This window comes from Taurulus bubalis, assembly GCF_910589615.1.
Source record: "Taurulus bubalis genome assembly, chromosome: 16".
Lineage (NCBI taxonomy): Eukaryota > Metazoa > Chordata > Actinopteri > Perciformes > Cottidae > Taurulus > Taurulus bubalis.
The window spans coordinates 9,330,470-9,474,648 of record NC_136604.1 but is presented as its reverse complement, the minus strand read 5'-3'; the positions used below and the strand labels follow the sequence as shown (position 1 = coordinate 9,474,648).

The 144,179-nt window shown below is 40.0% G+C and overlaps 4 protein-coding genes across 4 annotated transcripts; 2 read left to right on the top strand and 2 right to left on the bottom strand.

Annotated features, from left to right (window-relative positions):
* Window positions 1-74,861: 74,861 nt before the first annotated feature.
* Window positions 74,862-80,651, top strand: clptm1l (CLPTM1 like; the record flags this gene model as incomplete). The annotated part of the gene is made up of 17 exons (XM_079232278.1): window positions 74,862-75,026; window positions 75,178-75,272; window positions 75,413-75,602; window positions 75,924-76,108; window positions 76,293-76,371; window positions 77,118-77,235; window positions 77,326-77,420; window positions 77,627-77,711; window positions 78,354-78,457; window positions 78,609-78,674; window positions 78,936-78,986; window positions 79,092-79,174; window positions 79,283-79,317; window positions 79,460-79,515; window positions 79,970-80,014; window positions 80,316-80,431; window positions 80,525-80,651. 17 exons carry the CDS (start codon window positions 74,862-74,864, stop codon window positions 80,607-80,609), a joined length of 1,653 nt encoding a protein of 550 aa, XP_079088404.1. The 3' UTR covers window positions 80,610-80,651.
* A 2,331-nt stretch (window positions 80,652-82,982) lies between these two features.
* Window positions 82,983-85,085, top strand: rplp1 (ribosomal protein lateral stalk subunit P1). Its single transcript, XM_079232156.1, has 4 exons — window positions 82,983-83,174; window positions 84,064-84,138; window positions 84,407-84,518; window positions 84,964-85,085. Exons 1-4 carry the CDS (start codon window positions 83,103-83,105, stop codon window positions 85,044-85,046), a joined length of 342 nt encoding a protein of 113 aa, XP_079088282.1. The 5' UTR covers window positions 82,983-83,102; the 3' UTR covers window positions 85,047-85,085.
* A 509-nt stretch (window positions 85,086-85,594) lies between these two features.
* drc1 (dynein regulatory complex subunit 1 homolog (Chlamydomonas)) lies at window positions 85,595-91,019 on the bottom strand (the record flags this gene model as incomplete). The annotated part of the gene is made up of 16 exons (XM_079231535.1): window positions 85,595-85,621; window positions 86,004-86,106; window positions 86,190-86,345; window positions 86,533-86,678; window positions 86,764-86,868; window positions 86,956-87,045; window positions 87,649-88,069; window positions 88,173-88,307; window positions 88,435-88,562; window positions 88,806-88,919; window positions 89,030-89,116; window positions 89,550-89,687; window positions 89,796-89,979; window positions 90,161-90,273; window positions 90,522-90,705; window positions 90,946-91,019. The coding sequence occupies 16 exons, from the start codon at window positions 91,017-91,019 to the stop codon at window positions 85,595-85,597; spliced, it is 2,205 nt and encodes a 734-aa protein (XP_079087661.1).
* An 8,051-nt stretch (window positions 91,020-99,070) lies between these two features.
* Window positions 99,071-135,536, bottom strand: ptk2aa (protein tyrosine kinase 2aa; the record flags this gene model as incomplete). Its single annotated transcript, XM_079231533.1, has 36 exons — window positions 99,071-99,188; window positions 99,281-99,366; window positions 99,906-99,986; window positions 100,126-100,281; window positions 101,977-101,985; window positions 102,521-102,624; window positions 103,609-103,648; window positions 104,354-104,416; window positions 106,479-106,583; window positions 106,915-107,019; window positions 108,700-108,774; window positions 108,860-108,971; window positions 109,616-109,820; window positions 109,952-110,041; window positions 110,350-110,450; window positions 110,757-110,872; window positions 111,123-111,223; window positions 111,337-111,421; window positions 111,792-111,889; window positions 113,495-113,515; window positions 114,520-114,576; window positions 117,028-117,045; window positions 119,070-119,156; window positions 119,476-119,540; window positions 120,371-120,401; window positions 120,684-120,801; window positions 121,795-121,902; window positions 122,155-122,232; window positions 122,472-122,612; window positions 127,344-127,398; window positions 130,148-130,210; window positions 130,691-130,770; window positions 131,156-131,243; window positions 132,677-132,846; window positions 133,703-133,941; window positions 135,413-135,536. The coding sequence occupies 36 exons, from the start codon at window positions 135,534-135,536 to the stop codon at window positions 99,071-99,073; spliced, it is 3,393 nt and encodes a 1,130-aa protein (XP_079087659.1).
* Window positions 135,537-144,179: the final 8,643 nt, after the last annotated feature.

The following is a 144,179-nucleotide window of genomic DNA, read 5'->3' as shown; positions in this document are numbered from 1 at the left end:
TAATTTCTGATCTGTACCCTTCAGCCTTTTTTTCAACACTTGGTGAGAAACTGCCAAGAAGTAATCCTGATACCTGCCGAAGAGAGATCCAAAGATTGAACAAGAGCGATGAAAAGTTTTCACAGCCATGATAAACACCGGGGAAAAAAGAAATTGGATGGAGATCTAAGGGCATCGACCGACACTTAAGCTTCAACAGGACAAATAAAAACTCCTCAGTGGCAGTCATGAAGCTGGGCATGAGGAAGTTTAAAGGATATAATACCGCAGAAGACGGACAGAGGAGAGGAGGCTTTGCTTGATGATTCTACGAGAGAGACGGCTCGATGTTTAAAAGCAGCAGCAGGGACTCAGAAAGAATGCAGGTGTGATTGTACTGCCAACCATAAACCTAAGAGACAACTGCCGTTATTGAGCTGTCGCTGTGGAGGTAGACTCAGTACCACAAAGTGTGTGTGGTGGAAAAGAAACTCAGTATTTGTGCGGTTCAAACCCATACTGCTGGGTTTCCACACCACTGAGAAGAAGAAAGAGGTAACCGTGGCAAACATCAGCTGACATGTCCCTGCTCAACGGAAAATACACTCAGGTTGAAAAAGATGCTGGTTTCTTGAGTTATTGTCTCCTCGTGCTATGCACTGTCATCTCTCCTAACGCATACAGCATGAGCGTATTATTTAAGGGGTCAGAAATTATTGCTGCAGTTAAAGTCTTTGCAGGACACTAAATGTTCAGCTCCGGCCCGGAAGAGTTTAGAATTGTAAGCTTGTTATAGTGTAGGAAACATGAATTCTGCTGCCTGCCCGTCTGTAAGCCTCACATGGACTTTTGCTTTGTACTGACCTTTACACACACACACACACACACACACACACACACACACACACACACACACACACACACACACACACACACACACATATATACAGAAATAGAACTGTATTATTGCAGGAAAAGGTCAGTGAAAATGGATTGTACATACTGTATGAATGGGTAGGAGTGCAGGCACACCTACATGTATTTTGGATTACAGCTTCATTAATCCTTCTTCTGTGTGTTATCTGAATGATGTGAACTAACTTTTTTTGTGGTGTGTGTGTGTGTGTGTGTGTGTGTGTGTGTGTGTGTGTGTGTGTGTGTGTGTGTGTGTGTGTGTGTGTGTGTGTAAGTGTGATCACCTTCAGGTTTCGGATCTGTAATTGCATTGCTGCTGGAAAAAGAATTTCTTGAGTGGATCTGAAAAATGACATTTTTACCGCGCACACATACACTTCTTCTGCACACACTGATACCTTCTGTCTCTGTGACACACGCCCATGAGGTAATGTTCATTAAGCGCATTTCCATGGCCACATACACACATTATACGTGTTTATGCACGCAGGCTCACACACACAGTGCTAAAACAGCATTTTGTCCATAAAGTATATTTCCATGGTTAAGTTGTGATGAATGGGACTAAGTTGAAGTCAATGAGATAGCGCAACGCCATAATTCAATTCAGCACAAACTCGTGCACACACACGGAGGCACGCACATACACACCACAGAGTATGGGCCATAATTCAACACTTGTGCATTGGAGACACACACACATTTGTGCACAGAGTCAATGAGACCGCAGTGTACCATAATTCACTGTAAAGATAAATGCCCAGTGTGCATTATCACTGGGTCTATGCGGCTGGCTGCTGGTGTGTGTGTGTGTGTGTGTGTGTGTGTGTGTGTGTGTGTGTGTGTGTGTGTGTGTGTGTGTGTGTGTGTGCGTTGCGTTTGTGTGTTACTGCTGAGTCTCCTTAATAGGATGACGTCAGCACATCAGGACAGACATATACACACAAATTTATGGTACTTATGTTATAGACCAGTACCTACCACCTATTTATGCTCATGAAAACTTCCATATATCCATTTTTTTTTCCTGTGGATTTTATTTGTAGGGGTTTTATTAAAGTTGTGATGCATAAAAGAAAAAAGGAACTTTTTCTTTCCAGTGAAGTGCGTGGGTTATGGGTTGAAAATCTCCCAGGCAGACATTTCACCTCCAAACTTTCAAAAACTCAAATAAATTAGTCTTTAATGAGGGGTTGTGGGAGAAAAACACTACCTTGAAACTGCAATAAGTGGGGGCAAGTGCTTAGGTTAAAGAGGAGGGTGCTTTTCTGTGGATTTCTTAATCTGTTTTCCCTCCGAGATGTTTGTGAGGTATTCATGGGTGTTTGCTCGTATGTTTTGTGCGTTCATTCCATCATACAAAGACACTTCTGTGTTATGACTCCCAGAACAGATGAGGGGGAAGCTAACAAGACAGAGCTGATTTTATTTCATGTGAGTCATCCACACACCGTGATGCAAAAGCTTTCCAGATATATGTGAGCTTAAGAGAGTTGGTCTTTTAATGGTGGTTAATGCTAGACAAATATTACAAAGAGGAGCCAGTAGTATATTTACTAAATTACTACACTCGTATGTCTGGACAAATGATGTGACTAAATCTCAGCTAGCAAGCACTTCAAGTTAAAAATAGTCCCATTGTACGCTATGCCCTCTGCAAAATCTCAAAGGTTCAGAACAAGGCGGCCATAGTAGGCTACTGCATTGTTATATTATTAGTTACAATAGTTTTCTCCTGCTTACTCTAGTCAGTTTTAGGTTTTGTTGACTGTTGGTGTGCAGGATACTTTTGGATAAATGACAACCTAAATGAAAGCAAAAAGAATTCAGCAAATTGTCTGTGTATGCGTATGTAATACATAGTTTATTTCATGTTTTACAAATGCCTAAATAACCAACCTATGACTATCATCTGCACTATATGATCTGTAATGAAACTAGCAAAAGATGTCACTTACATGTGAAATGTAGCATCTCCCTGTGTGCATGCTTGTAAAATATGTTGATAGTAAACGCATTATAATAAGACATGTGGTTATTTCACTATTTAACATGCTCTTCTTCTTGAATTTAAGTATGATGTGCTTCAATGTCCCCGTGGGGACATTGCGCTGCAGATCTGACTTAATTACAAAAAGCCACATAAATAACTACACAGCCGAAAGTGTAGTAAATAAGTAAGGAACCCTATGCAACACTTCAACACATCAATCCACTCCTCCTCAATAACTACATGGGTGTGTTTGGGCATCTAAGGACGTATTCTCCTTTTAGGTAGTTTTGTGGCAGCGACAGTATACGTCAATCTCCTACTGGAAAACACAGTTCAGCTGAACTGCTGTCAGTGAAAACAAGCATTAAATGGGACAACAACTCTCTTCCTCCGGGCCTGAAAAAGCAAATGAGGTCATGCCGATTCACCCTGAAGCTCTGGAAGAGATGTAACTTGCAGTTCCTGTTGAACTTTTCAGACTTCTACCGAGCACGTTACCAGATTCCCTCGTCCAGGTGCTGATCTGAGCCAAAGGTTTAGAAGCAGAAGCTGTTAATAACGCTTTTCTGTCTGCATCTCTTCATCTTCCTCCCCTCATTAGTCCTCCTTGGCAGTTTATGCCTTTTAGAGGATACACTTTATTACCACTGGAGGGAAATTCTGTTGGTCAAATGCAATAAAAAAGGATACAAGATGAATTATAAAGCAATCTGAACTCACCCTTCACTCCCATCTGGACATCAATCACATGCTCGCCCGTGCGCGCGGACACACACACAGACACACACACACACACACACACACACACACACACACACACACACACACACACACACACACACACACACACACACAGAGAGACTAGGCTTCAATAAAACAAAGCATCTGAAATCAAATGTAAAATGCAGTCCCTTGCTCTCACTGGATCTGTCTCATTCCTTTGCATCCTTCTCCATCCATCTACTAACCATTATTAAATTAAATGTCTTACAACAGATCATTATAACAATTATATTTACACTTGCATCTTCAAGGCATTTTGATAAAGATCTTCATCTGAAATGTCAAAAAGATAGACAAACCTGCAAAATCTAATTTCTTTATCTCATTTTGATCGGCTAAAAACAAAAGTGTGCATCTTTATCAACATCTGGTAAGCAGTGGGGAAGACAGCTGGTTTAACTGCGGTCCTGTCCCCGCCTGCTGATTATCGATACAGTTTCTCCATAAATTGAAGATTATTAAGCTACACACTCACATTCAGACAACTAAAGAAGCATAAAAATGAGCTTGATAGTTCATTTCTTGAACTGGAGCATTATCGTTTAGGGGAGGTGAAGTACTGGAGTAATTCATGTTTGGGTGCAGCTATTTCCTGATTATCTTATGGTGAGGACAAGACTCCAGCCTCTTATGTTGTTTTCAGATTCACCCTGTCTGGCGAGTCGAGTGTTTATGACAAGCTCAGTTTGCAGGTACGATAAATCCTGGCTTAGTGTAGACAGCCATCCCGAGAATTACCTCCATGTTGGATAATTCCACGACTCGATATATGAGTTGCATGCTAACATTCAGTGCCACGCAAGGTCGTGGTGGTGGATGGACGTCAAGTGCATCAGACTAATCTAATACACCGGAGCTTCTGTTTGAACACTACACCATGTTATATATTGTAAAGTGAGAACTGACACTTGTTGGCATTGGACGTAAGAAAATAAAGGTTTGCAGATTTGTCTGATATCTGCATTCTTGTTTCACCTTTGTTCCTTCCTTCCTCCAGCATAGGAAAGTTATGACTCTCTACCCGTCTCCCTCTGTCTTTTGCTCTTCCACCCACTCCATCGCTCCGGCTGCCTATTTCTCTCTTTCACGTCCTCTCACCATCTCTCTCTCATACCCTACACATATTTCTGTTTCTCACCCTCTCTCTCTTTCGCTGGCCCTAGAAATGGCAGCATGTCTGTTCAAATTCAGCTCCCATCAGTACTACAGGCAACAGGCACACACACACACACACACACACACACACACACACACACACACACACACACACACACACTGGAGGGGGAACAAATTATTCCAGGACAGGAGAACTGTTTTGTTTGGTTCTCCCTTGTTTGTTTCCCCCCCCCCCCTCCCCCTTCTCTCTCTCTCTTTCTGTCTCTCTCTTTCTCTTTTTCTCTCTCCCTTCAACAGATGGGGTATTTTAATGAAATCAGCCTTGCCTGTTCCCATCTGTGTGAGAAATGAATTTCACCATTTTTTAAATGAGGGAATTTACAATGAGACAGGCTGGAACGCAGGGAAACCCGGCACCAAGTTTTTCTTCTGACTCTCCTCTTGTTTCTATTATGCTTTCACTGTCTGACTTTCTGTCTGTCCTTTTCTTTTTCTTTTCAGTAGAGGGACTTTATTTAATACATTTCATGTTTTTGTTGAAACAATCATTTAGACATTTAGATTTTTTTTTACTTTTTGAAGCATTTATTGCAGTTTTATAATAATTTTAAAGATTATCATCTTAACTGCAGTAAGATATATTTGTCATCCAGTACTGTACTGTATTATACAGCATTGTAATAATACACAGGACAGTAAATAAATGTTTCTAGAAATTTAAGTTTGAAACAGTCAAGAAAATTCAGTTAGTAGTGAAGCAATGTACTCTATAATCTTTTTTTAAAGCAACAGAGAAGTTTGAATACATTAACACCACACTAACACTTCAACACTGAATGACTAATAGCATCGCATGCATCTTTTTGGGGTTATTTAATATCCACTACTGACACTACTAAATATGACAGCTCATTTGGCATTCACTTCTTGCAGTCATACCTCCACTTCAGAGCCATTTTCACGTTTGGAGTCCGTCCGTCCCCCCAGACTTTTGTTTGGGCGTTTCAGGTTATGTGTGTGCACACGGCCCTGCAGTCTTCATGCCCTTTCATGGCAGGTGGCGGGCGTTTACTTATGCGGATGAGGATCAACTGGCACAGGCCTTTAATTCACAAGGACAATAGGATTCATCGTTAAAAGAACACAGGTATGAACACATCATGAATCTGATGTAGACTTTTCTCAGGAACTTTCTTCAGAACAAATTTTAGAAGACACCTCGGAAGATATTACTTCATGAGGCCCAAAGTCTTTACGCCAGATTTGTAACTGCAGCCAGTTAGCTTAGCTTAGCATACCCACCAGTACCACGAAAGCTCACACATTCACATGTACTGTAGTTTTAGACATGAGAGCGGTATAGTTAGAAAGCAAATGAGCTTGTTCCCCAAAAATGTCAAAATATTATTTTTAAGGGTTTTGAAGGCTTTGAGTATCTTATTTACCATTAGTGTCAATTATCAATTCATTAATAAATGTCAGTAGCATTGTAATCGTTTCTCAAAATTGAAACCACATTTCCCATAAACCCCAATGCGTTCTGTTACAATGAGCATGGTATGTCTTTCCTCCCTGCCTTTGATGTCTGCATCGCTTTTCTGAAAACAATACCATATGTATTCTCAAAACTAACCCCTGAGAGAAGCTTTGAAAGCGTTGGCTTATTTTCAACAGCGTCCTTGGACTATGTGATGACATAAAGCAACACTTGCAGCAGATTTCACCTGTAAGTGGACCTTGTGGCATACGATGGTTTAATTAGAGCGACAAAGAGAGATAACCAAACCTGAGGTGACAGTGCCATTAAGCTAGAGTAGCCCTCTTAGAGCGCACTTTAGCACTCATTAAAGCCACACACGAAATAGACTTCTACTTCAAACTAAATAATGTATCTTATAAATCATTATTTGTGGACTTGTCATATATTATAATTTATACTTGCAAAAATTGTAATATCTTACTAAAATGGAGGGAGTTTCTGTCTGTATGTCTGTCCTTCGACTTTCTTCCTGTATTGCTGAGGAACCAAGGAAAGGCAGTGTTGAGTTTTGCTTGAGATCTATGAGATTTCTGGTAGCAGAGGAACTCCTACCTTATTAATAACCATTTACTGTCACTGGGCATGGCATGAAACGTCCAACTGTTCCAGTGGGGCTCCACAGTGGCCAACAGGTCAAACTGGTTGTATTGGGCAGCGACCAGAAGTTTGTGTGCATAACCCCTTTCGTCTACTGTGTCATGGTCTGGATAAAACACGGATCTATTGGAGGGACAAATGTCCACAGGAATCATTTCATTAGGAGAGCATCTTCAAACACTTAGTTTTTGTTTTTATTTTCTTAATTTTCATTTAATTGATCTATCTCATATTTTGCTTCAAGTGTATCAAATTTAAGATTATTTAAAAAAAATATTTTGCCAACATTTTGGCTTTACAGCATTTATTTTTGAATTACCATGAATTATGTGTTTATAAACAAAGTAAGGCATTTACATCACTAGTGAATTTCTGAAAAACTGTCTAACCAAAACAAATACACATTGTCTGCAATAATTGTCATTCAATTACTTCTAAAACACACACACTACTGTATTTCATAGCATGCACTTTGTCTCACTTCATCTGTTGTTATTGTAGTGTTTTAGGTTTTATAGGTTTCTTTATGATCACTCTGAAGTACTCATGGACCTTTTCAAAACTGAATTATCTAAACAGTGTGGTTTCACCAACAGGGCTATCAATCAGAAAAGGTTGCAGACTGAAATGTTTATTTCTTGGGGATGTCATGTTTTCATCTGTCAGCGAGGCGACGTGTGTGTTGTGTTTTCAAAAGAGTGTGTTTGCGTGATGTGTGCTTGTTCACATGTATCGGTGTCTGTGGAAATGCATGCATGCGTTTGTGAGGGACTGCGAGTGGGCCGACACATGTTCATGGCAGCGTATGTTTTCTCAGGTGTGTTTTCAGGAAGGCAGCTTTCAGACATGACTGCCGTCACCCTCACTACACACACACACACACACACACACACACACACACACACACACACACACACACACACACACACACAGTTGGCAGGTTAAAGCAGTTAGCTACTTATTAAACAGAGAAGTCATTCAGACAAACTGCACCTGCTTTTGAAACGGCTTAACCGGCAAACACGGGAAGGGAGAGACATAGGAGACACATACACGGCCATACCTAAACTCAAGTTAAACCAGACCATTGGGGAAGTGGCCAGGATGATTACTGATTTAATCCGCTGAAGTGAAAAATAGTTATAGCGAGAGGATTAGAGAAGAAAAGCAACAGATCCTAAGAGTCTAAATTTAACTGAGAAGCAACTCTCTGTCATACAACCTATGTGTGTGTGTGTGTGTGTGTGTGTGTGTGTGTGTGTGTGTGTGTGTGTGTGTGTGTGTGGCAGGTGACGCGTCAGTAACACACTTGTTGCAGCAGCAATTAAAATATGCAAATTGAGGAGTGTTTGGGTAGAATCTGATAGGCTATGCTTAACTGCACTCAGTGCTGATTGGTCATGAATATACATGATCCACGGCAACATCTGATCAGAAAATCACTAATGCATACATGCTCAGACAGACAGGAAGACAGATGCATGTAGGTGTGCACGTGTGTTTATCCATGTGCTTACATACAGTATAAATGTGTGTGTGTGTGTGTGTGTGTGTGTTTGTGTGTGTGTGTGTGTGTGTGTGTGTGTGTGTGTGTGTGTGTGTGTGTGTGTGAGTGTGTGTGTGTGAATATGAATAAGCGTGGGCATCATGATTGTAAACAAATATGCAAGCCTGCATCTTCCTCATAACCCTCATCATCACGACTCGGGCTAGGTGCCTGGAAAATATGCAAATGTTTTTTTTGCTCCGAAAATATGCGAATGAGGTTTGGGCACAGAATTAATTAGACTGCCGACGTTCTACAGAGATTCTACAGAACCGACCAGCCGTCAAAGTGTGTGAAGTGTGATTATAACATAATTTGCATATGAGCGCTATTAAGGGGCATTAGCGCGCCTCTTGGTCGTGTTGGACCGAAGAAACCATGTTTACTTGTTACGTTGATGAGGGATGTGAAAGGTCAACAGGTCAAAGCCCAACAGTGTCTGGGAGAGTCTGGGCCGGAGGATAAGCGTAAGCATAGATTACTCAGGAATGAGTAATCTATGCTTGCGAGTAAAGTGTTGCTGTCGGCTGGCAGAACTTAATAATATGATATTTTGTATTAATAGCTCAGCGATAATTCACAATGTTACTATAGCAACTAGTCCAGCTGAGATTGGTCTCGATTTGACAGCAGGAAAGGAACAGCAGGACACAGGGAAAAGCTATTTTGGATAGTTTGCAAGGGCAGGACATTTTGCAAGGTTATTAGAGAGAAATTTAAAGCTGCTCTTATCGACATTTTTATATTAACACTGGGTCAAATGTGTGTCAAGAGCCCATAGTCATGAACCCACCGAGAATTATCAGACACATCTGCCGTTCGCCTTCGCTCCATGGCATGTTTCAGTAGTTTTCAGATCATTGATTTGGTTTTGCTTTCTCTTTCATGATTAGACTACACATATCTCAGCTCTCATCAGCGTTGTCTTCAGCTGCAACAAGCAGTTTAGGTTTTTTTTTCCCGGCACGACAGCTCTGATAATCCCACAGTGCACTAACTACTTAGCAGCAAACAGCCGACAGGCAAAGTTAGCACCGTGGAGCATTTAGCATTCTAGTTTTCTCAAGGGGTTGGAGGAGTTAAAGGCGTTTCCATTGTTTAATAATTGCATTTATCTTTGCAACACATGATTGTGTGCAATGGAATGTCCTTTCTCAAGTAAGAAGACACCTTTTCCATAAATCAAGTCTGAATTGGCCTCTAGGGGGCAGACATATGTAAAACCTGACAGATAAATTGATACATTTGTTATTGCCAACTGCTCTTAAGTACACATCCAGTTGAACAGACCTTCATTACCATTCAATTAGAGACATGTTCTAGTCACTTGATTAAGTGCAATAGTTACTCTCTCTTTTAACTATGTGGGTCTTTAGATGTCTAGTTGTGTTATTCCGTTGCTTAGTCTGCTGCTTATTGGGCAGGTAGAGTATCCGGCATTTATCGAAGCAGTCCCCGACTACAAGGGCCGAAGAGAGCGGCTGAGATACAGTCATGAGTCATACATCAGGAGTAAAGACAAAACAATGCGCAATAAGAAGCTAAATTAAAAAAAGCACATAGAGCTCCAGTTTGGGTAAGAAAATGAGTTTGAGCTCCTCTAGTGGAGCAGCTGTGTAATGTGTTTTTACATAACAGAAGTCACTGATCTGTGTCTGTGTGAATGTGAAGCGTTGCATTTCTTATGAAGAGGTTGGGCCCTCAGCAAACAGCTCCTGGGTAAACATGGGGATCACGGGCGCTGATTAGCATGCAGATATTCTTCTTAACAGGGCTGGCTTATCTCACGTCTCTGTGTCATTATGTTCACCAGCTCCACTCTCTGTCTGTCATTTAGCAAGTTTCAGGTCACTGGGCTCCAAGCAGGCTTTCAGCAGTACGCCCTCGTTCAAATTACAGACAGGAAATGTAGACATGAATGATAACCAGCGACAGGCACTGTGCTCATAGTGAGAGCAAACAGCATGTACTAATATCTGTGTGTGTCTGTGTGTGTCTGCATTTTAAGGTGCGGCAAAGAGCCCCATTAATTACGCTTTTCCATAATCTGTTTCTGGTGTGAATGAACCCTTTTGTGCTTGTACTGGGGGTTTATCAGGGCTAAACACAGTGCCTGTGCGTGTTGTGGAGTATAACATGAATCATTACTACGACATGAATCATTACTAAAGTCTACCATTATTGCTACTTCAGGGCCTGAACTTTTGAAGCTGAATTAGAAGAATGGTTCTGCGCCTCTCTCAAGGGGGCTCATCTTTGAGCTTCTGTTTTTGCTGCATTACGTTCAAATGGGTATTTTCAATGAGAGTGGAATGAGTACAGGAAGTTGTGTCTTTGAGACAAGAATGGTCGCCGGCATGGAGGAGAAAAGGAAGCTGTTTATCAGACAAGACCATGGGTCTGATTGAATCAATTAATCCTGTTAGCTAGGTTTGCTACTGACAATGCTTTGTGTGGTACTCTTGACGCAGTCATGCCAAAGGCACTGAGAGGAATGCAATAGAAGGATACACTTATCCAAAAATATCTGGACAGAATAATTTAATACTATATATATGAAAGAAGTCTAGTTCCAACAGAAACATAATACATAATATAGCCTCGCAAATTTAAAGACAATTATTAGTTATTATAAATAACATTATGACTGTAAAGTCAGTAAAACAAACCACATACTTTTAAACTATATTTTATCTATAAATTAGGAATTGTATACGTCTTTGAATTCACACAGTTGTCACAGTGGGTGTTCAAACATGCATCTTTTTAGAGCACGTTAAAACAATCTCAGTTACGTCGGTTTAAAAACTGAGGTTTAATGTTGCTGCACTTGGGAGACCAACCATGTTATACATGTCATCATGTCACTTTTCCATTAACTTTACAGTCAATCCTTCACACGTACAATTAAAGACTAATAACTCCCTGGAGGAAACTGGGCCATTTCAGACAAAAAAGACAGAAGAGAAAGAAAGAAAATAATTTAAATATATCCCCTCCTTTGTGTGTGTGTGTGTGTGTGTGTGTGTGTGTGTGTGTGTGTGTGTGTGTGTGTGTGTGTGTGTGTGTGTGTGTACTGACTGTATGCATGTTTGTATCTGTGTCCCAGAAAAGCATGACTGCCGAATCTGTCTTTTAATTAATTTAATAGTTCCATCATTTCTCTATCAACCATGAACGCTGATGTTCCACACACACATGTTGATTCTACGTTGGTGTCCCTTATTATTTACTTCAATTGGAGAACGATGCCAACTGGAAAAGTGGCTAAGCGTGTGCGTGTGTGTGTGTGTGTGTGTGTGTGTGTGTGTGTGTGTGTGTGTGTGTGTGTGTGTGTGTGTGTGTGTGTGCATTGCAGTGTTTATGAGCATGTATACCTCTTTCTTGGTGGAATTTGTTAAGTAATCTGACTGTGGAATTTAATTATGTTGTCATAGAAACAGGGATTAGGTTATGGGATGTTTAAGTATGGTCAATTAGTGTTACTACCGCAGCATTTGTGAGAGGAAAACAACGAAGGCAGAGAACCATACAGAGGAAGAAAGTGATATACAAGTGGAGAAAGAACAGAACAGAAGAAAGAAATATTTATCAATCTCTCGGCTGAAATGTGCATTCTGACCTTTGACCCGCCCACTTAAAGTAGACTAACCTTTAAGAGATCAATACTCGAAAAAAACTTTTTCTGGACGGCAACTGTGTACAAGAAGCAGCAGCAGCTTGTTTTGTAGAGATGTCTCGACCAAAAACAAAGCTTACCTCACCTCAAGACACACAGAACCAACACGGGTAAAGAGACAGAAACAAGGAGGAACAGAAGAGGGAAACAGGAGGCGGAGAACCAAAGTGAAACGGTCACGACTTCAAAGCATCCTCGTATCCGAGCTGTTTAGAACTTTAAATCGGGAGTCCAGATCCACCAAAACAAAAGATGAAACGATACTTTAATCCAATAATCGTTACAATGTTTAACAGAGGGAAAATATTTCTAAATACATTTATGTTTATGTGATTGCTGGAGTGAAATGAGCGTAAAGCATGATAAGATGTTTAATTTCGATTTAAGTGGATTTGTGTGTTTTTCTTTTTGTTTGTTGTTGGGCTTTTTCTTCTGGTTGCGGTGGGCATCTGCATCTGCATGTGTGTGTGTGTGTGTGTGTGTGTGTGTGTGTGTGTGTGTGTGTGAGAGAGAGAGAGAGAGAGAGAGCAAAAGCAAGAGTGAATGAAATAAAGAGCTATTGTCTGCAGCAGTTTGTGTACTTTTACCAGTATTTACAGTACATCAATCTGATCTTTGGGCATTTTGAAATATGCACATCTTGACTTTTTTTTTTTGATCTTTTTTGTCTTTACTGGTTGCATCTGGACTGTAATGTGCTTTTGTTTTCCCCCTCAATCCACTATAAGAGCTCGGCCACATCAGCCTTGTCTGCAGTGTTAACAGTTTTAATTTCCAGTAGAAGTGAATTTCGCCTGATGTGAGAGCATCGATCCACCGCAGATTTGGCTCTGATCTGCAATTTTATCGGGGAGGTCCAAAAACTGTGATCGGAAAATCTGGGCTAAAGTTGTGTAACTAGGCATAATAAAGCATGTAGTCATTTCCTGGAGACCAAAAAAGAGCTAAATAAAGAGTGAATACTTGACTCACACTCACCATGTAGCAAAAACAAGATCCTCAATAAATGTCGCAACCTGTTTGCAAGACGTGTAAATACGCAACTGTTGACGAACTCGACTTGTGTTTACAGTTTGTAACGCAGTGATGAAAGTATTTATGTAAAAAAACACCCACCATCATGTTAATTTCCTTTGAGGAAAGTTCTGTTATTTCTGATTTGTATCTTTACATAAAAAAACACACACAAGACTGTCAAATTACATAATTCAAAATAATCAATTAACTCTTTCAATCTAACCCTTCAAAACAAAATGATCTCAGCTACAGTAACTCAGCATGCTGTTTGTGAGATAGTTTTACTAGAGAGAGATACCCACACAGTGTTGATGCTCTCAACTCAGCGGGCAGCCAGCTTTCATGCTATTTCTTTGTGTTCTTTTCAAAGCATCTGACACAATAGTGTGACGTGCATCGGATCCAAGGACGTGTGCGTAGTTGATGTTGTACGATGATTGATTTCTTCTTCATCTGATGAAGGAATCTCATCTTCTCATCACTTAGCATGCAAGTTAATCGGTGGGCCAATCTCCCAAAACCCCAGTGTGTGTTAAATTAGTGCAGCTGCGAGCGCTTGCTTGATAAATAAACTGATACATTTGGCCCATACATCCTCGTTTACATGGAAATGTCTGTTTAGACAATCTGCACTTCAAAATATCCCGAGGCCTTGTACTCTTACACAAACGTGTAAGGGGGCAGGGGCAGCTTTTCCATTCTTGGGGTTAATCACATGTTGGTGGGTCGGGATGGGGCTAGAGGGGGAGCGAAGACAGAAAACCGGACCAGTTGAAGAAGAAAAAAATAGTGGTGATAAAAAGAATAAAAGGGAAGGAAGCAAAGTTGACAAAGTTCCCTTCTGGGAGCCGACCTCTACTCACACACACTTGGACATGGCTTTATACCTAGCGGCGAGGATTACTGACCTGATCAATGGGGAAATCGCCCCTGGACATCTGACCACGGGGCTGTCAGCCTGGGCAGGACTGAAGGCAAGACCACTGGCGTTAGGCGGCCCCCGGGCACGGGCTGAACGATACAAAACGTGTGTGCCAGGCTAGCTCTTGAACTTGAGTTAATAACTGTTAGCATGTGAAATAAGTAAAGCCTGTTTTCAGGGTGCCTGGAGAAATGCTTTACTCTGGAGATTGCAGACAGTAAACGATTTTGAAACGCCGTCATTTACATCATGTGAACGGTTTAAAATGTCTTCAAAGCTCTGACTGTCAGATTCAGACCACCATCGGAGCAGATTTCTTTTAGCAGGTTGCACTCTTCTTGAGACACAAACAAGTAGATCAAGATCAAAATTTCAGATGTTTATTGAATATCGGCAGAATACACCATCTGCATTACATATCATTATCATAATTTGTATAAATAGATTGATATACAAATATACACATACGCATATAGCCAAATAGAAATACTGTACATACACACTGCTGCTTTGAGTTGGCTGCAGAGACAGAGACCATCTTTGTTATTCCCCTCTCTCTCTCCCTCTCCCTCTCTCCCTCTCTCTCTCTCCCTCTCTCTCTCTCCCTCTCTTTCTCTGTATATGTCTGTTTATATTCATACCACTCTTTGAAGTGGTCATAACATTGCGTGTTAGTTTTGATGCTCTAATGAATAGACTGTTTTCATGTGACGCACTGGAAAATGGAAACTATGATTCTCTCCCTTTCTCTCTCTCTTCAACTTTCTCTGTATTTCTCTCACCCGCACAGCTTCTCCTCATCTGCACTTTAACCTTCTCTTTTATCTTTTTAACCCATCTTTGCATTTTTTTTATTTTAGATAATTATGTCTCTTTGAAAACCACCTCATGCGCCATCTTGCCTTCCTGTCTTGTTTTCTCTCTGGCTCACTCGCCTTTTCTTTTTTTATGTTCCCTATGTGATCATCATCACTTTGCTTGATGTGTTGCATTTATGCCATTTTTTGATTCTTGCTGTCTGTATGTTTCTCTCCATCCTCAGTCAACCCAAATGGTGATTTGAGTAGCCAGATTCCCTTCTGATACCCTTGTTACAGTTATGTATTTGTGTGTGGGTTCTTCTTTTTCTAATTACAGCGGTATGAAAAAGACGTCATGTTGTGCTTATCATCATATTTGTGCAAGCTGGTCCTCATCAGTGGCTTGTAATGATCGAAAATATGTGATCGGGGAGAGAGAAATGGAGAACGATACATTTTTCTACTTTATTCAATCTAAAACTACACAGCTTCACCATATGTTTCTGACACATCACTTACTTCAGCTTTGACCTATTGATTTCTTAAACCAATCCACGTGGTGGGATGCACAGTGTTACTCAGTTGTGCTGTCTTGAACCATTTCTCTCACTTTTCATGTTTGTGTATCTGTGTATTTGTTGTGGTCCTTCTTTTATATCAAACTTTCAAGGCAGTTTGTTTCACAGAGTTTGTTTAATATCTCAAAGCCCCATAAATCCAAAACGAAATCATTTCACCATTATGCAGCTAGTCTCAAAGACACATGGGCATCAATTTTAGAGGACTGTTGTTACATTTACAAAGTTACTCTTCCTTTGTTGTAGAACCAACGGTACTGAGAGTGCGGCTGCATTATAAACATGTTGGTTTTCATTACATTTAACCAAGACATCTTGGCCTGAACTATAAATTACACTTTAATACATGACTCTGAAATTCATAATCGTATTTATTTATCTTGGTGCATTTTGCAAAGGAAAGGGGCAGGAGCTGCGGCCAAACCCGGCTGAACTATGGTAACGGTCCGCTGAACAGACACTTTCTTGAAAAGCTCGCCAGTTCCCAGACTTTCCACAGTTGTCATATATCCAGGTCTGTGAGTATGCATCTTTGTATAAAAGAGGGGAAAGAAGAAAGACTGCCTGTGTACTCTGTGTGTGTGTGTGTGTGTGTGTGTGTGTGTGTGTGTGTGTGTGTGTGTGTGTGTGTGTTTGTGTGTGTGTGTGTGTGTGTGTGTGTGTGTGTGTGTGTGTGTGTGTGTGTGTGTGGTTGCCTTTCCCTTTGTGTTCTGTGATTAGATTTGTCTCCTTTACCTTCAGGGTTGTTGTTTTTGTCTTCCAGCCAGTATATAAAAGCTAAGGGTTTTTACACACACACACACACACACACACACACACACACACACACACACACACACACACACACACACGTTAAAGACCCTTGTGGCACAGCCTTGCACAGCCATGGATTGCTGCCAATAATTCATCTATACTACAATATTACTCATGTAGAACGCACACTCGCACACTTGTGCACACACTTGTGCACACACACTGCACACACACACACACACACACACACACACACACACACACACACACACACACACACACACACACACACACACACACATGGCAAAGCCATTAGTTGACACTCTTTGTAGTAATAACAACTGCTTTTGTCCAGAATAATGAAAGGTTTATATGAAATGAATTAACATTTTTGACTGAAGCTTTTAGTTATGGAATACACAAACGCAGCAGTAAATAAGTCTTTATTCAGGAACCCAGAAAGGGAGCTATCAGGTATTCAAAGTTTGATCAAAGAAATCTTAACCCCGTATTGTATTCCTGCTCTCCTATAAAGGGCATGAAAAACCACGCTAATTGCAATGTGCAACTCTGCAGGTATCAGGAGTGACGTTTTTGATCATTTGGATGAACAAATTATGAATTGAAACAGCAGAGAAATCCTCTAATATCTTGTAAGATGCATTTGAACTTTAACGATAACACACGATGCTGTGTTGAAGTGACACTGATGAAGCCTGATGGTTCTCATTGTTTATTATTTGCTGCATCGCCTCGCAGCCAAAGCTGGCAAAGAGTAAGCAATGAGTGCTGAAACCACCCAATAAAGGTCTTGATAACGTCATGTATCACAATAAATAAACAGTCTAGACAGAATAACCACATCCTAAAGCCTATTTTTAGGTTACCGGTTGGAGTCCAGTTTCTTTAATCACATTGAACTGAGTGTTAAGTTTGATATACAAACAATAAACAAGCAGAGCTGAAGGAATGATCAATGTAGCATAAAAACAGTATGAGAAACATTTCTGAGGCTACAAGAACAAATCACAGTGAGCATACTGAATTTGGTACTTTCTGTCGCCATATCATGGCGGTGTTAAAATGTATAGACTGGAATAATTGTTGTCTCTGAGGAATGTTCTGCAGGTTAGGGAGGCATATACAGTAGGTTGTAATGAAACATATATTCAAAGTTACCCTCTGAATTATGTGACTGATTCCCATTTAAAGCAGGCAATCAATAATCTGTGATGGATTATACATGGAGGGTAACTTTCTAAACTTTTCTGCTGTTTCACATGAAAGATTTGTGAAACAAAATGGAAATGATTCATCCCAGGTCTGTTTCTGTCTTGCACCAGCATAGTTAATATTGCCACCGCAAGCCTTCTGCTGCAACGTGGTCACAGCTTGTTGATTTTTCAGAGGTACAGTTAGTTTCCAGTCTGCGCTGCCACTACCGCAACTGCCCTCCCACACACACACAACACATATAGCTGGACAGCAGTCCCCTTGTATTTCCCACTGTCACCATGTCAGAGCTCTGAGTCAGTGGATGTCGACTACACAATTAAAGGAAAATTCCACCCTCAGGTACTCTCTCGCTCTGAGATCCCATCAATCTCCAGCGCTCAGTGCATCCAGCAGTTATTTTGTGATTAAGTGTTGCAATTTACTCGTTTGTTTTACCCACTCCCTCTCAACCTGTCTCCTACTCCAGTTAATGCTTTTCTGCATTTCCCAGAATGACTTTAACCAATCCCTTTTGATCAGAAATAAACTTGTGTGTAGGTGGAGAGAGCAGTAGTGAAGGCAGGAGAGTGAGATGTGTTGCTATCAAGAAAAAGTGAGTCACGCTCTTCAGTAAATATGCAACGTGTCTTGAAGCTGCAATGCATTATGTACTATTCAGGCAACCGTGAGAGAAGAAATTCATACAGAGTTCCGCTTCTTTATGATTATTGATTGTCAGTCAGAAAGTCTTAAAGGAATCTGATCTGAATGAAGGAATGACACAGAAATCTGAATGTTATGACTGTTCGTTTAGTCAGATGGAAAGCGCTACCAAACTTCTCATTAGAAGACAGGGTTTTATAAATACTGAGTTGTGGAAATAAATTCAACTTTCAGCAGCACAACCCCACCTCTCATTACATTTTGACCTGGATGACAGGTAGTGAAATATGTAGAGCATATAATAAGCATATAATCGTAGTTCTAGAGATATTAATAAGGCTGTTTGAAGGTTAATCTTCAATAAGATAAGCATCGTTAACTATGTAGCTCTTCAAATAATTTTGTTAAAGTCTCATTTTTGTTATATCATTTAAAGTTATTTATGGCAAACTCTTTTTTTCTTCTTCCAAATTAACAATTTCTTTTCATTGGTAAATATGCTATCTAATCTATTTATTTGGAATTCGAAATTAAAAACAGTAAAATGTATTTGGCCAATAAACTACAACAAATTGGAAAAATAGCATCCACCAAGGAAGTTGGCCCAAATGCAAAATAGACTACTACATGTTTTATTGTAAATGTTTTTAGGGGGATTTATTCCCTATTACCTCAGTGTCAAGACAGTTATTCTATTTATCAGATTGCTATTTGGAAGACTGTGAGGTTTTGTCCAAATAGCGCTTTCATTAATGTACTGCCCCCGGTAGATGAAATCTGATAGGTTCTCCTCTGTGTCCAGTTCTACCTTCTACTATAAACACTTCTGACAATGCAAGCTCGTATCATCCACAGTAAAATTCGAAGGTTCAACGGCAACAAATCATCTCTTGACACAAGAATATACTGCCTCAATTTCCAACCTCCCATCCCTGCTGGAAGCAAGTTGCCCGAGTATCGTCTGCCGAAGAAAGCTATCTGATTCACACGGTGATGCTTGGAAATTAGTATGAAAATAAACCTGCCATCACATCCAGAGTAAATCGCTGTGACTTGAGACCCGTAACCACAGGAGAATGTTTCCCTCAGGATGTTTTCTCCTCTCCTCTCCTTTTCCAGAGTTTCTGGTTAAATGTCAGAAACAATGAGGTTGTGTGATGATTTTATTGCTGCAACACTCCATAGCAGGAGCAGGGTTGTGTGCTCACACGCGGACACACATTTTATCAATGTAAATCTAAAACAGCAAGCATGTAACACATGTGGTTCAAATACAGCAAGGGCCCTGCAATCAGAAACAGTAGTTAGTGAGCAACACACACACACACACACACACACACACACAAACACACACACACACACACACACACATACTGTATGCACTATCTTACACACACCTATTTTCTCGCAATGCCTCTCCATTTCTCAGTCAAGTGCACACACACACCCACACACACCCACACACACACACACACACACACACACACACACACACACACACACACACACACACACAGGCAGGTATAGCGAATAATGCAGTCATGTACGTCTGGCTGGAATATTGAATTTATTACCCCTGTTGTGAAAGCGAGACAGAAAGATTTAGAAATATTACTCATGTAATCCACATTCCAGTAGAAACCCCAACTCCACCTCTTCCATTTTGTTTTTCATTTTACAGCCTGACACCGTTTACAACATGCAGCCCCAAGCTTCATTCCTTTCAAGATTTGTGGTAAAACCGAACAGTTTGCCTGAATATGAATGTCTTATAATATTGCAGTGTGGTTTGAAGGGGGGCACAGACCACTGAGTCCACATTGGAGACAATGGGTCCTTACAACCTCATAGCATGGCCCACTTTGCCTATTGAAGGCATTTTTTTGGCGTATAATGGCTATGTATTTACTGACTGACTGACAGAAGGACTTGAACCACGCCAGTGGGAAATTCTTATTTTGACTATTTTGTGAATAAAACTAAAAACAGAGCGACACATATAGCAACTTGGTGCATTGATTATGTAAATGGTCAAATCCCATAAACTTTCTCATGAACAGGTGACATTCATCAGGTTGAGCAATTCAAAAGTGTGTGCAGTTAAGAGAGTTGGTTGAATATAAATTGGAACTAGCAGACCTCACAAAAAAACTAGTTAGAGAGTTTTAGGATCAGAATATAAAAATGTTCCCGCATGAGGTCATATCAGCTGTTAGTCCCAGTAAAGAAATTTGCATATTAAATTAAATTTAAGGTTTGTACAAATATCTGTAAATACTGTGTATTAAGTAATAGCAGGTGAACTCTCGAGTACTTTTAGTAAAACTATGCAGACATTGTGCTGTTGTGTTTATTGTGTTGAAGAACTTTGTTGCTGGGGGAAACGGAGACATAAACAGTCGTGAAAAAGGTTTTCAACGTCAATCGTGACGCATTGATGGGAGAGAATTAAGGGACCTCCCACTTCTTAAATATATCTTTAAAATAGTCTGCTTGTGTGATCACAAAGAAAAAGTAAAAAATTGCTACATGGCATCACCGCACTCGATGGGAACCTTTGAATATAACCATTGAGGGATCGTGGAGGATTTCTCATTCCCTCCCCTCCGTCGGTCCAGGAGCGGCGACGCTTTGGCCGTCAGCCCACTTTCCAAGCTGGGGCGTCTTCTGAGGCCGGCATTGCATTACCGTATATTTTATTTATCTGCTTCTGCATCTGTGAAAAATGGCGCTATTCATTGTTGTTGTTCGTCTTGCTTGGCGAAATGGTTCAGCAAATGGTAAAAAGATCGAATGGGCCTGTTTTTCCTGAGACAAATAGAGGTAAAAGTACCCTCCGTCTCGTTGCTTATTCTGTTTTTTTTATTCCCGGCTCATCTCTCCAGGGACCATTTCAGGGTCAGAAGAGGATTTTCAGGGCACTGAGCCATGGCATGTTGGTTGTTGCTAATGATGATTTAGTAATTGAAGCTTATTCTCCTGCTGTGCTCCTTGGTAGTCAAGCTGTATGACAGTGGAAGCTAAGTGCCAATAATTATAAAAGTAAAATGTATACACATATGTGTTTCATCTGCTATTGCTCAACCTTTCGGTGCAAACCACACAGACATATAAAAAAGACAGTCAACAGTCTTTTAGCCTAATCATTTATGGCTGATCAATGCATTGACATACACATTAAAACAAGCACGCAAACCTGTATCAGCTACACAAATGCACACAAACAAATTAGGTTGTTAATCATTCGTTTGAGCTCAGAATGTGATTCATGTGACATAAAGTGATCAGATAGGTTCTCTCAAAGTAAAGATGAATAAATGGTGGAAAAGAGTGTATGTCAAAAAGAATATATATGTATTTGATTTTCACCCTCATTTGTTTGCATTAATTATCTATTTTATCAAATTGTCATGTGTTTTTATGAATACTTTAATAATTTGTACCTATATCTAGCTGAAACAAAATGCTTAAAATTCTCGTTACAGCTTCTAAAATGGAATATTCACTGGTTTTCTTAGTCCATTATTAGTGCATTCCATTCAAATAAGGTGACAATTTGAGGGTTTAGAGACGTCACTTAGGGCTCTTGGAACTTGTGACATACATACTATTTCCTGACATGTTATGGATTAAACAATGAATGTATGAATTATACTTCTGGTTAATCGATAATGAAAATAATGCATTAGTTGCAGATCTAATTAAAAACAAAATAATTAGCTCTGTAATACAAATTGATCACGCACTAAACACACATTTGCAGAATCCCTCAAACACACACACACACACACACACACACACACACACACAAACACACACGGAGATAGACACAGCCTATTGTCATTGATCTGCGCTTCCATTACAACGACACATGCAGGCAGACAAACACACGGTGTGCAGCTCATTGCCAATGATGTATGTGTCCAATAGAGACAGTATTGATTAGCACTACATGGCAACAATTGATAGCTGATTGTCAACTATAAAATATTCTATTGTGTGTGTGTGTATGTGTGTGTGTGTGTGTGTGTGTGTGTGTGTGTGTGTGTGTGTCCTACAGAGTGTGTGCAATGTGTGAGGATAGTGTAATGTAGTTAACTTTGTTTGTGTGTGTTTGTGTGTACATGCTTTGTGTGCTCTGTTCACATCGTCCTATCACTATAAATACTGTCTGTAACTGGCTCGCAACGTCCAACACACGCACACACACACACACACACACACACACACACACACACACACACACACACACACACACACACACACACACACACACACACACACATAAACAGCCTAAACTATAACTTGTATCTAACTGCATCACCTTGCCCAAGGCAGCAAGATATTTTATACACACATTGTCTCAACATGCCAAATGTTGTGTGTGTGTGTGTGTGTGTGTGTGTGTGTGTGTGTGTGTGTGTGTGTGTGTGTGTGTGTGTGTGTGTGTGTGTGTGTGTGTGTGTGTGTGTGTGTGTGTGTGTGTGTGTGTGTTGTGTGTGATGGCTAGCACGGTGCATAAAGCAGGTCGTTACTGGTCACAGGTCTGTTGATTCTGGCAGAGTTTTTGTCTGAAGGGAGTCTCAAACACTGGCCGGGAGGCTGAGGTCGGGGACACCTGGAACACCCAGAGCCATTTACAGCATATATGGGGACATTAAATGAGAAATCCTCCCTGATGAAAATAAATAAATCACACACTCCTTATTAAAGTGCATGGGGAATATATTGCAGATACGTTTCTTTCCACCATAAATTGGTGGGGAAAAAATCCCCCAGAATACAGAGAATTAAGTGTATGACGTTCAAAATGTCCTCGGATACGACCTGCAAACCCACTGCTTAGTACGTGTCTCTCCTGCCTGTGTCCCGAGCTGGCCACTATTTTCACCCAGCTGGACATTGAATGCACTAGTTTAAAACTCAGTGTATTCTGGGTACAGGGGAAAGCTACCTGTAGATGAACAAAAGCACTATCCTCTTGCTGTTTTGGTTGCACAATGGTTGACGCACTTCTTTGGTGACGTAAATCAAGCCTTCATTTCAATCCCAATGGCAAAAGAATGATTCAGGCCAAGGTAGCGTGTTTTAAATGGATTTTCATACAGTTAAATTAAACTAACTCAATAGAGCTGACAAATTGAATTGAGAAAGAATGAGGGAAACAGAGAACAGAATACGAAATAGAAAATGGAGAGGGACAACACAATTGAGTAAAATGGTGACTCTAAATGTGATTGTTCCCATTGATCAAAGGGAACTGACTTTTCTCTGTTATTATTTATTCATAAAGTCATTAGTAATTTATGACTATTGGAGACAAAGTGCTTTTATTCTGGAGATATGAAAGCTGACTGTTCATGGTTTAATGAAAGAATTTCACTGTCTGTTTCCCTCTCGGCCTCTCGTGTTTTCTCTCCCTCAGTCTCACTTCTACTGCTGAGGTTGACCGTTTGAAAGATTTGCTAAAAAGAACTAGCGATATTTGAAAGAAGCACTAAAACGACAATTGGAGGAACATTTTCATAGTTTTCTGCATCTCCCTGTTGCTTCATTTGTACATTTTCCTCTTCCTCTAATCTCTCTTTCCTCACTGATTTCATTGTTTTCGTTCGTTGACTCGTCTTTCTGTTGTTCACTTTGTCATTGACAATCTTGAGCAAAGTTTGATAATTACAGTTTTACCAAAGATAGAGACACTGACTGTAGCAAGGTTAATTGAATTATTGAACTTGTATTGTGTTTTGCTTGCTTTGTCTGGCACAATCGTTCCCCACTGCCAACTCAGCTGCTCAGATAAATGAACTAAACCAAATTCATTTCTTCTCTCCGAGGCAAGCTTTCATCTGCACGTGTGAGCTGACATTATGTGACAGTAAAAAATTAAAATTCCTTCAAAGCAGTCACGGTATCAAAGTCAAAAGTTGTCCCGACCTCACAGAAATGTGGAGTTGATCGTTTAAAATGGAAAACATGCACTCATGCTGTTACTCGCGTTCACTTTCTCATTTTCTCCGTCTCTGAAATTCTTTCCCCTTCTCCCATCATCTAGCTCATGAGTGTTCGACATCAATTCACAACATGTACGCATTCTTTCTTTGTATTGCATTCAAACAGAACCGTAATTTAAGGAGGCTTTGTACCTTGAATAGTAATAACATGGAGCAGTTAAAGTAGGTAATGAGAGCGAGAAGGAGGCAGAAGAGAAAGCAACAGGAGCAATACAGGGTACCAGCAATTCAACAGATGAATATCAAGTTTAAAAAGATTAATGACGAAGACTACTCCATTATATCCATGACTCTTATCTCTCTGTCTCTTATAAGATTTCATATATTTTCCAGCTTCCATCTTGTACAAGTAATAGAAAATCCAGAATTATTTCCACCTTGTTGGATCGTTTCATATACAACTTATTTGCATAAGCAAATACATTTTGTAGGAAAAGCTATGTGACGTTACCTGGATTACATTTTTAATCAACATAACAAGGAAGCAATTTCATCTTCAAGCTGTTCATTGTCAATATAGACATTTGTTTTGCACACAACAAAAGATTGATTAACATTTTCATGGTTCTGTTAGAGCAACTAAAAGCACTTTAGGGTCCGGTAAAGATGGCGGTCTTGAATAAAAGGCAACATTTGAAGCACAGGATGGGATGCATTGACACCTTTTGCATTTCTTACCATCTTTTTAAGTAACTTAACAAACCGAATACAGGATGAGAATCGCAGGACTTGATGTCAAAGTTGGTTGTTCATCCAAAAATGTACCCGATCTCCTACCTATGACTTTTCATCCAATCAAAGTGCAGAAAACTAATTTTACATGCAAACGAGAGCCAACCCTTCATCAGCCGGCCCTTTATTGAAGACAATTAACTGCACCTGTAGCATTGCCTTCCGCAATCCTTCTTACATGCCAATATACAAGCTTGCTTTAATCGGAGGACACTAGCATAAAGTGACTGGATAAGTAGGCCAACGTCATTACAGATTGAGTATGAATGTGACTTTTGAATTGCAATCTACAGGTTTGTGAGCTTTATCATAATACATAATGCTCTGCCCTGTAACTAAACCTGTGCAAGTGTGTGAGGTCGTGGATCCATAACAAGCCATTCAAGGGGCTGATGAGGCTACTTTGAAATAATAATCACAACAAACAATAACAAATGAGATAATAATTTGAGAGCTCAAATTCTGTTATAGTGAAATAATCTTGTAACAGAGTATTAATTAGGATCACAACATGTTATGTTTATTCCAAACAAAAATAGGACTGAGCAATACATCCCTTTAATCATATCAATCACATAATATGTGATCAGTTTTTTGTTTTTGATTAGATGACCCGGGCAGAGTGTCTAATATTGCTACGGATGGGTTAACATTGGAGTTAATCAAAAGTTTGGTGCTTCAAAGACCTTGTTGGTCGGTCTCAGATGCCTAAAAGGTTGGTTTTTAGACGACTTGGGAACGTGACCGGGCTGAAGCAACAGAGCTGATGAGAGAAAAACAGTTTTGAGACGTACAAATTGCACTTTCATGTAAACTGCACTCTCACAAATGCAGCTCAGCATCCCCAGAGACTTCTTGACGTGTGGTTGACCGTTGCGCTCCCAATCTAAACAAGATCTTACTCTTATTCTTCTGAGGTAGACAAGACAATTCTCCGGTGCATCACTGCCTCTCAGGTTTAAGACTGAATTGCACCCAGGTTTGGTTTATTCGTCAAATAGTTCAAACCAAGTCCCATCACCGCCAACCATAATTTTAGCCACCAGCCTTACGGCACATCCCCATTTCAATTACTTAACAGCAAAGAACCTACTTAGTTTTCCAATAGCATGTGTTGCTCTGACCATGAGGATGAATGTGCTGAAAACAGAGCGGGCGAGCAGCTCTGATCGCGTTAATGAGATGCTTATGAGCAGCTAAATGGATTTGCATGCTGCTACACTCTTGTTATTCAGCCTAGCATTCGGCTAAGCAGTTGTTTTCACCACATCTGGCGTCAAGGGATTATATCCACATTTTATAAGAGTGGAGACAATTGAACCCGAGTAATTACTGAGGTAGATGTGCAGGCAGCAGTCTGGAGAAGTTATTAAGCTGTGACGTAAACAACAGACTGATCAACATCCTTAATGAGCATGTCTTGAGTAAAATGTTACGGGACAGACCCCGTCTTTATACTTCACACACTCAGCATACAAACACTTCAAGACTTTTTCTATTTTTGCAGATTTAAGGAAAAATCAAGCGTTTGAGAGATTTTGGCCTGTTTTACTTTAAATATGTGTGGTCTGAAAACAGACGTGCATTCAAAATTCTTCTTCATGCAGTCTTCACTCAGAGAAGAAAGCCGCCATCACTGTCTACAACGATGCCCAGTCTTTATGTAAATTAGTTAGCAGTACCAATCTAAAACCTCTTTTCTTTCAGAAGCCACCTTCTCTTGGAGGGGAAAGCCTGGTCCATGCAGATAACCAAGTGTTGTTGTCCGCCACGCATCAAAGACAGATTGCTGACTGAATCTGCAGGAGCTGGACGGCTAAAATTGGGCCCTGGCAGTAAATCCCAAAACACAGCAATACAGATGAACAAAAGTGATGATCTGAGACATGAGTTTGCTCCCGGTGCTGTACAGGGCCGGTCTGGATTCTCTAGTGAGCCACACTCACCTTGTGTGTAGCAAGCAGAGTGTCAGAGGGTTACTTACAGCACAGCAGTAAATACATGAAGAGTACGGCTCATAGCTTACGACGAAAGTGTGATACAAGTTCTGATACTCTGCTGATCGATCTCCCCCACACCTTCCACGCCCATGACACCTTGTTCTTTGGCTCCCCGTCGTTGAGTGCACTTAGTGTGAGAGTGAATACCTGCAGTATGTACTTAAATATTCACATTATTTCCAGGATGTACAGTTTTAAGTGTGTATGTGTGTGTCTACGTGTGTCATGTAGGATGTGTGTGTAGGTCGTTCAAGTTTGGTGCAGATTGCCGGTGGATTTATCTAATGCTCTGCCACTCTTGCTGCCAGACTTTAGGGCTGTAAGTGTGTGTGTGTGTGTGTGTGTGTGTGTGTGTGTGTGTGTGTGTGTGTGTGTGTGTGTGTGTGTGTGTGTGTGTGTGTGTGTGTGTGTGTGTGTGTGTGTGAAACCATTATAAATATTGAAAAGTAATGTATCAAATAAAAATATGTGCATGTCAAGGGGATCTCTGGAATAACAGGCAAGATTTGAAATTAATTGAAATTAATTAGGAAGACAAGTGGAGAAAAAGAGGGGGTGTAGAGTGAGAGAGACAGGAGCGGAAAAGTTGAGATAATAAAGTGCAAGGACAGTTTTTATAAATTAGAGAGAGCTACAGGGAGGACAAGAGACAAACAAAGCAAGATAGAAAAGCTAATAAGAGGGAAGGATGCATGCTAGCATAGGTATGGTGCAAACCCTGACACAAGACAACCCTGACACTCCACCAGATGATGCAGCGTTGCCAGTATGCCTGAAATAAATAACTAAACAACCAGCAGGTATATTTTTACTGGAAAGACAATTTTCTAAAATGCTCTGAACAGTTACAGCAAAAGACAGTGTGGTTATGAGATAAGATAAGATCATTTCGACAATTTCAGAATGTTTTATTTCAACCGGAAAGCCAAAGCAACTAAATAATAAACAATTAAAAAATATATTTCTAAAATGCTTTTATTAAAAGGACAAATCCGCTGCAATTTAAAAAGCAGAGTAAACGGCACAGAGACGAGCAGATTCATCATTTGTGTTTTACAATATATAAATTCCGCTCTCTCATTTGGACCCGAGCATTGTTTCTACAGAACAGTGCATCAGCCTTTTATTATATATGCCGAATGCTGCTTCCTGAAAAATACTGTCTACTTTTACATTTGAAGAAGTAGAAGTAAAGTAGATGTAAGTTAAAACACAACAACACAAAATTCATATTCTACTTTTTTCTTTTTCGTGCAATGTTCTCACCAACAGCAGCTACATTGTTGCTCCATCCCTTCTCCATTTTCCACATTTCATCCAACCATTCTAAATCAGTATAAGCTTGCATTCACACCAAATCATTGTGGGAGCAGTGTGGGAGTGTCACTTATGAATGGTCAATTTAACACCAAGCGACTACACAACGAATAACGTCTTTGTTCCCTCATCGCAGGGTTGTGCGGCTCTGGAACGCGTGTTGCGTGATTGACCACCCGGCGCATCGTTGGGTTGCGTCTCTCCACTGGGAGGTCTGGCCTTTTCGCTGCACCGCCTGATGTGAATGTCGTTTTATTCAACATTTCAATGTTAAATGATTATAGCAATTTAATGCACAGTGCAGCATACACACAAAATGTTCGGGCACGCACACTCAGAGACGGCCTGAGGACCTCTGACACTCTGCAACAGTAGAAAGGAGACAAGTGGAGCAAGAAGGAAGGGTGGAAAGGCAAAATGGAAAAATAGAAGAAAGAATGAATTAATAAACATCTGTAGAAATATTGATGCTGCTATTTTCTCTTTCTTTCCCTGTATTCAGCCAGTGCGTGATAAAATAGCATGCTTTTGTCAACCATACTTCCTGAAACCTTTCAGGACGCTGTGAATTTTATCAAATTATTGCCTTCAATATTTCATAAGCTCATCTACATTATTTCAAAAACATGTTCAACTCAGCTTTTGCATGTTGATGCTCTGCAGTGTTCTTTGAAAATTGATACATTTTACTTCTCTTGCTATTCAAATGAGAGGGAAATCATAAAAAAAAGGTTTTGAACCAAACATTGATCCACAACCACCCCTTAATATTTGTCAAAATAAGAAGCGGGCAATTTCAGCCAGATTGCTCCTGAAAGTTACAATGTGGACTTCCAAAGAGAAACTAGGGAAATGTGCATCTCCATTTGGCCCTGACGGGATTTTAAGGGCCCTGTAGGATGTGTGAGATGGGATTATGTATCGGTGAACTAAGACACAGAGGAATTGCAATTTGGAATGAAACGAAATATTTCAATGAAATGCAGTATGTTAAACTGTAATCTTCACTTTGAATTCAAACAACTTGCATTTCATTCTTCTCATAGTAATGAGTAATAACAACAGACATACGTTCACCTACATATATGACATTGCAATTACATGGTAAAATGTCTTCATCAGTCTAACCATTGAAACAACAACCTTTCCAATTCCAGCAATTTCAACAATAATTATTCTGATAATCATTAATTGTTTTCACTATAAAAAGTTTTAAAAAACTACAATAGAAAAGTGATGATGTCAAACTGCTTGTTTTATCCACCAAAATACAATTTGCCATCAATTAAGACAAAGAAAAGCAGAAAGTTCTAACAAATTATCAGCAGGTAACTAGTTGTGATATTTGTGCTAGAAAAATAAAATAAACAGTGAATTAATCACTACAAAAAGTTGCAGATTTAATTTCTGTTGACTATTGCTTTGAGCTGCAAGATTATTTAAATATCAACTACATTTTTTAAGAAAAGATCCTAAAACTGTAAAATAATTAAATGATATATATATATATATATATATATATATATATATATATATATATATATATATATATATATATATATATATATATACATATATATACATATATATATACATATATATGTGTGTATGTATATATATATATATATATATATACATACACACATATACAATATACTATATACTGAAACCCCAAATCATAAAGTAAAATGTAATGGAAAACGCCTGCCCATCACTACAGTCAGTGATACATTACCTAAAAACACCAGCCAACCAACAAAATAACAAATAATTACTACAGAAACAATCAAATTCAGTTTTAAGAAAAACAGCATCAATTCAGATGCCCACCAGTTTCCCATCAAATAAACCCTCTAATTCCTATCAATGTAACACTATTCACTGTGGCACAGCGTGAATTTGAATCAGCCTGTAAAGACGACTAACTGTTGCTCATCAAACAAAAAGACGAGTAACCTGAGCATCGTTGTTTCGCCTGCAGTGATTGGCTCAAGGCCAGCAACTCCTGGCATCAATAACAAAGCGAGCGGGAGTGTTGATGAGGTTTTCTGCAGGATCATCAACAGGTGGCAGGACGCCCGTTTGGTGGCAGCTCTGAGCAGTCGAGCAGAGCGACTTCAAAGTCTGACTGTTGACTGTCTGTCAGTCTTACCAACCCAGAGGAGCTGGAGGTCTCAGCTCCCAAATTAAGACTTACTCCCGTGGCCCATGACAAAAACGCAGTCTCTAGATCCCCAAGTAACAGCAATGAATCACTACATGTGAGTGTACTTTTTTATTTCTATCAGGAAGTGATATAAAGAGAGAATCACAGTTAGATTCCACAGGAAACGGTGTGAGTAAACAGAGAAAAAAAGAAAAGTGTATCCCTTGGTAACAGTTAGTTTAATATTATTTCTTTTGTCTTTAATATAACGCATAAATGCAGCATCATCTTGCTAGGTGTCCATACCCTTCACCCTGCATGGTCTTTGCATGGTACAGTGCCAATGCATCTATAGTAAGGTACGTGTGTGTGTATGTGTGTGCGTGCATGCACGCGTGTGTGTGTGAGTGTGTGCGTGTGTGTCTCTTTTTGCGATTAGGATCTTGCATCCGTGTGTGTGTGGGTGTGTGTTTCCACTTTTTGTGTAACGTGGGCTTTGGACAATTCATCTACATTAGCAAGAGATTAACCTGCTCACCTAACACATCCATCACTTGCACGTACACACATATGCACGCACACTGCCATAGGCAAGGGCAGTGCAGAAAACACACCCACTTCGCACATGCAAATATGCAAAACACAGTGGTGCAGTGCAGCTACAATCATACACACACTTAGAAAATCAGGAACAAATATGGTTAATTTAAAGACCTTCACACCTTCCGGCAATCGCACACAGTAGTACCAAATGGGATTTGCAAAGACATTCATCACTTCAGCCTTCTCGTCAGGGATTTTTCTTTAACTGGCTAGAAAACAGATTAAATGTAATACTAATGCCCCTATATGACCTACATCAGCAAACGAGACCATCAGAGAGCGTTTCTATATGGTGATTCTTATTGCTTTCTCGTGAAATCAGACGAAATGATTGAAACATTTCAGCTACTGTTTTGTTCACTTTTATTGGCTTCTTGAGCCGCTAAACAAAAGCACTGCGACTGCACAGATACGTACACCAAGTACCAAGCAGATAAACACGGTCCCCGTATGACGTAAACTTAAGCATCTGCTCAGGATAGCTGCAATATTGCAGAGCAACCATAGGACATGGGTTTAGGCGTTGTAGTTTCAAAGAACTTTAACAACATTAGAAAGCACTCTCTTTTTTTGTTTGTCACAAAGGAAAGCCGTGATCAGTGATCCGTTACACCCTCAATTATTCTCTTAGCTAAAAAGAAGATGCATCATTATGAGGTTCTGCTCTGATACTGTTTTTCATTGAACAAAAAATAACTTCACACTTGGGTACACACACACACACACACACATTGACACACACAAACAAATTGTTTTCCCTCTGCAACAAGAAAAGAATTATCATCACGTGAAATAAAATCATCTCAGAGGGTCAATACCCTTTTAAAGTTAAGAGCTGCTTCTTACAGTCCAGAAAATTAGCTGAATGTGAAACTTATTTCTAAAAATAATAGTTTTGTTTTGATTTGTTTTGTCATGCTTTTCTTGAGTTGCAAACGGGCAACAACTACATTGTGTTGTGCAACACTGTGTAGCATAGGTCATACATTATACTAGAATCCCTTAGTGATGAAAATAAACCAAATATCTAAACCGAAAACTGCACAGAAATCATCACTGAGTGTGAGACAAAAAGTTCCATGAGATCAACTCTATGCAGCCTTGAAACTATTCCAGAAGAAACATTCTAGCAACACATTTAACATACAAGCACTACTGACGGAGATCTCAAGAATAAAACGGTGTGGGACACAACCATCATCACAAAATGTTAGCATATTTATTCTCAAAACATAAATTTATTATGCAATTAATGTCAAATGCCGGACAGAGTGCTCCTTCCCCTCTGATATTATGTTAAACTTTAGGGACCAATGGCAAACATTGTATGTGTCTATTCCATTTCATCTATCAAAAATTGTGTGCTTGTGTTCGGGGATCGTCGGGACCCCCATACATTAGTATTTTTTAAAAGCACTAACTAAAACAGAACCATGAAAAAAAGGTCATGAAAAATTTGAATGATAGTAAGAAGCGCCTATATGACAGGAAAGTTGGTACAGTGAGGGTTAATAGACTCCATACCAAGCTGTAACACAAAAATGCTTTCCTCGATCTAAGGACAAAAATGATGGAACGTGAAGTTTAACAAGAGCAATACAAAAATTGGACAGAAGCACAGCATGAATCAATGCTAATGATGTCTGCAATTACACACACACACACTTTCTCTCCATCTGCTTCGCTTCATCTCAGACACACATATAGACAACGTGCACATACAGTCCTTCTGTTTCTCGCACTTTGTGAAAACCATAACTCTTTCTCCATTTCATGTCGAAAGCAGAAACAGAAATTCAATTTAGCAGCCTGATTGGCTGAGTTGCCGTTGGGAGAAAGACAGTGAGGGAGGAAAAGAAAGAGAGAACGCAAGACAGAGAGAGAGGAAGAAAGAAAAAGAATTAAGAAGAGAGAGAGAGAGAGAGAGAGAGAGAGAGAGAGAGAGAGCATGTAGTTCAGCAAGGAGGAAAGATGGAGCAATGTAGACTGGAGAGGCAGAGAGGGAAAGACGAGAGAGGGAAGCCAGAAGGGAGGGAAAAGAGGAAGGCTCCAGGAAAGGAGCGAGAGAGTGAGAGAAGAAATGATGCAGAGAAAGAGTGACAGGCCGAGGGAGCAAGGGATGGAGGGATTAAGGGACCAAGGGAGTACACAGAGAGAAGGAGGAGAGAAAGACAGAGAGGCATTGTACTGTGTGGTAGCCCCCAGCCGCTGTTTGCTTTGGTTGCTGCGGCAACCGCTAGAGAGAGAGAGAGAGAGAGAGAGAGAGAGAGAGAGAGAGAGAGGGCTGATAAGTTAACCAGATGGTTAGAGACCGAGAGAGAAGCTGTGTGTGTGTGTGTGTGTGTGTGTGTGTGTGTGTGTGTGTGTGTGTGTGTGTGTGTTTCCCGACTGAGGCTAACTTCAGGGACACATTTCAGACTACAGACCCTTTAATTGGGGACGGCTTGTCCAATTGGGGACAAAAGCCGTGCCCATGGTTGAGGTAGCTCTTTTAGTGTCATCTATCTGGTGTGAACTTCTTATTCGTGTTTTAATCTCTTCAAATTGTTTCAGGAACAAGACCAAAACTCTGCGACACAAGTCCTCTAATATATTTTCAGTTTTTTTTTCTTTCTCTTTCCTCTCTTTTTTTTGTGCCTATTGCTTATTTATGAGAGATGTGTGGCCAGTGCCAAGGTGTGTGTGCGTGTGCATGTGCGCGTGCGTGCTTTCGTGTTTCAGAGCGTGCAGGTCGTTGTCAAGGCCAACTAGAAAGAGAATTTTATCAGTTTAATTTAAAAGCGAATGTGTGCGTGTGTGTGTGTCTTTGTGAAGGAGGACCCAGGGAGATGAAAGAAGAAACTTTTTTTTTCTTTTTATGAAGATTAATTTTTACAACCTGAAGGCCTCAAGAGCCGGGGTGTAGGTGAGAAATGAAGGAAGTAAGGAGCGAAGGAAAAAACTAAAAGGGAAGGAAATAAGGAAGGATCACTGTAGGAAATAATACAAGGAGTAAGAAAGTGAACGAACTGGCTAGGTGTAAATGCAGATTTGTGGTTTTATTTTAACTAAATATATACACAGCCTTGTATCATATTTTCACATCTGACTGCTGCACAGTGGCATGCCACCCTTAAATCTCTGCCACATTCTTGTTTTTCCCCTCGCTACGAGGCAGTGTTTGGCCAGTGTGTTTGGTTGTGCCATAAGGGAACTGTACTCTCTGCAACAACACAGACACGAGCAAGCACCTGAGCAACTTCTCAGCGTCCATGACCAACAATGCCTGCACACGGTTAGTTACAGGCCAGAGCATTGTTTATTGTTATAAAGCTCAGGAACCTGAAGATAACACACATTGTTGCTTTGTCCAAAAAAATCTAATCACAGGAACTATATATTGATCCATGCTACGTAGCCAGACGCGTCAAGCTCGTCTCCTCAAATTTAAACAAGCCTGTAAATGGGTGTTGTGCCAGGGATTGCCCAACACCACAGTCAATGACTTAAACTGCCTTAAATATGGTCAGAACCAGTTTACCAGGCGAATTGTCTTGTCATGTCAGCATTTGCTGTGATGTATGGTATACTATAGGATAAAGATTGGTCATTTTAGAGTTAATTTAGAACCCGGTGAAAGCTTGAAGTATTTTTTCTTTACTGGTCATAGCATTTGACTACTTAAGAGCCTTAACTTGTTTTAATTAGCTCAGAAAAAGTCACTTATTTGTCTTTGTTAATGCTAACCTATGTAACTATACATGTTCTGCAAAACAGAACGGACAGAACAGTTGTGTATTTATATAGCCTACTAATTCATGTTTTAGAGAGATTTAATGCATTAAGGAAAGTCTGTGTGTCACCAAAATGCATTTCATTTAGTCATTTATGTCATAAAGTACATTTTTAACAGTTGGAATTTGTTGTTTATTATTTAGATGGAGATAATCATGACCCCTTTATGGCTTCTCCCTTTTCTTTTCTCCTCATTTGTGTCCAAATAAACTAAACTAAATATCAACGTTACTGATGGATTATAAATAATGATGATTATTTTGAATGTTTTCAAACTGGATATATACACTCTGCACATCTGTTCACACACTTCATTACATACGCGACGCAGTGAGAAAAGCACACACACACACACACACCCACACACAATTCAAATTCAGTGAACACAAATACAAAAACATTCAGACAAGGACTTACAGAAATATTAGTATTTCTATAAATGCACACATGCACGCTGAGGTGTGCATTTTTTTGCCAGCAGAGAAAAGACAACTTTGTCTGCAAGAGGAGAAGTAAGAGGGGAGAGAGGGGAGAGGGGGGGAGGGGAGGAAAGAGAGAGGAGCTAAACAATAAGGAGGATAAAAAAAGGGGAAGTAGAAGTGAGGGTATAAGCCTTTTAGGAGAGAGAGAGAGAGAGAGAGAGAGAGAGAGAAAAGAGAGAGAGAGAGAGAGTCATAAATAAGGAGAGAGCTAGGAAGATGGAAACTGAGAAGAGGGGGAGAGGGTTAGGCAAATAGATAGAAGGCAGATGTTTGAAGATAAAGAAAGAGAGGAAAATAACATGAGTGCAGAGATAAAGGGGGAGAGAAAAGAGGGGAAGCTGCACAGAAAGAGAGTGTGTGTTGACAGTATGGCAGCAGTAGCAGTAACATTCCTGGCTGAACAGATCAGCTGGCCTGAGGAGAAAGACAAACACAGGAGAGGAAACCACGTCTAGACTACTGCTAGACACACACACGTGCGTGATATTGTGCGCACACATACACACACTCTGAACAGAGACACAGAAGTGCACACACTCACAGACACACAACAACCTGCTAGTTTAGACAAGGTGGGCGACTGCCAGGCACTGCCAAGAACCTGGTGTGTGTGTGTGTGTGTGTGTGTGTGTGTGTGTGTGTGTGTGTGTGTGTGTGTGTGTGTGTGTGTGTGTGTGCTAGAGATAGGAGGAATGAAGGGTCCAGGAAGAGACTGAGGGAGAGGTGGGAGAAATGGACAGACGGTGCTACAAGGGGACACCGGTTTAGCCTCAAGTTTTGTAAATGTTGCTTTATGGGGATCAGAGCTTTTGTAGCACAGTGATGATGTGGAAAAGTACTGTGAGAGGGTAAACAATAAAGGAGGTAACTGGACTCTGACGGTGCTGAGCAACAATACCACTTTCCCAATTATTTCCCTTGAATTGATTTCTCTTGGTTATGTTACTTCAACAGATTTCAAAGTAAAAGTCAGCTTTATTTATCAATTTCTTCCACATGTGTAAACATACAGAAGATTTGAAAAACTTTTCCTCTCCTATCCAACATAGAGTGAATACATATAATAATAGTAATAATAATAATATTAATAATAAAGTGCAAAAATAGATGACAAACATTAAAAAAAGAACTTATAGACAACATATATATTAAGAAAACTTAACATTTGACAATCAAATCACAGCATGGACTCCTTTTTGTGACTACCGCTCGATAGTCAAGCTTTCAGAATCAGAATCAGAACCATTTATTGTCACGTATGTTTTCACGTACAAGGAATTTGTCATGACAGGTGGTGCATAATGTTAAACAATAAATTATAAACACAGTGCAAAAAGAGAAAAGAAAAAAAGGTTTGAAGGTGCTACATCTTTTGTGTCATCAGCCATTACTGCTTTAAATAGTTTGGCGCAACTTGCTTATACCTTGGTTAGAATGTTATTTCTGTGTACAGACTGTGAGAACAAAAATAATTGTGACAGTCAGATTTCAGTTGAAGGATTGCTTTACAGCAAAGAGGAAGATTATTTAATGGCACAACTCAAAACCAGGTCTTTAGGCTGCATGAAGCCTTTGATATGCAGGTGAAAGGTCTGAAAGCTAGTAATATTGTGCAAAAGGTCAAGAGTAAACGTCCATCAGGATGAATTGGCCACATGAAATGTATAATTAATGTTATTGTATCGGTTCCAAACAAAACCAACAAAACCATATGATAACCTGGAAATATGTTAATTAAATAAGTTATCAGGTCACAGTCAACGGCATTTAGTTGCTGTGGCATCTCTGCCTCCCTTGCTAGCCAACTTTGCCCACTTTTCCACAGAGTGTGACAACCGAAGACTGAAAGCGGCGTCGCCCTGCATTAAGAAACCAAGACAAGCATTTTGACATTTGAACAAGGTGTAGGTTCTCCTAATAAGTCTCTGGAGCAGTGGGAGGAAGAAAGTATAACTGGATGAAATCTAATTTCATAGCCTTGGGCCACTCCTCAGTCAACTGTAGACTCGAAAGATGTACACCCTCTTCAATGCAATATAGAGAAAGCCAAAAAGAGGGCTGACCCCGAGTCTTATCAGGTCAAGTATTGGCTAGAGTGAGGTTTATCTAGGTGAGACGGCACATCAGGGTCTCATGCTCCCTGTCATTAAAAGAAAATGTCACTGACCTATCAACTAACAGTGTGGGATAGAGGTGTGTGGCCAGTCCAAAGCCGTCTCTGGGAGAGTGGCAGGTCACACAGGCTGTGCATTGATTGTTAATTGGTCACAGGTAACACCAAAGTTCAATCAGCTCCAGTACCTGGAGTGGAAAATGGACTTCCTGTGACACTTCAACAGGTTTCACAGAGCGGTGTCCTTGGAGCTGACCTGCTGCGCTCTCTGTCACCCTTTTTTGTGTTTGTTGCCACTGGTGGGCTGCCACTCGCATACATGAGAACGAATGACTGTATGTCTTGAAATATGTGCCAGTAATTTACATACGATTTAATACGAGTAAAATGCTTTAATTCTGTCAAAACTAGCAGATGCTGACGCTCCTCCACAGGGGTTTTGTGTACATTAAGGATGAGTGATATGACAATATATATTGTATGGTGAGACAATATAAATATGTCTAGGGTGAGAGATTTGCTCATAAAATGTAGGCCATGATAGCTATGACTTTAATGTATCTGGGTATAAAAGGCTATTGTGGCCAATGCTGCAAATCAATGATCAAGACTGTTTTATGGCAACATTGATTTTTATATGATTTTTACATTAATGTGATTAAGTACTTTAATTTGTCACGTTTTTTATTTGCTGGATTTGTCAGAAAATAAACACTCCTGTCGGATTATTGTATCCATTAAAACCCTCTCAATTGATTCACCAGAAAACCTATAACAATGTATTTTAATATTGTACTGTAAAATTACCTTATTTATCAAAGTCTGATAACAGTATTCACAAGGAGTTGATCCCAAATATAATTGAATTTGCAGTATGCCATATCAAAATTGTAAAATACACAACAAGTAAGAGTATGATTATAATTGTAACTAGGCACAAAGTTTACTTGAAGCATTCTTTTCACAAACATTACGAAAAGCAGGCGATTATTTATCTGGCGGTTTATCTTTCATTATTCACAATATTAATGATTTAACAGTCCTCGGCATCACAGAACAAACTCAAGGGTTCAAATCTGCTCCAGAGACATCCATTGATATATTTACGATCCATTGTTACATCCAATATATACAGTCAATAAGGTCGCAAGGCTTATTATGAAACATGCAAAATAATGTTCAAAATATTCAACTCCCATGGCCATTGGCACACTTTGATAACAGATTGGATTTGAGATTAAACACACAACTTCAAATCAAATAAAGTTGCTGCACAACAGACCAAAGCTCGATATGTTCACATATTACTGCAGCTATCAGTGGCACGCTAACTGCAATGAAAGCATTCAACTTGGTTTGACTGTAGTAACCGAGAATAAAAAGAAGCTTAAGATGTGCGCATGCTCTATGATGCTCACATTGTGTTGCTGCTAAATGACGGAGTGGCACACGCTGTTTATTCATCGCCACCAGCAGCTCAGTGAGCCCGTGTCTCCGGGGACGAGCCGCTGCAGATGGATAGCTTATTGATAAATGTAGCCTTTGGGATATTTTGATGTGCTAGTTTTATGGACACCCATTTAAATGTCAACACAGGACACCAGACAATCTATAATTAAGACACGGCTGAGACTCCTCTCACGAACCGGGTTCATATCAGCCTGGCTACTCTCTCTGACCTCTGACCTCTGCCTGTCGCCTTTGATGAGTCAAGGGGTTGTTTGGTCATTTGCAATATCTTGTCCTGGAAGCCACCAAGTACAAAAGTAGTTTCTTCCAAAAGTTTCTTTCCCTTGACACTATTCTTAGTCTGAGGCTTAGTCTGGACTGCAAACTTACATAATGTTCATCTGGAGGCCGGATGTCTTTAACTGATACTTAGCATCATTTGTGAAATGTTGCGATAAATATATAAAAAAGTTCACAAAATCACAATGCTGTTTTCAAGCCTCTAGTACTGTTGGCTATTTATAGGGAGAAATATGTAAGTTTCATGTTGGACACATGTTATTTACACAAACAGTGTGTTTGCTTTTACTTTTAATTGTGTGGTGTTGCAGCCTTTACATTCAAATTATTTAGGCCTACTCCCTTTCTTTTCTTTTTTTTGAAGTAAAAATACTACATAGCGACAATATAATGACATGACAAATCACAAAAGGAAAAAAATAAAGAAAACCCTTTCACAATAAACATCAAGAGACGAATTAAACCCCTTCAGTAATTAAAATAAATATGTTGATAGTCTCAGTCTTCACTCGAGCAAATTGTCTCTCATTTCATGTTTTGTTGAGCTACTTTGTTACAATTTACAGCAATACTTTTCCCACAAAGAGATTTGCTTCTCAATGTATTTTTAAAGATGTTTAGATTCAGATTCGTTATTTATTGAGCTTTGAATATAAATATTGTATCAAAGAATATTTATATTAATTTTGTGGGGACAATTTTCTTCCAGAACTCCCAACATAATGTTCAATATTGGTCCACAACTTATACAAATAAGTAATAAATAAGTAATTTTGTTTTCACCTGTGTTTTATGTAGTTTAATATTATTTATGCAAATCTTTCCTTTATAAAATCTTCAAATTTAACCAAGTTAAAAAACCAAGTTAGTCCAGGGCTTCAACGCTGCGCCGCAAGAGAAGAAGCCCAACTACCTGAAGGCTGTGTCTAACATTGTCAATAATCTTTATTTTTTATTTTTTATTTTTTTTTTTTTTTTATTTTAATTTTTGCCTCAAATGTGCCTTTGAATTGTAAAATGAATAAGATGGGAACACAGGGATATGTAATGTATGTAAAATAAGAAGCCTGTTCAGCAGTGATTACAGCTTTGGGTTTTCTCAGAAATGTTTATATGAGCTCGACCCATCTGGATGTGGAGATTTACTTAAACACCTTTATGTCTGATGGGGAGATATTTTGGGCATACTTGGGGCATTTTATGATTTTGTTTGATAGACAGAGAGACAGGACATGTGGGGAAATACAGAGTGTGGGAATGACATGCAGCCAACAGTCAGCATGGAAATCTGCCAGATGTAACAATTTACATGTACGCAAATTCAGTTTCATAAGGGCACTAAATCATTTGGTTTAATCTTATACTGTTACTCTTATGTGTCTGTTTCCAGGAGTGTTCACATTTAGATGCACATTAACTTGGTTTAAACTTCACTTTGACATCATGTGCTGATTATAAACTATTCTCTATTTAAACTAATTAATATTTAGCCTGTAAGGCTGTTAAAGGTGGAAGTGAAGTTGAATACTTTTTGAAAGAGCTGCATGTTGAAACGTATTGTTCCTACAGAGCTGGTAAGTAAAGACTGCTGTGTGGCCTTCAGTCTCCAAATGTTCCTTTTCCTCTGTAGCCTAATTTGTTTGTTTTCCTGTTGGGGAAGTACAATGGGATATTTGTGGGTGTAATGTCTCCTTTGTCTCATAAAACAGTCAATTATAGTTTAAATAAACATTACTTTTTTTTGGATGGCTCGCAGGTCTACACTTCTTTCTTTTCCTTGTTTCTTTTCTTCTAAAGGATTGCCAAAAATGGTGCATGTCATCTGAATCCAATATCACAATTAACACCAATAAACCAGTGACTGTATAATAAAGGAATCATCAGAATCCGTTTTTCTGGAGACCTACTGAGGCAACGTCAAATCACGTGAGCATTAAAATAATTTTAGTCAACTTTGATCAGCTCAAAGTAACATTGGCTGTAATATTAAGGGATTTGATTCATGCTTGGGAACATAAAATCAGCTTTTATAAGCCGTATAATGCAGTGATTTGAGAGATTATTTCTGGGCAGTATAGACGTGAAGGCATTGCATGTAACACTTTTTTCATTCTATAGTAATAGACAATGTTAATACTTTTGAAATGCCAACTAAGAAGACACCTTTGGAATCTGTATTGAGGCTCTCAACAATCCTGTCTTCTCAATCTGAAATGATGAATTCATATCTTATCAGAATGGCTTAAGTCTGTCCAAGGGTGACAAATAGGTTGTCCGTCTGAAGGGCAGGCCTGTACTTTGCAAATGTAAACTGTAACTGACTCTATATTTCATTCTTTTCAGGAGATATTAGAAAGTATGGACACAATTTCCAGGAAGTTTATGGGTTTCTCCATGAATACTGCAGTTTACATTCAAGTCTATGCACCCATATAAATGATGTGGCTTTAACAGCCTTCTGCCTCCTCAATCAAATTATTTTCATCACCCTCAGAAATTAGTTTTTCATCACTTTGTCCATTGATTGAAACGCTTTTGCAGCAAGGTAGTTTTATTCTGTTCGTAAAAGAGGCCCACTTCAGAGATTAACAAAATTATAGTTAATGTCTACAGCCATGCTAGGGGCTGCTTTCAGTTAAATGCCAACATCAGCATGCTAACATGCTTACAATGACAGTAATAACATCTAATATCCATCACCTTCACCATCTGCTATTTAGCAGTAAACCAAGAGTGCAGCTGAGTCTGATGGTGATGCCATTACTTTTTACTGGTATTTAGCGATAAAAGCAAATATTGGATATGTTAATAACTATATGTTTCAGCTGATAATGTTGCTCGATTTAAATTTCAGCCAACTTGATACAATTAATCATTTAAGGGATATGAATGTCCGCAACAAATTTCATGGCAATCCATCCAGTTGGTCTTGAGACATTTGACATGAAACCACAAATGCTGATGTGATGCAAGAGGGAAAGTCAGTGGATGACCAAAGTCCCAGCTAACGGGAATGCCTGCACAAAATCTCAATCCATCCAATAGTCGTTGAAGTATTTTAGGTGAACCATCCAACCGACACTGCCATCCCTAAGAAGCGTGGACACAAAGCTGCCTCTTCTGTCTAGAACTCCCAAACTACACAATACTTACCGTACCGTTGAATATGAATTTACAGGACTTCACAAAGTGCATATTGTACATAACTGCAGTACTGTATGAGTCACTGCCCCATTCATGAGACCAACCAGCGCTGCCAAAGCTAGTTTTCTGAGGGATAAACGTGTGTGTGGTCTCTGCAGACAGGCCCTACCGCCCACTCCCCTGACACTTGGGTGAGATATGAAGAGAGACGGAGTGCTGCAGAGGAAATATCTCTGTGTTGACACGCTGAAACACACACACTGTCTTCATCCCTTTTCCCTTTGCTTTCCTCCCCTCGGTCTCGCTGCGTCTCTACACCATCTGCTCCCCCCCATTCTGCTACACTTCTCTCTGAGGGAGAGACCTTTAACCACTTGAAGATAGATAGTATTTCATCTTTATCGGAATGTGTATGTGTAAATGGAGCATGCTACATCTCTGCAGCAGGTTAGTGCACATTATGGGAGCTGAAATGCCTTCGCTCAGCAGTGCTTCAGCAAGAAATCTCCTGAATCGTCTGAGTTAATTTCTCAATGGCCTGGAATACAGCAGCTTAGTGTTTATTTTAACCTTACACAGGTTTTCCCATGGCGATGAAATGTCAAATACTGGCAACGAGCCTAGTTTGACTCATCTAGAAACTCTCTGTGGGCAGTAACACATCTTTTATACCCCATTTCTTTGATAATTCAAGGTCATTTAATGTCCATGTTAACTGTTTGATCTCTCTGAAGGAGGTGACATTGGAACATTTAGTACAGAGAGCATGACAAATGCTCTGTTTTTAGGCCTTGGCTGTACAGTGAGTAAGGTTTGCACTGGGCTACAGTACAAGGTGGAAAGTAGTCTGGCACCTAAAGAAGAGGAGGAGGAGGAGGAGGAGGAGGAGGAGGAGGAGGAGGAGGAGGAGGAGGAGGAGGAGGAGGAGAGACTACTGATTTGTATCTCAGCTTGAAAAGCTGAAGAATCCCTGACTTGCAGTAGTGCAGATGGCCAAACAGCAGGTTCTATTGTTGACATATTGGAAACTGAAGAAGAAAGTTTTTGGGGAATGTTTTGGAAGATTTAAGATCTGTTACTTATTTAAATATATCAATACACAATGTAAAACTACAGGATAATTACCAGGATATATTTAAAGTAACTAAAATAAAATGATGCACTTGCAACAGTAAGGTCCATTCAGTGTTATATAATCTTTGTGTTATTATTACATTGTCATTGGATTATTACTGATGTATTACTGGAGGAATGTTGTACCCTATTCAGGTAGAGTTATTTCAAATTCAGGGTTTCCTGCCGTGTTTTATAGTGTAGTAGTGACATTGTTGCCTAAAAATAAAGACCAAGTTTGTAATTATTATTAATAATAATATGTATCATTTATATCTAAAAAAATAATTGCCATTTGACACAGCAACTGCAGGCCATCATCTACTAAAACTGGTCACGATATCGCTGGTTTAACACCATGCTAAACAATTCCATGGGAAAAACCCTTGAATGAATATATATATATATATATATATATATATATATATATATATATATATATATATATATATATATTGTTTGGTGCTTTAATATATAACTGCATCATATTTAGTGCTGGAAATTGTAATCTGCAAAAGTAATTATTAATTGAGGATGTTAAATAAATGTACTGGAGTAAAAATTACAATTTGTCTCCCCGATATATTATGAAGTAGAGGAATTAAGAGGAATACAATTGGAAACTTGGACTACTGCTTAAGTGCAACAGTTGTATGTACTTCTACCATCGGTGTTGTCTACTTGTATGTCACTCTGTGTACTTGTACGTTACACAGTCCTGAACAGATGCAGCTTGAACTCAGTCTGTCAACACATTTGCTTCTAGCCAGCTGGTTGTAATACCTGTCCTTTAAACAGGATTGTGGTTGTACAGGATGTATGGCAGTTAGTTACACTTCCTGAGGGAGCACATTGGCTGCTGTCGCTGCGAGGAATCAACCAGCAACCTTTGTTAAATCAGATGTGACGGCTCAACTGTCACAGCTCAGTGTCTGTGGCCAAACTTCGCAGCCATTTTGTGTCCTGCGACGTGAGCGGTCAGTCAGAGGGTCTTCACCTCCTACTTCCCTTCACTCATGCAGAGCAAACCGTTTTCTGGACTTTTTGGAAAGTTTGGTCGAATGTGTTCAATAGCTTATGTTTTACCTGTTTGCCTTTATTGACGCCATGCAATATTAAGTCCTTGGCAAGCATCTTTGTGTTTTGACTGCCAGCTCCACAAAAAAAGAGTACATTTGTTTTGCTGTTGCGCTTCAGAGGTGTGTGCCTGGCACTCCTCACCGGCTCACCGATGATGAACAGAGGTCAAACATGAAATGTTGATGATGAATAGGCACCTGTCGGCCAATCTTGATTAAATGTTTTATTAACTTAAAATTTCATGTCATTGGGATGTCCTCTCCAGTTGTACTCCGTTTAGCAGATAGACCTATAGATAAAACTAATGTAGCCTAATAATGACATGAATCATACCTTCATGAAGGTTTTAATGTTCAGTTTCTTCTGAAACTATTTTAGAGAGGCGTTGATTATACTGCTGGTCACTGACTTCCAAAACGACCGATACGATCGTTTTTTTAAAATATAGCATCACATACCGGTGGCTGGAGGAGACGGCTGGAAGAGACGGGATGTGTCAAAATCGGACACTTTGCACTCACAACCCTCCAACCGCTCTGTGAGGTTTTGAGATGCTACATCAACATCACACTATACTTACCCTTTCTTATTCTAACTAGACTGCAAGAGGCCACTTGACAGTGAAACACAAACTAAAACTTAAAGCATATAAATGATCATCAAATGCTTTTCTTTCCAGTGAGGACAGTCGCTTGCTTGAATCTGTGTGTTCTCTCTGTGTGTCTGTTTTGATAACCAAGTAGAGATGATCGTGTTTTCTTGCTGTTAACTGAATTTGGGGCGTTGTGGTTCAAACCCTCATCCCACTTGAGTGAGATTGGATAAAGTGCATTCCGTGACACAGCAAACATGACTAGAAATTCACACAAACTGTTCATGTTGGATCTTTCGGGGCGGCTCACAAAGAAGTGATTTGATGACCAGGCTGATGACATTTTAATTCCGCACAGGCAGAATAATCTGCAGGAGTGGTGACTGAGAGGTAATCCACTCTCCTGAAGTGCTCTTCAGCAAAGCACTTCTTAAAAATATATATATTCCAGTTCACAGTAACATGCAAGTGTATGAATGTGAAGCAGAGTTTTGCAGCCTGTCTGTCTCTATTGCAGCAGCTTATGACAGCATGCTACACCATTCTGTATGCCTTCTGTGAATCTTTTGGATTTTCCATCACTTGGCTGCTGTAACAATGGCTTTTAGTATTATGTGGAGTCTGTTTTTGTAATAAGGATACATTACAATGGATTGATAGACAGAGGTAACAAGTGTGTGTGTGAGGGGGACAGCTGGCGGAGAAAGGGAGTGTATGCAGAGAGAGACAGAGACAGAGAGGGAGGAAGACGGAGAGACAGACAGAAAATGCCCCTCCATCTCTTCAACCTAGCGTTGTATTTTCCAATCTGTGCTTGTTTCTGTGTGTGTGTGTGTGTGTGTGTGTGTGTGTGTGTGTGTGTGCGTGTGTGTGTGTGTGTGTGTGTGTGCGTGCGTGCGTGAGTGCATGAGTCCTTGTGTGTGTGCGTGTGTGTGGTGAGATATGGCAACAGTGCCATCTAGTGCACATACTCATTTTGGAAATGATTTTAAAGTTGCGTCCAATGTGTCAGACAGTGGAGACGCACAGACGGGGTCACATGATAAACACCATGAGCCACATTCAAACCTCAACTTTCGGAGGAGAGTAAAGATTTTGTCCATTTTGACTAAAAAAAACAAAACATTCATTCTGCCGTGATATGCATACTTGCTACAGTGGGTTATCCATCACGCCGACATTTATTCATCCTTGTTTTTATTTTTATTTTTTATCAACTTGCATTATCGTTGCATGGTGTACTGCAGCTGAAAGCAGAGGCTGTTTAGCAGCTGTCCTTTATGGTGCGTTCAAGGATGCTCCGAGATGTGACAATTCCTAGTTGGCTGCCTCACAGCATCCCTTTTAGTGCCAGACTCTCTTTCCTATTGGATATTCAACATCCATAATATGCTCTGATAATATATATTATATAATATAATATAGTATAGGTTATATACCAGGGGAAAACAGATATCATCCAAGCCTATTTTATAATATCTAAGGGATCATAAAGGTTTATGTTAACAGGATGAGATGAGTAACGTTCATTATCGATTCATTTTACTGATTATTTTTCAAATAATCAACTGATTGTTTGTGAAAAATAGATAGAAAAGGGAAAAATACCCATTACAATGACTAATAGTCCAAAAACCAAATATATTTAGTACATTCGGATGCACCAATCATCAGTGTTTTCTTCATAATTCAAGATGTGTTAAGCTCATTGTGTGGAAGGTAAAATGGGGCCAGAGATTGCTGTGCCACTAAATTCTCCGCAGCTCAGTGTGACTTAATGTATTAACTGAATTTACTGAATTTTATAATGACATTGACAACAAAAAAGGTAACTTCACGTGGAAGGGTTGCGTCATGGCCAATAGCTGCTTCACTTTATCAGGTCAATATCGGGGAATCTCTATATACTATCATTATTCTTGTGCACTTGCATGTGCACAACACAGCCATAGAACAGATCAAGCAATAGTTTAAGCCTTTAGTGACTCAAAGTTCTGCATGGAAAGCTCACCTCGACAACAGACGGCATTGGTTTGATTGTGCAGAGAAAGGTTATGAATATTTAACTAGACTGGTTAATGCATGCAACATATCTATACAAAGCAAGACAATTAACAAGACAAAACAACAACATTGTTCTTCGTGAGTAGTTTCAGAGGTTCACTGCGGCTCTCAGCTGGGAGCTGCCAGTGTATAGGCATGCTCTTTTAGCCACTGAGCAACTGGAGCACTTGAAGGTCAAGTGACCCAGAGGCACTTCAGTAGCAGAAAGGAATGTTGCTCAGTCATATCTCCCACAAATTTTACAAGCAAGTCCAAAGGTTTTGGTCACTGTGGATTTCCCTGCCCAGCGGGCGACTGTAGCCAAAGTAACAAGTCAAATGCTGCGGTCAAACTTTATCTGCATGGGCCAAATGTGATATTTATCTTCCTAGCATTTAACTGTAGCGTGGCATTAAAAACATGTGAGTTGATTATTTAGTGGTCTGTATCAAATGTTCACTGCACGGTACGGCTCGACTTCTCGATACTCGCTTTTGATACCAGGTACACTTTTCTCTTTTTCATTTTCCACTGCGGATGGTTCGTCCTCAATGTAGACGGATCTCTTAGCTGATCGTCACAGCGACACCGCATGAAACGGCCATGACACAAACACAGCGTGTTGTCTCGCTTGATCCGTTTTAGACTGAGGCAGTATGTATTTTTCCATACCTTCCAGACCTTTGGTTAACTTCAGGTCAAAGAGCCTTCGATTGAATAAGCAGGTGGCAAGCAAGACACAGGAACCTGTCCTGTGTCTCGACGAGTTGTCGCATCTATACACCGACAAATAGCCTAATAGTGTTCCGGTCGCTATCGATGTTAGCTTGGGGGTCTGTTCAGGATGTCCCGTGACACCGAAGTGACGATTCTAGTGACTAATCTCTTTGACTAACCAGTGGTCTGCAGTGTTTGAACTCGACATTCAAGTATCAGCTTGGAACCTCGACTGAGGTGGATCCTCAACTAATTCAATCAACTAATGAGTCGAGCTGGGCCCTATTCCTCGTACATGGCTTACTGAGTTAGCCGGATAATTTTCAGGATAAGATGACGCAGGTCAGGCTTTTCGGTTCCTCACAGCAAGTTTGGAAAAACCACCATAGCAACACATCCAAATCTCTTAACCTGCTCCAGCGCAGGCTAACTGAAATTCACTGGATAAACTGGCCACTCCCACCGGACAAAAATCCCAGCTCCCTTCCTCAGAGATGAAGGAGCGATATTAGTGTAGGCAGGTGCAATTTGGAATGACACCATACACAGAGTAATAGTCAGGGATCTTTAGTTCTCGACTACTCTTAAAAGAATAGAGCAGTATTAAATTCATTTGGAATGTTCAATGTATGTTAGATTTTCTGGTACGTGGCAAATTCCACTGTGAAAACAAAAATCTCACTTTAACACGTTCTTGGTCACTAGGGCTGCAACTAACGATTATTTTAATAATCGATTAATCGGTTGATTATTTTTTCGATTAATCGATGAATCGGATAAAAAAGCAAAAAAACATTCATTTCAACCCTTTGTTCAAAAACAGAAGTGACAGTGCAAATTCACAGTGCAAGACATGTTCAGAAAGCACAAACAGGTTGCTCCTTGAACATCCCTGAGCTGTTAATTAAACAAATTAGATTAAAATGGACTAACACTAAAAACATACACATGTATGCTTTACATCTGCCAAATGTGAGCCCTTTTTTTTACTGTAATTGATCTCCTTGGAGCAGAGGCTGCTTTAGCATGCCCTGCTTTATCAATATGTATGAAACACTGGGACAGTGGGAAGCTGTACTGCTCCTCTCACGTCTGTTTTGACCGAAACCTCAAGGCCCAGCTCCACTTCATCTCAGCTCTGCATATAGAGTCCTCTTCCTTAAACTATTTCATTCTGGGCCTCTTACGACCACGCAATGACGTTGTTGGCCAGGCCCAACTACGTGATTTGATTCAGTCTACTTTGAGTTAAAAAACAACCTGCAGCCAGATCCGCCCGTGTGCCGATTTAACGTTAACGAGTGACAGCGTGAACTGAACCAGACCGGGGGGTGACGGCATGTTTCACCACGTTACGGTTTTTTACAAGCAAGACTGAACTGTAACGGAACATAACGTAACTTTAACGACAATACACAACCCAAACACGTTAGCTAACGTGATAGCTAGCTTGAGGGAAATGAAGCCGCTGTAGACATCTTAACACTGGTTGGCCAAGACTCGACACGTCACATCCAAGATGTTCTATTTTTGCTAAGATCACAACTTCAGCGTTTCTCAGTCTCTCACTTCAATCTCAGACACGCTGGCGGCTCTGCTCCGCTTTTTTTTTTTTTCTCCGCGACTTTATGACTGCCGTAATAATCGCGCGACACAACGAATCGATAATGAAATTCGTTGCCAACACTTTTGCTAATCGATTTTTATCGATTTGATCAATTCGTTGTTGCAGCCCTATTGGTCACTAACTCAAAGTGCATAAATCAAGTACATAAATAAAGTACACAACTAACTGTAATGGAAGCTCTTCTGTTAAAACCAAATAAAAGACAACAAACAATACCACACATTTAACTCTGAAATTAAACACAATGAAACAGTTGGTCCATTAATAGACAGAAATGATACAGTACATTACGATATACTCACTACGTTCTATCTTGGTGTTAGCTCAAGTGCACAGTATAGGCACTCATCCCATTCAGCACATGTAGATTCTTAACATCGGACCAATTTTAATCACCATCGGTGCATTTAGCGACATACAATACATTTTTAGACTTCTATACACTCATATTAATGAACATTTTGTATAGAAATATCATTTTGAACATATTTACCGACCCGGAAAACAACGAATGCTCCACCGGAAGTAAAGGAATTTACTTCCTGCTTTGCACTTGACGTCTCGCTGGCTTCCTCTGAAACACAGTGCCCTCTAGTGGCTTTAGTGGTGACAACACCTTTCCTACTGGGTAACATTAGTTAGATTAGTTTTATAGGGAGAGAGTTCTTCAAGATCGCCAAGATCCGTTTTCACATCATGATGACTTCCTGTACGAGCGATATCGATTCTGCTGACAAGGAATCATTTAATCATGAGACCTTCTCGAGCCGTACATGGAACACCACACAGCACAGCCGAGCATTGTTTGTCTCACATACTGTACGCATAGACTGTATCACAGACTGTATCACATGATACTGTATGCATAGCCTGGATCACAGCCTTGCACGTTCTTGCGAGTGGTACACGGTTTGTACAGTGTCGGCAATGCAGAGAACATCGGGAAAGCCCTTGCATGGCGTGCTGTTTGTAACGTTTATTTAGCGCTTAAGAAACTTATGGGTGTGTTGAAAGCACTCACAATTATATGACAGTGTTATTAGTACACCATACATATCATTATTGTAGAACATGATTAAGGTGGACTCATGATAAGAATACAGAGAATCACACACAATTTCTTTTCACTGCTTCAATTGATTAAATTTCTGATTATGAATAATACATACATACTGATCCGCCCATACACATATTAAACTCCTAGTTATATGGTAATACAGTATATACACATATATAGTACATGATACATACACACATACAGTACATTTATCCTCATAAGTATAAATTAATTCGTATCAATTAGATACTCTTTGGGCTTGTTTTTATTTACTTATTCTGAAAGCCTACTGCCAGCAGGCACATTTAAATACATATAAATCTAATTGATTGGGGTGATGGCGCACTTAAAATTAGCCGGTACATTTTCCCAACACTTACGCATTTAACTTGTCTGATATTTTTGCCATATTTTGTCCTCACAGCGGTGGTTTTAAACTGCATTCACACCAAAAGCGTTGCAAAAGTATTGCGAATATTCGCAACACTTTTGGTGTGAACGCAGCTTTAGACTTTGCCTTGATAATGCTCTTGACTTCCTCATATGCGTTCATGATCATCTCCTACTCGTCAGCGGAGAAAAAAGTGGCTCTTCCTTTGAGTTTATTTGCCATGTTGTAGCGTTAGAAAATCATGGATTCAGTGCTTGACTATTTCCCCTTCTGAAGAGGATGTGCATGCGCAATTATCCAGATGACAGACGTCTGGTTCAAATTATGGAAACTGATTGAGCGCGGATCAGCCTTTGAGAAACCGAGTTAGCCTGAACTCAAGCATCGGGGTAATTTAAACTGGATAATAGGACATTTGATCAACTTAGTTGAACCACGTACGAGGAATGGGGCCCTGATCTGTGCCATGCAGTGGAAATTTGGCATACGTTTTGATTGTCTTCAGGCTGATGTTTGGATTAAAACTGCCCCGCAATAGTGGACGATCTGTGTTAACTGTTGTTTTTCTTGTCACAGGGCAGAACATGAAATATAAGACACAGAGTTACGTAAACAGATGTTTGGATTTGGTTTACAGACACACTAAAAATGTGGCTTAGACGGGAATCTGGAGGTATTTTGTATTGTATGTATCTTGTTGATGTTGTTGTTATTGTGTGTAAGTTCCTGGACATCTATTTCAATGCTTTTACTTACAAAAAAAGTAATGTTTCAGGCGCTGCAAACAATAGTGTTTGAAGTATCAACTTTTGAATATAATGATACCACTTACTCTTCCAAATGGATTAAAACATTCTGCTCTGTGTGTGTGTGTGTGTATGTGTGTTTCTAAGATGAGAAGAGGGTCATCAGCAGTGTTTATGTGTCCTCCTCCCCAATTGACACACACACACACACACACACACACACACACACACATACACATAAACACACTTTGTCTGCATGGCCTTTTCCCTTCACAACACTGGTTGCCGACAGCAACGTGCCCTGAGCTGATAAACTTTATCAACCGACACACACCTGTGCTTGTGCACAAGCACACACACACACACACACACACACACACACACACACACACACACACACACACACACACACACACACACACACCACTTACACAAACATGCAGACAGATCCACGGAGGCACACCTCTTGCTTTGCTTTCCCGACACGGTAGACACCTGCTACCCGTGTGTGTGTGTGTGTGTGTGTGTGTGTGTGTGTGTGTGTGTGTGTGTGTGTGTGTGTGTGTGTGTGTGTGTGTGTGCGCGCGTTAGTGTGGAAACCGTACAAATGATGTTAGAGGGCCTTAGGTGACAACAATACACTCTTGGCATGAGTACACGACACACATCATTGCACACTCACAAACACACACTCACACTTAGGAAACACACAAACACACCTACACACTTATATGGACCCACACACCGAAAAATAAGAATGCACACGAAGCAAACTCAAATAATATTTTCACGCCTCTTTAGAGCTTATCATTATTTCTGCTTTTTTACCGTGCAAATATGAATGTGTGTGATTGTCTGTCTCGCTCCGTGTGTGTGTGTGTGTGTGTGTGTGTGTGTGTGTGTGTGTCTTGCTCGCTCTGACTACTCTTCAAACTGTGTGTGTGTGTGTGTGTGTGTGTGTATGTGTGTGTGTGTGTGTGTGTGTGTGTGTGTATGTGTGTGTGTGTGTGTGTGTGTGTGTGTGTGTGTGTGTGTGTGTGTGTGTGTGTGTGTGTGTGTGTGTGCGCATGCTTGCGTGCGTGTGAGCATGTGTTCACATGGCAGTTCCGGTCGGTCAGGGTATGGGCAAATGTCAATACTTTTTAGTGCTGGCCTGGGCGGACCTAAACATTACTTGTTCTAAATCAAGAAACTTTTCTGACTTCAAACTACATTCAATAAACTCCCAAAATCCCCACAGACGCGGAGAAAGAAACAAAAAGAGCCGACAGCCGGCAAGCTACAATCCACTGCCTGAAAAGCACCACTGTAAAAACACGTTCTGATGATGGCCTCGAGGCGAGAGGAATCATGTCAGTGACGGGACATAAATGTGAATCATCTCTGCAATTGTTTTTTTTTCTTTGCTTCTGGCATCGAACAATTAAAATGTCCAACGTCAAACGACCGGGTGCCGGCACAGAAGAGTGCCAAAGTGATTGTAAGCTACTTCAACAATTGTATAATTAATGACGATATCCACATGAATGTCAGCGATCACCCCAATCTTTAGGCAAGCTTTTCACTGCGTCTGTGTGTTGCTTGGCAACTGTTCTGCTAAATGTCGCTGAAGAACTATTAGTTGACAGATGAATGATTAGAATGATTGTATTTTTTGTTGCTTTACCAGGTATACAGTAGGTCGTAACCATTTTAAAAAAAGCAATAAGCAACTTCAATCCGTGATTTACAGTCACAGTTTCAGTGTCGTGACTAAAAACGCCCTTTAGCTGTCGTGAAACCTCTGTAAATCACAGCCTCTCGTGCCTTAGTCCTTAATGATCTGTCAAAACTTTAACACTTCATTGTTTTGGCATTGCAACCAAAACTCTTAGCATCATACAAGGACTGATACTGAAGCCCCAGTTAAGACACTTTGCGTATTTAAAGTCTATATACTGAATAACTGCAACCAAACTCTGTTGTGATCACTGTGTTTTCTGTGAGGACGATCCGTCTGTCAGTCGACCACTGAGCGGTGCACACAGGAGGAAGTCTACATGCTGCTCTGAGAATACCATACAACAGTTGGTTAGAGATGGAAAAGGGGAAAAATATTTTAAACTTTTTTATTTATTTAGATAGGGCAGTCGTTATATCAATATTGTTAAATGGGACTCAATAGCGTCTTAGTTTTTGGATTATGTAACATTATAATAGGACATAATATTGTCTTTTCCAGGTTTTAAAGGCTACATTACAGCAAAGTGATGTAATTATCTGAACATACCAGACTGTTCAAGCTGTTCTAATATTTGAATCAACCCACTTATTATTATATTCATATTAATGATGATTATTTATCAAAAATCTCATTATGTATTTTGTTAAAACGCCAATGGTAAACACGTACAATGACGTTACACTATCAATATCAATGTATTTAGCCAAAAATATTGTGATATTTGATGGTCTCATCCAGCCCTTAAGTAATAAGAAAGGGGAAAGCTAAGTAGAAGAAGAAGTAGTTTTTTTATCCACAATAAACACAGTGACAGGATACACTACAGTTTATATTCCATTATTGTGGCTTTTACAGTTTAAAACTGTGGAAAGTACTAAAATAATAATTGTAATTTTGGAGGGAATTTGGATATTTTTAGAAAGCATCCGCTGATTTCACCCAGTCTTTGTGTCAGTCAGAAACGTTGTGATGATGAACACCAGTCACTCAGCTTTTGTCACTCTGTCACCCTCTCTGTCAGTCACTCTGTCAATGTCAACTAGCTAGCTAGCTCCACATGGAGGGGAAACCGGCATCCATCAGGCTCTGTCAGCAGCGGGGCCCATTACTTTAGAGGGATTATGATATCAGAGATCGCAGTCTTGTGGGCTAACAGACCGAGAGACAAATAAATGTTGAACTTTTGAAAAGTGTCTCCTTTACTCCTCACTCAGCTCATCTAGCTGTGCAAATATTTGCAGTCATAAAGCCTGTTGTTTCTGAATCTAAAGTGCTCGCACGCAGCGAGAATATCTGGGACCTTGATGGTTTTTATCTACACAAACACACAGACCGACTGAGCTGTGGCCTTCAGGAAGGCATTACGAGTGTGTGATATGGATTCAGACCTACATGAATGAAAAAATAAAAGTAGAAGTTACCAGCAGAATTATTCAGTGTGAAAGTGTTAATTTCAAATTATAGTGGCGCAATCGCATCAAGATATCATCCTGATGCCAGTTTGCAGTCTGGCAGTGTCCAGGAAACACACTCACATACTCATATGCATGCAATGAATAAACCCTTAACACACACACACACACACACACACACACACACACACACACACACATACACACACACACACACACACGCACGCACATACACACCAGTCATTCTTTCTCCCCCTCCCTTGCTCTTTTCGTCACAGTCCCACAGTGACCCTGACTGGTGGAGAAATGGTACTGCAGTGTAAGGAGGCGTGACTGTTGGACAGTGGTGTGAGTGTGTGTGTGTGTGTGTGTGTGTGTGTGTGTGTGTGTGTGTGTGTGTGTGTGTGTGTGTGTGTGTGTGTGTGTGTGTGTGTGTGTGTGTGTGTGTGCACGCCTGTGCATATGTGTGTGTATACTGTTATTACTAGAGAAGATAAATCTTGTTAATGAAACCAACGGAAAGGAGAAGACTCTAGAGAGGGAAAGGAGGAGCAAGAAGAAGAGGGATGATGGGAGAAGGGCAAGGAAGGAGGAGGGGGAGACAGACAACAGAGAGAAAGAGCTAAAAGAGAAGAAGGGGAGGGGAAGAAAAAGAGGTAGTGAAGAAAGAGAATTTAAGAATATTAAAACGAGTGAAGAAACAAAGGAAGGGAGAGAAGGGTCTGAGGGGAATAGAGCAAAGGAAAAAAGTTGACTGCCACGTTTTATTTCATTGCATCATACATCAGTATGGAGAGAGTGACGCAGAGAAACGGATGAGGAAGACGAGGATGGCAGGGTAAGAGAGAGATAGAGAACAGATGGAGAGAAAGGGTATGAGGAAAGAACAACACAACCTGCATTTCTTTAAGAAAATGTGTGTGTGAGGGTGCTCGCTGAGTTTAAATAGGTGGAGTGTACCTCGACATGCATATTAATACCGACAGAGTGCGTTAGATGTCTATTGGAAGGACACTGAATAAGTGTGGAAAGCCTGCAAGACACAAAAGGTATAACAACCTGTGAGGAGCAGACACGTGGATGTGCAAGTGTTTTTGCAGTTGGAGGATGAAAGGACCATGAGCAGGCAGAGCAGGAAGACTCTGGGAAATATAAAATAAAAGAAAGCATTGTCTTCTTGCGGTGCAAACTTTATAACTGACAGACCTGGAGATGAAAGCAGCCCTGCAGTTTGACCCAGAGCAGCCCGACTCAACTGGCACGCAAATACGTCCTTGTCCCGTCGGGATTTACATCACAATTTATGCATTTACTGCAAAGCCAATTCCTAACATGATTCATATTTGTAAACCTAGTAATCATCAGATAATCATTATTATCAAATCAAAGATGCATGTATCAGACAAATGCATGGTACCAAAGTAGCCTGTATGCAACATTGCTCATCAAGTTAAACTAATTACTCATAAGAATATAAGCACCAAATTGCTGGGGGTGGACATCAGTGAGGACCTCTCGTGGACAGCCAACACGACATCGCTGGCAAAGAAAGCCCAGAGGCACCTCTACTTCCTCCGCAAGCTGAGGAAAGCAGGAAGCCCCCCATCCATGATGTGCACCTTCTACCGTGGCACCATCGAGAGCATCCTGACCAACTGCATCACTGTGTGGGGCGGAAGCTGCACAGACTACAACAGGAAAGCCCTTCAGCGCATAGTGAATGCAGCTGGAAGGATCATCGGTGCCTCACTCCCCCCCCCACCCCCCTCCCCTCCCTGCAGGACATATACGACACCCGCCTCACCCGCAAGGTGACCTTTATTGTGAGCGACCCCTGCCACCCCTCACACGGTGTCTTCAGCCTCCTGCCCTCTGGTAGGAGATACCGGAGCCTCCGAGCTCGCACCACCAGGCTGTCCAACAGCTTCATCCACCAGGCTGTCAGGAAGCTGAACTCTCTCCCCACCGTCCCACTCCGTCCTCTTCTCTAGACTTGCATGTCTGGATGCTGCTAAGGAGTCACAGTCATTTATTTATAGCCCTTCAGTCTAAATAGTTCCTAATTTATGTTGTCTATATGTCATAGTCTTAGTAGTTCCTAATTTATGTTGTCTATATGTTATATATATATATTTTTTTTTACTTTTAAACAGTTTTTTGCACTTTATTACTATTATTATTATCACTATTGCACAATTCTCTATATGTTGGATAGAAGAGGAACATACTTTCAATCTTCTGCATGTTTGCACATTGCACAAAATTGATAATAAAACTGACTTTGACTTTGACTTTGATACGAATATAAGCAATAAGCAGCGACCAGACTTGTACACAGGCCATTACATATCAGATCAGGTCCTGAGCATGCTGGACCTCACCCAGTGGCAAAGGTAATGCTGAAATACATTTGACATATATTATAAGCAATACAATCAGCAGAGACTTTAGGGTGTGTTTGTCTCACCTAGCGGTATCTGAAGAAGACGATACCTGTGGTGGAAATTAAAAGTTTCCTTGTGAGAAATCAACAGTACTTTAAGCACGTCAGTCTTTGAATATTTTATTATAGGATAAGATATAGAAAGATTATAACGAGGTTACAAGTCATCAAACAGTATAGACAGAAGTAATGGTACAATCAGCTGAATGGTTCAGAATGTTCTTCCTCCTACAGTGAAGAGGAAGCCTTTATGGTGGAAAAGTAATCGTAATCACGTCATGTAATTTTCTGATATGTCGGATAATTGTCCAACTCCTCAGGTCCGTGTCGTCTGATTCCGTCCTTTTCTTCCAGTTTAAGTAATAATTAATTAATGTAACTCAGCACCTTCTGGTGCTGCTGAGTTCCGGTACGTAGTCTGACAGACGCACAGTAACGTTGGTGGGCTAATCTCAATTCATCAATAACAAAACTCTCAGGTTCATTCTGCTGCTGACTTTGTTCCACTGTTTTTTTCTTCCAAAGGTCCATTTTGTAGTTTTTGTAGTTATTGCTATTAGCTAGTAATGTCTAGCTTCTCACTATTTTATGAGATATCAACTTCACCTGGCTTGGTGTAGCGGACGACCCATTGAAGGAGCCAATCAGATGAGAGCTAGTTGTACTGTATACTTGTGGCTTTGGTAGTCCAAACCTGTCATTGTTTTTTTATTAATATAAATTGAGTTTGTTTTTTGTTAATATAAATTGTGTTTTATATTCATTGTTTGGGTAATTTGTGGATGTGTATTTTATAATGATATAATAGGTCTTCCATAACTTTTATCACAGGATCAGAGGATGAAAATAGATAATTGACTGTCAGCTGGTGCAGAGGGATGTAAACTATCTATTTAACATAAATGGCTAGCTCTAGCAGTTTATGAAGGCAAATCAATGTCAAAATCCAAATTACTTTTGCGAGCACTTTCACGTCACTCCGCGCAGAATATCTCTGCTCGAGCGAGCAAAATTGAAGCCCACAAGGAGAAAAGCATGCTTTGAACACGAGGAGCGCCCCCTGGTGCACGACTTATATCACTGCTCTTCTGCTCGCTAAGATTTCACCTTCTCGCTCACAAGTATTTTCGTTTTTTTGACAGTAAGTGGGCGCACCCAGACACCTTTGTATCACTAAATCTAATTGGTTACAATCCTCGTCTTTGGATTGCCTGGACATAGACGCTAGGTGGTGGTTTTCATTCTGCCACTAAAGACTACTGCTCTACACCTTAGTAAATAATGTACTTTTTACTCCTCTACATTTCAGAGGTGAATGTGAGTAAAAGTCCTGCATTTAGAACCTTTGTCAAGTAGGTTATTATCAGCTAAATGTACGTTATACCGAAAGTAAAAGTACACGTGCAGCATACATATTATTGCTGCATGAACGTGTATGCTGCATGTTTTTAACTCTGTTATATACTGTTGGCTAGTTTAATCTACAGCAATGCATTATATGCTATAAGATCATCGTATGTTTGTAGTGTCGGTACACTACATTATTTACCTCTGAGTGGCGAAATAGAAACCACTTTAACAGCGCCACCTAGCGGGTGATATCCAGCCAATCTAAAGGCGGGGATTGTAACCAATTAGATTGAGTGATACAATGGTGACTGGGACCGCCCAAAGGGATAGAAGAAATGCACCAGGGGGCGCTCCTCGTGCTCAAAGCATTCTTTTCTCCTTGTGAGCTTCAATTTTGCTTGTGTGAGCAGAGATATTCTGCAGAGTGATGTGAAAGCGCAGAATGTTTGAGTTGGATGTGCGGGACCTCTCCACACGCGCACATCGCCTATGTGCTCGCGGATTTTGACATTGATTTGTTTTCATAGGCAGCTATTTGTTCACTGGCAGAGTGCTGAGTCTGACTGCAGCTGTTTTTTTATTATTATTTTATCATTGGTGTTTTTATCTTAAATATCCTACAATTTTGTTGTGTTTATGTAAGGGTTGATTTGATAGTGTTTAGGCTTTACTGTCTTCATTTGTTTTTAGACCTGTGACACATTTATGTGGTGTGTGTGTTCTTTCAAGTGTGTTTTGGTTGGTGTTATTTCTAACAGGCTAGTCCCAGTGCTCCAACAGTTCCCTTTGTTGATTGTTTTGTTAATGTTCTTAATATCTGTTAAGCCCCACGGGACCTATATAGGTTGAATTTTAGACATGATAGTTAAACTGTGTAAAACATTACAATAATCATATGTATATATATTAATGCTACACATCAAATTAAACAAGAGAACCTGGGCTACATTTCAACGAAACTCAAACACCAACTAAAATAATTATCAAAACATCGTAATCATAATTTTGTCATGAGCCAGCCCACTCGGCATGTTTCTGGAACTAGCAACCCGTAGCTCGGTGCTATCAGAAAAAACAGATGGCAAAAAGCAAGACAATTCCACACAGATTCCAAATCTATATATATATATATATATATATATATATATATATATATATATATATATATATATATATATACCAAAATCCCTCTGCTCCAAAGCATCACCGAGATATGAACCAAAGAACACAGCAACATGAATCGCTTTATCGCTTTACTGTCAGAAATGCTGCCTACCTTTGTTGATTAGAAAAATAAAAACACATTTCCCCCAGTAAATCCACACTGATATAAGTGTATTGAACACTATAAGTAATATACAAGTGAAATATAAGGTTTGGTACATGAGAAAATTCAAATGACACCGATCTCGCCTGAATTCTCTCTGTACTAAACCCTCTCTAACTTTGTTCTGCTTCACTTTTTCAAAGTCAAACTTTGCAAAGAGACTGTTCACATATTGTGCTATGATTTGGGAGAGCTGTAGACCTTAATGAGGCATCATTTCAAAGAGATAAACATCCTGAAAGTGCTTTTTTGTATAGGCGGACCTAAAACTTCTATGTTTGCTGTGTTTCAATCTTTATTTACTCTTAACCAGTAACATATACAGTATACTAGTATATAACACAAGCTCACATTAATTGCCTTTATTATGACATAAAAATTATTAAAATAGCCCTTGTGGTTGCAGAGATGCACCCTTTTTAATTTGGGTATGTTATTTCGAGCAGAATCCTAAAAAATACCCATGAGGCTTAAAAGGTAAATGGCCAGTTATGGCAGATAAACGCTCACTGTTTAAAACCTGTGTCTCAGTTCAGGTATTAATTCCCGGTATTTACCAGCCTTAGAAGTTACATACAAAGAAAATGCTTTAATCTTTTGGAGAAACCTGGCTTCCCTTGGCATCTGTGAGAAAACAACGCTGCTGATTAGATAATTGTGGAAGCAATATTGTAGTTTTAAACTCCCCAATTTTGTATGCCAGGGTCTGGAGTGGCAATTAATGCCATCTGGTTTATTATTTATTATTTTAGTATTATTTTAACTTGGAGGAAAATGTGTAAAGCATTTTGGTGCAACTCTGTGATTCTTTCTATAAATATGATATAAACTATTTGACTCTTATATTACAGCATTATGAGCAGCTCCAGTGGTTGAAGTGTCTTGCCCAGCAGCACTGCAACAGGGACTCAGAAAGAAAATGATGGCATCAACTTTGTGGCCATTTTGTAAAATAAGTTTTCAACTTGGTTTTGTCCATAAGATCTAAAAGTTTGAGGTTACAAAAGGACAAAGTCAAATCTACTTTTACAAGAATAATCATAAGATGACAATTTTAAACTTGACTTATCCAACTTGTTCAAGCAGAAGCATAAAAAATCTGCCATCTCGACACAGGCTCACTAACCGCATGTATGCCCTTTGAAAAGTATGTGCAAGAGTGTGTGTGTGTGTGTGTGTGTGTGTGTGTGTGCGCGCGTGTGCGTGTGCGCGTGCGCGTGTGCGTGTGTGTGCATGCCTTGGTAAAATTGAACTGTCATGGCCAGAATGGGCACTTTGATCATGTTATGTTCACAGGAGAGGAGAGAAGAGGAGAAGAATGTAAAGGGTTGGGTGGAAAGGAAAGGAAAGGAGAATATAGGAGCAAGGAAAGGAAAACAAAAAAGGAAGAAGAGATGAAAACAACAAAGGAAAGGAAAATAAAGAAGTGGAGAGAAGGAATGTATTGATATTACAGAAGGATTATAAGGAGAGGATGGGATGAAAGTACAAATGAAAGGCGATGAGAAGAAAGGGAAACTAAGGAAATTGAAGGAAACGGGAGAGGAGGGAGGAGTTAAGGGGAGAAAAGAAAAGGAAAGAGGGAAAAGATGGTGATGAGAAAAGAAAAGACAAAAGGTAACCAAAGGAAAGGGAAAAAAACAAAATAGAATATACAGAGGGGAGAGAGAAAGTGTTGAGGAATTGACTTGAAATGAAAAAGGATATGAGAGTAAAGAGGAGCAAAAAAGGAAAGGAAGAAGGAATGTGGAAAAGAGGAAAGGAAATAAATAGCAAGACAGGGTAAGTTAAAGAAAGGAAAAGAGAGAAAGAGTGAGGAGGAATTCAAAGAAATTGCTGGAAAGGAAAGCAGAGCAAAGGAGAGGAGAGTGAGGAGAACTTTATTAAAAGGAGCAAAGGTATGAAATGAGGAGAAGAAATGAGCATGGAAAAGAAAAGAAAAGAAAATACAACAATTGAAAAAAGAAGAAACTGAAGACGAGGGTGAGAAGAAAGAAATGGGGGCGAGGACGAAGAGGATAGACAGAACAAGGGGATATTGATAGAGGGAACGGATAAGGGATGAAAGCCTTCTTTCACTGAGTGATGAGGATGTGCTCACATCACACGCTACTTACCCAGGATTCATAGCGTGAGATGAGTTCCCAGCATCCCTTTCATCTCCACAACATCCAGTAGTGGTCCATCAGAAAAGAGCCCGGGGAGATACTCAGCCGCAGACAGTCACACATGTGGACACAAAAAGAACACACACACACACACACACACACACACACACACACACACACACACACACACACACACACACATTGAATAAAGACACGCACAGACATCTTTATCGTTTTTCTTTCTCTTAAACATAAGAAAACACAATCATACGCACAGACAATTTAACATTGTCCTCAGATTCCTGCACAACATGAACTTGGTAAGTTTGCTCACACACGCGACAACAATTTTGTTACTTTCGGATGAAGCAAGGCTAGCATTTTCCCTATGTTTCCAGTCTTTGTGCTAAGCTAACCATCTGCCAGCTATAGCTTCATATTAGTAGTATGTGTTTTATTCAGACATCCCAAACAATACAATGAGTAAAGCCTTTATACAATAATAATGCATTTTATTTGTAACGCACTTTTCATTCAAAAGAATCTCAGAGGGCCACAGAGCTAATATATAGTAAACAAATAAAAACATAGTTAAAACATAGTGGAGTTCTTGTAGGTAGGGAGGTGTATGTCCATGTATGCATTTATGGGTGAGTAGGACTTTGAGTAGAACTTTGGGTAACAATTTATAATAAGTATAAGTTTACTTATGATAAAGTGCTACCGGACATGGTAGTCAATCTGGAAGGACATCATCACATGTATGTTAGCTTGGTTCCATAATTTAACTCCTACAATCGAGATAAATTCTTCTTTTAATCCCTTTTTTTTAGCTTTTTTGTATGATAAACTTACAAACTCTCAAAAAATAACTTTGTAGACAGTCTGGCAGTGACTTTGCTTTAGCTCTGAACATTGTTTGCATTATTTTTATAATACCAAAGTCCACAGTTATGAGCGTAGTACCGATTCTCTCCTCTAACTTTCCACCAGAATGTGAAAAGCGTACTTCTCGAAATGTCAACCAATTATTTTAAGAATTAAAGTGTGTTCGCTTCTTTCACACTCACTCATTCGCTCATCATAACTGTCATCTATCTATTTCCTTTGTAGCTAAATACATTGCACATATCATGTACATATCATTCATCAAGGTATATACTATCATATTTGCACAGAAAGCAAAAAACAATTTCCTGTTGTGTTAATTTTCTCTGTTTGAGAGGGCACAGATTTCCCCTGTGTTCATCTCCCAGCTGGGCATGTGTGTTTACAGATTGTGGCTCCACTCATGGCTGCCCCAGCGAGAGAACATCAGATGTCTCTCCATCTCTCCTCCACTACCTCTCGCTTGGTGCATCTGTCCCTTCAGCCCTCCGTCTCGCCTTCCCTCCATGATCCACTCATCTCTGCATCGCCACAGCGACAAGAGCCACTTCATCCAAATTGACACACATGTCGAGATGGAGAGATTGGAAGAGGGGAAGAGGAGGAGGAGGAGGAGGAGGAGGAGGAGGAGGAGGAGGAGGAGGAGGAGGAGGAGGAGGAGGAGGAGGAGGAAAGAGGACAGGGGAAAAGGTGAGCAGGGGAGAAAAAATAAGATGAGAAGAGTAAAAGAGTGAAAAGCCAGGCTGGGGATGAGGGGAAGTGAAGGGGAGAATAGGAGGAGAGATGAAGAGAGAAACAATCGAAGCTTTGCACACACTCATAGACGCAGTATGGAGGCCAGCGGTCTGTGAAAGTGTTGAAGTCACATCTGAGCTCAGCGGGGCGAAAGAGCAGCAGCATCCAAAATCAAGGGAGAGAAAGAGGGTAAAGGGCGAGAATGTATACGTGTGTTTGTTTTTATTGATACATAATATTTTATTTAGGTGTTTTTTTTACAGTTATCGATAAGTAAATTCCTTTAGAAAAAAAGAAAGAATACAAGTAATTAACCATGCATCTGGCCAAGAAGGACCAAAAAGAAAAAAACTGATTAAGCAAGTAAATAAGTAAAAATAAAATAAATTCAAATTAAATAAAGATTTCATCCAAACAACCACAAACCACTTCAACAACGATGTCAGTCAATCGTGTCAACCATAAATTCAGCCCAACAAACAGATATCAAAAAATACATTCAAAGGGTTCTATACACAGTGTTTTTTTATAGAGTAGCATCCTGGTTGAGGATAGTCTTTTTAAGAGATAATGAGCCAGCAAACAAAATCCCAAAACGTGTGAGGTTAGGGAGGTACATCTTTCCATATCGTGGATTTCTTTAATGATTTCAGTCCAGTTTTCTATTGAAGGTGGGTCAGTTTGTAACCAGTTACGAGTGATTGTTTTTTTTTGCTGCCAATACTGTTAATACTGTTAATATTTTCAGGAGGTACCTTTCATTTCCTGTTATTCCTTCTGGTAAATCGCCCAAATAAAGTGACTTGCATGAATAGGATCTGTTGCCCCAGAGCAACAGATCTGGGGCAACAGAAGATATGATGGTGACATGTGTTTATTATGCACATTTTAAATGTTAAACGATACTTGTGCTTTTTTTTAAATGCAGAAAAATTATGCAAATGTTATTGCAAAAGATGTGAAGGAGAAAGAGTTTTTAGCGCAACCTGGTTTTATTTATTCTTCAGTGAATGTGGAGCATTGATGTGTTTCTCCCGTTAGATGCCAACACTCTTTAAAGCCAACTTTAAAGCAAAAAGAGAGGCAAGACATGTTTGAATTTCTATCAAATATAGAAACTCAATTGGCCTTCTAATAATGATATTAACATTTTCTTATGGATGTGTCAAAGTGTGTAACCATCTTTGGATCTGCGTTTTCCTTGTCAAAGTCAATTGGCCACATGACTAGACATTTACTGAGTGAGAGAGATAACAAAAATACAGAAAAAAAGCAATGCTTTCATCATTAACAACACCAGAGATGACATGATCGACCTTACCGCCATGTGTAAAGTCCAAGATTAAAGCTTTTGTTATGGTGTGTCACTACAGTCACCTCATGCCCAACAGACAAATTCCTCTGGCGTCAACAAGGACGTCCTCATGGTTCCCGATAACAAGCACAAAGTCGAGCAGGAGATCAAGAACAAGTTTGAGGAGGGAACAAATGGAGGCCGTGGGGGCCGAGGAAGACAGAAACGGTGAACAAGTTTTGATTTGGTAATATAGATTAAGCTGCATTAACAGTTCACCATGAATTTAAAAACCACATCATGCTGCAGTTCCTCAGTATATGAAACATTCCCCTTAACCTGGGAGTGCATGTGGGCAAAATAGAGTGAGAAAGGAGAGCATGAGAACGAGAGTGGACTGGTGCTTTGAAGACTTCCTGCTGTTGTGCCTGGAGGGGACTGTGTGTGTGTGTGTGTGTGTGTGTGTGTGTGTGTGTGTGTGTGTGTGTGTGTGTGTGTGTGTGTGTGTGTGTGTGTGTGTGTGTGTGTGTGTGTGTGTGTGTGTGAGAGTGAGTGAGTGCGTGTTGTGTCAGAGCTGACAAGTCAAATGAGGTTATGTCCATCCTCTGCTCTCCTCTTCTATTCTACCACCCTTCTCTTTTCTCAGCTTGCTCTCTCAGCCGTCCCACATATAATTGACATATTATCAGCCAATGACCTTGTGTCGCAGGCGTATCCCCGCCAATTAAAAGTTTGGCCATTTCCTTGTCAACCCTGCATAATGGAAAATCATACGGTCCACAATCTAAATGAGCAAGCCACACAAATTCACACACACATATGAATGCAAACATGCAAACACACACCTGTACACACGTACACAAAATGTAATTGTATGGTAATAGATGTTCGCATACATTATTAAGCCAAGCATGTCAAATAAAAAAAGAGCCGAAACGCCTGCAAGAGCCAGTGATGGATAGAGAGAGGTCAGTGTCTGTTTGTGTGTGTGTGTGTGTGTGTGTGTGTGTGTGTGTGTGTGTGTGTGTGTGTGTGTGTGTGTGTGTGTGTGTGTGTGTGTGTGTGTGTGTGTGTGTGTGTGGTTAACCTTGGAGGACAGTAGAAGGGTATCCAACAAACTTCTCAACTTGCTCAATCACAAAGAGACAGAGCGAGGGTGGCTGCAGACGGCAGGTGACAGAGAGAGAGAAGTAGTGACAGAGACGGAGGATGACACAGAGAGACAGATTGAAAGAGGTTAAAGATCCAGATAGACGGTGAGAGAGCGGGACAAAGAGGTAGAGCTGGGAGAAATTAAAAGAAAGAGAGTGGCAGACTGTGGGAGAGTGGCAGCGTTTCAGAGAAATCCATGTGTGTATACACGTGCGTTTGTGTGTGTTGTGTGTGTGTGTGTGTGTGTGTGTGTGTGTGTGTGTGTGTGTGTGTGTGTGTGTGTGTGTGTGTGTGTGTGTGTGTGTGACAGAAAGAAGGAAGGTAGACCAGATGAAAGGTGGGAAGGAAGGAGGGAAAAAACTAAAAGGGCAGAAACAATACAGGATTTTTAAAAAGTATCAAATGTTTTTATTTATTTTTAAACCATTAACAACTCAATCAGTACGCAATAAAAACTCAATCAAAAGTACTGCAAATAGTAGGAGTACAGAGACAATACTGCATCAAATATATAAAAAAATTCAAAAACACTGTACATGAAATTAAAGGAATCATTGAAATGTTGCAGACAAAAACATAATTATGTATTACAATATACTCCACACAGATGCGTCATATTATTCTGCCAACATAGTCATGGCTATTGTATGCACTGGCATATTGGTTGTCCATTCAAATATATGTGTGGTTTGGATACACGTGGTGTGCATATTCTCCTGTATTAACTGCAAAGACACCATCGCTTTTTGGCATGATGGTTGAATAAAGAAATGTAAAAAGCCGTTTGTTACTGTCACCACTGACGGAGAAAGTGTGATTGTAAAAAGAAGCACCAGTAATAGTGTTTAGTCACGGCAGCAGTGCGGACCACTGGTTCCTGTGTATTTATGCAGCACTCCTGGGCCACAGAAGATGCACAAAGAAATTAAAGATTTGTTATGGGGAATTGTGGATGGGAAACTGTCTTTTGTGTCTGATTAATGAGCTCTCACACAATATATTCCATATTCTGCCAACCTGTTGCCATTGTAGTGAATCTTCTGCTGACGACAAATTAGCATTTAAATGAGGCAAGTTATTTTCCTTTTAACACCCGCTCTAAATTACCAACGCAATAGCGTTGATTGAGATGAGAGGAGAGAGACTGGTGGCTTTTTTAGTGTTATTGACCCAGAAAAGGTTGAGTGAACACGCTCACGCTCTTCCAGCAACACCCCCCACCCTGCATCTAACTCACAAAGTTACCCTCGCTCACAGCTGAGAGCTGCTGCTCAGTAGCCTACAACCAAAACCTGCAATGTTTGGCACCGGACAGCTTGACTGATGCAAGCTGTCTTGCCTAAAGGACCACTCCAATGATTTTCAGCCTTATCTCTACAGTATACGTACCACAGAGAGATTCTTTAATGGACCTCTGCACTTGGCAGCACTCGCTGCATTTTGTAGGAAGGCTCCGTTCACCTCCCCAAATACTGCACAGGATGATGCAGTGGTGGGCTAATAAGCTGCCAGAAAGCATAATTTTCTTCAAAGTTTTCCTTCATAACGTGGAACGGCGTATTACTAAAAATGTAGCCCATATTTGAGAACCTTCCCAGGAAAGGCTGTATTTTATTTGGTGTATTTATGACAAAAATATATTACTTTTAAAGACAGACGAAGCCTGAAACGCTACATCTTCCAGTGTTGACCGTTGTCTATAAAATAAAGACAACACACCCACCTACACTATGTTGGTTGTCAGTTTAACGAAGCACAACAAACACTACGTTTGTTGTAGCTTTTTAGTGTTGCTGCACCCCCGATCCAGTTGGATTTATCATTCGTCATACTAGAGATGGGAAGAAGTCATACCCCTACATCCACAGGGTCGGTGCTCCCCTGCTGCTGTAACTAACTATTGCTCCACCACCTAAGCTTTAATCTAAGTGCAGCAGCTGTCAGGTATAGGGTCTTTGTAGTATAACACCAACTTATAACCTCCCAGCTGCTATGTGGAGCATAAAAACGGCAATGCTCATATTACCTTGTTTTGTAATAATAATATCCTATGAATTTCTTAGTGTTTTCTGCAATTGCCTCCTCTCTGCTGAGCTCAAACCTGGCCACCAGATATCTCCATTAAGTCCTTCCAAAAATACATATAACTCTATCTGCTTGGTTTGTTTCAGAGCAACTACAGAGAAATATGTGAACAAGGCCACAAGACCTATTTGCCCTCTTTGGCTGAGCCGTACGTTGGCTGTAAAATAAGGCAAGCAAAATATTTCCATAATTTAGCTGTTCTTTGAAGAATGTATTAATTAAGCCAGTTAACTTTGGACATGGGCTTTATGTTAACCTGGAAGAACAATGTGCAGTTTTTATAATTTCATCTATTTTCTAATTTGAACTTTGTTCTATACAAATGACAACAACATTTAGTACATGCTGATGGGTATCAGCTAAAAGCTTGCCCCCTTTTTTTTTAAGTTAGAGCAGCAGCCTCTCAAAAGGTCTGTGCACCTCCCTTCCTGGAACTATACTTTTGTGAAAATGTAATTTATTCAAATTAAGGGTTAAGGGAGCGGGTCAGCGGGGCTCACCCAACTGGAGAGCAAAGGCTGTTGGGTTAATACTCCAAGACAATTGCAATTGAGAATGTGTGAACAGGGACACAGCGTTTCTATCTGGGAGGTCATTTGGAAATAGAGTGCTGAGTAGCCTTCTCTCTGCCCCGGACTGGAAGGCTGTCTTTTTTTCTCACTCTCAATTTCTCTCCTCTGCGCCCCTGACTGCGAAACTCCATAAAGAGTGATGGATGTTGATGGAGACGCACGGAGTGGTGATTATGGATCATCGCAGAGTATCGAGGAAGGACGGAGACAGACAGACGGAGGGAAACTGAGAGAGGGAGAGCCGATTGCAGCCGCAGAATGGGTCATGAACGAATTGAGTCCATCAGTTTCTTGTAGATGGAGCTGTTGCGCCACTGAGTGGTGAAATGTTTAACTCTACTGCCACCAAGGTTATGTTAAATAGTTCAAGCTAAAACAAGTTAGGATTTTTTACATGAAAAACATTGCTGCACACTATTAAGTTGTTTGATTGTTTCTTTTTTTTTTTACATTTCTCCTTCAGCAGGTTCAGCTGGAGATGAGGAATCATTGAGTTGTTCCTGTACTGCTCAAGGACACTTCAGCAGAGCTGCGTGCTATCACTGTAGCTTTGTCTTGGAGAAGGAATGCATTGTCTCTAATTATTATGGAGATATTATGGAGATATATCGATATTACGAAGGCAAAGTCAAACATTTTGTTATTTCACCATGCTCTTTTTGCCATTGGCACAATGTGAGTAACACAAAAATGAGACAACATAACACAAATGTTGAAATACAATTAGAAAAGACAATAAAGCAGGGGTAAAAAAAAGGACTTTAAGAAAAGTAAAAAAATATTATTAATTGTTCTTACGGTATTATGGTGGTTAATAATGCGTACAGGCATCATTAGATGATGCCTGTTGATATGCAGCTAATTCAAACAACTTTCTCCACTATTTATCTGTCTAATCTATAACAAATGTGTTTTAATGTGTTAACTGATCACATGTTTTGTATCAAAAATCTTAATCTCAAACTACAGCTGTCAAACAAATGTAAAGTAAAAAGTACAATATTTTCTTTTGAATTATGGTGGAGTAGAAGTATAAAGTAGCCGAAAATGGAAAGACACACTGTATTAAAGAACATAGATAAGCATAAAAGCAAAAAAAGGACAGAGAAAGATGACTTGTTACGAATAAAAGTAAGAAATAGAAATGATTTAAAAGACCCTGAATCTGCCAGCGCAGCATTCCCCAACTGGGTGTTTCAGAATTGAGAGGCCCTGAGAGCGAAAGGTCCGGTCACCTTCAGTCTCAAACGGAGGCTGAGGGACGGTAAGAAGAAGCTGCCTGAGGAGATTCGCCTGCTCGCTGGCTCACAGTGGACCACAAATTCAGCAATTTAGTTAATGTATGTGACTCAGGTTTCCTGAGGGAAGGAACAAGTACATCACTGGTATGGGATAGGCTGAAGCTTTTTAATCACATCTGACAAGTGAACGGGCGTGGAATACATGAGGGGAAAGTTCTGCCCTTCTCGTGGTCATATATCTAAAGTGATGCCATTTTTTCTTTGCATTTCTCTTTTCTCGATGTGCGGTTCCACCCAAAGGCTCAGAGTATTTCATTACTTTGGGAGGTTTGACTGTAATGCAGATCCCTCTTATTCATGCACTTTTTTGTTTTTGTTTTTAATCATTACAATAATGGATTAAGTCCTCAAAATAAAAATCTTGTGAAACGCAAAAAATGAGACAATATATGCTCAAAATGGACATCTAATCACATTAATACATGGGGGATGGTAGAAGAAGTATTCAGCTTCTTTTTCTTTTTCCAGTAAATGTCCCAGTAAGACAATGAAAATACTTGATTCAGTAAAAATCCTTGGTTATGATAACGATGATAATGGCAGAACTATTAACGTCAAAAATTAACGTCCCAATGGGACTTCCCTATGTCTCTTCTAAACAGACATTTAGAAGAGACATACGGTTGAAAAATCACAAGTAGATAGATTCAATGTCATAAACTTAAATTATGAGAAAGATACGTACTTGAGTAAATGTACTGTCCACTGCTAATAATTATGTTGATAAAGCCAATTTTAGGATGACCGTTGATATATTCATGGATTTGTTGTTTATTGGTTTCAAGCCATGAAAAACAGCAAACAGATATGAAGGTGACATCAACTTCATCAAAGACCAAACAAGACAGATGTATAAAGGAGGACAGCGAAAACCTCAGAACAACAAGAAATGCATGAACAAGTTAGTTAATTTAGAAAGATAATGTTTTTGTGACATTTTTCTGTGACATCCTTGCCTCTAGTTTTTCCAGCATGTTATAAGACATCCATTTCAGTCCATTTCCTCTGTGTTGACGACGCCCTGAAGGGTTGGAGGCCATCTGACAGTCAGGAAGCGAGAGAGGAGGAGTCATCTGTGTACAGGGAGTAGAGGAGTGGATTGGGCACATCTCTCTCAGTGAAGCAGCAAAGACAGACGGGGTCGCGGTTGATATACAGGAAGCCTTATAATATCCACCAGCAGATTTATGAAATGATGTTCAGTTGGGAATTTTGCCCACAGAGCACTTTCAGGATGATGGTGCTGAATTCACAGCTAATGTATATGCGCTGTCACTGAGGTCACGGGAGTTCTTGGACAAATTATAGGACCATTTTGACACTTCAACACGTAGGCCAACTGCAGGGGGTAAAGGAGTGTGACTGCAATGCATGTGAGATAAGAAAACACTGAGAGATGGAAGGACTCCACGAAGATTGAGGTCTGTGCCACTGACCTGAACTCACAGAGGCAGTTAAGCTTGACCATCTTCAGCACAGGAGTGATTTCAGTAGGTTACGCTGTCTTTTAGGGACGAACAGTGTCTGGATAAATGTCACTGATTAAATGTCACTGTGACTACGAATATTTCAGAGAGAGCAAAAGCATTGCAAAAAAATGTGTTATATGACCGAAGGTTGTGTGAGAAATATATATTAGCTGCTAGGTCACTTTACCTTCAGGCAACTACAACCCTCCATGAGTCAGTATTGATAAGGTTTAAAACATGTGGATGATGCCATTTGAAAGGAATAGCACTTTATAACCTGTGCTTTTAATCAATTTAAATTAAAAGATTTCCCTAATTTTAAAGAGGAAAATCAGACATTTCTGCATGATAATACGCCCACAGTCCCATAATAAACAGGCCATGGATCAGAGACCGGTTAGGTCGGACAACAACAATGTGGGTAACCGTGCAGCACTCACAGCATCTCTTTGCCTCACCTTGGAGTAGGAGGCACAGTCACAGGAAGGTCTTATGCAACCAAAGCTGGATCAGCTTGGATTAAAGGTATAATCATTTCTGAAATACTGCAAGTGAGTCATTATACATGTCACGGTGGGGCATAAAGACAACTGGGGATGGACCCAAATGCAGATAGATAGTGAGCAGAAGAATGATAAACAGTGATTTTATTTTAATGTGCACAAGCGATACGAACATATCAGACGCGACAACAACCAGCAGACAAAAGACAGGACTATAAATACACAAGAAACTAATCAGTCGACAAGACTGATTACCACAAGGACATGAAATCACACAACCACAGGGCACAGGAGGCAGAGAATTTCAAAATAAATCACAATACATGCAGTCCTGAGATCCAGCATTCTGATGTACCCACAATATGCATGCATGGTTATTGGAGAGAAGCCTCCTGATAGATGCTATATAGATCATTCTATATGGAGAGTAACATGTCATTCTAGATCAACAATGTTTCCAGAATAGCCATTTAAAAACCATACGCAGCACTCTAGCCAGACTTAAGAATGTTAACACTTTAAACACTCTTTTCTTCAATTTCGAACTAATATGACTATCAATTATTTTTATTTTCAGAACTTAAATTCAGTTGGCCAGTGGACATTAGTCTATTAGTCTTCTATTATTTATCCGACTAATAATTGTTTAAATGCAAAAAGTTCCAATGGTAATTTATTGGAAATAACCATCATTGTTGTCTATAACCTAATTGTGCTGGCCTATTCTAGGCTATTCATTATGCGTGTCCTTTTGCTGCCCATGATATTCTAGGAAAAATAGATTTGTTTTCATTTCACAGCAACCCTGTATTTAATCCGTTTCAATCAAAGATGACGAGGAGACTGATACTTTCACAAATAATGCCGAAAATGCCTACATCATGTTTACTTTGACGAAGAACTAAAATGAGACAAAATAAAAAATAAAGATTAGCCTTCTAATAAATCAGACGATCGTGAGGGGAAAAGGAGCAAATGTGTCTAGTGGTTTAATGCATTTATTATATAAACAATATAACAGATGGTGTGGAATGTATTTCTGCCAAGAAATTAATTATGGATAATTCGTCAACCTTTCAGCTGAAGTGGAAATATTTTTGTTTCTGGACTGAACTCACAGAGGTGATTTTGACCTCTTCTGCACAGATTCAAGTAACTTAGGTTGTCAAATGTCACCCTGACTTTGTATTTTGGGCAAATCGGAAAAATAGGCTTATTAGCCGTTTAATCGTTTTAATCGCTGCGAGATAATTAAAACTTCTCTCAACAGCCTTTGTCTCCAGTGGCCAGCCGTGATCGTATAGTGGTTAGTACTCTGCGTTGTGGCCGCAGCAACCCCGGTTCGAATCCGGGTCACGGCACTCTGTTTTCGAAGAACCTAACTCATGCCTGAACAGCATTGTGACTCCCATAATTAAGTAACACTTTCCCAAACAAACCTCTTACTGTATAAACTCAACCTTTCCTCTATTTGTTTCATCAAATAATATAATGTGTGTGATAATCTGGCCGAGTATCAGAGTTTAAAACTGAAAGCCCTGAAATGGACAGGTCATGATGAATAAATACATCTTTGTCGTTTATAATAGCTGTTTATAGCGACAAAATGAATCGCTGTACTATTCCAATTCAGTCTGTATCGTCATTCTTCAAGCTTCTCGATGACATGAAGTCTCGCGTCACCACCCACGAAATCCCGTACAAGAAACCAACCAGGAAGCGAATGGCGGAAATTTAGATCCACCTCACGCTTTCAGGCAGCAGTTTGTGTGGCAGACCCGTGTTTTTCTTAAATGGAGAGGCCAGCCGAGTAGACAGCACATGCCTTCAGCTACAAAACGGTGGACGGCTTTGAAGACTCAATGTCGTCGCGTCTAACGAGCGAGACCCGGCAGCAGCGCCGGTAACGCGGATGGACGGATAGCCAGAGAGAGAGAGAGTCCTGTCTCTGACAGCCTGCCACATTAAGTTCAACACCGGTAGGTTCAACGTCAACGGCTGAATGTTACCGTATGCATTATACGTCACAACATATGATAGGAAAACAAGTCGACAACCTTAATATCTGGCGCTCTGTAGAGAGGAGGTTAAGCCAGCAGATGTCAATAAACATGAGGAAAACACATCCTTTGATCGTGTAAAACCACAGAGAAGCAACCATATGGACCTGAAGAGCTTTAGAAAGCATTCAGCCGACTTACAAGTGATCAAATGGTGGTAAATTACAACCACAGTTGCTATTTACTGAAACCGTGCATAAGTAAATGAGTTGCAGAAGAGTCTGACAACTCCAGCAGTACCTGCTCAAAGTGTTCACAACTGGTCTGATAGACTGAAATGACAGCTGCTAAAACCTATTTAAATATATGTGTTGCATCAACCCACCATCTAGATGCGAAGCTGTCTGTGTTGTGTAATATAACGAAATGTGGATGAGCATGTTCTTCCACTAAAAGAGCTGTTTCATGCAGGAAAGCATGCTGCCAAACATTTGAGAAACCTTGTGTACATGATGTCAGTTTAGGGAAGGGCATTTTCTATTAAAACACAACCATGCTGTGAGACAAAGCCACATTCATAAAGGAAAGCTTACTTGACTTGCCTTCAAAGAGCCCTGACCTCAGTCTCATCATCACATTTTGGATGCATTTCATGAACACTGACTGCGAGGCAGGCCTTATCTTTAACAGCCACATATGGTGACTATGCAGGTGTTTGCATACTTTTTGCCATGTGGTGTAATTTCATTTCTCAGATGACAAGTCGGTAATTAGTCAGTGCTAAGAGGACAGCCAGCTCTCTGCCAGCTGATGAAGTCTCGGCAGCATTCGTTCACATCACACAGTCAGCATTGAGCCTCATACTCCACACTGACCCTCTATCTGTGACTCCTTATTTACAGACATATGGCCGTGCTGCGCAGCTAGCCGAGGGAGACGCTGCGACGAGACGACAAAACTAGCATCATGTTCCTGAAAACATCTTTCACCACCCTGATCGTGGGGTTGTTTGGGGTGTACGTGCTCCACACCTGCTGGGTGATGTTTGGGATAGTGTACACTAAACCCTGCGATAGCCCCAAAAGGGACAACTGTATCACACCCTTTCTGGCAGGGGACCCAAAACTACAGGTCAGTAATGTGGAGGGGTGGATGGTCGCACTGCACAATTTTGAATCCAGTATGTTTTCGCCTCAACTGTCTGGCTGGTTTTGGGTTTGGTTTAAATGGCCAGGTTACATACTGTATAATAATATCTGTGACACCTCTCTTGTGTATGCAGTTGAGTATCTACACTGCACTCCGGCCCGATGCAGAGGGAGGACATACTTTGATCCACAAAGAGGAAACATTTGATGTCAACAACAAGTTTGAGAGGTTGGTTTTACTCTTACATAGAATAGTAAATTAGTGACTCATCATTCCTGAAGAATCTCTGTCCTCAGATCTGATCAGTTCATTCATTTGCATACATTAGCCATACTGCCTTTCATCCTCTTCCTCTCTTTTTCCTCCAGGATAGTAAATGTCTCCATCCCAAAGAAGACCCGCAACAATGGAACTTTATATGCACTGATATTTGTCCATCAAGCCGGCATCACTCCGTGGCAGGATCCACAACAGGTCCACTTGGTGGCTCAGCTCACCACAAACATGGTCCCTAAGCCGGCTGAAATCTCTTTGATATCCGGAGAGGATCAACCACAGGTACTAAATTGTTCATGTTTTCTGAATGAAGGTCGTGTAAGGGCATGGGGAAGAGCTTAAGGTAGCGACTTCAATGTTTTATATAACTCTCATGGTAAAAGATACTGTGAGAAATACTACTAAATGCTTTTGCTTTGTGATGTATGATGTTTAAATAGATTATATTCACTCATTTGTAGTTATTATTTTTGTAGTACTGTTATTAATACTTATATTTGTTAGAACATAAGTATCAAATGTTCTAACAAATATGTAGTATCTGTATCTTATCCACAAAGACACAGAAGAGTTTAGTTGCTAATGGTTGTCCATGCGACACAGGGGGAGAAAGAAAAAGTCCAGCAGAAGAAACGTGACGCTAACCCTGCGACAGGAGCTGGTACTTCTTCCACCGCCGATCACCCAGTTTCCCACTGGCGCACCCGTCTGACCCTCAACATTGTCGGGGACCACTTCTTGTTCGACAAAGAAAACCTGCCGAGTGATGTCCACAGATACCTCCGAGTGTAAGACAGTGAACACAGAAACAGACACATGCAACACTATGAAAATATCTGGTTATGACGTTGAAGCGATTGTAGATGTTAAACACAATACATAGTATGTAATAGTATATAATTTAATATTTTGAATGGATTTCACAGACTTTAATTTGGACCCAGAGCCATCAGAGGATGTTTTGTTTTTCAGATTCCAAAATGGTAAGAAGATGGTTTATCTACCTCTGCTGTTTGTTGATGAGCTCAGCAACCGTGTCAAGGACCTTGTGGTGAGCTTTTACATTAAAACAAATAATATGTATTAGACCGATATTGACTGAAATGTGCATAAAAAGATCTGCGTTTGCATTTCCCTTTTTTTTAAATAAGCTCCATAAGAAAATAAATAATAGAAAAATATTAGGGCTTTTCAAAATGTGCCATTGACCAAGTGTCACAGTACAAAAGCTGTATGGAAATGGACATTTTTTATAAAATTAAGGTTTTTGCTTTCGTCAAAAAAGTGTTGATCTGCTAAACACATTTGCAGAATATATTCCAATATCGTGAACATTTAACTTGGATATTCCCATAACGTGTGAATGCTTGTTTTCATCTCCAGGCAACATGAAACATGGTGAAGACTAGCTGACATGAAAGAATAATATAAACTTGTTCAATTAAAGACCTCTCTCCATTTTCCTATCATACATGAGGTTAGTTAGATGGCCAAGGCGACTTGTTTCCGCCTCACTACCTCTACTTGTTTTTGGTGGTTTGCGGCCATGCGTAGCCTGTAGCGCCAACTTCTGATCAAACTACGCAGCAGCTGAGTTTATTCACGCCTAATCCACTTTTCTTCTTTTGGGACAATTCAAAAGTTAAAATGTGCTTGCCAACATGGCTACTGTAGTCTACTACTACTGTGTACTTTAGCCCAATGAATCAAGAATGATACAATTTACCAGATTCTTGTTGATTTTGTTGTCACCGACCACAGAATATAAAGCCAAAGCTTAATGTCTCACCTGAATAGGAGATCAACAGTACCTCCAAGGAGCTCCCTCTGACCATCTCCTACGACTCTATCTCTCTGGGGAGGCTACGATTCTGGATCCACATGCAAGATGCTGTTTTCTCTCTGCAGCAGTTCGGTTAGTTAATCATCTCTCTGTCTCTCACACACACAGTCCGGAAGCCTCGCTAACACCATGTATATATTTGTCTCCCTGTATGTGTTGCAGGTTTCACAGAAAAGGATGCTGATGAGATTAAAGGAATCTTTGTGGATACCAACCTGTACTTCCTGGCTCTGACCTTCCTTGTAGCTGCCTTCCATGTGAGTCTTCACCACAGAGCTCTGCACCACATTACACTAGAACAGAACTCAATAGAGTGAAGCTCAAAGACACTCATAATTTACAATTACTTGTTCAAAGGTTCTAGATACCTCGATAGTAAAAAAACAAAAAGAACACTGAACATGAACGGTCAACAATAAAGTGTAACGTGACTCATGTATGTTTATGTCTTTTGCTTTTTCAGCTCCTATTTGACTTCCTGGCATTCAAGAACGACATCAGCTTCTGGAAGGAGAAGAAAAGCATGGTGGGAATGTCCAGCAAAGCAGGTAGGTGACGTTGTCCTCGTGAAAAACACAATATTGGATGGGAAACGAATGCAAAAAAAGAAAGCCAAGTCAGGAAATGTCTTTAGACTCGACTCTAAACTGTAAACGTGTTGTGGCTGATTGAATAGAGCACTGCAGTACAGTGAGTGTAACACTAGTGCATCTATACGAAACCAGGCAGTGTGTTGTAGTCTAGACAGTGCCGTGGCCAGATGTTGGGCTCTGCTTCCTTCTACTCAGATACACAGTAAGGGATGCTCCTCGTGCCTGTTGTGAGGTATTGGAAGGAATTGGCCATCTGCAAAAGGCTGTGAAGCAATATTTAGCTCACAGCTGTATGGGCAAGAAACCTGTACTTCTAATTATTGGGCCAGACCTTTCTCCTGCACTGGAACTGTGCTGTACAGGTTCTATGAGACAACTTAATTTATGGATTTCTAAAGTAGTAAATACACGAACATCAGAGCGGATAGAATATGATGGAGCATAACTCTTCAAATACACCAACATTTTGAAACGCTACTGAAAACATTTACTGAACTAAGTGCAGTCCGCATGAAGTCCGGACCAAATAATTCAACAGCGATGTCGGTAACTCAGGCAGAGCAGTTGCAGTTTAACATTTAGTGTTTTGTTTTCCAGTGCTGTGGCGATGTTTCAGCACCATCGTGGTTTTCCTCTATTTGTTTGACGAGCAGACCAGCCTGCTTGTCCTCATACCGGCTGGCGTCGGTTCTATCATTGAAGTACGTACACGCGGACTGGAAACGCACACCTGCATGCACTAGACATAAAACGTGTACATGAATTCAACAACTTCAGTGATGATGTGTGGAGTTCATGGTAATGCATCTTGTTGATTAATGCATAATATTCTGTGTTTTGTTTTTGTTGCAGGTGTGGAAAGTGAAGAAGGCCCTTAAGATTCAGGTTTCCTGGAAAGGAGGCAAACCAACATTCCTGGTGTGTGGGTGTGTGGGTGTGTGGGTGTGTGGGTGTGTGGGTGTGTGGGTGTGTGTGTGGGTGTGTGTGTGGGTGTGGTTGATCTTTTTCGCTGTTGTCTCATTAAATTGCAAAAGCAACACTTAACAGTCCTCATAAAACAAACAAACAAATGTATGTAAAGATTGATTTGCCTTGTTATGAATTTAAATGGAAAATGCTACAATGTTTAAATAAGTGTGCTAGGGAATAATTTGTGTGTTTTTCTTTTATGTGAAACAGTTTGGGAAATTAGATGAATCGGAGAGGAGAACAGAGGAGTACGATACTCTGGTACGACAGACTATAATAAACGAAACCACATCGGGCCCCTTTGTTACTGGACAATAGAGATCGTCTGTAACTGGATCCACACTTACGTTGTGTTCTTTTCTGTAGGCCATGAAGTATCTCTCATACCTCCTTTACCCGATGTGTATTGGAGGGGCTGTGTATGCTCTAATAGTTCTACGATATAAGAGGTATGTGTTTGTACGTAGCATGCACCATTTTCCTAACATGATTACTAAAGTGACACAGATCAGTCTCACCAGTCATTATCTCCTTTTGTTTCTCGGTCTCTGTTTTAGTTGGTACTCGTGGCTGATCAACAGTTTGGTTAATGGTAAGCTTCTTTTAAACACTATGGAAACAGTAAAACACATTTGAACTAATGTACTATTAACAATATTATAATGTAAGAGTTGATTACGTCATTGTAACGTTGATTTCCATTATTTGATGAAACATGTTCTTGATGATTCCAGGTGTATATGCTTTTGGCTTCCTCTTCATGCTTCCTCAATTGTTTGTCAACTACAAGGTCAGTTTATCATGATTAATGTGTGTGATGCAGCGGTGTTACTTTTCATAAAAATGTTTAATGTGGCAATGGACTAAATACACGTATCATAAAGACATCTTCAAAATGTGTGCCGTGCCTCATAAGTTGAAAGAAAAGAATAATAAATGCTACATGTAATGTTTAAGTGTACAGATCCCCTTCTGGAGTTTTCTGGTAAACAAACAAAAGATATGTTTATGAGATAAACAAAACCTGGCCCTACTGATAGAAAGCCAGCTTCACAGCGCCCCAACAGGTCTAACGCTCCACAGGGAACCTTTAACTGCTCCAGATCTTACTGGAAAATGTGCTCGCTGAAACGTGAAATTGTTCAGATATTGCCTGGAAGTTAGCGCCACAGCGTTGCATTAAATTTAATTTACTGTTTTATCTTTCAAACATCCCACTGATTTAATATGTTTTGATTTAACAGCTAAAATCTGTGGCCCACCTGCCCTGGAAAGCCTTCATGTACAAGGTAAGAACAGGACTCTAGTTAGTTATTCCGTTTAGTCTGATTTAACATGTTTTCATGAGAAAAGTCTGGATTTAGACATTTGCTCTTCTATTAACATAAACTGATCAATCACCACATTTTCTGCTAAAAATCGTGGTCTTTCTGTAAGAGATTATTTGACAGATACTGAATTTTGTTTGACATAACAATCAAGTTATTTTCAAATGTTAAATTGATTATTTGATTGAAGTCCCTGTCACTAGTCTTGTTAGTGATTTGCGATTTAGTTTTTTTACTTTATTTATTGTTTGATCTTTTCCAGGCATTCAATACCTTCATCGACGATGTGTTCGCCTTCATCATCACCATGCCAACGTCACACAGACTGGCCTGTTTCAGGGACGATGTGGTGTTTCTCATTTACCTCTACCAGAGATGGTACGGAAACATACATACATACACCAAACAGATTACTACGTCACCAACAAAACACACCCAACAGTTTTCTAACCTCAAATTATCTCCCCTCAGGCTCTACCCAGTGGATAAAACAAGAGTAAATGAATATGGAGTTTCTTACGACGAAGAACCCAAAGGAAAGACTCATAAGGACTAGTGAGGACAGATGGGTCATTGGCTTCCATGATCTGGTACCTGCATGTTTCATCTTCAGTCCACTGATTGGTACGGGTCATTTGGTATCAGCTCAGCTGGTTTAACGGTCCAGAGGTCAGTTAGTTGTAAATGGACCTGTTAGATCAACATCCTTGTGGTTTTTTTTTTTACTCCCTCCCAAAGTGTTAAGAGGTCAACATCAGCTTATCTGCCTTCTGCAGTCAGGAGAGGAATTATTTAGTTTTGCAGCGTGTGACGGGAAGATCAATGAGATAAACCTCTAAACCATTTCAAAATGAAGCGACAACCTGGAAAGAGGTGCTTCTGATTGGTGTGAATGGCCGACACACTGTTCACGACAATGGGCCACTCGGCTTTGGTTTGAAAGAGTACACTGATGACTTTAGTGAAGTCAGCACTTCCTTTTCAAACATCATGTGATTCCACAAAGCCAGTCGCATCCCTTGTGTATTGGAACAGCTCCACACTAATATCAGTGGAGGTAATCACTGGTGAAAAGTATGATTTATTACATTATTATTTAAAGATGAAAACATCTCTTGAGGATAACTAGAAATGTTGCATTTTCAGAATTTGAATTGCAATGTCAAAAATGTATGATCATTTTAAACATTTTTTTGTTTCAAAATTCTAGTTAACTTACAGTTTGCGTTTTGAGAAGAACCTGGTTCAGACTACTTTGAAGAACTCATATCTAAATACATTAATTTTCCATATTTTTATGATAAAAGCGCAAAAGTCTGATGCATCGGAGCTTTCAGAACAATATGTTTTCCAAGTAAGTGGAGGTACTGTTGGCTCAGTTAATTATTCGTGATACAGATCATGAGGGATTTTCTAGAAATTGTTTAAAATTGTGCTAAACATGTTTAAATATTGCTCAGTGAAAAGACTGTTAACAATTTGCCTCTTAGAAAGTGTGAATGTGTAGTCATTTAAATTGTGTGTATCCCAAATTATAATGTAGACTAAAGTGGACATGTTTTAAATTCCAGAGTGACAGACCCTGTTTACTCTTCCTGTTGAAGTGAGAATATTGGGTTGCCGGGATGACGAAACAAGAGGGGTATCTACTGACCGGTTTTATATCGTAGAACAAGACGTTAAAATATCCTAAGCTTGTGTTTAGTGAAGACTTTATTTCAAACATCTCAACAAAAAGCCATTGACTTAACTGGAAGTGCAAACATGCTGACTCATTTCTGGGTTTTAGGACTCATTCCTGGGTTTTAGGACTCATTCCTGGGTTTTAGGACTCATTCCTGCACCACTCTATACACACATGATTAAAAGGACTAAGCAAGGAGTCAAAGTCCAATTTGCCGAAACATAAGCTTAAGCCTGACCGTTTCTGACTTCCATTACACTGTAACAAGGGAGGTGCTCCTCAAAGCCATACTGTCCTTTCCATCAACTCTAGTTTTGTAGTTTTACCTGCTTGAGTATTTTTTACATATCGGGGCCAAGAAGATTTGTTGGTGCCAAATGTGAGAATGATTCTTTACACTGTTGGTGAGCTTTGTATGTTCACCTTGAATGATCCATCTGATGTTTTAAATAGACACTGACATTGTGAGGGACACGGTAAATGGTAAGACTTGAGGAAAGTATTACTGCATTTGGATTTACAGTCACAGCTTGATTTTTCTGTCATAGTTCTAATGTTGTTGTTTTTGTTCAATCCTTTTTGTAATAGAAAGATATATGGATACATTAGGTCTGTCCACAAAGATCAAGCAAAGGTTCTCTGCTCCTCTGTAAACGAGACCAGGCAAGATTTGCCAGGAAATTGCCTTGAAATTGTTTTACTTACTGTAACGATTGTGTTTTTGATTGTGATTAAATAAAATTGTTGAACATGTTGTTTGTGTTGGATTTAAAACCTCTGGACATGTTTCTTCATAGTTTTGGCTTTTAAGTGATAATAGCATACCCCCCAATGCCCATCGGTTTTGAATTTGCATAAATGACCCACGCTCATTCTTGAAACACAACGGTGCATTTGGGCTCGAAATATTGTTGGCCCTCTGTAGTCTATTTAGTGGTTGGATTGAATAGATTTACACTGATTTGTTTGTCCATATTTTGTCCATATGATATTCATTGATCCAATTCCAATACTGCTAACCCTGTACTAACCTTCTATTTATATTGTGATATTTTAAGAACCACCGATTTGTAATTGAAAAGTAGCTATTCATGTTAAAAGGAAGTGGCGCAAAGTGACACTGTTAATACGGACTCATCTGGTCTACGTCTGTCGTCACTGTGTGCGTGCTTGCGTCACATCCACGCAGCCCTGACGCAGCCTATATATTCATAGCGCCCGCCCTATTTCTTCCCTTTTCCGCTACAGGAAACTAACGTGCCTAAGGTGCTCGGTTCTTCACCAGAAGCTAAGGCCCGCAATCCGGCGACTAGCACCGTCAAATTTAGGCATCCACCGCCACGAATATAAAATCCAACATCTAAAATGGCCTCCGTATCCGAACTTGCCTGCATTTACTCTGCTTTGATCCTCCACGACGATGAAGTCACCGTCACCGTAAGTGCTTCGGCTTAGGCGCCAATACGTATTAACTGCTCCCTCCGGAGTATTGTCCTCGTGGTGAAAGCCCCGAATGATAAAGCTGACATGGTAACGACTCTATTGTAAAAGTGTATATTAATATGTCTGCTTAAACTCGGATATTATGTTTAGGTGCCTTAACGGTCGCATCTACCGGCTAAAATGGCGCCATGCTACTCGCTGACGTTGGGCCACGTTTCTGTATCGGGACAGTTCTCGACACTGTTTTGTTGTACCTAACGTACAACATCTGGCTCTAGTTGCACCTCGTCACAGTTCTAGCTGAGTCTGTCACTTACGACAGGTGCGAGCTAACGTAGTAGTCTCCACAACAGCTCAACTTTTAGCTCCAGGGCGGTGACTTGTTACCTGAAAAGACAGATACGGCAGTTAAGTTTACTGTTGACGGTTCATCCCTTTTAGTTTGTCTACTGGTCTTAAATGGTCGTCTCACGTTATCCTGGCAGGTGCTGCACAACATCCACATGATGTGAACCCCGCGTTTTTACTTAAGACGCTGTGTTAATACATAGCATGCTAAGCCTTAATACATAGCATGTATTAACATGCTATCTCAATACATAACATGTATGTCCTACTTATAAGTCTTAGTTATAAGGAAATACAGAAGCTGCAACCAGGATCTTTTTTTTGTGATTATTTTATTTTCAGATAAGCCATGTTTCTGTTCCATTCAACTACCAATAAGTGGAATAGTTCAACTACAGGGACATTTATGTGATGCACTAACAGAAGACTAACTTGTGATTTCTATATTGTATACTAACTGATGTTCATAAAGTCAATAGTAGCTATTTAAGGATGAAGTGGATTTTTATTTAACTGCTGTTTTGTCTGTCTGTAGGAGGACAAGCTGAATGCTCTGATCAAGGCTGCTGGAGTCACCGTGGAGCCCTTCTGGCCAAGTCTGTTTGCCAAGGTGAGAGAAACGACACACATTGTTTGAGTGCACAGGGTTCAAATCAATAGGATGGAGTAGTGTCTGTTGCTTTTCCTAAAATCTCAAGTGCCTTTCTAAGTGTCCACAGCAGTTAATCAACTATGAAATGGACATTTGGCTGTGTTGCATCATCAGACTTGAATTGCAGAATAGTTGGCGCTACATAAGAACAAGAGTGTTGTGCCTTTTTAGTTCTGTTGGTCTGATTATTACTCGCCACTAACCAAGAAATGTTTTCATCTCGTAGGCTCTGTCCAGCGTTGACATCGGCAGCCTGATCTGCAACGTTGGAGCTGGAGGAGCTTCAGCTGGAGCCCCGGCTGCTGGAGGAGCACCTGCCGCTGCTAGTGAAGCCCCAGGTAACTAGTACTGAACAATGGAAAAGTCATTTTAGTTGGGTGTAACACTAAAATGCTCCGGTATTTTATTGTCTAATACAGCAACGCTAAAATAAGATATACTTAATGATTTTGTGAACTATGATTATATTCCCATGCTGTACTTGTGAGCCTTGAAAACAAGCGCGTGACCTGCTTTTGAACCATTGACCTGGGAACAGTTGGGTAACTAAAGTGGTGTAGCATGGCCTTTCTTAATTTGGTTACGGCCAACATTAAACGTTCATTTTAAAAGCCTTCCCTTAGCAGAATCTAGCTAAACTAACGGTTTATTATCTTTTAAGGTCATTGTGAAGAGCCAATGTTTTTGAATTGCCAATCTCCCAGAGCTTTCAATACTACGGGTAGTTTGTATGCATCGACATCTAGGACTTTGTTAACCATACCTATCTTGTTTGCCCTACAGCCAAGGAGGAGGAGAAGAAAGAAGAGAAGAAGGACGAGTCTGAGGAGTCTGATGATGACATGGGCTTCGGTCTTTTTGATTAAAAGATGTTTTTAAGAAAACACAATAAAAGTTAAAAAGACTTACTTTGTTCTCTGACATTTACAGACAAACATCACCTTTCACCACAGACATTTTACCATTGTACAGCTGCACTAGATTATAGAACTGTTGCTAGTTATCTGACTCAGTCCCTGAACTTCAGCTCAGTGTAATCTTTGACGGGTTGGATGTGTAGGGGTTCTTACACCATTTAGAAAAGGGGGGGATTAAATTTACGCATGGAAACCAGTCGAGCGTTAAAAAAAATATCTTGACGGTATAGTATGTTGAAAAATGTCATTAAAAGTGTCATGTCATTTAAAAAGGGCATAATGTAGCATAGTGGTTGAGGCAGATGAGTTATTTGACCTTGAGGAGTGACGGTCGATGGGCCACTGGGCATAGGACCTTGTATTTATAAGACTGTAAAAACACAAACTGCAACCTCACATTATCGATTAGAGGCTTTATTTTACAGGGAATATAAATCTTTTGATATGTAATTTTCTACACGCTGTCCCAGTTCTGCTGATTCCAAGTGCAGTTTGGTTTACGGCATCGTCGACTCTGTGCTGACCTGTCAGACAATCAAAGATGGGAGATGAATGATCATTAATATTTTTTTTCATTATTGATTACCAGAACATTGTCACAGGTTTCCACATTTGCTTGATCAAAAAGCAAAATTATTTAAGAAAAGCATTTTCAAATCTTATTTATTTTATTTAGTTAATTGATAACTAAGCCATTAATTGTTTTAGCGAATACGAGGTGTATAATTATTTAAAAAAAACACTACATTAATAGATTCTGCACCTTACTTTATAGTACCTTACTACTTCATATTTTTTGCTATACTATATCTCGTACAGTTCCTCAATCCTCACTCATTGACTATCTGGAAAACAGTGTGGCGTACACATGAGAACTATAACAGATCCATGAAAACACACACATACTTTTGAGTTCAGAGACTGTTGCAGCAACATCCGCAGCTCTGCGTTCTGCTGCTCCAGACTCTGAATCTCAGGAACGAGCTCAGAGATCTCTGTCAGGACCACCCTGGAAACAAAAACACACACACAAAACATTTGAGTACAGATGGTGTTTGCTAGCGTGTGTGCGAGCGTGTGTGTGTTACTGACAGGTACTGCTTCAGTAGGTTCTCTGCAGCGTCCCAGAGTTTCACTTTGTCGTCAGAGATTATGTTGCCCATGCGGTCCCAGTAGGCTTCATCCTCTGAAGCATCCCGGGCTTTGACATGAAAGCTATGGCTGGCTGAGCTCCCCCTTGGAACGCACCTGGGAAACACAGGCGTCACATATTCACACAGAAAGGTTGTATCATAATGTCATGTTCAGATCTCACAGACGGTCCAAATAACAACCATAGTGCAGCCTCTGTTGGCATGGAGATACAGTAATGATGGAGAGCAATCCATTAATCCACATGAGTAAATAGTTTAAATTAGTGCGAATGTGGATTTACCTGGACTTCATGTGCTGCTTTATGAAACATTTTAGAGCAGGCAGAATATGGTTTGGATTGACGAGTTCAGAAGTCAAATGAGTCACAGACTTAGTCTCCACATCCTCTTCCTTAACGCTGGATTCACCTGACTCAACACAAACATCCTGCAGGCAGACAAAATGCACAAATAGTACTAAATACTATCCTCTTGTATGTCAAAGACTCAACGCCATATTCTCCACAGCAAACCTCATCTCTGCCCCTCCTGACCTCAGTCTGCTCTCTCGGTGGATGTTTGTACTTTAATAGGAATTCAGCCAACTTGGGCACATCCTCCTCTTCAAGGCCAAAAGACTGGAAGAGAAAGCAACATGGCTGGTTGTTCAGTATTTGATCCAGACCGCCCTACAGTACACTGATGATTACACAACATGAACTCACACAAAGGATGGAGCCCAGCTTCACCACAGTCTCTTCTTCCTTCTCTAGGGAAGCCAGCAGGTTGAGGAGTGTATCCTCCATCATGAAGCTCTGAGATAGAGGAGGGGAATCTTTTGGTTGAACACGCTTGTCACATAATGTCATAGATGATTGAATAGAGTTATTCGAGCAACCAAAAACCTGTTTCAAAATCCATATGGGCCCCTGTTGTTAACCCTATTAGTTCAACATTTTAGGAAATACATATTTGCTCTTTTGTTAGACCAGATGATTGATACCACTCTCTTCTATTAGCTTAGCTTAGTATAAAGACTGGTCCAAAGGTAAAAACAAAACAAAAAAACAACCATCCGAACATGTAAAGCTTTCAAATGAACACTTTACACATTGTTTGTATTAGCCATTCACAAATCATAGTTAAAAAACAGCATGTTGTGTTATGGGGTTATGTGCCAGGAGACGTAAACCATTTAAAGGACGGACAAGAGAGTAATATTTATATTTTTTATCTTATATTTATTTAACTTAAGTGTATTTCCTAAAATGTAGATTTATATTTAAATATTGTATGCATACAGACATGTATTTGTGATTTAAAAAAATGAAAATGTCCTCTTCTTGTCCGCGTCTGTACAAACATCTGCTTCATAAACTCTTCCAGTAATAACCATCACCGATGAGCTTGTTTCTCACCGCCTCATCACACAGCAGCTCCATCACTTGTTTCACTGTCTCCCTCGACAGCTTCCCTTCCTCCCCCTCTGCACCACTCTCACTCTGCACCGGTTCCCCTCCCTTGAACATTGCCATATCCATGCTCTCAGTGTCAGTCTCTGGCCCGGGTCCAGCTGAGAGGTCCATCCTCCTCTGACTACCCGGTAGAGCCGGCCCGGTGTGGAACGGCTGGGAGGCAGCTGGGCGGGCCGGTTTCTGAGGCTGGATGGGACCAGAGAGCTCCATGAACCCCATGGGGGGGCGCTCCCAGGATAAACCAAGGTGCTGCTTGCAGATCTGGGAGTCGATGACCAAAGCCCTCTCCACGAGTTGCTTCACCTCCACTTCAATCATAAGCCACATCTCCTCAAACTGTCTGGCATCAGCGGACGCAGAGAGTCTGCATGAAGTGGATGGAGGTGTAACGAAAAGAGAAGAAGAAGTAAATTCAGTCCTACAGAATGTCAGAGCTACTTAAAACTGACAGGATGATTATGACTTACTTGATCTTCTTCTGCATGTCTTCATATTGCTGGATGCTGCGTTTGTATTCCTCAGACAGATGCTGGCTCTTTTTTTTAAACTGTTTATCCTGACTGGAAGACTTAGTACAAAGGTTTTTCATTTCCTTCTCCAGACTAAATACAAAGCCAGCAGAAAAAGCAGAGTGAGTTAGATACACCACTGTGTGTGTGTGTGCGTGTGTGTGTGTGTGTGTGTGTGTGTGTGTGTGTGTGTGTGTGTGTGTGTGTGTCTCTGTACTACCTGCTGACCCTTTTCTTCATATGTTTCAGATTGATTTTGTGTTCTTTGAACTCAACATCTGGCTTTATTAGTTTTAGATTTGTGATCATATTTTTGGCCTTCATCTGTTGACGGTGTCTCTCCAGAAACTGCACAGGCAAGAATGGAAAGTGAGGCCACTCAACTCTGAATAGTAAAACATTTGAATGTTATCACAATCACGACTTCTATACAGTATAGTATTGCTTTCTGAGGCTGATTCCAAATTAATTTACACCAAAGGAAAATGCTGCGTACATCTGGAGCATTTTTCTTTTCGTGTATAAAATGGAGCTCATATCACAAACGTTTCATTCAAAGGAAAAGGTGTCCGTCTTGATATTTATGCAAACCTGAAACTCCACATTGTTTTCATTCAAGGAGCTGTTGGTAATCTCCAACATCACATTGTGAATTATTGCTTCATACTCCTCCACTTTTTTCTTCCTGTGCGCCAGCCTCCCCAGCTAGAAATAGATCAGACATCATTAGATACAGACTTGATATATCTGTTAGATATAAGATATGAATGAAGATGAAAGAAGACGTGTGTGTTGCTTATTTCAGTGTTTCTGACCTCTTCTTCCCAAAGTTCCTTCATGCATTGTTCCCATGTAGTCTTGTCTTTTGTCAGTAAGACGTCACTTTCCTGCTGATAAAGTCTCTACAAACGAGGGCAACCATTAATGGGAATGACAACAATGGCATCAACGAGACTGGAAACATTTTGAATTTATATCTGATGATGATGTTAGATGGAAAGTCATAGGATCACCAGAGTTATTACAGTTAATCATGAGGGAGACACTAGTGTTCTGCAGCAAATTTCATGGAGATCCATCCAATACTTGTTGAGACATTTAGACATTTTACTCAAAATCACAAATGTGAACCTCATCAAGGTACTAAAGGAATCCTTCATAGGATAGCATAGGATCCTTCATAGAGCCGTGCTGCTGGTCAGGAAGACAAAACAGTCGTGCAAATTGAAATCAAGACAATAAATGAATTCCCTGTTGACCCATTTATCCGATTACTCTTTGTAGATTAAAATGCTAAATATTTAAAGCTGCTTCTTGATGAGATCTGTGTCCTACCAACATCTGGGTCATCTCCTCCCTGTAGGCCTTTGTCAGGGTTTTGATCTGGTTCTCCATCCTCTCCATCATCAGGTCCAGTTCCTCTTCCTGCTTCCTCAAGTCCTTAACAAAATGATCATCTCCAACTTTCAGCTCCTGTCCAGACAACACACAGGAAATTCACTTGTGAATAGATAAGGCCTTCTTGGCTACAGCAATGGAGACAGATCATTAGCTAGATCGTAGATAGATAGGTAGGTGTACCTGTTGCAGGTCATTTATTAGTTTCTTCTTGTCTTCTATGAGAGCATCACATAACTGCTGCTGGTGGTTCAGGGCCTCCTGGAGATCTTGAGGGATCACCTTCTGCTTAGCTGCCGACCAGCCTCTGGTGATCTCCTGAAATATTTCCTGACTGGATTTGTCATCATTCTCCAGCCGCTCCAACCTGGACCAAGATGGAGGAACATGATGAAACAATAGGAGGGGAGAATTACAAAAGGGTGAGAGGAAGGTGCGGAGGATGTAGAAAGTAATATTTTTTTATCTCTGTATATATGTGGTAGGGATGTTGGTTTAGGACACGGGTATGGTAGTAAAAGAGATGATAGTCGATATAAAGAAATTACCTAATTCTCCGAGCTTCCTCCAGATCTGTCCTTCGCATGGACTCTTTGGCGTCAGCTGCAGTTTGGATGTTGGTTACTGACGTCATCAAATCTCTCTGCAGGTCGATCATCTTCTGAGGAGTGATCATCATATAGCAACATACACAAAAGGACCGTTTCTTTCTGAGTACATGTCAGGAAATTGCTCTCAAGTAAAATAGCAAGTCACTAAAATAGCAATAGCATAACCAGCAGCTATTTCTAAAGGATACATAACTTAATATTACTGAAAATGGTTACCATACTTTTTATTAATATATTGATTAAGGAAATTACTTTCGACAGGCCGTGGCCACAAAAAGGCTTTGGAAACTCAACAAACCGTTTCACTTTCCTTCTCCTCTTTCTCCTTCTCCTCCTCCTCCTCCTCTTCCTCTTCCTCTTCTTCTTCTTCCTCCTCCTCCTCCTCCTCCTCCTCCTCTTGAGGCTGGCTCTGGCAGGGCTCCTCCTTGAAGTCCTCATGGGCCTCCATCACGGCGTCTTCTACCATATCCTGTGTGGAGACCCTGAAGGGGAAGTTACAGTTTTAAAAAAAAGAATGCATGATTTTATAAAAAATTAAAACTGCAGTCCCGGAAACTTATGAACCCACATTTAATAATTAGTATTATTATAACTATTATCATAACAAATAATCCATGCAGCATGCCAACTCTACCAGGATGAATACTAATATTGCAGTACTTCCGGTACCGTTAAGCTGTCTGTTAACTAACGCTAACCAACTAGCTAGCTAACTAACTTACGTGTTTTTAGCGTCTTGGTTCTCACACACAGAAGGTTCAGCCTCTTCTTCCGGATCCTTATCAACTTCTTCCATTTTAATTAAGAGTATGCTCTATAAAGGTTATTGGCAGAAACTGTTATATGTTAAATAATGTATCGACTATGAAGATAAGAAACAATAAACAATGACGTAACAGGTGTCTGTGTCGCCGCGGTCTGTTTGGTACACGTTTCTATGGCGACAGAGCCACCGGAGTGACGAGTGCTGCCTTCACTGTCCCTCGGACGCTTTAGACTTCCATATCATGTTATAAAAACAAAGATAAAAAGATTGTATGCATTTTCTTTTTCTGTGGCCCCAAGAATCTCATGAGACAAAGCTTGGTCGTCCACGAGCAGCTGCTGATCCACCAATACAGACCAAGGACTATGCATCACAATGATTACATTTTTAATATGTGGACTATCACAAACATACAGCAAGATATAGAGCATATAGACGTTGAACATGTGAGGAAGTTGACTCGGTGAAAGGAGCATAATAATAAACATAGAGATAGACATAGAGATATAAAAAACAATACAAATAAAAAACATAGTCATGTAATAGATACATATGGTCAATAACAGATGCAATCTGTTGCAAATGAATGAGTGAATGAATGCAAATGCAGCCAGTTATGAGTATTTAGACCCTTCACACCGCAATATAAATACTCCAAGTATGCATTCAAAGTAGAGAAGTATGTGAAAATGTACTTCAAAGTATAAAAAGTAGAAGTACTAATTGTGCAGATTGGCTCCTTTCAAGATTGTATCATAATAGATTAAGTACAAAATTCAAAATATGAAAAAACATTGAAAATAAAGTTTTGGATGGTTGGGGTTCATTTGAACTGAATATCGATTAAATTATATGATATGTAAGAGACTGTCATCTTTTTTATGCAAATGTTAAACTGAAATGTTGTCAAATATGCAATGGTAGAAAAGCACAATATGTTCATCACAAATATAGCAAAGAAGAAGTACACAATCATTTAGAATATAAATAATATTGTACCTAATCAAGTCCTTGAGTAAATGTACTTACTTACCACCACAACAACATCCGCCCGGCGATCCTTCGGCTTACCCCGACGTGCTGAAAGCGAGGGCCCTATCACAGCTGCGAGCAGCTTTAATTTAGAGGGAGATATATATGTGTATATATATATATATATATATATATATATATATATATATATATATATATATATATATATATATATATATATATATATATTTATATATATATATATGTATATATATTTGTGTGTATATATATATATATATATATATATATATACACACAAATATATATACATATATATATATATATATATATATATATATATATACACACAAATATATATATATATATATATATATATATATATATATACACACACACATATATATATATATATATCTATATATATATATATTTAGACACACATATTTATATATATACACACATACATATATATAAACACATATATATTATATATAGACATATATATCAGGGGTGTCAAAGCTTTTTTCACCGAGGGCCACAAACAGAAAAATATATGAAAGTCTGGGCTACTCAGGTGAGGTATATGGCCAAATGAGGTCAATTATGCATATATATATATATATATCCTCTTTTTCGCAGAAAGGTTGACCTCTGGAAAATGGAATATATGTATATATATTTTATACATGTAAATATGTATATAAATATATATAAAAGATAAAAAATATGTATTCAAAGTGATCAAAAGCTTGAAGTTTCATGGAATGGCGTGGAAGTGGTGTGACGACTATTTCATATGGTTCGTGATCATGCAGCAAGCTGTTGTAACTCAACTGTGCTTTGTCAAAAAACTGTGGCCTTTCACAACTCATAGGTTGTCAAAAAAAAACGCATGTTTTTAGGGGGCGCTATCTGACTTCCTGTACAGTTTAGAGCATGGTCCCAAGAGAGTTATTTTTAAGTTTACATGTGTTACATATGGCTACCAAGTTTCATGCATGCAGGTCAACCGTAGCGCTAGGGCTGCTTAATTGAATATTTGTAGGGGGCGCTATCGAGCCGAATTGCGATTTTGAAGCATTAAAATCATATCAGGCAACTACATCTTTGCCTGTCAATGTGTGTGCCAAGTTTAGTTACGTTTCGAGCATGCTTAGTCCCTCAAAAGTACCTTCGTTGTTGACCGCGAAGGATGGGTCGCCACGGCAACATCGTTACACAAAACATCAAATGCTTTGGGGGCTGGCATCATGAAAGTCTTATGTTTGTCTAGAAGTAATTTGATGTCGATCTGATCGGCCTAGTAAGAGAAGAATGCCAAAGTATAGAAATATTTACTTCCTGTTGCCATTAGGTGGCGCTATGACTCTAATAAAAAATTAGACTGCACATGTCTTCAGGCCTAGAGGCTGATCAAACATGTGAAACCTGGAAAGGATCCTATCATGTGGAGTCGAGTTACATCGGTTTATTCGGTCATGGCTAAGGATCGAACTTCCGCGATGGACCGACGCTACGCCGTTCAACGGATCCTTACAATCTTCAAGGTGATGCATTATCAATGTCTTTAGTCTTTAGTTCCGACGCATTTTGAGAGGGATCTGAATAATCTGTGAGGAGCACGGTGTACAAGTAGAAAACATGTAACTTCCTGTTGCCTTTAGGTGGCGCTATGACTAGGATTAAAAATGATCATGTGGATGTCTTCAGGGTCAGGAGGTCATGGCATATGAGAAATATGGAGTAGATTCCATCATGTACGGCCGAGTTAAAACAACTTCCATTTTCATGGAAAATGGTGTCTCTTTGGCGCTGCTCTGTGCTCACATAGTTCGATATTTGGAAAATCCTGAAAAAGCTTTTCCCTGCAAAGGTCTCAAAATCATATTGCCCGAATGTGAAATCAATCGTGTTTAATCTCTAGGAGGAGTTCGTCAGAATACAACGCCTGAAAACAAGAAAAATGCCAAAATTGACCGGTTCACTGCAGCGCCCTCTAGTGTCGGAATATTATGAAACAATTTGAGTACGTTAAGGGACACGATGTTGACATATGCTACAAAGTTTGTGAAGATAGGCCAAGTAATTTGGAAGTTATATTGACATATTGAGCGCATTTTAATTTCACGGATTACTTTTTTGTAGAGCAGTCCCACCCGGACATGTGTGCAAAATTTTAAGTCAATCGGTCAAAGTTTGCAAAAAGGGTGAGCTTTCACAACTAAAGGGGGCGCTATAGAGACATTTTCTCAGACTTTTGGCCGACACCTAAATTATATTAAAATTTTAATTAAAAGTCGGATGGGTGTGCAAATTTTGAAGAATGTAGGTTTATCCCAAGCACCTCTTTTCCCTGCGCATTGGTGAAGAATAATAAATAAACATTTGAATAACAATAGGTCCTCGACTCTGACTACGTCAGTGCTCGGGCCCTAATAAGGGGGAGTGAACCTTATGAAATTGTGTATTGCATCATGGGGACAGTCACAGTTAGTTTAATTAGTGTGTTCACATAGGAGATGTTGTAGGTAGGCCAGGAATGTGAAATGAAGATGAGCTCATAGTTCTCCTCAAAATGGGGGCCGTGCCAGGTACCCCTCTGTACTGAAAAACAACTTCTCCAGGGGAGGGAACTTGTGTCAGTTACACAGAGGGGTGGAGAGATGACGTCAAGTACCAGGAAGCAAAGCGTGCTGAGGTACCACCTTTGAACCAACCCGAATGCTGCCTCCACCGCTATTAAACTTATAACCAATTGCACGTTGTAATATTAAGCCAATGAGTGACGACAACGCCCATTATATTGATCTATAAGATCAAATGTTTTACACCGATCGGTGTGCATCATTTTAAAGCTAGACAGTTAACTGCCGTTAGATATCCGGTGGTCTGTGGACGCTGTGTTTTTGTGCATCCTCGTGTACACTGTACCATCAACTTTCTATTAAATCTGTTTTATTATAACTTACTGAATCCAGAACTATTTCTTCAAGTCTACCACCCAAAGATTTCAGAACATAACAGAGCTCAGAAAAGAAGCACTGAAGCAGCTTTTATTAACATTGAGAGAATTCAAACAGCTCTTATCATGGCAGACAACCTATCACAACCTTCCGAAGCAAAAAAGACTGTTCGACTGCAGCCTTCGGGACAGTCGCAGCCGAGGATAAAACCTCAAAACCATGTGGTTAAAGGTTGATCAGCTCCACCCACTGAGAAACCCCTTACGCTGTAACGTATCCCCATTGAAGAACCCCACAAAGAACATCCAATTTAGGAGCGTGTTAGACCTACAGCACCTTAACCGTAACAACTTTAGTGGAGCAATAGAAACGTACTGGCCACCACACACACACTCCCAGCAGACTTCACAAGCAAGGGCAGAGACGGACATGTGGCTTCTATAAAAACAAAAAGTACAATAAATCATTCTGACCCCACATTTATGACTGCTACCTGTGGGGAGAACAGACTTTCCACTGAGATTCTTTTTGAGAATAGCTCATGGCTGACTGGTGTGTTTTTGTTTGCCATTAGCACATTAAATAAGGCCCTCATATTGCCACATCTTTAAAAGGAAAGAAAGATGCAACGCATTCATTAGACCATTTCTAAAAAATAAATAGGACTAATACTAATGCTGAAATTTTGTCTGTCCGTCTATCAAATGTTTCCCCGTGTGGCTTTACAGCAGAATCAGCAGGAAACTGGTGCTGTGGAAGATGACCAAAGAAGCTCAGACTGGGCAGTGGGGCTGCTTTGAGGAGGTTTTAGGGCACAAGTAATCTGTCTCGCTCAACTGGGCAGCAACCAGGCTCAACATATTCAGAGCCAAACTTCTCTCCTGTGTCTCTGCTAGAGATGAAGAGCAGGATACTGTTCAGAGACGGCATCGAGCTCTGTCATTAACGCTGGATCAAAGACAGCTGGGAGGTGAGCGCTGCAGATGACATGCATTAGATTCTGTTTGATATACTCTGCTTTTAAAATAACAGCATGCATAATATGTTGTACATTATATAACAATACATAGAAAACCCCTCAAAGATATTGGTGATTAACAATACTCGCAAAATTGTGTTTGTTGTTTTCTGATCTTAACAGTGGGAGAAGAAGTATTCAGATATTGTACTCAAGTAAACAGTATTAATACCACACATACACATACAAAAACTACAAGATTGGCCTCTAAGATGCAGTAAAGTAGAAGTTTATAGTCGCATAAGTGCAAATACCTGCAATTTGTAACGTTACTTAGTGACACCAGATAGACTGTAGTGCACAATACATTATATATTTGAATGTACATTAATGTTAACTCACACAGTGATGCTTTCGACTTCAGGACCCAATGCTAGTTTCCACGCAGCACAAAAACAACACGAAAATAAACAAATTGAAGAACTAACATTAACTTTAAAGCGTTCACATGAAAATAGAAAATAAATTATTATTTTACACGGTGGTTCATTGCTCATTGATCTAAAATAACTAACCGTTTAGCGTAAAGTCCACACAGCGTAACTCAAGCTGTGTGGAGTTTCCACCCGAAAGCTGTCGATCAACATCCAGATAAACAGAGAAGCCTGAGAAACGCTTTCAGTTGCAAAACGGCTCCAAAGCGACCACTAGTGGCCAAAGATATATTACTTCTTATATTATATTATTCGTACTGGTTTAACAGCACCATAGGAAAGGAAAGGGGTCGGCTTTCAGCGACAGTGGCTGAAAAAAAACGGTGACAAAATGTCAAATGTGAAACTAAAAAACCCTAAAAAATCAGCTATTGTGAGCAGAAGTCCAGGCTGGTCCAACTGTGTGAAATGATGAATATCCTATTTATGATGGCCTGTAAAGGCATCTCTCGTTTCTATGTTTAGCTAATCACCCTCAACTAGAAAGCAGAATGAAAATCTATTCATTCAACAAGCGTGACTAATGACTGCTGTACCTGGAGCCAGAGCTGCAGGTGGAGTCTGCTGTGTGGAAATAGAGCGGCGAGGGTCAGGGGGTCAAATGCATTTGGTCATTGCAGGAAAAACACAGGTGTAAATAATAACTGTAATTATGGCTCTGCTACTGTGCCTGCTGGCTCACTGGAATCACTGCGACACGCTAATAACGAATCTTTTGATCAGTTACACGTGAGTTTAGCTTGCTTTTTGCTCAGCTTAAAATTTCTCAAATATTGCTGCATTTTCCTGCCTCCTGGAAAATGTATCTTTATTCATGTAAAAGAAACCGCAAGATTCATGTGCCAGGTGACCAGTCAAAATATATTATTTATGGAATATAATATTCCCCATGCATTTATAACCTGCTAATGCTAAATGATGATAAAATAAATATAATCTTAAATAAACCCTTATTTGTTTTGTTAAATTTCGATATATAACTCACAAACACACACTTTCTTAATGATAACAGTGTTTTTATTTGCCTGGTTCAGCAACTGTACATGTGACTCCTTCCTGAGAATATTGCTCACCTCAGGGGAGAGGGAACGGTGGAATGGAGAGAATCAGAGAGGGAGGAGAGCAAAATGAGGCTGAAGGGAGGGACGGTAAAAAGGTGTGGGGGTGACAGAGCAGAAGAGACGAGGGAATGAAAGTATAAATAACTCCAGTGGAGGGAGGTAGAAAGACAGAGAAGGAAAACTGGTAGAAGGACTGATAGAGGGGAGACGAAAAGCAAATCATGTTGGGATGAACAATTTACAAGATAAACCCAATGAACAAGACCTGTGCTCCATCTTGGCCACCAACCCCCTCCTCTACTCTAAATATGAAACTGAATTTTTAATCGCAAAAAAGTATTTTTAATGTCCCTGAAAATTCAATTCCTGAACTGAGAGTAATTTGCCAACGAGGGCGTAACTGAAAGCTTGCGCTGCATATTGTTGAGTGAACATTTGTCAGAAGACAATGAGAACAGAAGGAACCCACGACACAACTGATTTTTGCTTCAATATACAACACGAGCAATAAAGAATCTATGAATTTGACATTTTTGTAGAACCTTCTGCAACAATGACAGGTGAGTTGCTGTTAAAAATGTGGAGTTATTGAATAAAACAAAATCATTTGAGTGAATTAATCCAATTTTTGTCGATTGCAGTACATTAGGCACAGGGCTACCTACTGTACATAATAATTAGGAGCACCATTGTAACTTAAAAAGATACCTTTCCCCACCTCTCACACCTCTGTCCCTTCACCCCCGTTCATCCTTCTCCCTTATTCACTTCATGCCTCAGAAACATGTTAAAAATATAGCCTCTATGTATATTTACTATGCACGTTAACTTAAAAAGTGGCCTGTGACATTTACTTTGTTCTTCAAAATACAGCTTTCATATTTCATTTCATTTCATTTCATCTCATGATGCCTGAGATAGAGGTCTAGAGAGAAGGTGAAACAAGAGATGAAACTATTTATGAGCAGCTGTAAAACACTTATTTTTGCCCATTGCATTTTCAAGAAGAAGACTGAACACGTACTGTAGGAGTCAAGGCTGAAAATAGTAATAGTAATAATTAATAATGATATAAAAGTATGTTTAAACAGCAACATTATCATATCATCTTCATTATGCTCCTCATCCTGGCTCTTCAGTTCCAGTTGTTACATCCTGCTTACGTGGAGACTGTCAGTCGGGTTTAAGTGGCACATTTCGGTGCATCCAAACACCAAAATATCTCTGCAGTCCTTCAAGCGAGCCTCTGAAACCTTTGTGTGATTCACTTTCTTCAAAGTTTAAAAAGTAGTAACGAATGATTTTAAAAAGAAAAGAAAAAAACACCTCATCTTTGAGGATACGGGATGGAGGATAAAAGCGTTTCTCTGGATAAAAAAGCAAATAATGCAGCAAAAGTACAAAACATCACAATATTGAGCAAAACATGGCCGTCGACCAGAGAGCAAAAAAGAAACGCTGAATGTTTGAAGGAGGAGATGAGAGAGCTGATTGTTTCAGTCAGTCACGTCTGCTGTCCATCGCTTAACGTGTTCGTCCGTCACTGATCTAAGTGTTCTCTTCTCTTTGTGATTGGCTACGAGCTGCTGCACACTCGCGCTGCAGAGCAACACTAATACGGGCGGATCATCTTGAGTCGTGATTGGTCGATGACATCCAGCAGGTTCTTGGCGTCGACTGCGAGGGCGTGAGCTGCCATCAACATCTGTTTCTTGTAGTCCTTTTGTAAACTGTCGGGAACAAAGAAAACAAAGACTGTGTCACCAATACTGTAGCGTAAGTGGTAAATCCTTATCGGTGAATCTGTCGTATTTGTGCCTACCTTGTCATGACATACTGTTGGGCTAGTTTCATCTTCGCTATTAGCTCGGCCAGGTCAGAATTCAACAGCTTCTGGGCCATTTCAATCTGTGATGACGTAAACAAAACTTAATAAAATGGAACAAAGCTTCGGGGCCAGTCACTACGTGCTGCAGCCAACTTTAACCTGAGCAGAGGTCTAATTAGCCAGAAGTGGAAACAACTGTGTGGGAGTTCAGAACGTTCAATACTGCTCGTACCTAAAGTTGGTCACAGTGGACTTAAAAATATTGAAAACATTGATGCCGTCACACCAGAGAGATACTGTGCCATTCTTTTTAGTCCCTGTACAATAGTTTTGCTCTCATAACAAAGTTTGGTTTTATTGTAGTGAACATGCAGGCTCTCAAATGGGATCATATAACATCAGTGACATCTAAATATAATGGTTGGCATGAGTGAAATAAATTGCCACAATATGTTAAAAAGTTTGCGTGTATGAAGCTATTTATTATTTATAAACTTGCAATGACACAAAACATATATTTTACGATGGTTTCCAGTGATTTCACTCACATTTAACCCACTAGTTACAGTACTAAATAAAACATGTTTAACTGTGTGTGTGTGTGTGTGTGTGTGTTTACCTCTCTGTGTGTGCTGGCTGGCAGAACAGGAAGTGTCTCGTCCACTGTCGCTAGCAGAGTCCTCAGTGCCAGACCCACCTCCTACCAAACACACACACACACATTGATTCTTGCATCAGTCTCCAGTTAATATGCACTTTTAATACGTGTTGATGAAGAATCCTCTAACTTGTCGCCTAGAAACCGAGCTGTGCCATCAGAGAGTGATTGTTGATCCTACCTTGACCATGGGGACGTACTCATCTGGGGCTGCAGGCTGAATCCTGTTGGACATCTCGATCACAGCTTTGACCAATCCCGTCACGTTCTCGTACACTTTGTCGTTAGAGCGATCCAAGTTGGCCGTGGGGGGCGGGCTGATCTCCTGAGGCTGCAACTGGAAAGTATGACCGCTACAATGAGCCACTAAAAACATACATTTAACACCGTTTCCTTTTAGAAATGGTAATACAAGTTAACACTAGGGGGCAGTATTTGACTAGACTAGACTTGTTATTTCTGTCTCCATGCCTTTCTACCAACATACTAGATAGTCCGAATATTCCACTGTGACAGAGGAGCGTGTAGGGCTGTTAGTGCGGTGACAGGACAGACAGGGATGAGTCCAAGTTAAATGTTAAATCAAATGATTTAGTGCCATGTCAAAGGGTTGCTTGCAGTGCTGAACCAATGAACTCTGTATACCTGCTGAATGTATAAGGTCATCTTAAACAACTTGATAAGCTGTTGACAAATATCAGAGTTTTTCTTTTTTGTCTTTCTAGCCTCTGCTTGTCAAAAAACCTGATTGTAGGTTTAACTAATGTTCACGCAACTAGCCAGTTTATTTGCCATGAATATGGAGAGATAATCACGGCACGGCTGAAGCGATTGTACTCCACCCCTTTGGTGAGAAAGAGCTCTCAGTAGAGACCTTGATTTAAATGAATGAATTACGATTTTGTGAATTCAATTAGGCTCCTGAATGAGGAAAAAGGTTCATGTCCTAACAGCTAAAACACTGTGAAGATCACAGGAGACAACATCAAATGAATGTAGATGTATATAACCAGTTCAAAATTGGACCTAATTAAAAGGTTCTTTATTCGTCATTCGGAGCATTAATAAAGCATCAAACAACTACTATCTATGTAAAGATATATTGGTCGACCACACAGGCCTTTTAGTGCATGAGAGCTGTTCCCATGAGCCAGCTCACGGCTGCTGCTGATTTGACGGTCACAGCTGATGCGCGAGGGTTGCTCGTGTCCGCATGGCCAAAGTGACTTCACGTCATCTCGCAACTGTGACAAGGCCCTTTGCCAGGGTTCTGTGCGGCCGTCCGTGCACATCCAATATTTTGTAAATAAAAAGAGAAACCAACACAGTCCGAAGTATAACCGAGGCCTAAGGCCGCCCAGGTTAACACTGTTCACTGTCAGCACTGTGGCTGTCGTTTAGCTGAGAGCTGCCGTCTCAGAGAGCAGTGTGGAGGCACTACATAGGCTCTGAATTTCAAATTGAGCACGTTTAACGACATTGATTTTGCTATATTATCATCTACAGACGAAATGGAAGACATACAGTGATCAGGTTACAATGCTTCTATTGATCTAAGAAAAAGCACTACTATTATTTTTACATTTCCTTTTTCTTTACCAGGGATATTATTCACAGCACACTGGCTACAGCTTATTAACACCTGATTGGGAGTATATATTGCCTTGAATGGGGAATAGTGTGTCAAGCTAACAATGTTTCATTTGTGACAAAATAACCCCACGGTCGACCTTTTGGAGCTTTCAACCACACCTCGCAGTCTTCACCATCTTTGCCAATGGCCATGAGATGAATGCAAAAGCCCCAGATGAAATTATTTTGTCACAAATACTGTTGCCACGTCAAGAATGAACTTCCATGCTCAAATGTTTTGTTTGTCATGACAACAGTGATATTTAGTTCTGCCTCTGGTAAAGAAAAAATACCTTTAAACCACAACTCAGAAAGCTTCATGAAGCTTCTCTATGCATGAACATCCTACTAACTATCATCTAACTACAGTGATGACAGACAAACACAAAGATCAGCTTACCCTCCACGGCTATGGGGAGGTTGAGGAGATGGGAGGGAGGAGTGGTTGGGTGGATGTGGATTTGACAGGGAGGAGATTGAAGGGGATTGGGGTGCGCAGAAGGTTGTGATGAGAGGGGCAAGGGTTTGACAGATTGATGGGTGGATAGATGGATGCAGAGGACAAGGTCAGAAAAGCAGAATGAGGGATAAGAAGATGGCACGGTGTTTAAGGGGAAAATATGAATGGAGGTTAATGAGAGAGGGGGAGGAAGAGTAAAGGGGGAGAGAAGAGGGACAGAACATTAGGCCAAAGCCAACCACAGGCGAGGCAAGGCACAGCATGCAACCCATCAGCAAAATGCCAAATAGTGAAGTCACCTCAAAAACAATATGCTGGAAAGGGAAAGAGGCTAAAAGAGCAGCGTGAAGGAATTGTTTTCACAAAAAGGATCTTAAATCAGCTAAATCTGCTCATTTTTAAACTGGGGAATACGTTCTGTATATGTCGGAGATTCTTTGTTTATCGCTGATGTTTGTTTTTTGGCTGATGTGTGCAAACATACCTTCACCCCCTCGTTGTAGCTGTCAACGGGGCAAAGACTGGCCAGGTTGCCTAGGTGACAAGGAGCTCCAGGGCGGGGCGGTTTCTTCGGCGGAGCAACGTGTTCTGAAAAAAGGAGCATGGAGGTGTGATGTGTATGTAGTTAAGTATGATGCATGCTAACAGACACTTCATGTACCCTGTAGTACTTCATGTACTATACTTGATAGAATTCAAGGCACCTATACTATTATTTCATAAACACGCAAGGTATAAAAACAGGATTAAGATTTGAGCACTGAATGTATTTGCCCAAACATCGGATGAAGGATGATTGAGTCTTTGAATGTGTTGGTGTGTTTAAGTCTTCCATCTCTTTCATGGGAAATGTGTATGTCTTTATATTGTTCTTAATAGGTCGCTGTTTTGTTTTTAAGTTTGTTATCTGTGTTTTTATGTGTTGTTTATGTACATCTTGACCAGAAGCACCTTGCAAAAGAGATTTAAGCTCTTACTGGGATTAAACTGGATAAATAAAATTATGATTGGCTATAATATGATTATATTCTTAATCTGCTGTACTGTAGCTTTGTATTGTGTGCCCTTCTCCTCACATATAATGTTGTATTGTGTCTTTTATCCTGTACTGTTTGTTTTTGTTTTATGTTTGTTATGGTCTGTCGAGGGACTACAGATGCAAAGTAGCTGTAGCTAAAATCTGGTACAGTGCATCAAATGGTGATATTTATGTTTTAACTGTACATGGTCCCTTTTAAATAAAGATATATATATATATATATATATATATATATATATATATATATATATATATATATATATATATATATACATACAAGTAAAAAAACAACATGGGTAAGACTTGATCAGTTGATAAAATAATGAGCTCTAACTCTTAACATGTAAGCGTCATTCAACTGTTGTAACAGGTTTAGGTCGATCTTATTTTAAACACAATTATAAAATACCAACAATATGACACAGTAGCTACAGTAAACTAAATTACTACTCTCAGAAAAGGGCAAATCTGTAGCATGGGTAGTTTTACAGTGTGTAAACACTTAATGTGTGTCTGTGTGTCCGTCCTCTCACCTGGTTTCCCGACAGGCTGGTAAATATGTTGGTTTCCACCCTTTGCAGAGAAAATCACACACACACACACACACACACACACACACACACACACACACACACACACACACACACACACACACACACACACACACACACACACACACACACACACACACATACATACACAGATGCAGAGGGTCAATTTTCTGTTGTCCATAAACATTAAATATATTATTATTATAATTATTTATATACTAATTCAAATGATCACGTAATACTGATTTCACAAAGTGAACATAAGAAAATATACCACATTCACAGTTGTTGTTGCATATTGAGAATTCCCACCGCCGATGTCACGAGTTGATAAGTTGATACAGTGTGGAGACGATAAGGTCAAAGCTGAGAATAGCTTTAGGATATCATAACTCACACATTTACAGTAAAATGGGACTGTGCAGTGCTTCTGGGATTAAAATTCCCATGAGCCCTCTGTGGTCATGAGGTTGGTGTGTAGGCAGAAACACTCTGGCAAACAGACAGAAATACTTTCTCTACTTCTCTCGGCTGTATTTTGTCGGACTGAATATATTCCCTCACCATTTAATTTTCTATCTTTTTGATACTTTTCCCCTTCCCATCCCTTGCTTCCTCACTTTTCAGCTTTTCCCCAATTACACTTTGACTCTGTTTCACTTTTTACAATTACATTCACAAGTGTCAACGAACAGACGGACAGACAAACAGACACACTCTGACTGACCGGTGCTTGTAGTGTCCCGTCTTCTCTGTCTATGCTTCCTCTGCTGTTTCTGGACTCTGCCTTCTGCAGGGAAGAGACAGAAAGACACATTTTAAATATAAAGAAAACGTACCGAAGCATTTTGTAGCAATTTCCAGGTAGTTCTAGTTTAGTGATACAATCAAAACAAAAAACCTTTGTAAAAAACATGGGGCATTCACAAACAAGAACAAAATATGGAAAACAAACATAATAAAGTAATCTGTTTGACAGTCACCTGAAGGATACAGAAATAAAAGATTCAATGCAAAGCAGCTGGAGTTATTTCTTTCTTACCTAACACAACATTTCAACAGAAAAATGCACAATTAACCAGCAAAATGATTTTGAATTCCACCAATGACCACGACCTGCGATAGTTTGACGTTTTTTTTCCCATCTACACTGCCTCAAAAAGTGATCTTGATCATCAGCAAGTCAGTAAAGAGGAAGCGCAGCAGAAAAACACATACATTCCTGTTCATGCCAATGAGTCTACGGTAAACAGAAACACTACAAAACTCTGTCCACATTTGCAGCACCAAAACCCAAACAAGCCTCTAACAGCCTCTCAGTCTCAGTCCTTCAGTTTCAGTACCGTTTTGGTGAAGCACGCCTTGAAGAGATGCATCCTGGGAGAATAGAGGCTGAAGAAGACAGGAGGAGGAAAGCAGAGAGTGGAGGCCATCGAAAGAAGGGCGGAGATGGGGACAGAAAGTATGAGAGAATGGCAGATGCAAGCAATGAAAAACCTAAGACATAGAGAGCAAGACTGACGACAGAGAAACTGGGAGTGAGAAAACCAAGAATGTGGAAGATGAGACTGAAAGAAGTGAACTAAGGAAGACAGAAAAGTTGAGTCAGACAAGAATGGAGGGAAGGAGAGAAAGAGAAGGAGTTTTTTCCAGAGGAGGAAAAGCTCCACTGAGCCACAGAGAAAAGATCCAACCGACTCTCCCTCCTCTCTGTTTCTCTCCCTCAGTCTGTTTCTCCCGCCCACTTTTTCCATCTCTCTGCATCTCCCTCTGTTTCTTTTTCTCTCTCCCTGATGGGTGACTCCTTGTCCGTTGTTCCACCCTCTCCATGGCTCCTGCCAATCCCACTTCCTCTCTCCCTCCTTCTGTCCTTCACTCTTGTTCCTCCTCACAAACTTACATCTTTCTTTTCAGGCCTTACTTTCCCTTTTTTGACTTTCTTTTATCCTCCTGTTGATCCTCCTTTAGTTTATCACACCGAATTTCTTTTTTCACAATTAGTCAATGTGGTGATGAGTCAGATAAAACCAACGGATTAAGATTAACTTTCATGTTTGTATGAGTGGTTGCACATTAGGATATCTTATGAATTCCAGTGAAGGGAGCTTCCTTTGAGGGTTAGAGCTATAAAACTAAACTCTTTGAGCATTGTGTGCTACTTTGTGTCTCCGGCAGTAAAGCAAAATCAAACCAAACATTTGAGAAGGTGGGTGCAAAGAGGAACGGGTGAATCAAGATAACATCCAGTCCAGGGGGACAAAATAGACAGAGCAGGAAACGTTGCGGACTAAATTGCTGAGATGTTATTTGGTAACCCCTGGGTGAGGCAATACATAAACAGAGAAGGGACATGTCTCCCTGTCGGTCATCAGAATCAGAATCGTTTCTGTGTTTTTCACTCTCTTTCAGCTCTCCTACACCTGGTTCAAAAATATTAACTGATTTAAGGCCAGATGGGATCTGGGCTGAAGAGAGAAGAAAAACAGACTTGTTTTGCAAAAGGTAGAGATTTGGCTCCTTTTCAGGGATGTTTCAGTGTCTGGTGAATAAATCAAGCACAACGGAAACAGTTCAAAGATCTGAAAAATATATTCTTCAGCTTATCTGACAACAACAATATGCATAAAGAAGTTTTACTGAGTGGGAAAGCCACCAATAAAAACAAACCAGCATGAGCAGGATGAGAGGAAGCTAACGCTAGTTTGGTTAGTTGTCAAGCTGCCCCAGATGCAGAATCCTTTGGTCAGACTCAGGCTGGCACATCGGTTTCTAGAGGTGATATTTTGCTCATAATATGTGTTCACACAGGAAACTGAAAGCTGTCGTTAGTATATTAATTTCGTTACCATAACCATGAAGCTCTCCTCCTGCTCCAGCCACCGCTGGTCGTCCTCCATCTGTTGTTGCTGCATCATCAGCCTCTCCTCCATCACAGCCTGGCCTACACAGCCATCGTCCTGTGGAAAACACATTTAGTCAGACGAAAAACTGAAATTCTAAACTTTAGTCAGGGACAACAATCACCTCAATCATATTATATGACGACAAGTGTTTCATTAAACTGTGTGATATTTAGCCAAAACATTTCCTGAAAGCAGAAACTGTATTTCCCTGCAAAGCTGGATGAAGCTTGCAGAAAGCTGTCAACCCATTGCGATGCATTCAGTGATGATTTAAGAAGCTGAAATGCCATGAAAATCTGCTCTCGCCACTTTATGGGATAATATAATAGATGTAATTTCAGTGTGTTTTTCCTGTCAAATATCCTTTATGACTGAGTGTGCACACCTCCATGTTAGGGCTCCACAGTGCAGTGTGTTCAGGTCTGTGCTGAGTCCAAGAATCAGAAGGGTAGTTGACCCCCACTCCTCCTATGACACCATGGGCCGACGGCTGGAGATGGACAGACAGAAAGAGGGGAAAGAGATAATCCTTTTTATTGCCTTATAGTTAATAATTGTAAGGATTGTAAGAATATACAGGTATTTGTACATACTTGTTTTGATAACACAAGACCCAATTCTAAGGAATTTGCTGAGGTTTACCGCTATATACGTTTATATGGTATAAAAACTATTCATAACGTAGTATGTTTCTAGATTGTTATTGTCATTTTTCAGCTCCAAAAATACCAACTAATGCTGGCTTTGGAGAAGACGAAAAAGGAAAAACTCAAAAGCAATAAAGCAAAAGAAATGCAATAAGGCATTTTTGGAATGCATGAAAAACATGTCTAGTAAAAGTATACACATGAAGCATACAAGAGTGTAAATTGACTGATTGTTCCTTCAAGAATATATCAGAGTGCCTTTTGGCTTTCCTGTCTGGATTGCAACACTAAATTCAAGTATTCCTACGGTAAAACGTAGGTGCCTTTGTAAATGTTTTGATGTAAAACAAACTGATGACAAACAGCAGAGTTGAGGATGAACCCACATTTCAAGTAGACTCGTAGAAAGGGTGTCTGAAGCAGAGTGAATCATTCATAAATCATTCTGAAAATATAATAATATTAATCCCACGAACACACATTGTTAATAATAACAATCCCTGATTTGCCACGAAGCCTCAAAGACTCATGGGAGTTCTGGTACAACTGTTCTCCGTCTGATGTGTAATACATGCTACCAAAATATACAGATGTTATTCTTGTGTGTGATATGATCAAGTTTGACTTGTATAGCCGTAATATTTATACACTCCTTATAAGGACAAGAGAGAGAGAGAGCTGCTTGTTGTCATACGAGCTGGAGAGTGGCTTTGATTTGTGTGTGTGTGTGTGTGTGTGTGTGTGTGTGTGAGTGTGTATGTGTGTGTGTGTCTACAGGAAATGCCTGCTGTCTGCTCGTTTTATGAGGAGAGGAATAATTGCACTGAAAGTCTCTCTCATTTTCTCTGCCTTAACATTTCTCTTTTTGACTTATGACACATGCAGCACACACTTGCTGTCTTCCAACACAAGTCTGTCTTGATTTTTAAGATTTGTGATTGATGCATCTTCTTGAAAACGGCATTCCTACAAAGTTCTGTTAAAATACTCTGTGGACAGCAGTCAGTGAAAAAGAGCAAATAAGCGCTCTGCATAGCTTGTACTGCACAGATAGAGGGACTGGAGGACAAACATGACGTGTTCATGATAGTGAACACACACAAAACCATTGAAAATATTTGATCAAGATTCTTAAATTAACACTGATAAGGTCAGCGCTAGATTAGCAGTAAATTGAGTGTGCAATCACTGCCACAAACACATTTATTTTGCCTGATATAATATTGTATTGTATTGTATTGTATAATATCTATATCTGATACTGTATGTCTTTCATGTACCAGAGGTGTTTTCCTTGATGACCATTTCTGAATAGTTTATAGTATGTTTGTCCTTAAAGACTGCTATATTCTTCCTCTCCTTAGCCCTGCACGCTGCTGCTCTTGCCACCTGACGCCTGCAGGTCAGAGGAAGCACTGCTGCAGCCGCAGTCGATGAGAGGGAACAGAAGAGCACAGTTTTCTCACTTCAGGAGCTGTGTGTTTGTGTGTGTGTGTGTGTGTGTGTGTGTGTGTTTTCTGTACCGGGAAGTGGTTGAGTTGGGGGCCGGAAAAGAAGCCTTCACTGGAACGAGGACTTGGGTAACCTGGTCTACTGGGCTGCAGAAGAAAGATAACAGTTGGTCTTTATCATCCACGTCAAACATGTGCTGAAATACAACAAAAACACTCGGGTCAGTCGTACTTTAGGCGGTGCTTCATCAGGCCCTCCCGAGTCCCAGGATACGGTGATTTGTCTTCTCATCTCCATTCGAAGTCTTTCCTCTTGTTGAAGCTTCTCTTCCTCCAGTATGGTGCTACAAAAGTTACACACAAAGAACTCATCTTATTAAACCATCTTCAACTTTATCTAAACCTGTGGTTCAACGGGGGGGGGGGGGGGTCCACCATGTTTCATGGCACAAGAATACAACATTTTCTTTCTTTTTTTATTACAAAAAGGCGGTAAAACTTAACATCTTTATTGTGGGTGGAAATTAAATCTACCAGAAAGCGATTTTTCACTTGAAGAGAAACAAACAACACCAAGGGCTGATTTGTTTTTGTTAAATAGACTAAGGTATTCTTAAAAGGCAAAACAACAGTTCTTCATCCATTTACAACAAAGGATTTGAAAAAGGGCTTGTTGTACATTGAGCAACTCCAATCCATATTTTCTTTTAACTTTACCATTATATTTGTTTTATGATCACATTAATATTATATCACAGCAATTAGTACAATACAATTGGGTGTATACTTCCCAGTTCTGACTTTGACTTGTAAACGTATGTGAACTTCAAAGTAAAATAAAACTGTCTATGCAACATGCAAGTGGCATGCACTGGAAATAATTACCATCGTGTTGATATAATGACTTTTTGTGTCATTATATATATAATATAATATTCACACACAAGCACTTACAGGGAACAACTGAAAGAAACACATTTTGAATTACTTGAGTTGTGTTTTGAGTTCGGTGAATCGCGGTCGCTTGCTGGGGTCATACGACCAACATTTGGTCATCAAACTGTAGAAGGTGGGCGGGCACTGAGGAGGCATAGCCAATCGCTCGCCGTTTTCTATTCTGCCAATTACGTCATTGTTCTTCACTCCCTGGAAAGGCTTGATGCCGAACATCAAGATCTCCCACATGCACACACCTACAGAGAGACAGAGGAATAAACAGGTATAGTTCTTCAGATCTGTTTCTCAGATGATGTACTCTTAGTATATTTCCAATGACAATAACTATCACAACACATGCAATCCCATATAATTGATCAGAACTCACCAAACATCCAGACGTCACTGGCAGAGGTGAATCTTCTGAAGTTGATAGATTCAGGAGCCATCCATTTGATAGGAAGTTTCCCTTTAGACGCTGACACAAAGACAAACACAGGTATACCGATATGTTTTGAATACATTACATTTGTAGTCTGCCATTTGGTTGCTGGTGAATTTTACAATCTCTCCAGAGTGTTAGAGACCAGAAGAAGAAGTCACAGTCAAGATTAACTGCAGTACTCTGATGTAACCTGTTGGTGGTGGTAAAGTATTGGCAACTGGAAATGTTGGTTACATACACCAAACTAGAAGTGTTGCTGGCGGAACTTTCTTGGATACCTTTGAAACATTAGTGAACACTGTTCTGTGTCACAACATATTTTGAAATTTAAGTATCATTACCTTTGTAGTAAGAACTGTCCTCCATGTATCGCGACAGACCAAAGTCTCCGAGCATCACACAGTCGACTGAAGAGACCAACACATTGCGTGCTGCTATGTCCCTGTAAGTCAATATTGATTGTCATTAGGCTGAATCATAGGGAAACACCACGGGAGTGCCTGAAAAACCACAACATACTTGCGACAAAGTGCTATTATACGGCGTTTCAGTCACTTCATTTCAGTAAGTTAAATGCATGTTAAGATTACATTAAAAAAACTCTTGAAACTTTCCTTTGTAAATAATACAATGACATGATGATACTAATAATGTCAATCCAGTATATGAAATCATATGCCCATAATTCGTTAGAAACGTATATTGAGCATGCGTGTGTGTGTGTGTGTATGTGTGTGTGTTTGTGTACCTGTGCACAAAGCGTTTACTCTCCAGATAGGCGAGCGCTGTGCTGAGCTGGTGGGCAAACAGAATGAGAGTGGCCAAATCCAAATTGTACTTCCTCACCTGAAGGAAGGAACGTAACTGTAGACAAAGAGAGGAAGATGGAGGGAGAAAAATTCTGTCAGCAAAACCTTTAACGTCTCTAACCTACAAGTGTCAACAAGTATCAAGTGTTTTATTTTCTTAATATAAGCAATTTCCAGGTCAGTCCTTTTCCTAGTCGTGACTTACACTCAACAATTCCCTTTGTATACTGACAAGAAGTGACACACACTCTACTCTAGTCAGTCCCTATGTGTGAGTGGCACGTTATCTACAGCCTCGGGCGTACCTCTCCCAGAGTGCACAGCTCCATGATGATCCACACGGGGTTTTCTGTGATCACTCCGATCAGCTTGACGATGTTAGGGTGGTCAAACTGACGCATTGTCACTGCAAGGGAAACAAACACACATAAATACACTCAGTATGTATGAAATGGGATATGGTTTGCGAATAAGTCAAATACAGAATAATGTAAAAAAAAAAACACAGTTTGTTCTTACATGCTTCTTGGAGGAACTTTTCTCTGACGCTATCTGATGTACAGTTCTTACAGGTCTTAATGGCAACAGCTAAAGATGGTATTTCCTGCGGAACACATAGTACAAGTCACACGATTTAGCAGATTATACTTAACACAGTAATAAGGCTGGGTGAAATCAGTATACATAATTTATATCATATTATATCACAATACCGCATCACATTTTATGTGATACTGCATGTTTGACAACAACTGACAAAAATTTAAATCTTTGACAAAATAGTTTGTATTTCAATAAATTCAGTTTATAAATCTTAGCTTTGAGCTTGAATTGAGAATACTTAAAATTAGAATGGTTTCTTTTAGCTGGATAATAGAGTAACCACATATGTATTATGATTGCTTGGTCAGTACGCAAAAAGTGTGTCCATGCATGAGTGTTTGTGCATGTGTGTGTTTCCTGTTTCCACATACCGGGCTGTTATAGACTCCTTGGTGTACATCACCAAACTGACCCTCTCCGATGCAGCGGCCCAGCTCTATCCTGTCCCTCTGGATCTCATAATCCCGCGCTGAGCGAGTGGAGGAGAGAGGAAAAGAGAAGAGAAATGGAAAGATATGTTTACCTGCTGTTTTTCATACACTGCAACATCTGGGAAAACCCATTACATTTGACATGCTTTACTCGGACCACATGGATGGAGTTCACCAGGACAAGACAATTTGGATGATATTAGGTTTCTATCACAAAAAAGGAAGTTAAGATACTTTGAAATTATTTCAAATGATCTTCCTTGTTGATGAACCTCACCCACTGGTAATCAGATTTGACGAAAATAACCATTAACAATATACAAAAACACATTTTGACCCAAGATGATACTCCCTTCCTATAACACCTCTAACGAGACCAACTTTGACATGCACACTGCCACACAAAATAACAAACATAATATAAAAGGCACCAAGTAATGTTCACAAATTCAGTGTTTACATGCACACCAGAGTCCCATTATCATTTATGTTTATCTCTGCATACTGACACAATGAAAAGGGGGTACAGGGAAAAAAAATGTTGTTCTGAATAAGACCCTTAATTGAGAATTTCTAAAACACAAAGCAAAGCATAAAAGAGCACTTAAACCTGGACCTTTTCAGTGAAATATTCAAAAGACTGATATATAATGGACACACTGGATATGACGTGTATTCGATATGATCTGTGTCTGCAGTAACCCTTATATATTCAGTGAGTCCAAAAGAATGTGAATGAAAGTGGTTGTTCTTGCAGCTGACATCCACATGCTTTGACGTTTCTGTGCTATCAATATTTGCGCTTGGTTGAAAAGGTCGTAAACATTTCTGTGCTGCATTCATGTCAGCGGCCAACCAACTGCTGTAGAAATGGACTAAACACTGAGTTCAAGAGGCTTACGCAGGACACTGACAATCAGGAACTTGTCCTGTAAAGGTTTACTTTTCTGTCAGTTTGTCTATTTGACTCAACCAACAGATAAACACAAACACCAACATCGTAACCAAAACACATTCCATCTATACGCCAGTTCGATTTCATAACGGCTTCAGACACAAAGGAACCCACAGATGACTGAAGAAAAACAATAACATACGACCATGATAATAAATTCCAATAAAAAAATGTAAATGTCATTGCCAACACGATGGTGAAATAAAATGAGAACCAAGCCAATGAACAGCGCGAATACTGTGAGATTGTTTAGCTCCGGAGGTCTGGGGACACTTCGGATTAAACTATTTATGAACATCTTGCATTGTTTATGGACTGGCCGTCCCTTTAATTTTCAACCCAAGACACAAATAAACTGCACCTCACAAAACGCCAACAAACACAAGTCAACAACAACAACCTGGATATTAGGTACCTTGAGTCTTTGCATTTTTCTTTGACAAACACTAATAAGAAATCCTCCTACACTTGTTCTTGACTTCTCAAAAAAGCCACATCATTGATACTGCAACTCATGTCAATCAATGGATATTGTTCTGTTTAAATTAACAAAATAACTTGCAGGAAGATGCACTAATTAATTGTTAGGCTGAGCAACAACATAATTAAGTGCCTGGCAAAGAAAAATGTGAACAAAAGTGTTGAATCTCAAGGCATTTCGGTAGCACAGAAAGACAGGGAGCTTTACCTTCAACCACTCCATAGCTGACTGTGTTGGAGATGGGAGAAAGAGGAAGAAAGAGAGATGTAAAGAGGGAGAGAGCCAGACCGCTGCTTTAAGATTTAAAATAGCTCAGAAAAAAACACACAAAGTCACAAATGTATGCAGACACAGATAATTGACCCGTTTCACTCTTTACCTGACGTCTAATTAATAAAGAAGAATACTGCCACAGAATGGTCAAAAGAGTAGGTTTGCTATTGAGTCATTACTGTAATACAGCTTCATTGTATACATACAGAGGACAGCATGACTTGAACCTATACGTACAAATTCAAGCACAGAGGAGGAAAATATGTCAGAAGTCTGTAGAAAGTTTGTTTCGAGGAAGTTGCAGAAAGAAGCAAAGTGAAAGAGACGGAGACATGAAGGCAGACAGAGAAAGTACGATGAATAAGAAATAGAAAAAGACCGAGGGAGAAAAAAAGAACACAGACCATTTTCAGAGTTGGCCACGCAATCAAATATACGAGTACTTTGGACTGCCTGAGACGTTCACATTAAATGTATTGGACCCGAGGGCTGAAACCACCGTCACTCACATGGCCATAGCCAAGCTTACCAGCACATTCAGGGTTTTGAATAACATATGAATGAATTTGACAGATGCAATGTGTCAAACAAACCAGAGTTACAGAGTACGAGTTGCAGCCTCTGTGACCTCCAGCTGGTGTCTGTGCTGTTTATATAAGACGCTGAAACTGACTTGGATTTAATTAGATGCTACCTAACCTAAAGTGGTGCAATGTAACTTCTCTGATGTTCCGTTTGAGTGCGTTTCTTGGATAAAATTCACACCATTCTCGGCTCGTTAGATGGCAGAACAAAATGAAACATCTGACAGAAGAATACCAGTGAAACTGTTATTTTACAGTTCTCCTGCTGCAGCGCAACAGAAGCAAATTTCTTGAGGAAAAATGACTTTGGCACTTTGGTATTACTCATGTTGGTCGAAGTTAGGCAAAAGAAAAGAGAGTGAATAAGTTACTTACTGGAGGGCATGGTGTATGTGTCCTCTTCATCAACTATCTCAGCATAGTCATCAGTCTCTGTAACATGAGACATACAAAGAGGGTAAATACATGCAAAAGAATAAAATAGAAAAACACACAAACGGGCAAGTCTAAAATAAAAACAAATGCACAAACACAAAGGAAAATCATGCACATGTTGCTCAGTTTACCGTGCGTCCGCTATGGTATGAAGGGTCGCCGACACAAAACACGTGTACAAATAAAACTAAGGAATAAAGCATGAAGAGATTCGACAACTCCTGCGCAAACCAAAGCAACACCCACGTAGCTCCTCTCTTTCTCTCTCTGCGCACACACACACACACACACACACACACACACACACACACACACACTTGGCGGAGAGTGTCAGCTGAGCATGTGTTGTGCATATCTGTCTGTGTGAGAGCAGCTGGGCTGCAGGGAGTAAACTGTGGTGGCGGGGGAGAGGAGGGAGAGAAAAAGAGGAGAGACATAGACAGAAAGAAAGAAGAAAGGGAAAAAGAGTCAAGTAGAAAATGAACAGGAGAGAGAAAGCAGAAGGAAGGAGGCAAGAACAGAGAGATAAAAACAGTAAAAGAAAGACATAGTGAGTGTAGCTGTCGTGTAAGCAGATGGCAACGTTTAGGACCAAATCTGTGCAGAATCAGATATATAGAAAGAAAGAAAGAAAGAGAGAGAGAGAGCAGGAAAAAGAGAGGGAAAGATGGGCCAAGTCTATCCAAACCAGATGGCGGTGTTTAAAATAAAATCAGTGTGCAGACTCAGCTGTTGGAAACAAGAGTCAAACATCTGCTGTCCTGAGTGCTGCCCTCTCAGCTCTGCCCAGGAGTTATCAGGATCTGTGGGAACGTGTCCCTAAACTTATCAGAAATCCTTTTCTAAAGCCCAAGGCTGATTTTCTCAAGATTATCAGTCACGTAGAGCCTGCCATGTAGAATATAGGCTGAAGAAAGCACTAGAGTTTACTAATACACTGGATTGTAGTAAAGTCAACTGAAACATGTTTAATGCTAAAAGACATTTTGGGGAATGCATATATTTCTTGCCGAGAGTTGGGGGAGAAGATTAATAACTCAGCTCTCAGCAAGAAAGCAAATACGAGTGTTTCAGTGTCAGACTATTCATTTAAGGATAAGATAAATTAAACAAGGCTTTAAGGTTATATTGTTTAGAACAATTGCTTTACCAGTGCAATATCCCAATAGGATAAGAAGTTGGAACAAATTTGAACTTTTAATCAAACAGACATGATGTTTGCTAAACCATTGCTGTGCATGATTTATGTTACACATGAGCAAAAAGGAAAGCCTTTAATGCGCCTCTAAAAATACCTTCATATGGGCTGAAATGAGCTCTGGTTGCTGCTAACATGTGTTTCATGAGATAAACTGATTATATACAACGTATCATTTCAGCAAAATGCTGTGGTTTATTCAATAAAACTCATTTCAGCAACAATAAAACATTTCACTTGTATTAATCCAAAGTCTTTCCAATGTTTCCATGCATGCAATGATTAAATGCTTCCAGCGGATTTCAACTGTTTCTTTAACTTTTTCTAATTAGTTTGTTGCAGTTTTTATACATATTTCTTTCTTAGTTTGTACTGTGAACACGTGGTTTAAGATTTGTTCTAAAGAATCAACCCTTTCTAAGTCTGACTGGTCTAACTGTCTCTTTCTGCTCTCAGTGGAGGGATACTGTGTGTGTGTGTGTGTGTGTGTGTGTGTGTGTGTGTGTGTGTGTGTGTGTGTGTGTGTGTGTGTGTGTGTGTGTGTGTGTGTGTGTGTGTGCTAGTTAGCCCATTATAGCCAGGAATGTACCCGCTCTTGAATCCAGCAAACCTCTCCCTACTCCACTCTGTGTGTGCATGAACGTAGGTCAGTGCACGTGTGTATGATTTTGCTTGAGTATGGAGAGAGAGAGAGAGAAAGAGAGAAAGAGAGAGAGAGAGGGAGTTTGGAGAAGTTCCCTTAAAGAGAAATACCACTTAATTTCAAATTTTGCTTTTTGTGTCATTCTTGTGGTTAAAAGCAAACATATTCCAAATGTAGTGGTAGTCCACTTTAAAAAGAATCCCAAATAGACTCAGACCCAAACATCTTAAAAACACAATACTGAAGTAGTAAATGACTTTTGTTAGCAACAGATCAAACTCATTAAAGCTACTGGCGATATATTCATGTTTTAAATCACTGAAACATGAGAAACAAAACACATTCCGCTAAAACTTCCTATATCTCTATATGTACACAATACAGCTCACACACACACACACGCACACACACACACACACACACACACACACACACACACACACACACACTCTCTCATTGTTAAAGATGTAGGAATGCATGCATAAACATCAACACACACACCAACACACACACGCTCCCCTTTCCCAGGAGGTTGCAGTGTGTTGGTGGAGTGAGGACTAAAAAGAAGGGACAACAGAGAGATTGATAAACAACAGCACAACATTACCATCCCCACTAAGATCCTCTGCAGGGTCCAGAAGAGCATGCAGGAAACGGGACAGCAGAGGAGGAGGAGGAGGAGGAGAATGGAGAGAGAAAGCAGCGAGGAGGAGGCAGAGCGGAGAGTAGAGGGAGAGAGAGAAGAGAGAGCGGTTAGAGCATGAAAAGCCTTGAAACAACATGGGAGATGTCCCAGGATCTGCAAAGCCAAACACTCAGCGGCCAGTTAGCTAACTTTCAAAATATCTCTGGTGAAAAAGCAGAAGTCACAGGTTTCATTAAGGCTGCGCAGACACATAGAGGTGAAATGACTGACTGCAAGAAGTGACAGCAATATGCAAGGCAGCGTTGATTGAACTGCAGCATGATTTCAATGAGGTACGACGTCTGCGCCAAGCTGTAAATATTTGTGAGTCAGAGAGTTAATGGGAGGTTGTCAGAGAGACAAAGGATGCAGCTGAGTGCGACCTGAAAGATGAAGCGGTGTGATAAACAGTGAGCAGAGCTAGATCCTCATACGTACTCATTTCATGATCAAGGCTCCTCACATATCAACATACAAACAGCAGTTTCTAGATGGGATTGGATCACTGAAATGGTCTCTTAGGATTCTTAACCCAAACAAGAATCCAATCAAAAGGAAGTGTTTGGCATGTTAGGATATACTACACTTGCCGAGATTTACATGAGAAGGATGATACCACTTTCATGTCTGCAGGGTAAAATATACAGCCGGTTTAGCTTAGCGGTGGTGGGCTTGTTCTCGGCTCTACTTGAATTATTTTTATTATTTTGAATTATACTTTAACGTCTGATCTTAAAACATACTTTGTTCGTGTGGCTTTCATTCTCTGTTATTAAGTATTTTATTTGCCTCATCTTTTTAAATAATGTTTTCCATCTTGATCAATCAAGATGGAAAAGTGTGCATTGCAATTTTTAATTTTTTTTTATCCTGTAAAGCGTTTTATTACAATGTGTTTAAAAAGTGCTATACAAATAATGCAATCATTATACAGTTTTCATTACCAGCTCAATTGAGGTACAGTAGTTCAGTTCTAGGGGTTGGGATGTTGAAAAGTTTGAATAATTCGTGAAAGTTTCAACAAGCAACCAGCTGCTATCCAGATTCATTGCTTTCTCTGAGCAGCCGTGCAAACTGCAGAGGAAAGCTGCCAAAGCCGTAGATGGAGACACAAGGACACAGACTCCCCCATTTAACTTATAAAGTAGATGGAGGGAAGTACTTCCAACTAGTTTTCCTCCCAATAGAACTACATCCCTGAGCTGGTGCTGATCGGCTGCTTGAGAACACTTTAAGGGAAGATACTTGGTGGTTTCACTCAAATCTTTCAAATGGAAGAACGATCTGTCTAACCATTTGGCCACCCTGAATTAACTGACATAAATCATTGAAAATAATGATTAAAAATAACCAAAATGTGACCTCAACAGCCAGGCATGTGCTGAACTGAGACTCTACTCGAGAGAACCATGTTACTCTGGATGTCAGTACTCTTTCAGTCACAGTATTCAAAGAGGGAAATGGAAAATATCCATCTTTAGTAGCCTTTGTCAGCAGGTTGGCTCAAAACAGAATACTTGTTCACTAATGTGAGAAGTAAAATGTATGCACAATTCAGAGTTTCCATTTGTTTCCCAGTCTTGCTATAAGAGCATTGACTTGGTTAGAAGCTGCAGCACACAAGCAGTTATTGTGGTTGAAGCATGACTGAATTAGTCAAAGCAACCAGGCACTGAGGGCAAAGATAGTTTAGTAGAAGAGGGCATCCCTAAAAAAGAGATAGATTGTGATGCAGCAGATGAAAGGGATTTATCCTCAAAACCATCTTCATTTTGCATTGAAGATATTGAAATCCATAAACAGCAACCAAAACTTTCTTTCTCTGAGGTTTTTCTGTACACCATCTTTACTGCAATGTAACATTACCCAATAAGAATGATCATCAAATCAGGCATTTTATTTCCGCCACATCACAATTTGTGGACGCGCTCCTCCACTAACTGTCCAATGAGAGCAGTGGATACCATTGGACGGCGAATCGGAACAGAAGACAAAGGGGCGGAGGAAACGCCGCGCCTTGGTTGGCTTGGGAGGCGACGATGTCACTAGGCCTGCAGCCAATCAGGCAGGAAAGAAGACCAGCGTGAGAGAAATAATAAAAACAAGAGTGAATGAGTACAGAGGGGAGACGTGTGGAAGACAGAGGGGCAGAGGAAGTAAACAAAAGAAAGAAAGGAACAGAAAGGATGGGGCGAGACACAGGGAGAGGCGGTCCCAACAGAGAAGAAAACAATGAGAGATGAGTGAGAGAGAAAACAGATGTTGGAGGAAAAGACAGGAAGAAAGACAGTAGTTGGAGCCAACAAAGACATCAGACTGTGTGCATCTTTTTCTTAACCTGTCGACTTGTGAGCACGACATTCTTCTTACCTGAGACAGAGATCGCTCTTACTCCACTCCTGACTGCTTCTAACTTTTTCTCATTGTTGGACAATCTAGAAAAGAAGAAAAATAAACAAATTAGACAACACTTTTAATGCTTTAAACAAAAAAGAGAAGTGATTTTTGAAGTGCGATCTCAGTGAACGAGGAGCCTGTTGACGCTGCCTCTGTAAACCAACCCTGTCTGTTTTAATTATCCCTCTCTCTGCCTTTGCAGTGGTCTCTCTGTCTGGGTCGTCTGAGCTGAACTACGATCTTTACATCACAACCACAACAGGCAGAGAGGAAAAGAGAGAGAGAGACAGAGACCAAAAAGAAACTTAGATTGAGAGAAAGAGGAGGAGACTATCCAAGTGTTTGAAAACTCTTAGTGGAAAATATTTGGCTCCTACACGTATCTCCTTATTTGACCACAGATGGAGCGAAAGAGGAGAAAAAGAGAGAGAGATATTTTAATTGAAATAACCAAAAAATAAGCAAAAGGTTGGTGTTTGAAATGAATCAAGTGGCCTCCAAGCTTCTACGGTCACAGATAAACAAACGAAGGCCCTGCTGTTGTGAGCCAAAAACCCTCAAATTAAGTTGTTCCACTTTAGTTTTTCTCTTTGCTGAATTATTGATAAACCGTTTGGGCATGAAACTGTTTCAAAAGTCTGTTAAGTTTTTACATAATGTATTAATGGACACTGCTCTGATAATGTAAACCAATGGGTTGTAACTGACTGATTAATATTATAAAGAATGATATTGTGGTTATTTGAACTACAAAGACATTGGTTTTGTCTCAGAAATGGACTGATAAAACACTGCACAACATTTCATATTTGCAAGAGACAGATATAGGATTTACTGTAACAATACGAAGAATGAGACAAGTACTTACTTTGGGATGGAAGGCAGAGCTCTCTCTCCCTCTAGCGGACAGAAACTCAAATCTTCAGGAAAAGGATGAGTAATGGTAAGCAAAGTAAATGTGGAAGAGTCCTGAAGCTGTTCAGTAGCAAATTGATCTTCCATGGATTTTCTTTCGAAATAGTAAAAAAGCAAAGCTCACAATTTTTTGACTTATTTCTATAGTACATGTTCAAGCACAGAAAAGTCAACATTATATGAGGTGTGCTAAAGGGTTGTAGCTAAATATTTTTTGCATAATCCTAAAGAGACGAGACAGAAAGGCGGTATCTTCAGTTTCTTACCTTTCTGAAATCTGACGATGAAAGAGTGAGTTTCCATGGAGATAAGCCGACAGTAACCGTCAATTAAGTCAGCCAAGTTCTCTGCCATGGTCAGCGATGCTGTCGTAACTGTGAGAGGCTGCAACACACACACACACACACACACACACACACACACACACACACACACACACACACACACACACACACACACACACACACACACACACACACACACACACACACAGTGGCAGGCCTGTTACAAAGAGCCATTATCTCCACAGACACACACACACACACACACATTTACTCTTAAACGTAACAGCACAGTGGGGGTTTCCAGCTGCTCCTTACGTCAGGGGGAAACTAGGGGAAAGCTCTCTCTCACAGCATTGGCGTGTGTGTGTGTGTGTGTGTGTGTGTGTGTGTGTGTGTGTGTGTGTGTGTGTGTGTGTGTGTGTGTGTGTGTGTGTGTGTGTGTGTGTGTGCGTGTGTGTAATAAATCCAATACTATAAAAGACAATAAAACTAAAAGACTCCACTCATGTTATGAAACCCTTCCTGTGTGAGTATAACCGGTATGTGGAATCAATACATGGAAAACCATTAGTTATTCTTGGGATCCATCTCAGCCACTCACTTACACACAGAGGGCAGAGTAACCAAGCTATGCACCGTGATGGACACATTTTATGGGTCTTTAGTATCCATTAGAGGCTGAAGCAGTCATCATTACTAAAAAGATCATTCCAATAACACTCTTGAGAGAGTGAGAAAACCTGCATTCTTATGACCTTTTTCATAGCTTTACAGAATTCTCTAAAAGTATGAGCTTGAATACTCTTTAAAAAAAAGAAAAACTTCCAGTATTTCAGTACATCAACTTCTCCCAAGACCCTCCTCTTGTTAAAATTGATCTTGGGAAAGGTAGACAACTCAACCTATATGTGAGTAAGTGTGTACTACATAAAGATAGAGTTCTAGTGATAAAACAGAATACAAAACATTAAAGAACTACATGTGAATCAGATGTCTAAAATGTCAACAGTTTTGAGTTGATGCAGATCATTGAGTTTTTCATGGGCAAATTTCTACATCTAGAGAAAGAGACAGTCAGACAGGGTCGTAATACCTCAGCAGCTCCGGCTACGTTGAGCTGTAGCATCCCTTTCCTGTCTTTCTCCTCCATGGCAGAGTACTGGATGGACTGGACTTGGTTAAAGTTAGCTAGATGGGTGGGCTAGGGACAGAGAGAGAGGGACACAGATAGAGTCAAAATGAAACCATGGGAACTGGGCTCAACCTATCCATATTAATTCATAATCAAATGAACAAGGGCTATCCGTGAAGTCTTAAAGTAATGACTACTCTTTGTGGCCTGGAAACAATTGGCCTGAATGTGTTTGGGATACGCAACATTACAAGTAGAGGCCATTGGTAGCGTATCTTACACCTGGCTGTATAGTACGATGTGGTCTCAGGAGGAACTCACCGTGGATCCCTTGTCAGTGAGGTAGCTGATCCCTTCCTCTGGCCCGATGGCTAACTCCACCTGGATCACCCAGCTGGACTGTTGGAGAGAAGAGTGGGGGCACGAGTTGAACGAGGAAGAGAGTGAGCGCAACAAGGCACGAAGGAGAGAATAACAAAAGGATTTAGAAGGGGTCATGGCATGAATCATATAAGTGAAGACACTCTGTGGCACCACATCACATCTTGGATACATGCAGTACCTGATGCCACCAAAAGGAGGCAGCCTAACACAACTAACCAGAGCTTAGAGTGGAGGCAAGAATGGAAGAAACCTACCCCAAGGGCACATTTAAAGCACTCCTTGTCGTAGCGATAGATCGGTGCGAGGATCTCCAAGAACTTCTGGATGCACTGCTCATCGTTGAGATTGGCTACCTGCTTAAATGTCTGCTGAATCAGCTTTCGAAGAGTTTTAGCCTGAAGAGAGGAGAGAATTAGAAGGGAAGGAAGACAATTAATACAAAAACTAACTTTATCTAAAACATTATTACAAAATTAAAGCAAATCTGTAACTGCAAGAAAAGAGCAGGAGGCATGAGTGTGTGTGTGTGTGTGTGTGTGTGTGTGTGTGTGTGTGTGTGTGTGTGTGTGTGTGTGTGTGTGTGAGAGAGAGCGCAGAGTTACAGAGACTGAGAGGAAAACATTGATTGACTAATAGTCCACTCTGGTTCCAATCAAATTGACAACAGCACTTAATTCCAGGGGCACTCTTAGGTTCAGATCCATATCTCCACACAGACACATTAATGCTGTTGGTTACCACTCAATTAAACATCAGTCTGCCCAAGTTCATCTGTAGTGAAACTTAAATCTCACTGTATGACTCACAGTGCGAGAGTTGTGTTTCACCTTTTTTAGGTTGCTTACATCATAGAGAAGACAGATGGGAAGCTGACAGAAAGAAAATCCATCTCGGAAAATGTTTTATTACTCTCTGGACATGAAAATGCACGACACACACACATGAACACAATGTCATATATAATCCTCTTTATCGGATATATGAAACACTGTGACTTATATGAAGCGGGATTCATTCCTTTTCAACCCAGCCCTCCCCCTCATATGATGTTGAGCTTTTAAACATATCCATAGACAAATATTCAGTATTAAGTGCAAACAAATGTATATAGATGACCGTGGTATCTAAACACACATAAACACATAGCACGTTTTATAAAAATACCCATTCACACAAGCACATTTACAGTACAGACAGTCTGTAACTATAAATAGCTCCCCATATATAGATTAAGATAAAGATTAGAGGGGATTTAGTGCAACCAGGCTTAAAAAAAACAAGTGTGGATTTACAGTAGACTGGTTCATCACATTGAGGTCATTCTACACAAAATAAATGAACAGTTAACAATTAAAACTACAACCACAAAAAGATCAACTGTATTGACCTTTAACTGGGACTGAGACAGAAGCAATTGACTGATGTTAGGTGAGTCTAATGAGGCCCAGAAGATGTCAATGTGTATAACCCCTTGGCTTGTATTACACTTTTGGAGGGCAGAATAATTTATATAGTGACAATTAAGTCTTAATTTTGGTTTATTAACCTTTTTTTTTTTTAAACAACTGTCAATTTCTATTGCTGTTTTTATTATTAATTTTTAAATAAGAGCATGAATATCTGCACTTCCTTTCAGTACAGAGCACTGTTGCCAGCTGTCTACTCAATAAGCCTGAAGGAATCAAGAGAAACACACACACACACACGCACACACACACACACACACACACACACACACCACCTCAAATGTTCCTGTGTGTGTGTCTGTGTGTGATCTCAACAGATGTCATTACACACAAATGATTACAGAATATAATGCGTAGATGCGCGTATTTGTGTGTTCTCCATGTTCTTGATAGGATCTGTGTTTTAATTCCTCAAATTCCACCAGACTCACACACATGTATTAACACAAAGAGATATTGTCAGTCCAAAGTGTCCACCCTTCCTGAGAGGAAGTACTGCGAGTAGCTATCGCCCTGCCCATCACCATGCTGGCCATCGCTGTGGCAACAGGGCTGACCAGTTATGTCCCTCTGCTGGCCAGTCAGACAGAATAAATAAATATATATATATATATATATATATATATATATATATATATATATATATATATATATACACATACTGTATATTTATTGTACCATTCAACAGGCTGTTTACAGAAGGAAGGACACAATGATGACGGTGTGTATCGCATCTCTGTGTTTCTTTCCTCAGATGGGATTTCGACCTGTTTTGGGCTGGAGGCAATATTGAGCTTCGGTCCAATGCAATGTTGTGTCATAGTGGCCAAACCTGTAAAACTGTTCTCTACGTTTCAAATCAATACATGTACTTTTCCCACAGAAAAGAGAACGTTCTTCAGAGACTCTTATGCAGAGCAAGGAGAGCCTTAATTATTCAGACGTTGGTTAAAGCAGCGCCTGATTCGGGCTCATCAGGCCTTCATCAGGGCGGAACTACTCAAAAAACGTTGTCCTGACAGTAATACTGATTTACATGAATGTTATCCTAGGATACGTGCATGGTATAATTTCTGATTCATTAATTTACCACTAACTTCCTGTTAATTAATATATATGGAGATTTTGATTATTGAGTTACTAATCCCAAAGAAAAGAGAACAGTACTGCACACAGCCCAGATCCACTGTGATAAATAGTATATCACACAAAGTGCATTAATGAAGAATGAATCTGTATAAACTTCCTGGCTTAATCTTAAAGCTTTTAAACAAATATTCATCATGTATATAATACAAATCAGAGGAGACTACACTAACAATTACTTTGGCCGTTATTACAAATATATCTAGTTTAAAGACATCAATATAAAATAGTAAGTCAAAATGTAATCATCTCCACACATTACTTCAGGGTTTGTTTGTGACACAAAACATGTACTTGTGTGTATTTTTAGAAGAGAGTATGTAGTTTTGAATGAAGTGTTGCTTTTGCAAGAGATGCAAGATATGTAGTACTTTGTGTATATACGAGGAGGGGCCTCGTTTCAGACATTGATATTCAATTGATGATTGGAATCTCACTTCAATATCACCAAACTGTGTTGGGCTAACCCTTGGTTTCTCGAAGTTGAGAGTAATGCAGGAAGTTATCAACCTGATGAGGAGGAAACAGACTCCTCGACTGGTTGATCAAACTTTGATCTGCAAAGCCACTCAAAGTCAATTTTACTAAACCTGCTGCTCAGCCTGTCAATAGAAATGAACAGACTTTGCTCTTTAAAAAGCTTTCACCACAACGAACATCAGTCACTGTTTACTACCACGGCCATCTGCTCTTGGGTTTGTGTGTGTGTGTGGAAGTAGAGTCCATTGAGGCTGAATAATCCCACTAAATGACTACCATTCTCTTTCACCAGAGCGAACGACAGAAACGTAGATGACAGCTGTGCTCTCCCTCTCTCTCTTACACACATATCCATGTGTGTATGTTAGGGATGTATGTAAGAGCAGATGTGGCACTTATCACTTGCTTCACATTAACTGTTTTTAATTGCCAATGTACAAAAATACTCAAAGACAGACACAAGTAAGTCAATATGGCTGCAGGTAATGATTCTTTTCTTAAGTCATCAGTTAATTGTTTGGCCTCTTCACATCGCTTTTTTGTGTCACAAACAGACCAACACATAAAGATATTTGTTTTATCATCACATTGTTGCAATTGAGAAGCTGGAACTAGAAAATGTTTAGTAATTTTGCTTAAAAACAACGCTAAAAATTGTAAAAAATAATTAATTGGCTCAATGTTTCAGCTTTACTATTCATGATGTTAAACGCAAGGAACTTAGTATACTTAGTAATGAGCATACTACTCATTCTCATTTTCTTGCATTCATATGTGTCGGGCATGTATCATAATAAAATGAAATAAATACAAGCCTTACAAGCCATTATTCAATTACAGCATCAGTCTAGACATCTACAATGAAGTCAGATGTGCCAATGTTTGACTACACATATGTCATTGAGTGCATCTTCATAGCTTAGAAAACAGAAGTCAGGAGAGAGTGTGTTGTCATTTCTGCCAGAAGAGTAGAACATTAGAGAAATAGGAGGTAGAGAAGGTGATGAAGGGGGAGTCAGCAGGGCTTGACAGACGGGGGACCCCAGAAGGAGACGCACAATGCCGCCTCCTCCTCCCTCCTCATTGTTGGAAAGAGAAAGTGGGTTTAAGCATGACCTCAGGGTCACACACCCACACACATACACAAACACAGTTTCTCTCCCTCTGCAGAGCATCTGTCCGCCCGCCTGCTGACATCAAGACCTTTTCGGGTCACTGGGGCCTTTCTTTCACACAGACACACACCAAGACCCTCCCCATAAACGCGTGCCGTAAATGTATCACTGACACAGACGCTGTTCATTGTGCAAGCAAACACAGCCTTCACATGCAAACACCCTCAACCCAAATCTGCCAGACTACAAATTAAAAGTTTAGTTTATCAAAAATTAAAGTTTCAGTGCAAATCTAGGCTCGCTGTTCCCGATGTTTCAAGTCTTATTTTTACTTGACAGACATGAGTGGTATTGATCTTCTCATTTAAGAAAGCGAATCAAGATATTTTACAAAATCAAACTATTCAAAGATTTGTGGAACTGTGATACTTCATTGTTAAAAACTACATTCATCACACTCATCTATATATGGTGTGTAAGTAGGTGCTCTAGTAAAAGTGTCATATTGTCTTTTTCATTCCGTCACTCGTCTTCTGTCACCTAAACTTGTTAGTTGGCAACATCTCATTTCACTCTTACCGAGTCTTGGACTGCTTCACACTTAGTCAGCCAGGCCAGGTCCTGGGTCTGACAACACATCAAGTAGCACATTCAGAAAATTGGCTCAAAAGAGCATTCGCTTTGCGTAGGGAGCTGCCTATAACCACACACTCTGGTTACTTTTAGGAATTGAGCAACTCCAGTGGAGCAGATGGGCCTTTATGATAGCAGCTGCTGAATGAGGGGAGAGCATTTCTTCCCAGGACACCCACATTTTGATCTGAAACCCTCCTATTGAACTATTTCAAGAGGAGCAAGTGAATACATTGTTTGTAATCCACCTCTGTTTTGATCTCTATTCAAAACTCATTATTCTCACCTTGACTGAATCCAACAGGTCTTTGGGGAAAAAACGCCTCAAACCCACGTCTTTCCTGGAAAGAGAGAGATATGAGGGGAAGAGAGCAGAATGATTACTATGCTGTAATTACACTAAGGAATGTTAATTGAAAAACACTTTGGTCTTTATCTGATCTCAGCAGCTTTATTTTTTTCTTCTGCAGAGAAATTATAATAGCTACAGACAGATACTGTTACGCAGGACAGGCAACTGAAGACAAGAAACAGAAAACAGAAAGCCGTGACTAAGTGCTGACAGTACAGAGCACGGCTCGTCTTTTCCTAAGAGACAGGGCTGAGGAAAAACAGAGAGAGTATGAAAAGAGAGAGAGAGAGAAAGAGAGAGGCAGGGAGGAGTACAAAGAGGGAACAAAGACAAAGAAAGATGTGCGGAGCTAAAACAGGAAGCCAACTAATGATTCAAACTCCTCTGGAGAGAAGACTAAGCGCAGGGATAGGAGGACAGAATGAGTGGAGAGAGAGAGAGAGTAGCTTACGTCATCCTATTTCTCCAACATAGGTCAAATATCAGTCAATTATTATTATATATAGTCGTAAATCACAGAAACAAAGTGCTTCCTTGTGGTTGTCCAAAATGTCAGGCTTGCCTCAGCTTTAATTATACTCTCTATGACAAACACATGTGCAAATACTACGACTTCCCTTGGAGCTGTTCATCTTCATGTCTATGAAAGGATAAAACATGCTGTTTGTCCACCCCAAAACTCAAAGAGTCTCTCTCTCTCTCTCTCTCTCTCTCTCTCTCTCTCAATATCCAAGCTATGTACATCACATCTGCCACAGGATGCATAAACAGAAAATAAATGGCTCTGAAAGATGACACCAAGACCTCAAAGAACAAGCACAACTGAAGGACCACAGCCAACTGATCTCAAACACGCACATGTGGAGGAACAAACCAAGTACTACTACTACTACTACTACTACTACTACTACTACTACTACTACTACTACGACTACTACGACTACTACAGTACAGTACTACTGTGAAGAAATGCAAACACAACAAAATTGAACATTTTACCCCAATGCAAATCTATTGAGACTACACCTTATTATATTCTTAAAAAAATATGGGTCTGGAATTTCCTAATAAATTCCTGATAAGGTCCGAGAGGTTTCCAGGAAATAACTATGTAATTGGTACAAACTATGGGGAAAATAGAGCTCTTTCATGGAAAACCTCTTGAAAATTAAGGAAATTATTTGGAAATTATGGACCCAGAAAATCAAAAGTTGTATTGCTGGCTTTTAGTCTTTTAGTCAAAGAAAGAATATAAAAAAAAGTAGAGGTGACAAAAACGTAGAAATAAAATGGGCGAAATAACAGACACTCTTCAAAATGTGTAAGCTAAGATCAACCAGAGACACCTAACAAGAGCCCCCATGGCCAACTGTCAGCTTGGTGTATCCAAAGCCCTGACGGCACTTTCCCTTTTGCTGGTTTAAACTATGCATGACACAACATCTTTATCAGATCAACAGAGAGGGAGAAAGAGAGAAAAAACAAAGACGGCTAGAACACAGGAGAAAAGCAGACAAAAATGAAGGATGAGAGTCTAGAGACGAGAGACAGACAGAGTGGGACTGGGAGGACGGCGAAGAGGGAGACAAAGAGATATTGGTGGAAAGACAGAGCGCATTCTTCTCAGTTAATTGGAGAGCTCGTTAGGCTGGTGGACAGAAAGAAAGACTTCATTGGAAGAGGGCAGCTCATTAGAATCTGATCACGTTAGAGCCAAGCCTCGTTGAGGCCGCGGTTTGTTAATGTTCATCAACGTCCATCCTGCAGAGAGATGGTGGTGGATCAGTATGGAAGGAGTTTTGAAAACCAACCTATTTTTAGGCCTCTGCTCGAAAATTGCACACCCAAACTAAAAAGGGTGTATTTCTGCAACCACTAGGGCTATTTGAATAATGTTGGTGTTATAATAAAAGCCTACACATGTGAGATTTTGTTCAGATGTGTAAATATCAGTCTATATGTTACTGGTTAAGAGTAAAAGAAGATGACACACAGCAAAAATGAAAAGGTTTCAGGTCCGCCTAGAAAAAAAGCACTTTGAGGATAATTATTTCTTTGAAATGATGCAGCTGTAAGGTCTAACTCTAACCCAGATCATAGCACAATATGATCTCTGCAAAGGTTGACTTTGATAAAGTGAAGCAGAACAAAGTTAGAGAGGGTTTAGTTCAGAGAAAATTCAGACAAGGTCTCTAAAATTTGCATTGGGGTACATTTGCGCACATCTGTCACATTTGCATTTTCTCATTTACCAAACCATATATTTCACTTGTATATTATTTATGGTGTTAAATACATCCAAATACAGCAGTTTTGGGCTTTTTTTCATAAAACAAGCTATGATTTAGAGTTTTAACTAATAATCGCTCAGCCTGCTAGGACGGGGATTGGTTTCGAAGTGGTTTTAAAACATGACGAGGGTGATTGGGTGACTGAATAAACACAGTGGTGCAAAATATAACTGCAGCTACACTTCAGACTTTCTCTGCACCACTAAAAGAAAAAGCAATACAATTGAAAAACAATGTTTAAATGTTTCCAGACTGTTGTGTACTTCTCAAACTCTTATTGAAATGATTTCTATTGTTTTCCACCCGCTATCCAAAAACCCAGACACTGTGTCGTTTTTCTGTTATTTCTGCAGGCTTACAACACATATTTCCATTCAGAGGAAGGATGTGCTGTACCAGAACATGTGTGAGCCGCCACAGCATTTAGCTCAGGAAGAAAATACTTACTCCAATAGTTCATAGTTGGATTTCTTGTCCAGGGCGTTTCCTCTCATCTCTTTGAAGAACCTCCTGGAATTTAAACCAGCAGGACACAGAAAAACAACAAGGTCAAAAACATTCACAGCAGACGCACACAATTTAAAGTGATTCATTGTCAAATGTGTTGAAAACTATTCAGGTTTTAGAGGTCAAAACTTAACCAACATTTGCAGTATAAACAACTTGATTAGACGTATTTTGGCTTGTGTTTTATATTACGAAGTAGGAGTAAAAGTAGGAGTAAAAACTTGTCTTGTGAAGACGACTATTGTAAATTACAAGGATATTGCTTTAACTGATAGTTTAGGCAAAATGGATGGAAAGAGTTTGTGATTGTTTCAAACTCCTTTTTAATCTGTGATGGGAGAAAACTCTTGCTTTTGTTGTAAAAAAGACAGTAGACATCAAACATAAAGAGCGACTGTAGTTTGTAGTACATCGTAGCTTTGAGTTATTCATGTGCAAAGTCCTAAAAGAGAACCACAGTTCAGTAGTGTGAGCACATCCTACCTGATTTCTAGACAACCCAGTTTTAGAGCAACATCTTGTTCCACCTGTTCCCCAATTTCTGTCATGTAGTCATTCTTCACCTGGGGGACACAAATACACATCACAAAAATATGTTCATCAACACATTTATTGCTACAAACAACAAATGTCAAGCAATCTATCTCACACACAAATGCACACACTGTCCTAGTGACCTAGATTACCAACACACACACACACACACACACACACACACACACACACACACACACACACACACACACACACACACACACACACACACACACACACACACAGTCCTTCAAGCAGTGCCATATGTCTCAGCTGCTTGCTAGCTGTCGGCAGAAAATTAAATATGTTTGTGTGCCTGGGTGCATCTGTGTGTGTGTGTGTGTGTGTGTGTGTGTGTGTGTGTGTGTGTGTGTGTGTGTGTGTGTGTGTGTGTGTGTGTGTGTGTGTGTATACCTGTTGGTAGAAGTAGTTGAGTGTAGGTTTATCTTCTGTAAACTGCTGCACAAAGCCCTTTGGAAGATACCGGATCCTTAACTCATACCTACAGTGGACAAGAAGAAAGGGAGAGTGAGCGTGTTGCACAGAGGTGCAACAATACCATTCTTCTAACTTAAAAAACAACTCGCAGCTTTTGTGTCTACTGGGGAAACTGTTGGGATAGAGTAATATGCTTGAGACATGTGGTTAAAAACATTAGAACCAGTCAGTTTCAGAACCAAGTGGATAGCAGAGGAAAGGAAAGGAAAGGTACAGAATCAAATCTATCATAGAGAAGACATGATTAAAGAGTGTGATGAGTAGTAGAAGAAGAGAGTGGATTAGAGAAGGAGTAAGAAGAGAATGAGACAGAAAGAGGTAAGAAAACGATCGACATGCAAGAATGCAAATCAGAAGACTGATTGCAAGATCAGCAGAGGAGAGACGGACAGAGACAGAGAGACTTGTTGATGTGTCAGACAAAGCAGGCATCTGGTTCTCTCTCTTTTTATGGCCACAGAGCAAAAGGTCTCTACCTCACAATAGCATTAGCACCGAGGCCGCCACAGTAAACCTAATATATACTAGTGCATTAACATCTAAACTGCCGGACCAACTCGACCACATTACATCTCACAAACAACAGATGGGTCGCACCATTTTTAACGTTGTTTGCAATAAATCTACTCTTCTACTTTAGTGTACAATAAGGCAGACTGCTTAGGCTCTAGCTGTTTGAGGAGACAGAGACTTTGACTTAATTTACTAGGCTGAATAAGTAACAATTGTCTAGATTATTATTGTCTAGGCTATGAAGTTTAACCTCACAGCTGTTATTGAATGTTCCTTCTTCAAGGACCTGCACGTGCCTGCCACAGAATCTCCTGACAAGCTGGACGACATTTCATCTTTGGCATCTCAATGAATAAAAATACCACTACTCTGCCTGGTAACCTTTTGACTTACATTTATTATATCCTATATTTGATCTTTGCCTGCTGGCTGCCTTAATTAAGGTGCACATTTTCCTCCACATTCATTTCTATGAGGAATGAGGCGAGGAGCATTTGCTTCTGGCTGCAAATGTATCTGTAGTACATGTTGTCTGATTTTATTTTTGTCAAAGAAAATCAACCACCACAAAATATATTACATGAGGAAATACAAATCAGCAGAGGAGGAAGAGGGACACTGCTTGGCTGGTAATTCACAGCTATGTGCTCTTGTTAGTCTACTAGCCACACTAACACCCACAGTTTAAGCTCACAACCCTTCCCAAACTGTTTCCTGTCAACACAAAATCTTGTCTGACACAACTTTTACAACAATTCTGCCTGTTTGCCAATCCAATCCTAGCAAAACAACAGCTCTTAATAAAGCGTGTGCTTTATTTCCGGCCCAAAGCTGTGACAATGAACAGGCTTTAGCATACCGTGTTTGATGCACAATGATAATCTACTAAATTACGTTGTTCAGTAAGATACACTCTTCTCTCACCTCCACTCCTCACTTGCTCGTGCCTGGTCATATTTTTCTCTGACGTGGGACACGCCCAGATCGGGGTGGAGCCAGTGCACCTGGTCTCTGGATTGGCTGTTGCTGAGACGCAGGCCGAAACAAGACGTCCAGCGCACTTTGTGGATGTCAAGAATCTTCTGGATGATTCCCTGGAAACAAAGCGTATCAATTGTATGTGAAAGGCTTTTTTCTACCGACTTCTCATTGCACAGTTACATCAACTTTAAGTAGTAGAAAATTCAAAATGCATTAATAGACTGATATTGAAGGATAAAGTGGACATTCCGTTACGTCTGGCCTTTTTTCATCAGGTCAGTGAGGGCATGAGTCTATGCGTGAGTGTTGGTGAATTCAAGTGATTCAACCTGACGTTCCCACCCAAACAAGTTGACAGACATCATACACACATGCATGATAATGCTCACACAACCATGTGTGTTGCCAACGCTAGGGGGTCTGACCTAGATACTGAAGGAGAGAGAGAGGAGATTTGGAGTGACGTATCCTGTACGACCACTAAAGTTGGAGCAGTGCTAAGTAGTTCCTGCATCATGTGAGTGGATCTAAAAGCATACTGCGAAAGTAAACACATGCGTACACACACACAGAGAGCATGCCCTGAGGTTATGTGTATTTGTGAAGCAAAATATTATCCTTTTGCTGAAAATCCCTTATCAGAGCAGATGGCTAGAACCCTGGGCTGAGGACCAACAGCAAGAGTCCACCTTTAAAACTACTGCTGGCGATAAACTGATACTTATAGCGGTGCCAAATGAGCACCAAATATTACCGCTTTGAAAGTTATAATGTTCTATTTGTTTAGGCTGGGGATATTCAATATTTTTCTAGTTGAAAAAATCTGCACCACGACTTTGTTTCAGATGGAAATATCCTGGAGGATGAATTTGACTGACTTTCCTTTCGCTCATTTGTCGTTTTGTCTGAATTCTCACCGAGCATACATTCAGTATGTGGTGGGACATACACGTGTGTTTCTCTTCTTACTTTGACATCCGTAGCATCTCCATATCTGATATTGGAGGACCAGCAGCTGTGTTCAGTGTTGGTCTCGAAGTGATGGAAGACTTTCAGAACCCTGTCCACGGAGCCAGCCATGGTACGGTCCGACACCCCCGTGCTTAGTCGTGATTTGGCGCCTCCTAGGAGGGCATGGTTCAGGTTGGGGTCCAGGTAGGCCGTCGCCATGGTTTTCCCTGTTGACACTGCTAGGTGTCTGTCATATTCTGGGAAGCAGAAAAGAGCAAATGAGACATTGGTGAGCCAGAATAAGGAGTAGAATCTGAAGAGAGGAAATATTCACTACTGCCTCACATACTGAACATAGAAGTTAACAACAAAGAAACTATCATGTTTATCATCAATCCATGGAGAAAAAAAAGCCAAAAATAATTACTCATAGTCCAAGATGATGGCTGTAACTAACATTTGCATCACAGAAGAATTTGCTGATTTTCCTCTTGATTAATCCTCTGATCACTATATATCCCAATGCACAAGATAGGTGACATCTCCACATTACTTGTTGTGTGCAACCAACAGTCAAAAATCCATAGATATTCAGTTTACGTTGACATAAAACTGAGAAAAGAAGCAAATGTACACATTTAGGAAGCTGAAACCAGAGAATGTTTGCCACTTGTGTTTGAACAATAACGGAAACATGTCATATGTGATAATAATAGTTCCCAATTATATTCCTGTCAATCTACTAATTAATAAATCAACTAATTGTTTCAGTCACTGTCATTGTTTCACTATGTAATAATAATAGACTATGTGTTTTCTTATTTTCTCTGCTGTCGATTACAAGCGGATGCACTTGTAATGTTGTGGACTTACATAGAATAAACTTTGTGTCTGTTTGGAATATGACATTCTTAGGCAACATTGTTCTTTGGGGGAGAAAATATGAAAAACACAGAACAATGAAATACCAGAGAGGGAAATAAAGAGAGAGCGGTTCATTCAGGGTCAAGGCTCAATATGTAACCACCTGTGCCTATGACACACAGACAATGCCCCTCAGGCTGACGTTTTTCCTGAATAAGAAGTTGTGACATTGACACACTTCCTGCATTTTCATGGCAACTTCATCTGGGAATGCCCAACGAGAACTACCTCCTCTGTGTCTGTGTGTATGACTGCGAGACGTGTTCTTCTATGCGTGTTTGTGTGTGCTGTTGTAATCATGACAGTGGAGTAAAAGATGGTGAGATCTCTTTCACTCTCTTTTTCTGCTTCCCTTTAGTCCTGTGCTTCTCCTCCTCTCTCCTCTATTCAAGGAAAATTGATATGTTCCAGCAGGTAATTACAGCTGAGAGGAAGAGACGGAGAGACCATTGATTGTAACACACACACACCTCAGAAGAGAGGCTGTTGAGTTGTTGAGGGATATATCGCAGTGAGATAAATATGGACTGCTAAAGACCTTTATATTGACAAATCACTCCGATAGCTTTCAGCGCCTAAACATACCACTTTCTCTTTCTCACACACACACACACTCACTCACTACTAATGCCAAGCAACGGTAGCTCTGGCTGTACACCAAGTCAGTTCCCATGGAGTCAGATGTCACACTGAGGAGGGGATTGCTACTTTTGAGTGTGTGTGTGTGTGTGTGTGTGTGTGTGTGTGTGTGTGTGTGTGTGTGTGTGTGTGTGTGTGTGTGTGTGTAGGAGATGTCGTTCATACCTCTGTCCCAACACATGGGAAAGGGGCTACAGCCGCTCATTGCCATGGAAATACATGTCTGTCTCTCACTGTGTCTGTCTGCACCGAGAACAGATAGACAGCCAGCGGTCTCACGGCCTCGCATCTCACACACACACACACACACACACACACACACACACACACACACAACTTCTCGTGTACAGAAGCTACATAAATAAACACACACACCAAGGTCCTGACACAACTGCAGGAACACACTCACATAACCCAAACACACAGACACACACTCCGTCTCCAAGGCAGAAAGCTTTGTGTCCCACTTTTGTCGACAGCTTCGTTAGCCAACAGTTACTTCCAGAGGGGTAAATCTCAATTTTCTGGTCCGTTGGCACGTTGTATAGAGTGTGACGAGGCTTTAAAAAACACAAGGAGATTAAAAAAAAAAGCGTCTTGTTGTTTGTCTTCTTAATCCTTTCCTGTTATCTACAGTTGCACAAGCCAAGAAAGATCCCCAGAGACGAAAAGTTAGCTTCATCCACAACTTCTTTTCAGCCTGCTTCTACTCCTCAGTGGCCCCTCTCCGATGACATTTCACTGTTTCTTTTTTTGCCCAATTTCTGCTCCATGCCTGCACTCCATAGTTACGCAGTTGCCTTGGAAGAGCGAAGCGTCCACTTCTCAGCAGAGGATTCGGGTTATTTCTCTCAGTAGAGTCCCTGTGATGGTGAGAAGACTCCAGCAGAAGTGCAGAGGCAAACCCAACGTGTACCGTGTGGATCCAGTGGACATGCAGTTAGTTAGTGGTTGCAGAGGAGGAGAGACAAATACTGTGCTCAGTGATAAACAAACAGAAAGGTATCCGCTTCTCTTGGTAAAATAAAGTGAGAGAGAAGAGTGAGTCTGTAAAAAAAACAAAGGAAACAGAACAGTGGGACAAAGAGAGAGAGAAATGCAGTGATTGTTTCAGGATGAATTAGAGGAAAAGAGGACAGAGCAGCAGCACTGAAACAAAGTTGAGTGGGAATGAGAGAGATTGAGAGAGAGAGAAAGCTGCTGCAGGAGCAGGAGGAGCTAGAAACTATTAATATGCTAATCGCTCTAGTCTTCAATGAAAGAAAACTCCCACTTCTGTTTATGAAGCTGACCTCAGATCAGCCCTTATGTTGTACCAACATTGCTACCATCGCAAATGCAAGCAATGTAGAGGAAGAGAAGAAAAAAGAAGATACAATAGCTTCATTTAACTACTCTAAAGTACTACCAATCACATTGAAAGTATTTAATTCCCTGATAGTAGCAAAACCAACACAGAAAATCAGGACAGAAATGGTAATTAACACCACTTCAGATCTCAATCATCTTCCACTTTATATGCACTCCTCCTAAAGTAATATGAAGCTGTTCATAACAAGCGTAGTTAAATCCAAGGGCAAACTGCCACCATCCCTCTTTCAACTTAGCCAACACAGATCACACACCCAACTTCTTAACAAAATATTATGGATGAAAAATAAATAAATAAAAAGAAAAATGTTCTCCTAAAACCTTAAGGTAATGGAATAGAAGAAAATCTAATGTTTGCCAACAGTCGTTGCCCAGCATGTAAACTAGCAGCTGTTAGCAACATGCCAACCAACAAGGTCTCCATCAATCACACTTCACCCTGCACATTCAAAGTCACTCAGCCTGTACTTTTGGGGGTGAGGGGGGTCGTGCTCTCTCTAGCTCTCAGAGTGCTCGGGGCGCTGCCCTGAAGGCTCATCTCCAAGGCAACGAGCCTACACGATGCTGCGAGCGAGTGGCACCTATTACAGCGAGTGTTGCTGCTGACCAGATGCCAGCCTCCATTCCTCACATGGACATATAAACTGAAGAAGTGAACAGACGGCAATGAGTTACTGAGCACACACAAATACAAACGTACACGCCAATGTCACATTTGAATGGTACCGTGCGCGTGTGTGTGCGTGTGTGTGCGTGTCTGCACGTGTGAGTTTCCTATAATCTGTGCTCCATCTCAGGCATTGGCCTTTGTTATGAAAATCTGGTGGGAGCAGGGGGTTTTAGTAGGGTGGGCGTGCATGTGTGTGTGTGTGCGTGTGTGTGTTTGTGTGTGTTTGGACTATTCAAAGCCTTTTTGTCGGAGGGCCGGATGTCGCCATGAATGGGAAGCGCTCTTTTGGGACTGTACCAAATTCTCTCTCTCTCTCTATCTCGCTTTGTGTTTATAAACACATAATTGTTTTAGCAGGGGAGGGAAACACAACACCCACCATCTACTAAATGCAAATACAAATTTAAAGATGCAGGTAAACCTCAGAACTGTAATAGATACGTTGATGTGTCCTTGGATATGTGTTATTAGAGATCAATCAATGTGTTCCCACCCACGCCTTGAAGACTTTGAAGTTCAATTTCAAAGGCTATTTCAATTACAAATGTCTTTGACTCATAATTTAAGACTGTGTTTCTTCAATTTTACTAGATTACTCTTTTGCTGCTACCTAACAATACAACTTTCATACCTTCATGTCAACGTCCCTTTACTCACAATGTCAATTTTACAGCTCCACCTATGAAATTGTAATAGTGTAATGAGGTTGTAATTAAGTTGAATTGTTCTTAAAACATACACTATATATTGTCAAATGTATTTTTGACAGTATTTGCTGTGCCATATAGATTTGTTTTTAAGCAGCACATATGGATGTGTCAATAATGTTTGCAGGGCCTTTATGTTGTTTTCTTCTGTGTATTTATGTTTTTACTGTATAGCTGTGGTGTGATATATCTTTCAAGTCACCGTCGCTATTAACAGTTTAACTTGATTTGATATTTTGCACTTGAAATGCATCCCCTCTGAACAAATAAATAGTTAAATCAGTGGTCCAATGAAAAAGTAATGCCGACTAAGTGATGGTACTGATGAAGACGCCACACCTGAACATCGTCACCTCGGGCATGAAGAAACAAAATGTAAACAACAGAGTCTTTTAATTCGGCTCACAAAACCACCGGTACACACACACTGAAACATCCTGTACGATGTTGTTTCTGTCCAGACAATTTCATTGTTATTCTCTTGCTTCCTCACAGCTGAGAACAAATGGGAATTGCAGGACACTGGCAACTTAATTCATCCACTGGCCAGCGAGGCCTTTCTTCAGTGCATGATGACACACACATATGCTTCCTTGCTTATTAGATTTCAGGAATACAAAAGAAAAAAAATACAGAATATACCCTTGGGTTATTGGGAGTTAAACTTTGACTTTCAGCTATCGTCAAAGAGCCTATTTTGTCTCTGGTATCTCCAGAGTGAAGATTAGTCACACAGTCCTACTAACACAATGTTCACACTCTCCCTCACCCGTCTGCACTGATTAGACCAACACACCCTCACGCAGATAGATGTGCCCACTCTGTGTCTGTTTTCTCTCGTGTTTAATAGTCTTACACACACACACACACACAATATGACTCACACAAATATGTGCAATTAGTGTATCTTCGCACAAACAATAAAACAACACCTATTTTCATTACACATATGCAATCTATAAGCATCCCTCTAATGTTGACTCATGTTGCCACTTTGCTCCTTTTCTACAGTAAATGTAAGTTACCTACTATTTAGTGGTCTACGGAGGGCCTTTAGGTTAAAGCATGTTCAGACTTTTGGATTATTGAAAAAAGAAATTCTAATTTTTTCCTTTATTCCTGTATTTGATTTGATTTTTTTCTCAATGTATTTAAGTATAGAGGATGGAGTAATCATATAATGATGACACTTGTTCTTACAGTACACTGCAATCCCTTCCAGGAAATTAAATAATACTAAAATTAAACTGTTCACATGATGACGACCAAGCCAATTACATGTCAACTGAGCCAACTTTAATTCGCTGATGAAGACAAGATTGAAAGCTCCAGATATAGAAAAGGCTAGTAAGTAGTCAGTGTGTTAAGATTGATTTATCAAACTAATCCCATGGTCATTGAATGGAGTTTCACACTCGTACTCCTCATTTGTTCCCCATTACGGACCCCTTGTGGTGACCTGAACACACTTGAGCGGCAACAAACTCTGAATGAGTGAATGAAGCTTCTGAGTGACCATCAGCAGGAGTGTACAACTCACCTGTATAGTAGGCAATCCTGGAAATATCTGAAAGACAAACATGACATAGCATGGAGTAAGGTGGTTTGTTTAATTATGAGCCATTGAATAAAGCAATCATCAGGTCAGAGCAAAAAAATGTAGCTGAAGTGTTTTGCATTCCACAGCAGGTGTTCTCAGATCAGTTACTGAATGTGAATTACAGAGAAAAACCAGTGACTGCTGCATGGCTTAATCAATCAATATCCTGTTGAGTTTTCAACAGGATATTGATTGATTCAAAATGTAAATCTATATCCCATTGTTAAATGATTTACTCCCACCCGAGACATGATGAAAATAACTGGTAAACGTTCATGGTTTCATGTTTAGCAGCTTACCAGTACTTTCTGAGTAAACTACAAAATTACGTTTTTGTACTCTTAAAGGTTGCAGAGTTTACACCCGCGTGATTTGGTAGGTGAGTGTTTCGGCTCATTTGCAACCTACAGCCTTAAATCAAACCTTAAAAAAACACTATTCTCTCCATCAGTAAGAGCTCCACAGACACAGATAACCAAATAACTTGTATGTTATCAATGCCACATATGTTATGATTACTAGTATGCATACTACATGGAGCATGTAAAGAGATAAGATGTTTGAACACAAAGATGGATGTTAAAAAGCTAAAAATACTACACAAAATGCTCATCCGATTGTAAGCTGAAAGTAAAAGCAGCAGTCTTAAAAGTCTAATGTTGTATGTTTGTTTTATGCATTTTAGATGTTTTTGTGTATCTTGTTTGAAATAATCTATTGGCCAGGATTTGCTTGGAAAAGAGATTTTCTAAGTTTAATGGGACTTATGTGGTAAAATAATAATACTAAAAAACTCCTACTGTAATTATTGAGTAGCTCAGTACACTACACTACATCAATACTACAGCTCCCAAATCCCCACAGGAAGCCCAGGAGAAGCATTTTGAGAACTTGACACCCAGACCTATCACACCCAGTTAGAGCAGTGATATGGCTGCAGGAAGAGGTCAGGAGGATAAGTGCCTAAGTGCCTATACACCCTGATGTACACATAAATACTGGGTATGCATGCGCACACGCACACAGGGTGAAGTGACAGCAGGGGATGTCAACAAAAATGATGTAATGGTAAGAAAACCCACATCGCAAAAGAAAATAACAGAAAGGTGACTCATGACGCGCGTATTATCGATAAACCCTTTGTAATATGAAACCAGGACACTACAGTTAGTGTGCGTGGTCAGTCACAATGCAAGTACAGCCAGCCTTCTGCCCCACGAAATATTCTGGCTTGTGTAAGACATATTTGTCTTACTCGTGTTGCCATGGATCATCCTTTTGATGTAATACATTACTATTAAACCATACTCTAAACGTGTAAAATGGGCCGAGATAAACATATCCGGTCTATAAGTGTCTATAATGACATCTACAGTCGATAGCTCTGAACTTTGTACAGTCAGTCACGTGGATGCTCTCGCTGACTGTTTGTCTCTCCCTGCCTCTCTCTTGCAAGCGCTCACTGTAAGTTAAGTGCTATGTAGCCTGACATCTCCAGCCAAGCTGGTGTTACAGTCTAGACTGAAAGCCAGAGGAGACTGTGGCGTTTCTCATGTCTGAGAAACAAGATGAGCCCGCACCTGAAAACATTGCGTCTTTCTGCAAACAATTAGTTAAAACAGTTTGTGTATTATCATCAGTTATACGATGTTGATTTTTTTCTTCTTTTTAACTTTAGCTCGCTATGTGATTTTTCTCGATAGCATATCCCGCAGGAGTGCTAGCAAGGTGCTAATTACATACCAGTCTGTTTAACAGCCTCCACGGCACACATATCAAAGAGGTCCATGAGTCTCTCTCTCTCTCTCTCACACACACACACACACACACCCTGTAGACTGGCAGGCGGCCCAAAACACCTGCTCTTCAAGCTGTCCTCAAGACCCATACACACAGGAGTATGTTTTTCTCAGATCTATGGAGAAATACTCATACACACAATATTTGTGTGTATGGTAAACCTTTCAGTAATTAAACCTTTCAGTAATTAAACTATCCTACTGTGGGTGTGTGACCTATACAAGCATTTGTGGAGGAGTAAAAGAAAAATACAGAGAAGATATCAGGCACTGCAAAAACAGTCAGCCTTGTGCCAAAAAATGAACAGTTTTTCAGCACTCTGTTAGCTGAAAAATCAGGGGCAAATAATTGATAAACACATTTTTGTAATATATATTTGTATTTTGCATTTATTTATTAATACTTTTTGGCACTTTGGTGCCATGTCCATAAATGGAAACCAAACTCTTAACTGCTATCTCACACATATATCTACACACTGTTGAAAATCTCCATGTCTGCAAGCCGTGTATAATTGTACGTTAATCCCAGGTTCTTTGGTAACTGTAATAAGACCGAATAATCAAGAGAGTTAAGGAGTGGTATCTAAATTACTGGTCCCACATCAGTTAAATAGACTCAGTTCGAGGGAGGTCAGAGTCAGACATTTTCCTTTGCTGCAGCTTGTGATGGAAATGGTCACAAATGAAAGCCGATATCATATTAAACTGAGAGATTATAAAGTCATTTTTTGCTCTGCATTTGACATCAGTATTAAAAGACAAGAGACGGAAAAGGTGTGCAGAGGAATAACAAATCCCCATCATGCGTTAAAACACTGCTGCTGCTGACAGTTATTTCATTTTGCAGCAGTTTTAACAACACAACCAGATGTTTTTCATCATTTCTTGGGTGAGAGATTCCATTGTATCTCTATATTTGTGTCTAAAATGTCTCGTTTATGCCCAGACGTTATAGCTTCACTTTGCGTTGCTCTGGATATACATGTAAAATAGAAAGGCTGAAGCAGCTGATGACCGCGAACAACAGCTGCCGTGTTCGATAGATGGAAATAAATGTTTAAGAAAGAAATTGAACTAAACTGTGTGCAGCACAACGCAACAGTGGAAGATCAAACTGACTGGGGAGGAACAGCCCCAGATGTTCTTATCCCCACAAAAAATGAAACACGTCTCCTGCAAGAATCAACTGAATTAACCTGATGCGAGCAGTCAGCTGTTCTGCCTCGTTGCTCTGTGTCTAATGGTTAAAGCTGAGCGGGCACACGTCTGTGGTGTGTGTGTGTGTGTGTGTGCGTGTGTGTGTGTGTGTGTGTGTGTGTGTGTGTGTGTGTGTGTGTGTGTGTGTGTGTGTGTGGGTGTGTGACCCGATGGACAATGGGATGTTACTGGAGCGTGCAGTCTTAACGACGCAACAACCTAACCCCTAAGGCACCAATCACACCTGCCAGTAACACAACATACAAATTCATAGAATCAAACACACACTTTTGGGATTTTTTTTGTCCTTTATAATATATTTAGCAGTGACAGGTTTTGAACGCAGTTTTTACTTTGAAAGTGACACATAATGTGTTTGATAATTCTGTTATGGATGACAAATCAGTTTTTTCGTTTGTGCCTTTTCTCGTTATTCACATTGAGCAACACCATATACAATATATTGTGCGTACATATACACACACACACACACACACACACACACACACACATACAGAGACACACACACCAGCACACAGATGATGCATACTCCAAATAAATCCTACACGCTTGCAACATAATAAGGTCACGTGAACGCATGACTGCTCATACACATTTATCTGCAAAAGCGCACACCCAGTGACTGACACACACACACACACAAACACACACACACACACACATATTGTTCAGGTGCAGTGATAAAGCTAACGGGCCAACTGGAGCGAAACGCATGTTAATGTACCACACTCAGTCCAGATACACTATGTGTAATTCAGATTTAGGACATATTTAGGACAAATTTACTTGTGAGATAGTATAAGCTCTAAATGTATTTATTTTTTTAAATTATATCAGTATCTGTTTGTTTTTTATAAATCAAAACACATCTGGCATTAATACTAACTAAATTGCAGTCCCTTTTGTGTGTTTCAGCATATATTTACATGTGCATTGAAAATGTGTTTTTGAGGAAGAAAAAAATCAAATGGGACATTAAAAATGTAATTCTTCTTTCATCTTGTATGAGAGCAAACATTAGAGAACTGGTTTACAAGCCTAAAAAAACAAATACCCAATCCTGATTGGCTGATGAAAGCAAATCATTACTGACTTAGCTCTATGCTAATATATGTATAATACTAGATCAAATGGGTAACAACACATTCATATCCAAACCAAGGGTCTTCGGTAGGGGGAGGGGATCGATTCAGCATAGTATCAAGATATTTTGAATCGATACACGGATGCAAAGTATTTATCTTTTATTACATAAACCATCATTATTACAATTAGGGATATCGTGATTAACCAATCAACTGTGGCTATATAAGTTACGGTTTCATAACCATTAGAATTGTGATGGGATCTATGGTGTCCTGGTGTGTATTGAAATATCTTGTGTCATTAATGCTTTCTAGTTGCTCGTCTTATAATGCAAGTAGCGTTACATTCATTGTGGTGTGGTCAAGCTCCACTCAGTAAAAATGACTATTGGATGAAGGTATAATTTTAGTTAGAAACTTTAATCAATCCAGTTGTTTGAAGGCGACGATATAACAGCAATGTAGAATAGATACTAGAG

Coding starts and splice junctions, on each gene's coding strand:
- rplp1 (XM_079232156.1), top strand. CDS start 83,103: ATGGCCTCCGTATCCGAACTTGCCTGCATTTACTCTGCTTTGATCCTC. Junction 83,175..84,063: donor ACGATGAAGTCACCGTCACC/GTAAGTGCTTCG, acceptor GTCTGTCTGTAG/GAGGACAAGCTGAATGCTCT. Junction 84,139..84,406: donor GGCCAAGTCTGTTTGCCAAG/GTGAGAGAAACG, acceptor TTCATCTCGTAG/GCTCTGTCCAGCGTTGACAT.